At 48.5% G+C, this 144,179-nt stretch overlaps 1 protein-coding gene across 3 annotated transcripts; it reads right to left on the reverse strand.

Moving 5' to 3' along the window:
• Positions 1–225: 225 nt before the first annotated feature.
• On the reverse strand, positions 226–76,023 carry Lmntd1 (lamin tail domain containing 1). Of its 3 annotated transcripts, none has more exons than XM_060384480.1 (10): positions 75,664–76,023; positions 35,880–36,004; positions 32,394–32,629; positions 29,641–29,839; positions 24,874–25,060; positions 17,244–17,363; positions 14,480–14,694; positions 13,665–13,831; positions 10,368–10,425; positions 226–1,155 (listed from the first exon to the last, which is right to left on the reverse strand). In XM_060384480.1, exons 1-9 carry the CDS (start codon positions 75,664–75,666, stop codon positions 10,382–10,384), a joined length of 1,296 nt encoding a protein of 431 aa, XP_060240463.1. In that variant the 5' UTR covers positions 75,667–76,023; the 3' UTR covers positions 226–1,155; positions 10,368–10,381. The 3 variants fall into 3 exon arrangements, with proteins under 3 accessions (XP_060240463.1, XP_060240461.1, XP_060240462.1); XM_060384478.1 differs by having other exon boundaries at positions 227–381; XM_060384479.1 differs by lacking the exon at positions 226–1,155 and adding an exon at positions 9,464–10,150.
• Positions 76,024–144,179: the final 68,156 nt, after the last annotated feature.

Genomic DNA, 144,179 nt, shown 5'->3' on the forward strand with positions numbered 1-144,179 from the left:
GACCTCTGCCATGGCATTCACACACACACACCCAGACACGTGCACCACACACCACACCACACACACCACACCACACCACCACACCACACCACACACCAACACACCACACCACACCACACCAACACACCACACCACACCACACACCACACCACACCACCACACCACCACACCACACCACACCACACTACACCAACACACCACACCACACCACACCACATCATTTTTAATTAAAATTTATTTAATTTCCTGTGTGTGTATGTGTGTGAGCCATCAGTCTGTACGGGCACCATTCGAGTGTGCCATCCTCAGAGACTGAATGGCTGCTTCCTCTGCAACTGGATGGTTGTGAGCTGTGGGTCCTAGGAGACGAACCCGGGTCCTCTGAAAGAGAAGCAAGTATTGTGAACTACCAAGTTCTCTTCCCAGCCCCTGGGTATATTTAACAACAATTAACGTTGAAAGGGCAGGCTGGGCACAGAGGCCCCATGCCGGCTCGCTACTGTGCCGTGACACGGTGAAGGCCACAGTCTTGTGAGGCCAGCACGCATTGATGGTGGCTGGGATGCCTCAGCACACAGCTGTTAGCCCATCGCTTGATGAGGAGCCTACAGGAAATGCCAGCCCGGGATGGGGATGGCTTCAGCTGCCACCCACTGAGCTCTGCTTACAGGTGCTCTGGTGAGCACCCTCCCTGTTTTCATCTACCGAGTCTTTGCAGCGTTCTCTCCACTTCTGGAATCTCCTGTACAAAGGGAAGGAAGCGGGGTGCAGTTCTGTAAAACTGGCTTCAGACTACAAGGTAGCCCCCATGCGTGGCTGTGCGCTCATGAAAGCATTCTGCCCAGGACAAGGGAATAAGAATCAACAGGAAATTGATGGTGGCGGTGGGCTGCGGTGAGAAGAGGAAGCCTGGGAAAGGGCTAGATGGGACTGGAACCTGCGGACAACGTCGCCTGCCTCCAGCTCCTCTGAGGCACGCTTGGGACGTGCTGTTGAGGAATCCCTGGGTGGTTCTTCAGCATGTGTGTTGTGCGGCTGGTGCTGGGGAGGGTTAGCAGGACCGTTGGCTCTGTCCTCTTTAGAAGGGCTTTGTTCCAAGCAGCACCTGCTGCGGTTAAGCAGCCCTCAGCTGCGAAAGGTTGGTTTCGCGGCTCCCTGTACAAACACAGAGGTCTGGGTTGGCGAGGGCCTCTGCAGAACCCACGCCTTGTAGGGCCTTGCTATTTTCTTGTGGCTCCAACCATGCATACGGACATGTGCAGAGATGGATGTTCTCTCTGCAAATCAGCCCCACAACCTCGCAGTCAGGATGAAGGCAAGTGCTGCGGATGCTGGGCCAGGCCCCGGATGGACACCAGCAGGGAACACGGAGGGTGTGTGGCTTTTGCTCTTTTGGAGTAGAAACCATGAGAGATGTCTTTTTGCCTTTTTAATACTTCTACTAAAACCCAAAGGATGCAGACAACAAAGTGAAGAAAACAAACACATCTGTACTCACAGTGGAAGGCTAACCTCCATGAATAACTTTTATTAAGTAAATCTGTTGTATTTTTTAAATCTTTGTCTCTTTAATGATGTACCCATTACTGATAATCGATCTAAGGCCATGAAACTATTTTGAGGTAGCCACCACCCTGTAAACTTTAGTGGACAGGAAAGTACACAGAAAATAAACACACTCACTCCGTGTCCTTTAAACAAAGATATATATTCCTGTGTGGGCGTCTTGCCTGCATGTGTGGATGTGTGCTGTGTGCATGCTACACCTGCGGGGCAGAAGAGGGTGTCTGCTGCCTTGAAACTGTAGGTACAGATGGCTTGAGCTGCCAGGGGGGTCCTGGGAACTGGATCCGGGTCCCTTTGCAAGAACAAGTGCTCGTAAGCACTGTCTTTCCAGCCGCTAAGCTACTTCTATAAGTTGAATATACTTGTGTGTGTAACACAGCCAAGACTGTTTCTCTCCCCTGCCTTTACCTGGGCAACGAGGGTATTTGCCTTAAGGATCTGGCTTTGGGCTAGGGAAATAGACTCGTCGGTAAGAGCCGGCCTCGCAAGCCTGAGGACCTGAGCTCGATTCCAGAACCTCAGAACTAACAAACGTGGCGCTTTCTACCATCACAGCTGTGAAAGAAGTCTGCACACATCACAGGGAGAGGAGCTCACTCGCCGGCAGAGATCCAAGAGAAGGACGTGACTGGGGAGGAAACGGATCGGGCTGAGTGAACGTTTAAAGTCTGATTAAGGAGGACGGGGTGGCAGAGAGGCGCTGAACCAATGAGCGGGCAGCAGTCATAAGCGGGTCTTGTGCAAGGGCCATACTGTAGTGTGATAGTGTGACACAAAAGACAGGCTGTGTGTGTGAACCCTCATCTACACAGAACCTCCCTCAACTCACCTTTCCGGACACATCCAGAGGCGTCTCCCTTGGTGATTCCAAATCTGGTCTAGCTGACAGTGAAGATGGACATCAGAGTCCACAGAGCTATTCTGCCCCTTGTTCAGTGACAGCCCTCTCTACCCAACCAGCCTGGAATAAAGGATCTTAAGATCAAAAGGCTAGCAAAACCACCATCACATCAGCTGTCGTCAAACCGCCTCCCTTGTCTCTCTCAGTGGGGAGACCTGCACGGGGATAGGTGCCCGAAGCTTAGCACCGCCCAGGCCCCGGGCAGCTGTGTCATGACTGGTCTGCCTTTCCTGGAACAGAGTCTATGGCTCTCCAGAGGCGCCTGAGAGATGCTGTCATGGATCTGATTATGTTCCTTTGATTACGGGTCCCCTGGGCCTGGATATGGAGGCTTTCAGAGCTCAGTTCTCAATTATTAAAAGCATAGCAAGTGTGCAGAGAACATTTACAACCCGGGGGAGGGAGGCCTTTAAAAGCCACAGCTGTAACACGCTATTTCTTTTTAAGCCCCATCGATGAGCTGAGCTAAAATATGAGCCCCCAGTGTGATAGCCCATTAGGGTGATGGAGAAGCCATTCGTTCGTCACATTTATAATGTGATCACGGCAGCCGGCTACACACTGCTAAGCGTGAGCTGGGCTGGTCATGCCGGCTGAGATCAGCTCAGGCTGTTGGCTGAGATCAAAGCACAGCTGAGGTTCAGTCCAATGTCTGCCAGAAGAAACAAATGAGAAACGGAGAACCGGTACAGAGGAGCCCCTGGGACTGGATCCCTCCCACACCCACAAAGAAAATCTTCTAGATGTGTTGTAGAGATGTGGGAGAGGGAGGGAAGAGCTGGCAGAGGCCAGATGGGGTTCAAGTAGAACTCGGAATACCCAGGAGAACAAAAGATGGGCAGCTGTCATTTTGTCCTCAAGACTCCTAGCCCAGGACATCAGCAAGACCTAGGGTGAGATGAGGGTGGGCGGGGCTTCCCGGGTGGGCAGGGTTTCCCAGAGCAGGCAGTGAGCTGGACCAGCTCAATCAGTGAATCCGTGAGCTCTGGATTTGACTGCAAGATCCAGCTTCCAAAAGAATAGGAAGGAGGTCAATTGAGGGAGGTTCCTTACCTCGGGGATACACGCGAACACACACACCTCTACGTCACACAAACACGTGAATAGCAGACCCCATGCTCATACCTGTCTGGAGCTATGTTTAATGCGGCGAAGCAGGCTTCCACCATGGGAACAAGTCATGGAGTCTCTGGAGTGGCAGCCCTGCCTGTGTTTCCACCACAAAAGCGTTTGTTTTTGAAATGATGTTAATCCTTCTAGTATTTTTAAAGCGTCCGGTGATTTTTATTTTAAAAAGTAGACTGTTTGGCAAAATCTTTTCTTGGAGCAGCTGTGCCTCAACATGACCATTTCCTGTGACACTGACCCCTCTTTAGCAAGCACTTCCTTCGTGATCCTCTTTAGTCTCTCCTTTACCACTTGAACAGTGTGAGAAACCGTAAAACGATCAGAGAGGTTTGAGAAAGTATCAAGAAAAGTCACACTCATAGATAAGCCTCCTTTGGTTCAGAAAAGAAATTTATAATGCAGAATTCCTCATTTAATTACAGTTTATAACCTGGATGATGTTTCATTCCAGCCTTTGGAGGCTGAGGCCTAAGGCTTGCCACAAACTTAAGGCCAACCTGGGTGACATATGGAGTTTCAGACCGGCCTGAGTTCAGCAGTGTGTCCTGTCTTAAAGAAACAAAACCCTTAGAGCGATTCATTGTATTTGATAAGTGCAGTTCATCGTATTTGATAAGCGAATCTGTCCACTGTGCTTCGCTTCCGGCTTGTCTTTGTAAGGCTGCCATTGATGGGTGGTTGTTAAGTATGTAGCTTCCTCACACGGCTTCCAAATTGTAGGTTATTTTGATGGATGGGTTCGGGCTAAATTCTGCCTCACATTACAAAATGGCAATATGAAACAGGACAAGAAAATCGTGGCTTAAGGACGACAGAGCATCAGGAAAGCTGGGTGCTACCTGACATTTTTAGCGTCACAGAGTCAAGCCTTTTGCACAGGGCTCAATGCAGTTGACAGTGACTGAGCTGATACTGTGTCATGTTACAAGCCAGAAGCAGAAGGGGCAATGAGGAGGGCATGCCACCTCTGTCTGGAAAGGTTTCCCCAGAGCCATACTGGTGCGTGCGTGCACAGCAAAGCAGCGATTCTCTGGCTCCAGCCTGGAGTGGCAGTGAATTTTCTGAGGCTCATGTGGGAGCGAGGTTTTCAAACGCTACATTATTTGGGAGTTTTGATCAGGTTTTCCATTTATCAAGCCCCTCATCTTCAGAGCCAGGCCAGAGTGTTCTCTGGGCTCAGCCTCCAGGCGCAGAGCTGGGCTGAGGTGCCTGTGCCCTCCTCCTCATTTGGAGGTGCAGACGTGGGGACAGCTGCTCACAAGTCATGGGTTGTCCTTCCTCAACCGCATTCTGTGGCTCTGCGTCTGTTCCCAGGTGCTGGGGGCTGCAGAGCACTGGGTGCGTGTGCCCTGCCATCTGCCTCCCTTGGCAGGGCATCACTGCAGGGCGTCAAGCTGTGAGCGTCTGCAAGATGACTGCCACACGACCGCTGGCAGCTGCCTTTCTCTTCTCTTCTCTTCTCTTCTCTTCTCTTCTCTTCTCTTCTCTTCTCTCTCTCTCTCTCTCTCCCTTCCTTCCTTCCTCTCTCTTTCTTTCTCTCTCTTTTTTTTTCATGTGTCTGAATCTCCCGTTTCAGAGTTCAGTAAGATGACAGTGAATTAGCACATATTCTGAAAATCATCTCATGATGGTTAAATAGTGTAAGTAAATAACTGAACGCGAAGACTGGAAATGTGTTTCACTCGTCACAAAGATGGACATCTGAGCTGCGTAGAGAGTTTCCTAACCTGGGACTCCTGGATTAGGACTGGAGTTAGTGGATCTTGCGGACCCACTGTAGTGCTCATGGTGACTGTCCACCTTGGGGGGTTAGTGGGCCACACTGCTGTGTCTGTGGTGATGCTTCCTGAGACAGAACTCTGGCCTAATGGGTGAAATGGTTTTTTGATGGATCCAGAATCGAATCAGCTCTGGGAGGCAGATGTAGGAGGCGGGTTCTTGGGGCTGTGTTGCCCCTGGCTCTAGCAGGCCTGAGCGAATAGCACCAACTGGCTTTGCCCCTAGTCTTCTTCCCATGCCACATCATAGACTATACTCCTAAAGCCAGCCACCAGGGTCTGTTCCCTTATTTGGCCACCTCCTCCCCCTGAAGCTGACCACCAGTGTCCGGCTATCAAAGCACAAAGTCTTCCACTCACAAGACCCCTTTTGGCTGCCCTAATTAACTTTCCAAATCAAAATTAACCAACCATCTTAACATGGGGTTTCCCCTTTTGCCTTTATAAACTGCCAATTGCCTATGGGTCATGTCTGTGTCCTCTCTATCCAGAGGCCGTCCTTTGTCCCTCTGGGACAAATATTCCCTTCCCTCTCCCTTGTTCCTTTCCCTTCTTTCTCTGTCTGACTCTTATTCCCTGCCCTCCATCCCTCTGAGGGAAATAAATCTCCTTTGTGCTGAGAACTTGGTCTTGGTGTCCTGTGCTCACTCCCGTCCTTTCACGTCATTTCCTGTGTTTCTCCTGTGCGTTCCGTGTCTTTCAAGTGAAGCAACTTCTCTGTGACACACTCAGTGTTCTGTTTGAGAGCATGGGGCTGTGGCTGAGCCACACTCTTCTTCCCTTGACTTGTATCTGTTAACACCGTTTGGTCGGTGTGACAGAGAAGCAATGTACTCACACATGAAGAGTAACTAAGAGGGAGGAATCGTTTCTATACGGTTTCTGCTTTGCCAAGGTTTTATTAATCACCGTTTCTCCCATTACTTCAGCTCCTGACGTGTACACACATTTAGGCTGCAGCCTTGATGCTGACACTGTGACAGACATAGCTTCTGAACTAAGGCTGCAGCTAGTTTATAAGAATTGCCAATGCTGGGCTTTGAACATGACGATCAAAATGGTTCTAGGGGTTACCAGTTTACCAAATAGTTTCTAAACGTTCTGACCCCCCATTTTCCTAACGTTGGCACCAAATTAGCCTTTCCTTGGAATGTCTAAGTGTACCCCAGGTAACTCATTTAAAACGGGACATGGGACAGGAAGCAAGCCTGGCTCTCCCTCCTGGGACAGGCTGAGGCCTCTAATGTCTCTGCAGGCGACCTCGGCTTGGGGACTGCCTGGACACTGCTCCCCTCTGTGGAAGAGGAGCTGCGGATGCTCCCTGACACTCTGCTGTTTTTAAACCATGAAATGTCTTTCACTAACGTGGTGGTCAGCACGGGCAGCCAGCGCAGCCGTGGTGGGGAGCAGACAGGGGTGAAGCAGAGGTGGAAAACTCTGGAAATTGGTATGTCACGTTGGGAGCTGAAAGAAAATGGTAAGATTAGTGCAGAGACAGAAGGGATCCATCACAAAGACGAGGCAGAAAATGCCCCACCAGAATGGGTAACCACTACGTTTTCCAGTGCCTTCAATAAGGTTTCGCAATGAGGAAGATTGAACATTTTCTCTCTGAGCTGTAGTTTTCCGATAACTCGTTTATGAAAACTAAGCCAGGACACTGTGGTTGTTGCTGATGAAAGAACCAGAGTCATGACAACATAACCAAGGTCTCACCACAGGGAGATATATTTGCCCCAGAGGGACAAAGGGCAGGGAATAAGAGACAAAGACAGGAGACAGAGGATAAGGGAGAAGGGGAAGAAATTGGGAGAGGGAGGAAGGTATTTGTCCCAGAGGACAAAGGACCAGCTGCTTCTGGATGGAAAGGAAACGGATGTGGCGCGTAGGAAAACAGCGGTTTCTAAAGGTAAAATGGGAAACCATGTTAGGATGGGTGTTTACTTTTGATCGGGTGTGTTAATTAGGGCAGCCAGAAGGGGATTCTGATAGCTGGACCTTGGTGGTCAGCCTCGGGGGAGGAAGTGGCCAGATAAGGGAACAGAGCCTTGGTGGCCAGCCTTTGGAGTGTAATCTGTCTTTTAGCAAGGGGTGGGGTGGGGAGGGAAAGGCAAAGCCTGTTGGCACCATGTTTGCCACGCTCACGTCTGCCCGAGCACTTCAGCTGTCCATGTCTGAAGAAGGGTCCTTGGCAGCTGTAGGGACAGCTACGTCGGTGTGGCTGTATGGAGGAGTGAGGATGGAGGCTCCAGCTCAGGTCACAGAACTGACCACTGGTCCTCACTAGGAGTGCTTAGTCCAGAGTACAGGAGTACACGCTGACACCACTGCTGCTGATTGCGGGTTAACAGCTGTGTTAGTGGAACTGGGCCCAATCCACAGCATCCCCCACTGGCAAGGCCTGAGGCCAGGGTCGGTGGTGTGCACCTGGAGACCTGTTCTACCCAGCTCTGTACGAAAATCCCCACAGTGTCCCAGAGGTTCAGCAAGCTCCAGACGGTTGAGTGGTCAGATGCGAAAAGTCCCAAAGCCTTTCCAGTGCTCCCGAGCCAGTGGCAAGTTCTGTTTCTGCAGGGTTCTGTGGCATGCCCGCCTATACAGTCCTCTGTCCTTACCAACATCACAGCGCCTGCATCAGGCTCAATGCTCAACAAGCCAACACAGAAGAGCTGCGCTAATGAGGGGACAGGAGCTTTGTTCAGTGTGGCCGCGTGGGGAGGGCGCAGAAATCCGGCACCCTCCCTCGGGGTCCTTCAGAATCAAAGCGAGATAACAGGAGAGGCAAGGGCCAGCACGTGTCTGTCTAAGCAGTCCTGGTCGGGAAGTTGCCCCGTTCACCACAGACCCAGCCTTCTAGGGCTCCAGCCCCATCCTCTCAACCTTCCGGGAGTCTCTGAGTTGTCAGAGCTGTGTGAAATCTCTCTCCCAGCCCCACCCCCTCTGCTGATGCCCTTTCCCTCCCAGCGTGAGGTTCCCGAGAAGTTCCGTCTCTCTGAGGTCCATTGCTTCAGCAGTCTGGTGGTCACACTGACAGGCTGGTTTCTCTCCAGACTGTCTGCACTTCTTCCAGATCTCGGTCCTGCTTAAGAGCCCCCGCCACACTCACACACACAGGGACTGCGCATGCTCTCATGGAGAAATCCCATTGGCCGGCACCCAGGGGGAGAATAATCGTCAACCCATTGACTTGACAACACTGGAGGCCAGCTCCCAATCTCTGCAGTATTTTGTGATACTAAGACTCTCAGGAGCTGACTCCTTTTGGGGGGGAATGCTTCTTCTAGGGGCTGGGGAGACGGCTCCCTGGGTTAGGCGCAGACTGCTTTTGCAGAGTTCAGTTCCAAGTCTGGTTCCCAGCACCCACGTCAGTCTGAGGTTCAGAGAATCTGACCTCTCTTCTGGCTTCCGAGGACACGCCTGCTCTCATGTGTACATAATTTCCCCCCTCCCCCGCCTAGAACTAAAGATAAGAATAAATCTAGAATTTGTCGCTCCAAGTCTCCCTTCCAAATGTGGTGCTGTTCTACATCCAGACAGGGCAGGGCAGTGAGATGGAGAATCTTGAGCCCAGTGCTGGGGACACTGGCATTAGACTGAGGTTCCTGCCTGTTTGCACCTACTGTCTGAGTGACTTCAGTGACACGCTCAGTGCTGGCGGCCCCTTTGCCACACACTGGAGACAAAGGTGGTCTTGCCCACCTTCGGCCTCAGGCGAGATAATGAGAGGCCGGAACTCCACACAAACACAGGGCACTGGGTCTCCCGGGACCACTCGTGGACAGCCACCGGTCTACCTCTGAACGGACAATGCATCCAGGAGCTGTCATTGCTAATAGAAATGAAGGCAGCAGGTGGGGGCTGCGGAGAGGCATGGCCACACCTTTTAGCGGAGTCACTCCAAACAGCAGAAAACTGCCAGGCCTGGCTCCCTTTCTGTTGCTGTGATTAGAATCCATGGCCAGAACAATTACAAAATAAGTGTTTATTTGGGCTCACAGTTTCAGGAGGGTTAGTGTGTGTGTCCATCATGGTAAGAAGCATGGTGGCAGGCGGGCGGGTGGGCGGGCAGGCGGCAGGCGGGCGGGCAGGCAGGCGGGCAGGCATGGGAGCCATAGCTGACAACCCACATCATGAGCCACAACTATGAGGCAGGAAGAGCTAGGCTCAAAGCTGGCAACACTGCGCCTCCTCTGCTATCTGTGGACCAAGCTCCAAGCATGGGGCCTGTGGGGACCATTCTCATGCACACCACTGCATTGGCTTGGCTGGGCTCTCCCTCAGCAGCAGGCACCAAAGCACCAAAGCAAGATGAGGCAGCTCCAACCGCGACTGCTCAAATGACGCCAAGGCAACTGGCTCAGAAGATGCACTCCCTCCCTTCCCCCTAAGGCCACTAGAAATGGCTGCACTGAGCCCCGCGGTAGCTTCACCCAGCTCACGTGCTGCTCACACGGGAGAGACCGTGCTGGTTTACATGCAGAGCCCTGACTGACGTCAGGGGCAGATTACTTGCCTACAGACAGAGATGAAAGGAAGATTGGGGCAGGTCATTTCCCATTCTCAGAAAGTTTATTATTTAACAAGAAGACGAAAGCCTGATGGATTCAGAAGTGACAGAAATGTCTGTCAGAGAATTGGAGAGCGCAGAGAGGTGGCCAGACCTTGTGCACCTTAGTTTCACTCAGGAGGCAGAGGCAGGCGGATCCTCATGAGCGGAGGCCAGAGAATTCCACACAGCGAGTTCCGCGCCAGCCAAAGCCACGTCACCAGACCCTGTCTTTTAAACAATAAAATAAAGAAGAAAGGAAAAAAGCACAATCCATCCACGTCCTGTGGTATTCCAAACAAACGCCTTATCACAAATGGAGACTGAGGCAGGAGGATTAATTTAAGTTTGAGGACAGCTTTGGCTATAGTGAGACTGCAAACATTTATTGTAATTATTTGTGGTAATATTTTGATTTAGAGGAAGCAAGTCTACGATAACTACTTACTTTCACAAGTTGAGTCATTTCCTCTTTCCTTCTGACTTTGATTTCTTTTTCCTGGTCCCTAAAATTATAAAGGGCAGGAGTTCAGGTCCACGTTCCAAGTGTCAGCTTTTCGCAGAAAAAAACGTTTTTGTTTTTTTTTTTGTCTTGGATTTGAAGAAATGTGTGATTTGGAGGCAGTGTTTAATGGAGACTTGAAGCAAGTAGCTAAGAAACTATGTGAGAAAAATAGTTTTCCACTGTTGTGAAGTCCACATTTTCAGTGAATAACTTAAAAGGAGACATAGTCAAAATACAGCCAGAACCAAGGAAAGAACGAAGCTGGGAAGGCACGAGCATGCGCACTCTTTTCAGCACTGCAGCTGGGCTGCGCACGCCGAGCGCCATGTCCACGAGCCACTCTCACCGAGCTGCATTCCCAGCCCTCTTCTTATGTGTCTAAGAGGTCGGGCTGAGTGGCTTCACACTATTTGCCTAGCCCAGGCTGGCTTCGAACTGGCGACTCTCCCGATCACCTTCCTGAGCAACATGTTCAAGCAGAGGGTTGTAGAATAACACGCCGCTTATAAAATTTTCCCAGTGATTTCTACACTCACACCTGCCACAGTGTGACAGTGATGGGGAGGGGTTTTGGGAGAGATGGCTGCACTTGTATGGAACTCAAGGTCCTATTGCACACACATAACGTTTACATGTGAGCCAGCGTGCCAACACAAGAGTGGGAAATTAGTGAAGCCACGTACAAACGATTTCTGTGTCAGAGATGAGAGCACTTACTAAGCCTACAAAGTGAAAATGAGAAAGCAGAGCACTTTACATGCTGGATGCTGAGCCGCCGTGCCTTTACCGTCAGCACGCAGGCCGAGATGAGACCCCGGAGACAGCGGTTTAAGGCTGATTCCCACACACGCCCAGTGGACACGTCCCCTGCTTGAGCTGCACAGCAAAAGCCTCAGAAAACCAACCGCAACCAAGCAAACCCTTCCAGGAAGGTGTGAACCCATCTAGAAACAGCAGAAGCCCAGCCAGGCCCGGCGGGTTCGCAGTTACCCGGCTCTGCCAGCGTTTGGTGACCCCAGGTCCCGGCTGTAGGTGTGACAGGGAGAGAGGCCCACAGTTGTGCCGGCCCGTGCTCAGGGGTGATCTCCCCAGCCGTGGATGGTCCCGAGGCCAGCGGATCAGGGTTCTATTTGGCAGAACTCAGCATAACCTTCCTGAGGTCCACGGGGCTGTGTCATGACAAGGGGGTGATGTGTTTGCCACAAGCAGAGCACGCGCAGAGGCTCAGACCTGGAAGAACACTGCTCGGGCGTGACGTGGGCCTTGGACGTGTTTCATGTATGTCCTTGCGGTTTGGCTCACCCGAGCACCCCAAGAAACACAGGGAGGCAGCTCCACAGCCTTTGATGGGAACCCCCACCCCGAATTTGGTGATGGAGTCTGGGGGTATGACACAATGCCTTTGCTAAAGGACACCGGGATGTTCCGAATTCCCGAAATTTTACAGTTGTGCAAGGAAATGGATCACTAATGGCATAGTTCTCCGTAAGCGGGGTCACACTCGTCAGGAGAGAGCGGTTGCTAGCTTGAGTATGGCACAGCAGTGCTTTGAGGCGAAAGGTAATTTTATTAGGGTTCTGGGAGCCAGCAGGACATGCTGTGATAAGGGTTCTCGGGTTGATGAGGGACGTGGACACACGGGCACTGCTGCTCGCTGTGCAGTGCTGCTCACCTCACCTCCTGTCCCCTGACGGGAGCTCATGCTCCTGTCCCACAGGAGATGCCGCCCCTTCCGGTATGAGTCACGCTGTATCACGTGCGCACACGGTCACGTCTGTCCTCGCCCATGCGTGTGCCGGTGGAGGCCAGAGGCTGCCCTCAGTTGTCTTTGCCATGTCTTTCCCCCCTCATCTTTGGTAGCCAGCCCTGGGGAATGAGGGCTAGGGGCTTGTGCCACCGTACCTGCCCTGGGGTGCCAGGGATCTGAGCTCAGGGCCTCATGCTCTCACAGCAAGCACTTCACTCTGAACTAAGCCATCTCCCCAGATACACACACTCACACACACACACACACACACACACACACACACACACACACACACGACTAGTATTCTGGCAGCCATGGGAAAGTGATTGCAGGCATTGCCAGTTCCTAGAAAACTATAAATCAAGCAACAAGGAACAGAACAGATGCTGACCTGGACACAGAAGGGACATTTCTATCAACCCTGCACTGGAAGCGATTTCCTATGGGAAAATACCTGGACCCCAAGACACACATGCCGGATCTGAGCTGTAAGGATATGAGCTGTAAGGAGCCACGGCCCAGAGTCCGGCGTGAGCAATGGCCCCTGGGTGTGAGCTTGGAGTAAAGGCCTTACACCGGTGAGACGTTAACAACAGGCCTCTGAGGCAGGAGAACTGTAGGAGCTCACAGATAGCCTAGGACCCACAGAGAATTTCAGGGCACCCTGGGATACAGAGACAGTTCCTCAAAAATAAACACATGTGCCCCAAACAAACCGACCACATGCTGGCTGCACGGCCCTTTGGACTGACTGGCTCAGCAACAGAAAGTCACGGAACTGTGGGGTTGGTTCCCCGGGAACTGCAGCTGAGAGTGAACACCCCCCCTACTTGTTCTGAGAGCCTTCCTTACGGCTTGGAGGAGGATCCCCCAAAGCGTCGCCACTGAAGCCGACTCCCCAACACAAACAGTGCTCAGAGGTGAGGATTGGAGGAAGTGAGTGCACTGAGAGGAATTCAATCTATATGGACCTGTGGGAGGTGGGGGCTGGGTGGAGGACAGAGGACAGAGGGTGGAGGGTAGAGGACTGAGGATGGAGGACAGAGGAGGGAGGACAGAGGATGGAGGATGGAGGGTGGTGGAGAGAGGATGGAGGATGGAGAATGGTGGAGAGAGGATGGAGGATGGAGGATGGTAGAGAGAGGATGGAGGATGGAGGATGGTGGAGAGAGGATGGAGGATGGAGAATGAAGGATGGAGAGCCTTTATATCTCTCCGTCCCCCTCTCCCCGACGGCTCCTTTTTGCTTTCTGGTTGCCATGAGGTGAACGGTTTTCTCACACCACCCCTTCATCGTGGTAAAAGGCGAGCAAACCACACAGGCCTACCTAGCCCATGAACCAAAATAAGTACCTACCCCCTTTGAACTATTTCTCTCAGGTATTTGTCACAGAGGAAAAAGCTGACCCAGTCTGGCATTCGGGCCTGACGTTTTGACACTTAGCACACAAGCACCAACCCCGTCTCCCAGTAATGCCGAGCTTTTGGCTTACCTAGGGCTGCTTCCTTCTTCGCTGACTGAGGCTTGGGCTGTGTACCCGGCCTGCTCACCAAAGTGTCCTGTGAGTTGATCAGAGAGCAGTAGGGGTGTGGAGGGGTGGACGGACTGTTACACCAAGGGCTCCGGGTGGGAAAAATGATTGGCGGGATTTCCGGTTCTCTGTAGCAAGAGCAAGACCAACTTGAACTCTAAAGGAATTTTCTACAGTAGCATTAGCACCCGAGGCGAGCTAAAGGTCTTAAAAAGCCAAAGGCGCTGCAGAGCTGACTCCTCTGTTAGCAGCACTGGCTGCTCTTCCCGAGCAGCTTCAGTGTCCAGTGCCAACATGGGTGCTGAAGCACCGGATGGCCTCCTTAGCCTCTGATGGCATTGCTCATGGTATGCAGACAAGACCACCATACACATAAGTATAAGTCATATTAATATTTTTAAAAAGGAGTATATATTTTCTAGACCTTAGAGACAGAGCATTTATTGTGTCACAAGCATTTACTTAAAGAGGAACGGAATTCTGCAACTCCATCCTCAGCTAGCTCAAGGATAAAATTCGCAGGCACATGAGAGAATGTCACCTTTCCACCTCTAACAGCAGGCACTGTCAAGAGAAAGCTAGGGGGCCCGGAATCTCATGATCACCCACCAAGGATCTCTCCCTCCACAGCCTGTACATACGTGTGTGCTCACTCTATGGTGCGGACGTTTTGTGCTGGAGCCATGACTAATCCATGAACTGCTCCCAGTCCTTCCCACGTGTTCAGTTACCGACGGGAAAGACTCAATGCCTAAGCAAAAAGAAACAAGCTTTACCTGGAAAGGATGTGGACCTGCTCTAGGCCTGGAGAGAGGTCTTTCTTTGTTGGTTCTTGTTTCTCCTTACTGATGGAAGATGTAGCTGCTGTTGTCCACCCAAACATGTGGCTTTTCAGTGATGGAATCACCGCTGAACATCTCTCAAATTCAATATCCGTCTCCAGCTTCTCCCACGCTTGCTTCCAATGGATAGGCGTGTACCAGGCAATAGCCTAACGGAATGAAGAGGTCTCAGGGTGAAATATTGTTGGACTTGTACGGATTTACTGCTTCACCTATTGCAATGTTACTGAGTTCTGGTTTCATGGTTTTGTTTGAGAGAGGTTCCCACTCTGCAGTCCAGATTGGTCTGGATCTTGCTATGTATGCTGCCCAGGCTATTCTAGAAGTCATGGTGATCCTCCTGTTTCAGCCTCCAGAATGCTGAGATTAAAGGTGTGAACTTCACACCTTACCAAGAATTTATTTTCAAAATAAATTTTATTGTGTTTTCAAGTCCCATGGGGTTTCAGTCTATTGTGGCAGGCAAGCCGTGACAGAGCAGCTCCAAGGTGACAGGAGGGTTTGGCAGAGCTCCTCACGCTGTGGACAGACAGACATGTACAAGGAAGGAGCCTCCTGCCTTCCCTGCTTCCTCCAGAGAGGAACCACGCCCAAAGGCTCAGAACCCTCCAAAGGCAGCCCCTGGTGGGGGCTGGGAAGCTGTCCTGGCTCTTCACATTCAACCATCAGTCCACACCTGGGTTTTGCTGATAATGTCTCAGGAGCCTGAGTAAATCGCTCGGATTACAGACCCTGATTTTTCCATCACTGGAAATTATCAGAGGTATTATAAAATTCTGTTTAATCAATAAAAGCCTGGAAGGCTGAGTAAAATGTATCCAGTGAGTTCCCAGCCCCAAACACATCAGCTGGCGTGGGAAGACCATGGGGGAGACTGTGGCTCAGACTGCGGCTCTTCCAGCTTTGGCTGCAAGCGCCCACACCCCACAGTGTCCCCGTACCCCAGTGTCCCCGTACCCCACAGTGTCCCCGTACCCCACAGTGTCCCCATACCCCACAGTGTCCCCACACCCCACAGTGTCCCCACACCCCAGTGTCCCCCACACCCCAGTGTCCCTGTACCCCACAGTGTCCCCACACCCCAGTGTCCCTGTACCCCACAGTGTCCCCGTACCCCACAGTGTCCCCATACCCCACAGTGTCCCCGTACCCCAGTGTCCCCATACCCCAGTGTCCCCATACCCCACAGTGTCCTCATACCCCACAGTGTCCCTGTACCCCAGTGTCCTCATACTCCAGTGTCCCTGTGCCCACAGTGTCCCCATACCCCACAGTGTCCTCATACCCCACAGTGTCCCCATACCCCACAGTGTCCTCATACCCCACAGTGTCCCCATACCCCACAGTGTCCCCGTACCCCACAGTGTCCCCGTACCCCACAGTGTCCCCGTACCCCAGTGTCCCCACACCCCACAGTGTCCCCATACCCCACAGTGTCCCCATACCCCACAGTGTCCCCATACCCCACAGTGTCCCCATACCCCACAGTGTCCCCGTACCCCACAGTGTCCTCATACCCCACAGTGTCCCCATACCCCACAGTGTCCCTGTGCCCACAGTGTCCCCATACCCCAGTGTCCCCATACCCCACAGTGTCCTCACACCCCACAGTGTCCCCACACCCCACAGTGTCCCCATACCCCACAGTGTCCCCATACCCCACAGTGTCCCCATACCCCACAGTGTCCCCGTACCCCACAGTGTCCCCGTACCCCACAGTGTCCCCGTACCCCACAGTGTCCCCAAACCCCACAGTGTCCCTGTGCCCACAGTGTCCCCACACCCCACAGTGTCCCCACACCCCACAGTGTCCCCATACCCCACAGTGTCCCCATACCCCACAGTGTCCTCATACCCCACAGTGTCCTCATACCCCACAGTGTCCTCATACCCCACAGTGTCCCTGTGCCCACAGTGTCCCCATACCCCACAGTGTCCCCATACCCCACAGTGTCCCCATACCCCACAGTGTCCCCATACCCCACAGTGTCCTCATACCCCACAGTGTCCCTGTGCCCACAGTGTCCCCATACCCCACAGTGTCCCCGTACCCCACAGTGTCCCCATACCCCACAGTGTCCCCATACCCCACAGTGTCCCCGTACCCCACAGTGTCCCCATACCCCAGTGTCCTCATACCCCACAGTGTCCCCATACCCCACAGTGTCCTCATACCCCACAGTGTCCCTGTGCCCACAGTGTCCCCGTACCCCACAGTGTCCCCATACCCCACAGTGTCCCTGTGCCCACAGTGTCCCCATACCCCACAGTGTCCCCATACCCCACAGTGTCCCCATACACCCCAGTGTCCCCATACCCCACAGTGTCCCCATACCCCACAGTGTCCCCGTACCCCACAGTGTCCCCATACCCCACAGTGTCCCCATACCCCACAGTGTCCCCATACCCCACAGTGTCCCCATACCCCACAGTGTCCCCGTACCCCACAGTGCCCTCCAAGCACTACTGTTCCAGACAGTATCAAAAATAAAGCCCCCCCCTTGACTCTGGGCCGGCAGCAGCCTCCAGAAACTCGGACACTTCGCTCCTGCTGGCCGCTGTGAGCATCCTGGGCCGCCTGAGGCGCTATGGCATTTGGGGGTGTTCTAGCTAGCTTTTCAGAACAGCAGAGCAGGGCTGGGAGCAGAAGAGGAAGGCTGGGCCTCCAGCGGCTCCTGCTCAGAGCCCGGACACTCACCTCGCCCTGAGGGTTGCACAGGATGGTGGTACAGTCCGGACTGGTTCGGAACCTGCTCTGCTCCCCCCAGACAAAGTCGGTGGGTGGCTGGGGCTTTGCTTCCGACTCCGCTGCCCACACCTTGGAGGAAGCAGGTGGCTGTTGACAAAGGCTCCTGGGGTTGCACACAGAGCGCAGACATCACTGCGCTGCTGTTGTTAACCTTTCTGAACAGATGGGGTTCTCAGAGCCACTAAACACAGGAAGCTCCCCCTTCCCTGCCTGAGCTGGACTAGAACTCTGGGCCTCACATGATCCTTGTGCCTCAGCCTCCTGAGGACCTGGGACTATAACAACATCTGTGCTTTTACACTGTTTTATAATGTAACAGTGACTACACATGATTTAAACAACCATCCACTCCAGGGCCTGTGGGGGGCAAGTGGCCCAAGGAGGGCTGCAAATGCTCAGCTGCACACTGAAGGAGGGCTGTGCACACTTAGGAGGGCTGTGCACACTTAGGAGGGCTGTGCACACTTAGGAGGGCTGTGCGCACTTAGGAGGGCTGTGCACACTTAGGAGGGCTGTGCACACTTAGGAGGACTGTGCACACTTAGGAGGGCTGTGCACACTTAGGAGGGCTGTGCACACTTAGGAGGGCTGTGCACACTTAGGAGGGCTGTGCACACTTAGGAGGGCTGTGCACACTTAGGAGGGCTGTGCACACTTAGGAGGACTGTGCACACTTAGGAGGGCTGTGCACACTTAGGAGGGCTGTGCACACTTAGGAGGGCTGTGCACACATAGGAGGGCTGTGCACACTTAGGAGGACTGTGCACACTTAGGAGGACTGTGCACACTTAGGAGGGCTGTGCACACTTAGGAGGGGTGTGCACACTTAGGAGGGCTGTGCACACATAGGAGGGCTGTGCACACTTAGGAGGGCTGTGCACACTTAGGAGGGCTGTGCACAGTGAAGGAGGACTGTGCACACTTAGGAGGACTGTGCACACTTAGGAGGGCTGTGCACACTTAGGAGGGCTGTGCACAGTGAAGGAGGACTGTGCACACTTAGGAGGACTGTGCACACTTAGGAGGACTGTGCACACATAGGAGGGCTGTGCACACTTAGGAGGACTGTGCACACTTAGGAGGGCTGTGCACACTTAGGAGGGCTGTGCACACTTAGGAGGACTGTGCACACTTAGGAGGGCTGTGCACACTTAGGAGGGCTGTGCACAGTGAAGGAGGGCTGTGCACACTTAGGAGGACTGTGCACAGTGAAGGAGGGCTGTGCACACTTAGGAGGGCTGTGCACACTTAGGAGGGCTGTGCACACTTAGGAGGACTGTGCACACTTAGGAGGACTGTGCACACTTAGGAGGACTGTGCACAGTGAAGGAGGACTGTGCACACTTAGGAGGACTGTGCACACTTAGGAGGGCTGTGCACACTTAGGAGGGCTGTGCACACTTAGGAGGGCTGTGCACACTTAGGAGGACTGTGCACACTTAGGAGGACTGTGCACACTTAGGAGGACTGTGCACAGTGAAGGAGGGCTGTGCACACTGAAGGAGGACTGTGCACACTTAGGAGGACTGTGCACAGTGAAGGAGGACTGTGCACACTTAGGAGGACTGCACAGTGAAGGAGGACTGTGCACACTTAGGAGGACTGTGCACAGTGAAGGAGGGCTGTGCACACTTAGGAGGGCTGTGCACAGTGAAGGAGGGCTGTGCACAGTGAAGGAGGACTGTGCACACTTAGGAGGGCTGTGCACACTTAGGAGGGCTGTGCACACTTAGGAGGGCTGTGCACAGTGAAGGAGGGCTGTGCACACTTAGGAGGACTGTGCACACTTAGGAGGGCTGCAAATGCTCAGCTGCACACTTAGGAGGGCTGTGCACACTTAGGAGGGCTGTGCACAGTGAAGGAGGGCTGTGCACACTTAGGAGGACTGTGCACACTTAGGAGGGCTGCAAATGCTCAGCTGCACACTTAGGAGGGCTGTGCACACTGAAGGAGGACTGTGCACACTTAGGAGGACTGTGCACACTTAGGAGGGCTGTGCACACTTAGGAGGGCTGTGCACACTTAGGAGGACTGTGCACACTTAGGAGGGCTGCAAATGCTCAGCTGCACACTTAGGAGGGCTGTGCACACTTAGGAGGGCTGTGCACACATAGGAGGGCTGTGCACACTTAGGAGGACTGTGCACACTTAGGAGGGCTGTGCACACTTAGGAGGACTGTGCACACTTAGGAGGGCTGTGCACACTTAGGAGGACTGTGCACACTTAGGAGGGCTGTGCACACTTAGGAGGGCTGTGCACACTTAGGAGGGCTGTGCACACTTAGGAGGGCTGTGCACACTTAGGAGGACTGTGCACACTTAGGAGGGCTGTGCACACTTAGGAGGACTGTGCACACTTAGGAGGGCTGTGCACACTTAGGAGGGCTGTGCACACTTAGGAGATCTGTGCACACTTAGGAGGGCTGTGCACACATAGGAGGGCTGTGCACACTTAGGAGGACTGTGCACACTTAGGAGGACTGTGCACACTTAGGAGGGCTGTGCACACTTAGGAGGGCTGTGCACACTTAGGAGGGCTGTGCACACATAGGAGGGCTGTGCACACTTAGGAGGGCTGTGCACACTTAGGAGGGCTGTGCACAGTGAAGGAGGACTGTGCACACTTAGGAGGACTGTGCACACTTAGGAGGGCTGTGCACACTTAGGAGGACTGTGCACACTTAGGAGGGCTGCAAATGCTCAGCTGCACACTTAGGAGGGCTGTGCACACTTAGGAGAGCTGTGCACACTTAGGAGGGCTGTGCACACATAGGAGGGCTGTGCACACTTAGGAGGACTGTGCACACTTAGGAGGACTGTGCACACTTAGGAGGGCTGTGCACACTTAGGAGGGCTGTGCACACTTAGGAGGGCTGTGCACACATAGGAGGGCTGTGCACACTTAGGAGGGCTGTGCACACTTAGGAGGGCTGTGCACAGTGAAGGAGGACTGTGCACACTTAGGAGGACTGTGCACACTTAGGAGGGCTGTGCACACTTAGGAGGGCTGTGCACAGTGAAGGAGGACTGTGCACACTTAGGAGGACTGTGCACACTTAGGAGGGCTGTGCACACTTAGGAGGGCTGTGCACACTTAGGAGGGCTGTGCACAGTGAAGGAGGACTGTGCACACTTAGGAGTACTGTGCACACTTAGGAGGACTGTGCACACTTAGGAGGGCTGTGCACACTTAGGAGGGCTGTGCACACTTAGGAGGACTGTGCACACTTAGGAGGGCTGTGCACACTTAGGAGGGCTGTGCACAGTGAAGGAGGGCTGTGCACACTTAGGAGGACTGTGCACAGTGAAGGAGGGCTGTGCACACTTAGGAGGGCTGTGCACACTTAGGAGGGCTGTGCACACTTAGGAGGACTGTGCACACTTAGGAGGACTGTGCACAGTGAAGGAGGGCTGTGCACACTTAGGAGGGCTGTGCACACTTAGGAGGGCTGTGCACACTTAGGAGGACTGTGCACACTTAGGAGGACTGTGCACACTTAGGAGGACTGTGCACAGTGAAGGAGGGCTGTGCACACTGAAGGAGGACTGTGCACACTTAGGAGGACTGTGCACAGTGAAGGAGGACTGTGCACACTTAGGAGGACTGCACAGTGAAGGAGGACTGTGCACACTTAGGAGGACTGTGCACAGTGAAGGAGGGCTGTGCACACTTAGGAGGGCTGTGCACAGTGAAGGAGGGCTGTGCACAGTGAAGGAGGACTGTGCACACTTAGGAGGGCTGTGCACACTTAGGAGGGCTGTGCACACTTAGGAGGGCTGTGCACAGTGAAGGAGGGCTGTGCACACTTAGGAGGACTGTGCACACTTAGGAGGACTGTGCACACTTAGGAGGGCTGCAAATGCTCAGCTGCACACTTAGGAGGGCTGTGCACACTTAGGAGGGCTGTGCACAGTGAAGGAGGGCTGTGCACACTTAGGAGGACTGTGCACACTTAGGAGGGCTGCAAATGCTCAGCTGCACACTTAGGAGGGCTGTGCACACTTAGGAGGGCTGTGCACAGTGAAGGAGGGCTGTGCACACTTAGGAGGACTGTGCACACTTAGGAGGGCTGCAAATGCTCAGCTGCACACTTAGGAGGGCTGTGCACACTGAAGGAGGACTGTGCACACTTAGGAGGACTGTGCACACTTAGGAGGGCTGTGCACACTTAGGAGGGCTGTGCACACTTAGGAGGACTGTGCACACTTAGGAGGGCTGCAAATGCTCAGCTGCACACTTAGGAGGGCTGTGCACACTTAGGAGGGCTGTGCACACTTAGGAGGGCTGTGCACACTTAGGAGGACTGTGCACAGTGAAGGAGGGCTGTGCACACTGAAGGAGGACTGTGCACACTTAGGAGGACTGTGCACAGTGAAGGAGGACTGTGCACACTTAGGAGGACTGTGCACAGTGAAGGAGGACTGTGCACACTTAGGAGGACTGTGCACAGTGAAGGAGGGCTGTGCACACTTAGGAGGGCTGTGCACAGTGAAGGAGGGCTGTGCACACTTAGGAGGGCTGTGCACAGTGAAGGAGGGCTGTGCACAGTGAAGGAGGACTGTGCACACTTAGGAGGGCTGTGCACACTTAGGAGGGCTGTGCACACTTAGGAGGGCTGTGCACAGTGAAGGAGGGCTGTGCACACTTAGGAGGACTGTGCACACTTAGGAGGGCTGCAAATGCTCAGCTGCACACTTAGGAGGGCTGTGCACACTTAGGAGGGCTGTGCACAGTGAAGGAGGGCTGTGCACACTTAGGAGGACTGTGCACACTTAGGAGGGCTGCAAATGCTCAGCTGCACACTTAGGAGGGCTGTGCACACTGAAGGAGGACTGTGCACACTTAGGAGGACTGTGCACACTTAGGAGGGCTGTGCACACTTAGGAGGGCTGTGCACACTTAGGAGGACTGTGCACACTTAGGAGGGCTGCAAATGCTCAGCTGCACACTTAGGAGGGCTGTGCACACTTAGGAGGGCTGTGCACACTTAGGAGGGCTGTGCACACTTAGGAGGGCTGTGCACACTTAGGAGGGCTGTGCACACTGAAGGAGGACTGTGCACACTTAGGAGGACTGTGCACACTTAGGAGGGCTGTGCACACTTAGGAGGACTGTGCACACTTAGGAGGGCTGTGCACACTTAGGAGGGCTGTGCACACTGAAGGAGGACTGTGCACACTTAGGAGGACTGTGCACAGTGAAGGAGGACTGTGCACACTTAGGAGGGCTGTGCACACTTAGGAGGGCTGTGCACACTTAGGAGGGCTGTGCACACTTAGGAGGGCTGTGCACACTTAGGAGGGCTGCAAATGCTCAGCTGCACACTTAGGAGGACTGTGCACACTTAGGAGGGCTGTGCACACTTAGGAGGACTGTGCACACTTAGGAGGGCTGTGCACACTTAGGAGGGCTGTGCACACTTAGGAAGGCTGCAAATGCTCAGCTGCCCACTGTATGCATATTTGACAGTATCACCTATGTTTCAGGATTCCTTTCTGTTTCTGTTCTTTTTTCGGTAACTTGATTTTACTGTTCGCAAAGTGAACTTATAAATGACAAGGTTTTATACCAATGTACAAAACACACGGGCACTGTCACGACATACTGCCGTGCTCCGAGGGACACAGATGGGGACAGAACCTCTTAATGCCTGCTCTCGGAGCTTGCAATCTCTCGCCTTGTCTTTTAAGATTTTTTCTTTTAGTTTTAGGGACTTAGAACTTTCACTTTCACAGCTAGAGGACAAGCAAGAATGAGACTGTATACTAAGTGAAGAAAGCTGTGGGGAGTAAAGTACAGGGATCCATCCACTCTCCCACAAACCACAGGTCACTTTTAGTACAAAGAACAAGCATCCATGAGGCCACTTGTGCCAAGCCACAGGCTGACTGTAGCGGGAGCTTTCCCTATAGGTTCCCAGCTCTGACACTCCCAGTGTACACAGTTCCCAGTTCAGTGTGTTCCACCTCAGTGTGTTCCAGCTCACAGTGTTCTCAGCTCACAGTGTTCCCAGCTCAGTGTGTTCCAGCTCAGTGTTCCAGCTCAGTGTGTTCTCAGCTCAGTGTGTTCTCAGCTCACAGTGTTCCAGCTCACAGTGTTCCAGCTCAGTGTGTTCTCAGCTCACAGTGTTCTCAGCTCACAGTGTTCCAGCTCAGTGTGTTCCAGCTCACAGTGTTCCCAGCTCAGTGTTCCAGCTCACAGTGTTCCAGCTCACAGTGTTCTCAGCTCACAGTGTTCTCAGCTCACAGTGTTCCAGCTCAGTGTGTTCTCAGCTCACAGTGTTCCCAGCTCACAGTGTTCCAGCTCACAGTGTTCCAGCTCAGTGTGTTCCCAGTTCCCAGTGTTCCAGCTCAGTGTGTTCCCAGCTCACAGTGTTCCAGCTCACAGTGTTCCAGCTCAGTGTTCCAGCTCAGTGTTCTCAGCTCACAGTGTTCCAGCTCAGTGTGTTCTCAGCTCACAGTGTTCCCAGCTCACAGTGTTCTCAGCTCACAGTGTTCCAGCTCACAGTGTTCCAGCTCAGTGTGTTCTCAGCTCACAGTGTTCCAGCTCACAGTGTTCCAGCTCAGTGTGTTCCCAGCTCACAGTGTTCCAGCTCACAGTGTTCCAGCTCACAGTGTTCCAGCTCAGTGTGTTCCAGCTCAGTGTGTTCCAGCTCCGTGTGTTCCAGCTCAGTGTGTTCCAGCTCACAGTGTTCTCAGCTCACAGTGTTCCAGCTCAGTGTGTTCCAGCTCACAGTGTTCTCAGCTCACAGTGTTCCAGCTCACAGTGTTCCAGCTCAGTGTGTTCCCAGCTCACAGTGTTCCAGCTCAGTGTGTTCCAGCTCACAGTGTTCCAGCTCAGTGTGTTCCCAGCTCACAGTGTTCCAGCTCAGTGTGTTCCAGCTCACAGTGTTCCAGCTCAGTGTTCCAGCTCAGTGTTCCAGCTCAGTGTGTTCTCAGCTCACAGTGTTCCAGCTCAGTGTGTTCCCAGCTCAGTGTGTTCCAGCTCAGTGTGTTCCAGCTCAGTGTTCCAGCTCAGTGTTCCAGCTCAGTGTTCCAGTTCAGTGTGTTCTCAGCTCCTGGTATTCTCAAGTCACCATATTTTCCCATGGTGTCCTCTGCTCATGGTGTTCAGCTCAAGGCAGTCCTGGCTTCCCGGTGTCCCCAGCTCCTGATATTCCTGGCTGACCGTCTTCCTGATGCTAACCTAACCTTAGTTGAGGGCATTCTCAGTTCACACAGCACCCCAAATGTGCTGCACCTCAGCTCATAGTGAGAACCTCATACTGTTCTCAGCTCCTGGTATTCCAGGACATTTCAAACTCATTGTGTCTTCAACACATGGCATTCCCTCCCGCTCAACAATTTCTCACTGACTTGTTTCCAGCTCACGCCTCCCAACTCCCTGAATTCTCAGCCTGTGTTGTTCCCTGGTCACCGTATCTTACCACAATACCCCCAACTCCTGGAATCCACACGCCGCTGTGTGCTCAGTGCCTGCTGTTTCTAGCTCACACCATTCCCGGCTTCTGTGTCCCCAGCTCGCAGCGTCCCCGGCTCCTGTCGCCATGGGACTGTGCTGGCTCCAGGCCACGCTTACCGTCACCATGCAGTTGGCCTGCATTACGATGTTGGGGAGGAATCGATACGCTGAGACCGCCTGTCCTTTCATGTTCTGCTGCAGGATGTGGTTGCCGATCTCCACTTCTTTGTCAGTGGAAGTGTTAACGAGCCTCACAAACAGGCCCTTGACGTTCACCTCAGCAATTTTAATGTCTCCAAGAAAACTGGAAATAACACACAAAGACACAGGAGGGCTGAATACAAACGTCTTCGGCACACAGTAAGAACTCAGCAGAATGGTGCCTGCCATAGTCCCAGCCCGCAAACCACAGAGGTGGAAGAATCACAAAGCCAAGGTCAGGCTAGTCTATGCAGCAAGCTCCAAGCCAGCTGAGGCTTGATAAGAGTACACACGTACATACATATTAAAGCCCGAATAATGGCTAAGCTACGCACTCTCTTAAGCAATAGTCTATATAGAACGTGCAGATTTGTTAACGATTCATTTTTATTTTATGGGTGCAGGTGTTTTGCCTGTATGGATGCCCGTGCACTGTATGCAGATAGTAGCCACAGAGGTCAGAGGAAGGCACTGGGTCACCTGGAACCAGAATCACAGGCCTGAGCTGCCGTGTAGGTGTGGGAAATTGAACACGGGACCTCTGAAAGGGCAACCAGTGCTCTGAAGCACACAGCCATCTCTCTGGCCCCCAGAACTTGGGTACTTTTGCAGCCTAAGAAGAATGGCTTGACCTATTGGTTCTGATCAGAGAAAATGTGACTAGAATTTTTTCTGTTTCCTACTCTCAACAGAAGCTGCTGTGACCTCACTCAGGAGGAAACCAAAGGGTTGGTGAGGTGGCACTTGCTGCTCGTGACCTCCAACACCTCACGGTCCAGGGGCTCTGGTGCCCTCTGCACGCCTCCACAGCCGCCACATGCAGCCTGTCCACAGTGTGTGCACAGACGCATGCAGACACCTAAACGTAAGTGCCTTAAAGTCCAGGGTCAGAAGCTAAACAGGCAGTGCTTTTCTGACCCTGAGGAGGAGCCGCCACAATGATGGCATTTTTTCTTGTGTCTGCCTTAAATTGAGAATGCAGCATGTTGCCAGGCCTACGCTGGTCATTCGCACATCTGAAATTTTCCGTGTCACTTGCTACATGCCTGAACGTCATGACGTCACTGTGGTGAGTTAGGACAGGGTCACTATCTCTTCACTGCTTACGGTAACCCACACTGCTTACGTATCAGGCACTTGGCAAAAACACAGTTGCACTGCTTTATCTATCCCCACAACTCCTTGTCTGTAATGCCAACATAAAAAATGTGTAGAAACTAAAAAATCATCTCCTTGTACACACACATGCGTGGCGTGCATGTGGGTGAGCTTGCACGTTCATACATGTGGTATGCATATGGAGGCCTGAGGTTCGTGCTGGCCGTCCTCTTGATCATGCTCTGCTGTCCTCCTCGAGGCAGGAGCTCTTGCTGAGCCCGCGGCGTGCCGTTCCAGCTAGGCTGGCTAGCCTTGCCTGCGGGTCCCAGCTTCACCGTCTGAGTGCTGAACGTGCAGATGAGCACTGTGCTACCCGAGACCCTCATGTGGCTTCAGACCCCACAGCAGCACCTCCCCACAAGCTCCCGGTGGCACCTGTGGGCCACCAACCAGCCGTGGACGGGATGGCATCCTGCCTAAACAGGCACGAGGGTCCTTCCCTCTTCACCTCATGCCCCCAGGACCCCGTTCTTCCGGCTTGCTCCACGTGAGACTGCGTGGCTTCTGTCCTTCCTCGGCTTGCATCTCCATGTAACACTCTCACGGCACCTCACTGGCTTCTCCAGTTTTGCCCCCATCAAGCTGCTCTTCATTTAGTATCTTCACACAGTTGTGATCCAACCCTGTCACACTCCTCCACTCTGAGGCCTCCTTCCGGAGAGGAAGCCGACTTCCCGGCCTGGTGAGCCCCGCTTAGCCTCCTGGTCTCCTAAACTGCCCTCCACACCTTCCACCGGGAAACTCATTAAGACAGCAATTGAATTTTTTTAGGTTTTATTTTTTAGGCTTGTTTATTTACTGTGTTTATGAGTGTATAGGGTTGCTTGTGTCAGCTGATATACACCACATGAATCCAGGAGCCCGTGAAGGCAGGAAGGAGGCGTCGGACCCTCTGGAACTGTTACAGGCAGTTGCAAGCCACAACGTGGTACCAGGAACCAAACAGAGGCCCCTTCCGAGCAGCCCCCTCTTTGCCCCCCTCTTTGCCCCTGGGCCGCCTCTCCAGCCCATTCTTATTTAAAACAACAAAACAAAACATATTTTTACTTTTCAGATTTCCTTTGTTTTCCCTTATTAATAGTTTCTCTATTTGACTTTTGCTTTTAAACAGATGAATAGGTTGGCCATTTCTTTGTAGCAGATATAATTCAAATATTTGTATTTGCTTTTTAAAACTCTTGCACGGTCAAGTGAAGTTTCATTATTATCCCAAAAAACACACATTTACCTAGAAGAAAACGCTGCTTGTGTCAGTCCTCTGTGGACTCAGAGCTTGCTCGGCTCACAGGTGAGCAAACCCCCAAGGCTAGAGGGAAAGATGCTTGACAGGATTGGCAGGGACTCATCACAGGCCTGCCTGTCCCCACCAGGAAGGATGAGATCCTCCTCTACCCTGGAGCACCACATGCTAACCCCGGAACACTGCATGCTAACCCCTGGAGCACCGCATGCTTAAACCCTCCATGAGTGGGGAATGTTTAGTTTAAATAAATAGAATAACACATTAGAGGACTGTGGCAAAATTTCAAGTGGTCTAATATATGTGTTGAAAGGATTTGAAGACCTAATGGTCATTTTTTTTTTTTTTTTAATTTAGGCTCAACAATAGTAAGTATAAAAAGATCTGAAGTTGCATCAAAGCACATCATACCTCACCGAACCTCACCAAAGTGGCGGCGGGGCTGGGAAGATGGCGCAGATGGTAAAGCAACTACTCCACAGGGTAGGGCCCTGAGCCCAACCCCAGAACCCACATAGAGAGCCAGGCAGCGGTGCACATTTGTAATCCCAGCGCTGGAGAGGCCAAGGTGGACAGAGCCTGGGACTCTCTGGCCCGCCCGCCCAGGCTTCATCACGGACGGCAGGACAAAGAGGCACCACCTGTGCTTTGCACTCACATGGAACTGCAAACAGCAGCAGATGCCCACGGCCCCAGGGGCTCTGACTCATGGTCTGAGGCACAGCCAGGACAGTGAGAGCACGCAGGTGCACACTGCATGCTGGGAGCCGTGCTCTAAGATTCTCCCACAGACTCCACATTCGCACATCTAAACCAGTTTGTCTTTGAAGCCCATCTACACAATGGCTCCTTCCCAGTGTCTTCCAGACCACCCCAGGTTGGAAGCGCTCTCTCAGGTCTGGGCATTCCACTTGTCTCTCAGACACAGCCTACAGGCCTTCCCCGACCTGAGCGTGCTCAGCAGTGATGCTGGCGGCAGCGCAGCTACGAAAGTGCTTAGCACGCACACGTGAAGACCCGAGTTGCTCCTGGAGCCTATGTGAAAAAGCCTGGGGTTGAGGCACGCACGTGGAATTCCACCAGTGGGGAGGTGGAGAGAGCCAGCCCTGCTCACTGACCAGCTCCCCAAGCTTCCTTGGAGCTCCAAGCCACTGAGAAATCCTGTCTTCAAAACCAACTTGGATGGCTCCCCTGAAATACCAAACCCTCCACACACACAGGTGAGAGGGTACCTAACACACACACACACACAAAGACACACAGATATATACACAGACACACTCAGATACACAGAGACACACACACACAGACACAGAAACACACACACAGACACACACAAAGACACACACAGAGATACAGAGATACACACAAAGACACACACACAGACTCACAGACACACAGAGATATACACAGACACACTCAGACACACACACACACACACACTCAGATACACAGAGACACACACACAGACATACACACAGACAAAGACACAGAGATATACACAGACACACTCAGATACACAGAGACACACACAGAGACACAGAGACACACACAGAGATACACACACAGACGCACTCAGACACACCGACACGCACAGAGTCGTATCTGGAAGCACGGAAAGGTCTCGTACCCCTTGCACTGTGTTACTGTAGATACTGAGCGACTCTGACGGTGTTTCGAGGGGGCAGAACAAACGCTTGGGTGTTCTCCATTAACCACTAAACGGCACACAGGGCCCGAGTGATTGGGAGCATGGCTAAGAAGAACTGCACACCCACCTCCTTACCTGCTCCCTTCAGCCTCGCACACCTGTCTGCCTGCCCTTGTGTCCTCTGAGCTCAGGCTGCTCACAGTGAGAGCTGGGGAAACAGACTGTGTGAGCTCTCCCCTTTAGTCCTAATGACAACTCTCTTCCTGAGCGATCCTGTCACAGAAAGTGATGGCCACAAACATAGATCATTGGGGAAAATTCATTTTGCTTTTGTCCTGTCTTTAACCCGGTGGCCTAAGAGAAGAAAGAGGTTAAATCCATCTGAATGGCTAGCTACTGAAAAGTGGCCCGTGTGTGAGTGGTTGTGCTGACAATCTGTGTGGACTGTGCTTCCTAATTTTCTCTAGCATCTTTGGAAAATTCACAACCCTTGTTTGGTGCCATTGCTTCTAACTGCTCAGAGCATGCATGGTTGTAGTTCAGGGAATTTCTCAAGGTTTTTTGTAATGGCGGTTCAGACCCATGCTGTCCTGATCTATGACCTCAACAGAAGATAAGTTTTCCAAGTGTGTACCTGGATGTGAACTGGCCGACCTCTTCCAGGATCACAGAAAGGTGTTTGTTCACATTGTCGGTCTGGGACGGACGCGGCGTGAGTGTCTTTGATTCTTGAAACAAAGAAAGGAAGTAATCCTCGCCATCTCCCAGAACAAATGTGTCGGAGTCGTAGTTCAGCTGGCACTGTTCCTTCATCGGAGGAGTGATGGCTACACCTTGTAAAGGAATGAGACAGTCAGGGGAGACAGACGTATGGACAGCTGTCACGGGACTCAAAGGCTATTCGCTCCACTCCTGTGTTCACAGAGCCATGCTTCCTGACAGGCTTTCCTGCCCCTGCCAAACTCAGTGGGAAGGCAAATGCTGGTGAGGGTCTCTAACAGCCTTGGGGGCACCATCCGTGTCACCCCCACTTCCTAGAGGTTACCAAGCTGTCTTAAAGGTTCAGGCGTAGCATGCGGCTCGGGTGGTCTGTACAGCTACCTCGGCTCTGGCATCCTCGGGGAATTCATATTCCTGGTTTGTTCCCTATCATGAGCACGATTGGGTGTGTAGCTGATTATTTCGCTATAGTAGAAACCATCAGCAGTTGTGAGAGAAACATTAAAGCTGTCAAATTTGGGCATTATATATGCAAATATACTATTATTATTTTAGTCAATGCTTGCTGCACTTCCCAAGTTAAAAATCCTGCCTTATGTAATATTACCTTCTGTAAGAGATAGTAAGAACGAGAGGAAATGAGGGGTGTGGTGTTTAGTTGGCACTGAGAAAATGACAGCTAGCGGTTATAGAATGAGGGTTTTTCCTCATGTGACCCTGGGCTAAGAATCAGCAGATCCTAAAAGCAACCCAGATTTACAGTCTGGTCTCTTTAACAAAACCAGAGAAAGGTGACTATATATATAGGATTAAGTCCTAGCTTTCTGCTATAGTGACAGCGTTGTGCCTGGGGCCTCAGGCACACTAAGAACACCTTGATGGCCAAGCCACATCAATAGCCCTGATGATTAAAGAGGTTCCTCCAAGGTGCCTGAGGAGATAGCTCAGCAGTTAGGAGCACTGTCTGTTTAGCATGGTGGCTCAGGACCATCTCTACTGGGACCTGATGCCCTCTCCTGGCATGTAGGTGCATATGCAGACAGAGCACTCATACAGAAAATGAATAAATTAACAAAAAGAGAGAGAGGTTCCTCCAAGGCTTTTCCTGAGAAGAAACATCCCTCGGAAAGAGTGCTTGTGCTCTCAAAGGAAAGGAGGCATTAACCAAGCTTGTTTTTAGTTCATGAGAATTGCAGAAGGGTGCCATTCGTCCCAGCGTGCAACAGGCCTGAATCTGCAGGACAATCTGTGGTAACACGGAAGAGCTGCACCCCAGTCTTCTCTTGCCACATAGGGTGAGGCCGCCATGCTTAGTTTCCCTGCATTATCAGGAGCTTCTAGTTTAACCAAACGCAGAGCAAACACAATGGCCTGTAGTACCAGGAGATGGGAAATCATTCCTTCTTAGACCTAAAGTTCGTGTTTGCATATGGAACACTGCATGTACTGGTCTTGACAAAGGCTGTTAAGAACTTAGCAAATATCTCTGGACAGTTCATCTGAGTCACACCCACAATGACACACACTGCAATGACCATGAGAGTCACACACAACTGCATGACTTCATATTGAAGCCTAGGAAAATGCCAGAAATCACAGAACACAGATGAGAACTAGCCAGGTTGTCAACCTCCGCAGGGTGGAAAGCGCTCGGGAGTCAGGGACACATAGGTCAAATGTAGATTGTTCTAGAACGAGCTAACAGGTAGGCTAAGGGCTGATGTGATTTCCCATGATCCTAACATGTTGGCTACGTGCTGGGTTCCCACATAACATCTCATGCCTAGTAGAGCCCTGGGAAGCTAGTGGTTTGCTCCTCGCTCTGCAGCTGTAGAACAGCAGAGCCAGGGCTGCTGAGTACCTTCCTTCCTCACTCTGTGGAGGGCAGGAAAGAGCTGCTTCTGAGCATGCTGGGACTGTCACTATTCACGGCAGGAGCATCATGAGGCTCAGCACCCTGTGACACCACTGTGTACCACCCGGTTTCTCCTCCTCCGAATTCAGCTTGATGCTCCCCTCTCGGCTAGTTCATCTCCTGTGCAGCTTCCTCCTCTGGCGTCTATTCTGTGTGTGAGCCTTGACCTGAAGGCACAGAGAAGATCCTGCTTCTCTTTGCATCAGTACTCCGCCCAGGGTCCTTCCTGCTCCACACTGGACACTCTCCAGCCATCACTGTAGCCTACACAAACAGTGAAGACACTGTTCAGTCCTCACGGCATCGGTCATCACAGAAATCCTTGCAACTATATACGCTGGCAATTTTAGTTCTCAATTCTAGAACATGCTAACAACGGCTCCATGAACACCATGCTGGCTCCCTGCATCTTAATCTTTCAAACAGCATCGTGTGTGTGTGTGTGTGGGGGCGTCCTAAGGAATTCACAGTGCAAGTTTCAGCTCTCTTGCAATTCTAGAACACGTTAATGGTGGACCCCAGGAGCCGTCACGGTAGCTGCAGAAATCCTCCACCTGCGTTTACGTGTGTGTTCCAGATTTGACACTTCCGATCTGGAGTCGTAGACGGCTGAGCACAGCCAGCCTACCCTGCGTGTGACAGACACCAAGGAACAAACATCACTGGGCCACATCCAACACCCCAGGGAAGGAAGTCAACAAAGGGCCCGCCGGGGCTCACGCTGCGGGAACGCCTCAGTGCTCGCTACGTACAAGGCTTTTCCAGGCTGAGGTCTTCCGGCGAGCAGCTCAGGAGGGTAGATTTAGAAATCGGTGGTCCTAAGGGTGACTCGGTGTGACTAGTGATATGGCAGGTGCTGACAGGCAGTTCTTGGGAAAGTGACCGTGACAATAGTGTCACCGAGCTGTCTGAATCCATTATCGTGGGGGTAAAATGGACTGAAGTTTGCTTCTTTTCTGAACTCAGAATCTCAGATTTCTCTTCTCTCCTGTGTGCAAAACAATAATGACCAATATGAGAACCAAGACATCTGAGGACAGGAGGCACAAGGTAGTTCTGAAAAGTGTGTTACACCTCTACCGGGGAACCCAGCACCCCCAAACTCCGCTTCCAACCATGCAAACAAACGTGTCAGCTTGTCTGATTGGGTATTTCATTTTTAACGGAAAAGATCAGCAGATTCTATTGCTGGTGGTTTTGAAAATTAAGAATCTACAATAATTGGTATAATGCCTGCAATCAGGGATTTCAGTATTTTTTCTTAGCTTTTTTTATTATTTTTCTATTTTTTGAGACAGGGTTTCTCTGTTTAAGCTTGGCTGTCCTGGACTCACTTTGTAGACCATGCTAGCTTTGAACTCACAGCCATTCCCCTGCCTCTGCCTCCCTGAGTGCTGGGATTACAGGTGTATGCCACCACACCCAGCCACTTCTTAGCTCACTAATACATTTCTTTTGCTCAAATCAGGACATGAATATTTCTCTTTCCATGAGTGAATGAAGGACATTCGTGCCTGTCCACTGATATGGCCTCTTCCTTGAATTCCTGTAGCTGCTAAACCAACTTTCCAATACTGACAAGATTATTGGGATAATAATTGATTTCTAATAATACTTCCATTGCTTTCTCATGGAGACCAGAAAAGAGGGAAGAATGATAATTTTCAAGTCCCACTGTAAGAAGTGACTTTTTTTTTTTTTTGGAAGATGTTTTTAAAGCATCCATTAAACCTCAAACAAATCTGAATGAGGTCCCTAAACTTGTTCACAAGCTGGTGTTCTCATGATTGACCTCAGAACAACGCACACTGCCCAAATTAACCTGGAGGCGCCTCCTGCCCAGGAGGCAGCTCTCCTCCTGGAATGCTGGGAATCGCGGTTCTCATGGGAGACTGTGCTGTAGGTCTGTCCGTATTTGATCCACACAGCACGTGGCTAGAGGCCATCCCGGCTGGGACATCCCGGGGAACGGTCCTAACCGAAGCCCGTCTCCTGGCTGGCATTTAATATTTAATAGAGCTTGCTTTAAATTTGAACCAAAATGGTGGAGTTGGCTTTCCTGGCAAATTTCAGGATTAACAAAGATTTATGATAGACTCCACATCAACACCCTTCCAGTGGTCTCAGAGAAACTGCTGTGTGTGTGATGATTAAATTGGAACAAAATCGGATGGGTCCAAATCCCTTAATTGCTCTATAAATCCGGACTTATGGCCTGTTCAGCCGTCTCCACGCCACAGCCATGTGTCAAGAGGATTTACTGAGACTCAGGAAATGACTTCTTTGCTTCCCAGCTTCCTTCCCTCTTGGTCCATTTTTCTGAGCACTTACATCATGCCTAATCTTGGGTGTAACAAGATTGGTGTGAGAGAGGCATAGGAGGAGGCACACCTCTGCATGTGTGTACTGGAGTTTCCAGAGGTGGCCAGGTGAAGGGTGATGGAGTCACAATCAGGGAACTGGGGAGAGGTGGGGAAACTTGGGAAGGCGGGCCCCCCTGGAGGAAGCGGGTCATGACGTCAGGGCTTGGGTTTGTGTCTCCTTCTAGCCTCCTTCCAGCTCCGCTCGGCTTCCACAGCCCCATTCTTCGTCCACGCTGTTTCAGCCCCGCCACGGCTGACACCTCCGAGGCTGTGAGCTGAACTGCAGGGCTCATCCTCCAGCGCGGCTCTGCAGGATCTGTCGCGATGGCGGCGGCACGCTTTCTGAGGCTGTTAGAGAGATCCGGGTGGGTTTCTCTGCTGTGGTTTCTATGGGAACCAGGGCCTGACTCCCTGCTCTGGCACTCCTGCCCGGGAAGCCTGCAGAGCTCGCAGCCAGCAGCAGGTGTCGCTAAGTGCACCCCTCAGAAAGCGCAACCCACATGGTAACGTGCAGACATGGCCTTGCCCTTCAGATTTGCTCGGTGCTCAGCGAGCCTGAGCGGCCAGCGAGGGCGCTGAGAGCACTCACACCCCTCTGCGGGAGGATTCTCCGGCGGCAGGGGCGCACTGTCTGAGTGTGTCCAGGCAGAGACAGGGTCCCACGCGGGGGGGGGGGGGGGACGGACTTCTCCCTCCTGCATCTGGATTTCATTGGCACTGGCTCCGTCTTCTCAGCACGCTCATTTTGTAAGCTCTCGAAAATGTTTCCTTCAGGAAAACAATACCCCTTCCAAACACATCTACGTCCAGCGTAAAGGTTCCCAACAAGCCCACACTTAGCTGGAGCAGAGGGACTTGGCCCAGGGACACAAGGAGTCTTCCTCTCGTTGTTAAAAGGAGTCTCATGGTCGCACACCCATCGTGGGAGGAGACTGAGGATTCCAGGACTTGACCCTCACGGTGCAGCCGGCCGTATGCGCCCTAGGCTCACCTACCATGGACTCTTGGAAGATGTCGTCTCCCCTGCTCCTCGTGTTCTCCCATCTCTGTGTTAGCAGATGCTAACTCAGGAGTAACCAGGAGCTCAGGCCACGGTCGGGGTGACTGCGGCAATGCTGCTTTGGAGACATTGACAGTTACACTTCCAACCTCTAAGGGCCTTAAACAACAGCCTGGAGCCCAGCAGGGAACACAGGGCTAATCCAGAGTAGCAAAGGGAGCTGAAGGTGTTTGTTACAGACCAGAGAAGATCAACTCCAGGGCTGGAGTTGACCGACCGGCTGGCAGCTGTGCTGCAGCAGTGAAATTTTACATGCCGTCCTCAGTGACTTTTCCTTGACTGAGTGCTGGTAACGGTTTAACGTTCGCCACACATTTGCTGCTGTTGTCCATCGTGGCATAGCTTTTATTTTCTGAGACGCTCACCCTGCAGCCCCCAGGTGCCCGTCCTCAGCCTTCAGTGTGCTGGCAACCTCCAGCTGACACACCTGCTTCAGTGTTCAAGCTCACCGCCTTGGCCCTTTAACCGTGATCTGTGAAATCCCACCCAGGTTTTATGGAAGAGTTCTGTCTAGGGGGATTTTTATATTGCTCAGGGACTGGGGCCTTATAAAACAGAGGTTGGGAGAATAGTTAATGCTTGTGATTCATTACACTCAGGAAACTCACTGAATTTGTGGCCCTAATGGCTTCCTTAATTGTCTTTATTTTGCTTCTTATTGGAGAGAGAGGTGAAGTGTCCCTCCATGATTCAGGCCCTGGGCATTGAGCTCAAGCCATGGGCGTGGCCAGGGATGGTCTCTCCCCAGCCCTGCCTCCTCACCCCCCCATTTCCATCACTCACTGAAAGCCAGACCCCATTCGGGTCTCTCTTACTTCTGTTCTTTCTGCATGTTATTGTCTTGCTTATTAATGTCGGTGTCGCTGATGTCCTCCATGTCGCCAGCTGGAGACTCCGACCCCTCCTTCATCTCGGCCGCCGTGGAAGTCTGTTCCCTTTCCTAGGTGAACAGATCATGGTGTCAGGCAGTGAGTACAGGGTCAAGGGAGAGGCCCTTTTTAAAGTGACCTTCCCTGCTAATCCAACTGTCCTCAGCTTAGCAAATGTAGTGGTTTCTTTGCTGCGCTGGTACTGGAAAGAATTCTCATGAGACATATAAGTGTCCACGTAGCCAGCACTTACTAAGAATCTGAGACAAACCACAGACAGGCCACAGAGAGCAGCCCTACCCCTGGAACCAGCCTTTAGGACAACTTCAAGTCTGGCCACTGCTGCCTCTTAGAAAACAGGTAATGCCTCATCTCCATGGTGACCAAGCTCCTGGCTCTGAACTGTGACTGCCACTGTCACTCCTGTGCCGGAGTTTGTGGATAGAAGGAGAACCACATCTCCGTCCAGATGCTGACATGGTGGATTTCTGAGGTCTAAGGTCAGGGTGTAAATGTTGCAGAGAATGTGGCAACTCAGAGTTTTAAAACTCCCATCTCTTCTTTCCCCTCCTCCTGACAAAGAGTTTGACTACACAGACTATCTGGGACAGGAATAAAACACATAATTTTAAGACACACAGTGGTCTCTCTGGGTATAACCGCTGCCAGGTAACAACTGAACTCCTCCAGCCACACCAGATCAGAGTTAGAAAAACCTCATCTAATTTAGTTCTTCTTTGGTAGGAGTCCATACAGACGTCGGGGGCAGGAGAATATGGTGGCCAGATATGAAGCTACAGGTTTCTACACATTAAGAAGATATATTATGGACAAGGGTGAGGGGAAAGTGCGTTCATTCCGAAATAATTGCTGAGTGTCTACTCTGTACCCGGCTGTGGCTCGGTGCTACAGATTAGTGATTCTTAGTCCCATGCATGACACACCTTCCGATGATAATCGTAAATAAGTTGGAAAAGGACAAGAAGCCCGAGACAGCAAACATTTGGTCACATTTTCTCTGTCGTGAAGGTGAAGCCTGTGCCCTGTAAACGCCATGGGTGTGTTGTGTTTTGTCTCTTTGGGAGATGTGTGGGAGGAACTAAGAGTGGTCCCCCTACCTCCTCCAGTCCACGTGGTTTCTCAGCCTCCTGTTCTCATGAAGTCATTAAGCCCTCATTGCCTTATCAGCGACTCTGTTCCTGTTTTCATAGTTCTGAGGAAGTTGTTATCAACTGAGAAAAGCTCTGAAAGCTTTAAATGTGTAAGCGATTCCGCATTCACTCCTGCGGGACTTTCCTTATTCCCTTGCCTAAGTTTCTGCACATTTGCAACAAAACCAGTTTCCCCTTTGCTGCTGCGGAGGCAACCCCAGTGGTTTGAAGCCAGGACAAAGTGAGCCACAGAGAGCATTTTGTGTGAGAGGACAGGCTAAGGTGTGGGTGTGCGGAGGGGTAGCTCTTCCTGGATAGGAACCAGAAACTAGCCTCACTACAACCTGACATCATCTTCCTTAGCAAAAATGTTTCCCACACACCACCTGTCATTCCAGATAGTCGTAGTTATGGAAAGGAAATGATTATCACTTGAGTCTGGAATCTAGCTCCACATTAAGTTCCAAACCAGTTTTACATACATTTAGTGCACAGCAAAATCCCACCGGAAATAACCGCTGGCTACTGACAGGGGCTGCGTAGGCCCAGCTCAGAGCTGTCGCTCATCGTCAGAAAAGAGAGGGCCCACCCGTCCGGCTGTAGACACCCCCAGCACCAAGAGCCTCACCGTTGCCACCGTTGTGAGTTCAGAAGGGACGTGGCTGAGCACGAGCCTTGCAGCTTATCCAGGCCTGCGTCCCAGCACCGTGACTGCCAGACGGGCGCTTCCCTTCTCCCAGCGCTAGCCCAGCAGGCGGCCGTAGGGAAGCTGGTCTGGAGACTTTGCACCAGGAATGACTAGGAGCCATTCTCATCCGCGTGCTGAGGGCCTCAGCCGTGCGCTCATGCCCAGTTTGACTCCTGTGTGGTGTATTCCTGGATCCTTTGGTGGCGGTGGGCAAAAGGCCTCTCTATTCCTGCCTGATCTACCCTGCTTTTCTTCTCTGCTCTAAAAACCGTTTTGTTTTTTTTTTTTTTTTCCTCCTGGCTTTCCGTTATCTTCGGGCTTAGCTCCTATAGGGAAAAGTTCCTCAACTCTGTATGGGAAGTTAACCCCTGGAAGAGCAGATCTGGAATAAAATGCATTAAACCTGAGTTTCACTTGTAATACTAAAGTTTGGGAACAGAGGCAGAAGGATCACCCAGGAATCAAGGTCAGTTTGGTCTATATGGAGAGCAGTAGACCAGCTCTCCATAAAATGACCCTGATTTGAAAACAAAAGAAAATGTTTCTTTTTTTTAAAATGTGCTTTTTATCCTAATGAAGTAAAAATTAAATGTGGCAAAATTCCATTTCTACTATTTAAACTATTAGGCAAATATTTACATATGCACAATTTTGAAAGCATTGAAGAGAAGGAAGATCTGGTTTCATATGTTAAAGCCCTTAGATGCCACCTGTGGAGAGGGCTTGCCCAGCAGGGGCTTCAGCAAACTGCCCCACCTTCTTTTCTTTTGAGACAGGGTTTCTCCGTGTAGCCCTGGCTGTCCCGGAACTCACTCTGTAGACCAGGCTGGCCTTGAACTCACAGAGATCCGCCTGCCTCAGGCTCCCTTGCGCACAGTGAAGGTGTGAGCCACCACACAGCCGGACTGCAGCACACTGAGAAGCCGCGTGTGGAGGAGGGCTGTGGACGGACCTTCCTCCCACTGCAGTGGTGGGTGAGCATCGGGACAACACGAAGCTGAGGACTGTGGTAGAAAGCGTTATGACATGTCCTGTTTGCTCAGACTCGGGTTTGGTATGTTCATGCAGACAGCATGAACTCCCACTGGAGTATATATCTGTATATACAGTATGAACTGTATATACAGTATATGTGTCTGTATAGACAGTATGAGCTCCCATTGGACAGTGTTATACAGTATGAACTCCCACTGGACAGCACCTTATATCTGTATATACAGCATGAACTCCCATTGGACAGTGTATATACAGCATGAACTCCCACTGGACAGCACCTTATATCTGTATATACAGCATGAACTCCCATTGGACAGTGTATATACAGCATGAACTCCCACTGGACAGCACCTTATATCTATATATACAGCATGAACTCCCATTGGACAGCACCTTATATCTGTATACACAGCATGAGCTCCCATTGGACAGTGTATAGACAGTATGAACTCCCACTGGACAGCACCTTATATCTATATATACAGCATGAACTCCCATTGGACAGTGTATATACAGCATGAACTCCCACTGGACAGTGTATATACAGCATGAACTCCCACTGGACAGCACCTTATATCTGTATATACAGCATGAACTCCCACTGGACAGCACCTTATATCTGTATATACAGCATGAGCTCCCATTGGACAGTGTATAGACAGTATGAACTCCCACTGGACAGCACCTTATATTGAAAGGGTTAGGCTAACTTTGTAATCTATATATCTTCTAAAGCCTATAGTTTTGAGTTTTAGGTCCAGGTTAAGCTAAAGCCTCTTAGTGCCTTTCCAAAGAATGGAGAAATGTGACCCTATCTGTGAGGAGAGATAGAAAAAAAAGGCAAGCAAGCAATGACCTTCACTCAGCAAAAAGAACGACCAGACAGACCCTTGCCTTCAAGATAGTGTTTCTTAGCAACGAACCCAGATGGCCTCAATCCTTCTTCTGAGTAGCTCCTGACCTCCAGCCAAATCTTCAAGGATGAGCTAACCACCCCACCTTCAATTGCAGCTGCATCCACACTTGGCAGGACTGGCCAAGCTTGAGCACCTAAGACTAACCAATTATCTTACTTTATAGCTTCCTCATCCAATCCTGAATTGCCAAAACTGAAACTTTAAATTTCCCGCAATTTTTCTTTTAAAAACCTAAAGCCTTTGTCTCCTGGGGCCACTCTTTACTGACCGGCAGGAGTGGCCCCATCGTGCAATGGTTAATAAACCTCTTACTTTTGCAATGAGTTGCGTGGTCTGTGAGAGTTTCTGGGAAGGGCGCGATCTTGAACTCCTGAGCTGTGAGACCCCAGGTCTTACAATATCTGTATATACAGCATGAACTCCCATTGGACAGTGTATATACAGCATGAACTCCCACTGGACAGCACCTTATATCTGTATATACAGCATGAACTCCCATTGGACAGCATCTTACCAGTCTCAGAACAGGGTCCCTTTAGTCCTTCACTGTCCACATGGAACTAACTTAACCTCAAATGCAGATGCTATTTCACCTTAGTCGGCATCAAATGAGGGGCTGCCCGAGATTGTAAAAAGAGCCCATGTAGCCATTTGTTGGGAGAGCAAAGTTTCAGGTAGTTTGTGCAAACCTTTTTTATAGACCCTGGACTAGAGGAGTAAAGGGAGTTTTTAGGCACTGGTGCTCGCGGTCCAGGCATAGATACAGGGTGGATGGACCCAAGGAAGCTCCAGTGGAACAGGGGCAGGTAGCAAGCGGCCACAACCCTGTCTGCTTCCCGCACAGGTAACTAGGCCCTGGTCGCCAATTGTTCATTATTGATTACAGCTCCAGGTGGCTGTGATGGCTGCAGTCCCCAGAGTCACGCCCACCCAGGAGACCCATCGCACTGATAAATAAGCCCGCTCCAGTGTCAGATAAATGATAAACAGATTCCAGCTGGTGAATAGCTCATCCCGTGTGGAATTGAGAGAATGGAATAAATGACGACACTGAGGAGCCTCACCCCTCATAGGAACCAAACCCTGCTAACCTTCACTGTCACCGGGAAGAGAGCAGGGCTCGGGTGGCTTGCGGTGCATGCACAAGGGCCTGAGTTTGGAGCCCCAGACCTGCAGAACCCCCAGCTTCTTGCTTGGTTGCTCGCGAGGAGGAGGAAACAGGCCTGATTTAGTCTCCTTCTCCTGTGCCCACCACAGCCTGCACTTGCTTCTCTTCTGTAGCTGCCTTTGACCCTTCCAGTGCTCCAACCAAACCGTCTCCCATGGCGTCAGCAGAGGCCGCTGGCTTCCCGTCACCCACATCTTGCTACTGCTGATTTGCACCGATAAATAACACCTTTCTACATGCTCATTCCTAACCCCAAACCAAAACCAACTCGTCATGATCTTCAAGCCCTCACATCACAGAGCGGATGCCTACTTTTTAGAGGACTGAATAACATGGGCAGTACACGAAAAGGGTGGTTCTTGTTTGGTTATTCATACTGAAACCATTATCACTTGCCCTTTCCAGACATCATCTCTGATTCTCCTAAAAGAAGAAAGTCCTCTCTCTGGAGTGTTGATGGGGTGCACTTGCTTGACCACCGTGGGGCAGCGCCTCAGCCCGTGGTGGAGCACAGCCTTCATGAATCCACCTCCTCATGGCAGACCTAAGCTCCCTGAGTCACGGAGCACCTTGGGACCCGTTCCTTCCCGGGGTATATACAATGAAAGGGTTTGCTGAAGGAAGAACCACTGTCTCCACAGTGGTAATTATAGCTTTATCACAAGCTCACTCACAAATTACATCTTGGTATAATTACAAATTAACAAATCCTATTATACCTGGAAATGACACAGTGAGCCACCAGCACTTCTCAGGAGGGGCTGGCGGGCTGCGAAGGATGGGCAGAGCACAGAGGAGGCAACGTAGTGGCTCAGAAGTAAGGCAGAGAGACCTGCCCCCAGGGACAGCTTCCGTTCTAATAGAGAATCTCTTGCATTCCTAAGGCAATATGCTGTGTGTGCTGTGCGTGTGTGGCACCCTCATACAACTGGACGAGCACATGCTTGGTTTCCTGTGGGGAGGCCAGGGTCAGCCTCAGGGTCGGCCTCAGGGTCACTGCTCAGGGGTCACCCACTTTTTTTTTTGAGAACCCAGCAGTCCCCACGGATCAGTGTTCCTCTATCTCAGTGCTGGGATTGTAGGTGCGCGTCAACTCTCCCAGCTTTTCACCGTGCTCTGGGGGTCAGACTCAGGTCTCCTGCTTGTGCAGCAAGTACTTTGTTGCCTGAGCCATGCCGCAGCTCTATATGATGCTCCACTGCGCATCCGTGTAAGGCATCTACTCAAAACAAAGGCCTGGAGCGGGGAGTTAGCCAAGGACTTTGAGCCTCCTCCAGAGACACTGCATTTCTCAGCAATAGCTCTAGGAGAGAGAAAAGAACCCTACCCTGCCCCCCAGGCTCCTGCTCAAACAGGCCTAGAGTCCAGCCATCCAGTTAGGACGAGGATGGACCCTCGAGGGACCGCCTTGCTTTGCGGTCAGTGGCCTTACAGAGCTCTTAGGACAGAATGCTTTCCCGAGGCACTCAGCTCAGGCTGGCAGTGACGTCACGATAAGGCCTAAACTACACAGTGCAGACCACACCTGAGACGGCGTGAACGAAGCCTCCAGGCCTCCGGGCAGCGCAGTGAAGAAGACGGGAGACAAAATAAGCTTCTCTGTGCCTCACAGGCCACGCCCCTGCCATGAAAGCACAGCTACCAAAGTCCGGCCTGGTGCCACTGTTCTGCCCCACCCCTTCATGGCAGGGACACCTGAGGAGTAAGATGGCGGATGTGGTGACAGGAGAAACAACCTCTCTCCAACCCCTGGGGACCCAATGTTTTATCTGCTGATGCCAAGGCCTCTTGCCTTGTCTGTTCACATGTTTAACTGTCCTTCTGTGCCCATCTCACGAAGGACAGCAAAAGCGGTTCACTCATAACAACACACATTTTACACTAGGGACAAATAAGTGCCCACAGCCACGTACACACACACACACACACACACACACACACACACACCATGGGATGACTGAGCAAGGGGGTTGACATGAACAAACCTAAATGTGGTATTACCCTAAACGGCAGAGTACCAGAGCCAGGGACAGGATGATACGGGTGTGTGGAGGGCAGAGGTGAGTGACTGCTGCCGTGGCATCCACTGGGCAGAGACCCCAGGAGGTCAGAGTATGTCCAGGTTGGTGATGTGGCTGTCCTCTCCGGTCTCCAGGAATCCTGACAGGACCAGGCAACCAAGTGAGAACAGAAGGTGTGATCATAAGACTTCAAATGCGGGTGCTAATGCCAGGCCGAGCAAGTGAGGGAGCCGGATGCCAAACTACTAACTACAGTACATTCTGTGTGCACGTGGCCATGTAAGCGCGTAGTTGTGTCACGGGGTCCACACCACAGGCTGAGACCTGCACTACTTCAGGCTCTGACAACTGCCTCTCGTTGCCAGAGTGACAAACTGTGCCTGTTACGTAACTGTCACACGGCCGGACCCCATAACTGCAAACTAACTCTCCTGAGGCATGTCAGGCCCACGTGCATCTTACTGCTGCATGGCCCAGGTTATCTGCATCCGTACAGGACGGTCTCATCACTGGATACACCTCAGCACTCATAAAATGTGTGCTCTATAGATTCAGCAGACACTGACACTTTAATTCCACTGCTACAATGTGGGAAGGTTGCCTTGGCATCCTCGTTCTGTTCTTTGGGCAAATAAGAAGCTGATGAGAGAACCTCAAGCCCAGAGAAACCCCCCTGGGCTGTGGATTTCCTGTCAAGTGTACATACACATACACACACACACACACACGCACGCACGCACGCACGCACGCACAAACATGCACACACGATATCCAGTGATCTAACTACCCAGGCCAGGCTCTCTTAGTCATCTTAAAGCTCCATTTGCCTGTCTGACTCCTCCACCTGGGTGTTCTACATGACGCGATGTGCCTGAAATCACGCTCATTATCTCACTTTCCAAACATCCTGAGGATGCTATCTCCACCTGCTCGCTCTCAGGCCAAGAGCTGTGGGCTCTGTTTGGATTCCTTCCTCTCCTCCTTGATGATTTCAGCCAGCTATGTGTGTAGTCCAAACCGTCCTTCGTTTTCTCTTTAAGATAATAGCCTTGCAGGCACCTAGCACTTCTCTCCTGACCCCATAAAAAGCCTCAGAGGTTTTTCCTCCCCAGGGCAAGTCCCACAGAGCAGCCAGCAAAAGGATCTCTGCCGCCCAGAGACTGGCGCGTGTCCCATGCTTTCTGAGCTGGCTGCAGGGGCTTCATCGACATGCCAAGCTGCTACTCTGCAGCTCTAACCACACAGTTGTGCTGGACAGTTTTATGTCAACCTGCCCCAAGCCACAGCCATCTCAGAGAAGGGAACTTCCACTGGGGCAAGAGCTCCACAGGGTGAGCAAGCCTGGAGAATGAAGCCGGCCATAGCTTGGTGAGTAGACCGGCCAAGAGAAGGGGACTGAGTCATATGAGGACTTTTCTTTGTTGAAAATAGATGGAGGATTCTATACTTGGGTATCAGACAATCTGTCAGTAAACTGACAGCCCTCAGATGTGTGCCTCCAAGAAGCTCCTTAACCTGTTTTGGGGTTCTATTGCTGTGAGGAGCCGCCATGACCATGGAAAACATTTGACTGGGGCTTACAGTTCAGACGTTTACTCCACTATCCTCGTGGCGGGAAAGGCAGTGATGTGCAGGCAGACATGGTGCTGGAGAAGAAGCTGAGAGTTCTACACCTGGGCAGGCAGGCTGGCTTGAGCTTTGGAAACCTTAAAGCCCACCCCCACAGAGACACACTTCCTCCAGCAAGGCCACGCCCACTTCAACAAGGCCACACTCCCTATTGGGCCTATGGGGCCATTTTTTGTCAAAGCAGCACATGCCACCCCCTGGCCTCCACGGGCCTGTAGCGATGACATAATGGAAAACTGCATTCAGTTCAACTGCAAAAGTCCCCATGGTCGATATAACAATCTCAAACTTGTTTAAAAGTCCAAAGTTCAAAGTCTCTTCTGAGACACATGCGGTCTCTTAACCGTAATTCCCTGTAAAATCAAAATGAAAAGGCAGAGCACATACTTCCAGCATATAATGGCACAGGGTATACTTTACAATTCCAGAACAGAGCACAGTGAGGAAATTCTGGACCAGGCAAGAGTAAAAACCAGCTGGGCAAACTCCAGACTCCGCATCTCCATGTCTGATGTCAAAGAGCTCTTCAGATCTCCAGCTCCTTCCAGCTTTGTTGACCGCAGCACACCGCTCTCTCTTGGGCTGTTTCCATACCTGGTCTATAGCTCTCCTTGGCAGAAATACCACAGCTCATCCAACTTCAATATCTTGGGGTCTCCAAGGCCATCCAGGCTTCACCTTCACAGCTTCACACAATGGCCTCTCTGGGCCTCCATGCAGGGACACCCCCGAAACATGCTTGATCTCAGAGGCTTTTCTTAGTTGTAGAGGGAGACTCCATAACCCCTTTCTTTTGTTCTTGACTCTAAAGCCAGAACCGCATGGCTGAAACTGCCAAGTTTTGCTGCTTGCTGGGGCTGAAACACGATTCAAATACATCTTCACCAGCTTTCTGTTTTCCATGCTTTCCTTTACTGCCTAAGCCTGGCTGTCTGGGAACTCACAACCTCAATAAGATCTTTGTTACTCTCCCGAAAGGGGGAAGTGGAGCTCTCATTTTCAGGGTTGATGCGATCATATGTTCATGATTTGTGGTGTAAGCTTCTGTCTCCCTTAAACACCAGCTGTTGCCTGCTGGGAGCCAGTTTAAGGTAGCGGCCTTTCCTGTGATGGAGCATTGTGGGGAAGTGGAGAGGAATGCATGCCCTGCCAGCTCCTGGACAGGCCATCAGGAGGTCACTGCAGAGGACTGGAGGCCTGCTGGGCTCTGCTGGCCTGAGCTGCAGAGACCCCTGTGCCCAGCCTCTGTCTCAGCAGAGCCTCACTTATGACACAGACATCCCGTGGGCTTGTCTCTCCATCGCATTTTAAAACACTCGATCCTCCTTTCAACTGAGGCATCACTCACTGCTGGATTATAGAAATAAAAAAAAAATAAATGCTGGAGGTCGGATGTCGAGGTGGGCAATGGCGTCACAGCTCTTTCTCTGACTTTATGAGCTGACTAGAGCTAGCTAAGCAGATTCCAGGACACACAAGCCCCCCTAACTATAAAAATTACTAAGAGAGAAAAAATGTTCTAAGTTATGACTATATCATTCTCATGTATAAAAATGTAGCAGGGAGTTTAGCTTCTTAATTTTTAGATCTGTGTGTGTGTGTGTGTGTGTGTGCGCTCAAGTGTGGGTGCACACCGAGTGCATGTTCCTGAGGAGTCCAGAGGCATCAATCCTTGGAGCTGGAGTTACAGTTTGTGAACCTCCTGAGGTGGATCCTGGGAATTGAACTTGAGACCTCTTCAAGAGCAGCACTCGCCCTTAGCAGCTAAGCAACCTCTCCAGCCCAGAAACGGTAACTTTAAATGCACACTGATATAAAATAATTCTGTCACGTAATAAACTAATTAAAAGGTAAAGGTAGGTACATTTTGTTTTGTTTGAGACAGGGTTTCTCTGTGTAGCCCTGGCTGTCCTGGAACTTGATCTGTAGACCAGGCTGGCCTTGAACTCACAGAGATGCACCTGCCTCTGCCTCCCAAGTGCAGGGATTAAAGGTGTGCACCACCACTACCCGGCTCAAAACAATACTTTTTAGAATCTTTGTTTCTCATAAGGATACAGATTTTGTTTCTTCCATCTTTCCTCTCCCTCGCTCCATCACTAAGTCCTGTCTCGTTGGTGAATATACTACGGGTGCATCATCTTTTTCATTCCCATTGGTTCCACCGCAGCTTTGTGTTCTCACTAAACCACACCCGAGTTGGCACTTGTCTGTGCTGCAGAGAGAGCAGCACACTGAGCCCTGAGGTGGGTCTGGTGCAGAGGCCAGCATTGCTGGGCATGGGGGATGATGGGAAGGATGCTGGCTGCTGATGGGTGACAAGTGGGAGGGGACTAAGAGGAACATTCAGGCCTTATCCATCCTCGGGGCCCAGCTGTCCCTCCCAGTGAGGACGGAGGTTATAGGGGGTGTCTGGGGCACGGCAGGCTCTGTCTCCTGTTCAGTAGCTTTATGCTGGAAGTAGTCAGAGAGAGTGCGAAGCAGGGGGACCAGAGCGGAGAAGACCTGCTGGCAGCAAAGAGGTGACGAGAGGTGTCCGGCGCTGGGTACAGGCCAAAAGGAAGGCTGCGGAATTTGTTGTAGATCAAAGTGAAGTGGGAGATGAAGAGACAGCAAGAGGAATCCAGGGACTGACTTCTGAACAACAGAGGGAAAAGAACTATAACTTACACACACACATAGACACACACGTGCCCACACATATTTACTCATGCACATACATGCAGAAAGGTGCTAACACACAGGCACAAGTGTGTACATACAGACACAACATGCAACCTGTTTACAATTTTCCTCAGTCTATAAATAAAGCAATCCCCAAGCATTTGTGTGAGAGGGTAATTGTTCACCCGTTGCCTTGCTGGAAAGGGCCAGCCTTAGGCAAATAGCTCAGCGAGAGCAGCCGAACTGTTCTCGGAACAATAGCACACTCACCCACGCACCAATCGTGGGTTTTTCATAAGCCAGAGTATGTTATTTTGACTTCTGAGAAGTCACTTCTAATTCCTAGACTCCACGGACTTGGGAGTGTTTTGCAAACTGAGTCTGGTGTTCTCCAGTTGATAGCAGCTGTAGTTGCAAGGCCCCGGTCCCCACCCTGCCCATGCAATGCTCTGGCGAGGAGTGCAGACGCTTGCGCTGTGAAATGTGGTGTGTCACCTGCCAGGACTGCGGCATTTAACAACACACCCAGCAGAGCCGGAGCTCACCAAGGGGTTTGAGGAACACATACCTCAGCGTTAGCCTCACATCGCTATTTCTGTTTCCGTTTGGACGCCTGGAAAATGTGTGTTTTTATCAGAGCCTGGGTCTAATACTTATTCTACAAGTATTTCCTTTGGCTGAAAAACAAAAATTTTGTGCTAGCTATCGACTCTAAAATATTACGCCCATATCAGATTCCTAAACTTTTTCTTTAAAAAAACAAAAAAATACGGGCCAGGATACTTTCCAAGGGAAATGGATGGTGCCTGCCGGAGGCACTGCAGAGTCTGAGCGTCTAATCTTGATGAGCACTGCTAGCTGGCGGAGCCCACAGAAGAGAAAGATGACTTAACCCAAGAGACACACTCGCCCTAGCATGCTCATGTCCCTGGACTCTTATGTCTGTGTAAGGCGTTCTGGACCCTGGAGTCAAACAGCTTTTCCAAAATCCTGGCCCTCAGCAGGCTGCCTGCTATCCTAGACCCCTTGGCGGTTTCTAAAACTTGGCAGCACCTTTGGGTCCTGCCTGCTCTGACTTGCGAGCCCTGCAGCCTCCGTCTGTGACCTCCGGCTGCATTCGGACGAAGGAAGCCAGCCATTCCTTCCTCCCACCAAATGAAACCTTTTAACATAAATTTGAAATGCAATTGGCAGAGCTCATTCCACTGAAATAAAGTACTTTGTTAATTCGCCAAAGCATAATACCACCAGACCACACTAAATTAAGTTTCATCGGTGCTCGAGGGCTCGTGAGGCTGTCAGAGCGACCGTAGTTACTTGAACTTGGAGCCCTCAGTTATGTTTCCTCCACTGGCAAGGCGTGCTAGCCTGGCAGGCACAGGGCGGTCGCTTTGTGCTGTTGATGGGTGCAGGCAAGCCATCTGCTGAGCGCCCGAGACCAGCCATCTCAGCACGCTGGTCCCGGAAGAAAAGTTCAGTTGGCTACTGCCGCGGGGTATTGGAACCACACTGTCTGTCCATAAAACCTAAGTATTTGTTTGGAAGAAGCCCCAGAGAACAAAGAGTTTTGAAGTAGACGTTTTAAGGTTTGGGGGTTATTTGCTTACTTAATTATTTACTTTGTTTAGCTCTGTGCTGTGTGTGGACATGCCTGTCGAGGGGGGTCATGCGGCAGTGTCCAGGGGTCTTTTTAAAATGACACTTCACCCCCCCCATTCTTCTGTCCGTTGATGTATTTCCGTATCCCCTTGACCTCCAACCTCGTTGTGTGACACTGACCCTCTTCTTGCTTTAACAATTGCCCTTGCACTCTCTGTCCACACACCACACTCAAGGCACTCACACAGACACATAGAAAATGGATATTTTCTAAAACTCAGCTTACCTCTATATAACTGGCAACACCCCAGGTTAATTATTTGTCCTTATCATGCTCCACGGCCCTGGGCAGTGCTTTTTAACTTAATGTTGGTGCTTTTTAACTTAATTGTTCCTTATTAGGTTTTCCAAAAGATCAACAGTCTTTCTAAGGTTCATATTTGGGTCCAAATATTGAGGAGAAATAAAAATACGAGGGAGCTGACTACCATCAGTGTATCAGGTGGGAAGTATGTGGTATATTAACGCTAACTACTGATTAAGCCAAACACAAAATGTCCAGAACCAAGGCTGAGGCAGAGGCTGGAGCGGCAGCTGACAATCCCCTTGGTGCCTCCCCATCCACCACTAACACAGAGGTCCGTAAACGGGGCAAAAAGGGAGACATGTGAATATAGGTGACTATTGTCTTGCCTCGGGTTTATTTACACCTTAACTCAGATAACCCAGCACAGATGCGGGGTACACACAAAAGTGGGGACATAATATGGCAGATCCTCCCAGACCCTGGACACTTTAAGACAGAGAGAACAAGCTATGTCTCACAAACATGATCGTGTTCCCAGTGCACATCCCCAAGAACCTGCCGTTCTCTGTTGGCTAAAGCATTTGCACGGGCAGTGAGCTACCAAGGAAAACAAGGAAATCCTTTTCAGAATAGTCAGGGCCCCCCTGGAGCAAAAGAGGGCTCGAGCTAGAGGTGAGCACACGGGCTCTCGGTACTGTGTGCATCTTTACTTACACGTGCCTGCTGCTTCCTGGGCTCGTCTGTTTAAACATATTCCTGATCATATATGATCGTAAGTCACTGAAACATATAATTACAGGTGTAAAATACATACTCTTGCTTACATAGTTACTTCACAGTTTAAAAGGGATGAACCTATATATTAATAAGCAAATGTCAAATGCTCTAATAGAGAAATGGACAAAAAAAGCAGAACTGAATGCACATTAGATATTTTAAAATACATTCAGTATTCACTAGTAAAAGGCGAACGCAAAGCAAAAGCACGACGACGCACTATGTGGACTCGGGAGCTTGTCAGCACCCAGTCTCCACAAGCCTTTGTGCCTCTGGACACCAAGTTAGACAAACAAGCAGAGGGACTGCTTAGCTGTGGACATGGACGGACACTCTGCGACCCAGACAGTCCAGGGTTCATGCACAGTGAAGTCAGAGCAATGTCTGGAAAGAGCTGAAGGGCTGATCAGCAGAGGAAGGAGTAAAGCCTCCAGTGTGCACAGCAGTCAGAGGCAGTCAACTGCAGGGCACAGACACAACAGATGGCAACAGCGACGGGCCGCCGGCCGGGGCGGCAGCAGCAGCTCAGCTTGGGGCTTCACCTTTATAAACTAAGGGGTCCCCAGAATTTCAAATGTCATGCACTTGTGAAGCCATCTGTGGCTGGCAAAACCACGCCTCTGCTACAGCATGAGGCAAATCATAGTCGGCAGCTGTGGACAATCTGAAGCCACATATCCCACACCTGGGATTAAACAAAAACATTCCCATTTCTGTGTTTTTAAAGCAACCAAAATTCTCACTAACACCCCCCCGTGTGTGTGTGTGTGTGTGTGTGTGTGTGTGCAAATAAGTGTGGCATCCATGGAAGCCAGGTGAGGGTGCTGGTTCCCTTGAAACTGAAGCTTCGGGCAGTCATGAGCTGTTCCAACATGGCTGCTGCTCTTCATCACTGAACCTTCTCTTCAGCCCCTCTCTTCACTTTTCCTAAAAGGCCTTAAAGGTCTGTTCCTTAAGGCTTGCTTACACTGCCTGGTAGTATGAGCAAACATCTGGGTTTTTTCTGGGGACCAGTCATGGGTTTCAGCTTGGATCCTTATGCCTACTGACTTTGCTCACCCAGAGCTGCATGCAGGTGAGAAGAAAGGAGGGTAAGTTGGGAAAATCCCCAAACCTAAGGTTTATTTTTCAGCATGAGGTATTCTGTTTTCCTTTTTCAGTCTAGAGTGACTGGACAAGCCTTTTCTGAATTTTGACAACACATGTACGTCCATCTCCTCATGCTGAGGAGCATCTGGGCTCCTGGCAGTGCTTCATGCAACAGCGCTCTGCATCTGGGGACGTTCCGTCTTCCTGTGAAGAGCAGGATGAAGGGGACGGTGGGTGAGCGCTGGCTTCTCTGCACCATCACAGTGACAGCTGGTTCCCTCTCAGTCCTGCCGGGGCTCTGTGCCTTTCTTTCTAATATTCTCAACTGGACAGCCTTTGACTTGTGTGGAGATCTGATTTAATTTTATAAACACAAAGCAGATGTGTAACTCTTTCAGCGCTGAGAAGTCTATAAGGAACACAAGTTGGAGATCTCACAAAGAAATGTTGCAAGTGTGCTTAAAAAATGAAGTTGTCTGTCTTTCAGAATCATATTTTAAAAGTCCCCCGTGGAACTGCTCAGACGCTGGTGTTCCTAGCTCCTTGCACTCACGGTCAGTGTGGAGGCAGAGACATCATTTGCATACTAATTGTTAAATAACTTTTAAAACCAGATTAACAGACGTTACTGTTTATTTATTGTTTGTATGTGCCTTGACACGTGTGCTCTGCATACACATGCATTAAGTATGGGAGGCTGGAAGACGACCCCAGCTGCTGCTCTTCAGCTTTGTTGGGCCAGGAGTGCCTGGCTGGAAGTTCACTGGGTAGGCTAGGCCAGTCACGTGTCTCTGCCTCTCCTCCTGGCTGGGCTTAGAAGAGCACCCCACAATACCTAGCCCTCTGTGTAGGTTAGGGGGGTCTAACTCAGTTGCTCTTGCAAGGCACTTCTTTACCACACAAGATTTTTAGCTGGCCCAGCACACACATTTTGTTCTTGAGATAGGAGGCTGTCCTGACAAGTTTGATGTCAACGTGACACAAGTTGAGGTCACCTGAGAGGAGGAAACCTCAATAAGAAAATGTCTCCACAATTTGGGTGGTAGGCAAGCCTGTAGGGCATCTTCTTAACTAGTGATCGATGGGGGAGGGCCTCGCCCATGGTGGGTGGTGCCATCCCTGGGCTGGTGGTCCTGGGTTCTATAGGAAAGCAGGCTGAGCAAGCCATGGGGAGCAAGCCAGGAAGCAGCACCCTCCATGGCCTCTGCCTCAGCTCCTGGTGGCAGGTTCCTGTCCTGCTTGAGTTCCTGTCAGAACTTCCTTTGATGATGAACTCAGATGTGAAATCATAAGCAAAATAAACCCTCTCCTCCCCAAGTGGCTTTGGTCATGGTGCTTCATCATGGTAATAGCAACTCCAAGGCCCATTTGTTTGCTGTGGTGTCTGGATGAAGAGCAAGAAAATGTTCCTCACAGACTCCACAGGGAGGCTGAGGAGACTGCTCTGTTGGTAAAGTGCTTGCTGTGTGAGCACAAAGGCCTGAATTTGGGTCTCCAAAACTATTGGAGAGGGGTAGCTTGGAGAAATCCTGGGGCATGAAGGCCAGTTGGTGAGCTCCAGGCTCAGTGAGAGATGCTGCTGCGGAAAATACCTACCATGACCACACACACTCACATACACACACACACACACACACACACACACTTTGGTGTTGGAAAGTGTGGCAGAATTTTGAGAGGATAAACCAGGTAAATCGCAGATCTGGGAAACAGAAAAGCTGTGGTGAAAAGTGGAGGGAGAGTCCGCTGCCTTCCCTCTGGGAAGTTTAACACAAGCAAGCACAAAGAACATGGCCCAGGTGAGTCAGCTGGGGAGTGCTACCAGAAAGCTGTCTGGTGTAAATGGTCCACTAAAGAGGGCTTGTCCCAACCTCATGTGGTCATATTTTTTTTCCCCATAAATTGGCTCAAACAAATTTTCTTACAGTTTCTATTTCTTTGCTCAAGTTCTACCTCTCATGGCCACGTGGGAGGAACAAGCAGCCTTCTTCCCAGACAGCCATTCAAGCTCTGATCACATCTGTCTCATTTCTGTTTTGTCATAGTCATCATGGCTTAAACATCTTTTTTTGAACCAATCATTCCTTACATGATGTGGAGGTGAGAACACAGCTTAAAGGTTCAGTTTTCTCCTTATGCCATGTGGGTACCAGGGCTTGAACCATTACATGATGCACCATCTCAAGAGCCTCATAGCTTACAATTTTACTTGTGAGGTGGAGTATCACCAGCAGTTAAGTATTCTACGTCAGAACTCTTGTAGGACATTGCCTTAGTAAACAAAAGTTCATTATCAAAAACTTTCCCAGAATATGACAGAATAAAGAACTGCCACACACACACACACACACACACACACACACACACACACACACACTCCTGTGTACAAAGCCAAAGCTGTGGATGAAGCAGTTTTGATTCTATTTCCCAAGCAAATGTCTTGGAAAGTAAAGCTTAGTCTACTTCCTTAGCATCAGGGGTTTTTCCCTGGGAAGTTACATTAAAATGCAGCTGTTTTCCACCAGTCTGTTTAATGGTTCTTTAGCATCGTTGGCTTCCTTCACTCACCACCTCTGTTCCCCAACATCTCTCCCATGCTTTCTCATCGTCGCTCTGTGGTGGAACCTAAGAGGAGCGCTTTCTCCTTCAAACAGCACACAGCAGTGCAGAGGCTGCTTGGCTACACACGTACACCACTGAGACCCTGACGACCTGTCCCCCCCTCAGCTTTCTGTGTGCTCACTGACGCAGAACTTCTCTCCCCTCACTGCAGAGTTAAGAAAACTACTGATGCTTCTGATGCAGAGACAGTGAATTAGAATTCTTCAGAATGACTGAAAAAGCTTTTTGTTAAAACATGAATAAGCGGTCTGAATCTAAGTTCATTTTTTTTTCTTAAATTAACCAGCTTTGAGGATTCTGAGGTCCCTGACACAAATACACACATGCACACACAAACACACACACATGAGAAAGAGACAGAGACAGACACACATACTCTCCCTCCCTTCCCCCCCTCTTTTTTTCCCTCCCTCCTTCCTTTGTTAGAGGTACTGAGAAATCACTCATAATTGTTGGTCTATATTATGGATTTCATACTGTGGGATTTGGAAAACCTTTTCTCCCTTTCCCTGGAATTCTTTTAACATGATACCTGCCTAGCAAAGTATTTACAACTTAACTCAAGGCTGTCCACGAAGCCTCTGAAGAGCCAGTCAGGCCAGAGGAACTTCCATCTTCTATGCTCCTTCAGTGGAACATGCCTGCTGCACACGTGGCTGTGGCTGTGACAAACACATGGTCTGGAAGACGCTCCTCTTGGGAGCTAATGAAGACCCGCCTAATAAAAAGCCTATCGAGACACAGGAAAAGGAAACGGGAGCAGAGGGCCAGAATGAACTTATGTTTTTAAAATTGTGTAGTATTTTTATTTTATTTTTATATCAGTTTATTTACTTTACATTTATGCTATTTACAAGGGTCTCCCTCCCTTCTCTCCTCCCAGCCTCCCTTTCCTCTCCATCCCCTCTCCCTTTATCCCTAGGAAAGGGGAGCCCCCCACTTTCCCCCATATCAACCCTCCCCAGCACATCAAGTCACATCAGGACTGAGCATATGCTCATCCCCTGAGGCCAGGCAAGGCAGCGCTGTCCCACAGAAGTGATCTAAAAGCAGGCAAAAGAGTCTTGACTTATCTGGTCAAAGAGGATTTGAATAGGGATCAAAAACCTTGAAGTGAGATTACTCTGGATTATCTGCCTGGTGCAATGATGCGGTCACGGGCTCAAGCAAGGAGGCAGAGGAAGCCTGGAAGAAGGCTTTGGGATAGCGGAAGGTGTGCTGGCTGCCATCAGTTTGGCTGGGTTCGGAATCACCTAGGAGGCCGATAGGGCCCACCTCTGGGGGAATCTACAAGGATGGTTCCAGGGAGTAAAAATGGAAACATGGGGAACAGCCATGTCTTCTCAGATGCCCGAGGAGTGGACCACTGCAAATTAAGAGTAAGCCTGGAGAATTTCCTCCACCTGTGACATGAGCACGTCCTGTAAGTTTAGAGCCCACCCCACGTGGATATGGTACAGCTCTTCTAAGTTCACATTTGGAGCTCAGAGCAGAACAAGGGTGGAGGGGTAGCAAAGCCAAACTTCGGAGTGTAGTACCAAGGAGACCCCTGGGAGAAGAGTGCCTGGGGAAGGAGCTGGGTCAACACGGAAACAGTTATATGTTTGAAAAGGCTTCGCCATCACAGCACCACAGGCCCGGAGGCTGAAGACCAAGGCACCAAGACCAAGACCAAGACCAAGACCAAGGCACCAGCAGGCTCGCTTCCTCCCAGGCTGTGTCTTCAGGGAAAGCCTGGCTCTCCCTGTCTCTGTCTGTGCCCCACTTTCCTCTTCCTACAAGGACACCAGTCATCTTGCGATGACTTCATCCTAACATTGATCACCACTGCAAAGACCTCACATTCTGAGGAACAGAGGGTTTGGAATTCAACGTGAGAATCAGGAGGTCAGACACAATTTAGCCCACAGAGTCAGCTGTGTGTTCTGCCATGGAAGAGACCAGATTACAAAAGGAATTTGTAGACCACCATTTTGTTCTGATGACAGTGTCCTTTGCTTTACAGAAGCTTTTCAGTTTCACGAGGTCCCATTTATTAATTGTTGATCTTAGAGCCCGTGCTGTTGGTGTTTTGTTCAGGAAGTTTTCTCCTATGCCAATGAGCTCAAGGATCTTCCCCAATTTTTCTTCTAACAGGTTTAGTGTGTCTAGTTTTACGTTGAGGTCTTTGATCCACTTGGACTTTAGTTTTGTGCAGGGTGATAATAAAATGGCAGTCTACAGATTGGGAAAAGATCTTTAGCAACCCTACTTTCAACAAAGCTAATATCCAGAACACTTAAAGAGCTCAAGAAATTAAACACCGACAAACCAAATAATCCAAATCCAATTTAAAAATAAGATACAGAGCTAAACAGAGAATTCTCAACAGAGGAAAATCTAATGGTGTAGAAGCACTTAAAGAAATGTTCACCGTCCTTAGTTATCAGGGAAATGCAAATCAAAATGACTCTGAGATTCCATCTTACACCTGTCAGAATGGCTAAGATCAAAAACTCAAGTGACAACACCTGCTGGTAAGGATATGGGGAAAGGGGAACCCTCCTTCATTGCTGTTGGGAGTGCAAACTTGTACAACCATTTTGGAAATCAATCTGGCACTTTCTAAGAAAAGTGAGAATAGCTGTACCTCAAGACCCAGCTATCCCACTCCTGGGCATATACCTGAACGATGTCCCACCATACAAAAGGACATTTGCTCAAGCATGTTCATCGCAGCTTTATTCGTAATAGCCAGAATCTGCAAACAACCTAGATGTCCCTCAACCAAACAATGGTGAAAGAAACTGTGGTGCATTTACACAATGGAATACTACTCAGCCATTAAAAATCATGAAATTTGCAGCCAAATGGATGGAACTAGAAAAGATCATACTGAGTGAGGTAACACAGACCCAGAAAGACACACAGGGTACATATTCACTTATAAGCAGATTTTAGTCATATAGTACAGGACAGACATATTACAATGCACAGATCTAAGAAGATCCAAGAAGATAAGTCTGATGGGCATCTTAGGCTTCATGTGGGCCCACTAGTTAGAGGAGTGGGGGATATCTCTTACACAGACTATGTTGCCTGCTTTTTGATCACTTCCCTCTGATGGTACTTCCCTACAAGGCCACAGGGGAGGAAGATGAACTCAGTCCTCATGTGAACAGATGAGCTGGGGTGTCTGGGTAGGGAGGCTCCCTATTCTGAGGAATAGGGTAGAGAGGATGAGGGAGGGAGGGTGGGACTAGATGGAGAGGAGGGAGGGGCCTATGACAGAGAAGTTAATTGAATTAATTTTAAAAAATAAAAGGGTAGTGGGAATTTACTGGACTGGCTTTCATGGTGGGGGCTGGTACCACACCCAGAGTGGGACCTGCCAGCAGTCCCATGTAGCTGGAGGCTCAGAAGGCCCTGGAGAGGGTGGACACTGAGTCTGCCTTGGAAGGCCAAACGCAGAAGGATAGACGCAGGTGGGAGGCTTGCACACTTCCTGCTGCCTCTCCCACTGCCCTTCACCAGCTGTGCCACGGACCCATTAAAAGTGTTTTACCCATTTTACCCCATCTGGGAGGGCATGCACCCAATCACTGCCCCGTCACATCCACCCTTGCTGGAACTAACCCCAGAGAACAGGCGCACTCCTCAATCTAGACCTCTTACTGAGTTCAGGCTGGTCATCACGTGAGCCAAAGAGGGAAGAGGCACAAGGAGCAGCAGCTCAGGTCACAGGATAAGCCTTGCCCACCAGATATAGGTATGTGCAAACAGCAGGAAAAGTGTTCGAGGTCACTGGGGGGCAAGGTGTTGACCACAGCAGTGCTGAGTCTGTCAAACCCGTGAGCACACCTGCGTGTGTAAACAGAGCCCGAGGAAGTGTGCTTGTGAGTCAGTGCAGTAGCTACTTTTGAGGTGCCCTTCCAATGCTGGACCTCAACCAACAGAGGTTACAAGGACCCTAGACAAGGTCAGGAGGGAACCTGGTGGAATCACAGGCTTTTCAGCTATCAAAAACTGAGGATTTTGTGATCTCTCAGCCCAGGGAAGGGTGTATGTGGCCAAGAATCCCAAACTAGAGTGACCAGAGATTCTGCAATCTGCAAGTCAGAAATAGGAAAGACTCTTGGAGCTGCTGAAAGCATTTCTTAAGGCTAGTTACTTGGTTAAGAAGATAGTTTATGACAACACGAGCTTTTGAAAAACTGGAGCTATGAGGCTGGACTTCCACACACAATGTGAAATGGCAGCAACTTCTCTGCAGTAAATACGTGAATCAGGAAAGGGAACGCAGGACTGGTGTCACTTTGCCAGGCCTCCCGTAGAAGGCTCTCCAGCACACACTGAAACAATGACTGGAAGATGAAGAGTAACAGGAAGTCTTCATCTGGCCGGACTAGAACTGTGCTTCATTCCATCCTCATAACATACACCAGGAGGAAGCTGAGGCCTGAGGAGGAGGTCACTGCCAGGAGCTGGCTGGCTGAGCTTCCTCCTGCTGCTGTTAATATTCACTCCAATAGCTCCAACGGCCGCTCTGCAGGGCACAGACTTACACTTATCCATTTTTAATGAACAGTGCGGGGAAACAGGCGAATGTGGCAGAACCCCGAGTTCCAATGCCATCTGCCCCTCGGTTCTGAGGTGCTGCACAAACTGGGTATTCAGCTGGCATGAGCCAACCTCACAAGGCAGGTGTCCGCAGAGCAGGCTGGAGGCAGGTGAGAGCTCCCAGGGAGCAGACAGTCCGGCTGTTACGGGAGGTCACACAGCAAGGTGAGGGGACACGCGTCCCCTGACAGCAGGGGCCTGCAGAACTCTCAAGCCTTCCAGTCTCAGAGAAAGCTGCCAAGGATGAGCGACGCATCTGATCATAGAGCCGACACCCGTGCAGGTGTTCCAGCCACAGCGGAGGGTGGACGAGGCCAGGGAAGGCCACTGCTCCTCTCTCAGCGAGGGGACTCAGCGTTGGGAGGTTTCAAGCAGCGCTAGAGTGAGGACACTAAGGAGACATAGGCCCCATGTGACATGCACAATGGCCCGCAGCACACAGTGTAGTGACTCAGTCAACACGCACAGTGACACACAGGTAAGAGGCAGAGCAACCCTGCAGCACTCCATCCACACAGTGGACACGCACAGTGACACACAGGTAAGAGGCAGAGCAACCCTGCAGCACTCCATCCACACAGTGGACACGCACAGTGACACACAGGTAAGAGGCAGAGCAACCCTGCAGCACTCCATCCACACAGTGGACACGCACTGTGGCCCCATGTGACAGGTCCACGAGTGGGCACACATGCAGCTCCTGCCACTGGGGTCAGCTCTCTCACGTTCCCCCTAAGGTTCTACTGTTCAGCCTGCTGTGACCACGACTTAGAGGCTGCCCTCCAGACTTTCTGCCCGCCCTCCTGGGACTGCATATCTGCCAGATGACTGCAGGAATTTACCCGACTAGGACATTTTGATGGGTTTCAGCCAAGCCTGCCTGGTAGGGGCACCAAGGAGCAGTCAGCAGCTCTGACAGTGGGAACTCCGGGTCCTCTCTAATTCCTTCCCCTCCGTGATCCCCATCCCTGTTTTCACACTTAGCAAAATAAACATGGTGGCCGTTTCCCTTTAGCTGCCCCTTTGCTGGAACAGGGTGGAATGTCCTCTTTCAATGCTTCATTTATTTAGCATTTAACAGTAAAGAGGGAACGTTCTGTTTCCTGCCACCACCAAGCAAGCCCCGTGTGAGCCTTGCCCTCTGCTGGGGCTCCAGGGAAAGGAGCTTGTCCTGAGCCAGGCTTTCCATTTCATCCTGCTTTGAGCCAATGTCTTTTCCTTGTGTTGAAGCCTCGCAGCCACAGCTTCAGGGCCCCTGGATTATAGGGGTGGGTATATTGAAGGCGAACAGTCTCTCCCTCTCATAAGTGTACGTGTGCGTGTGCGTGTGCTCCCTCGATACGCTTTATATATTATATATACTTTGTAAGTATTGTGTACACACAAGTGTGTGGGTGTGTGAGTGGACTCACCATGTAATACTGCATTGTGCAACCACGATCTACCACATCTACCACTACACAACAGACACATGACCCCACCTCACAGCTGGGGAGAAGCCGGAGCTTCACGGGCTTGAGTGGCCAACTCAGCTGACCTCAGAGGCCAGGCTCTGGGGCACTGTCCACCACGGCTGGGGCCTCAGGTCCAGGTCCTCACACTCACATTCCAGTGCCTGCTGGTGCCAGCTCCTCGGGGCTCCTTTCCTCACAGTGCCCATGAGTTTAGCAACCCTGAGCGCCTGGTTCCAAACAGACCAATCAGAAGGAAGGAGAGCAAGAGGATGAACGCTGAAATGTGGGTGCATTGAGAGAGCAAAAACTGCGACAAATTGTCTTCATTACTTTTCTGTCGTTGTGATAGAAGTTACCTGAGAAAAGCAACTCAAGGAAGAGGTTACCATGTCTCCCAGCTCACAGCCCTGTCTAACAGGGCAGGGAGAAAGGACAGAGGGCACCTGAGATGGCTGATGGTACCGCAGCCAGTCAGGAAGAAAAGAGCGATGGACAGCTGTGTCCATCTGGCCTCCTGTTCTATACAGTCCCGGCCTGGGGAAGGAGCCAGCCCTCAGAGGGAGGGGAGAGCGATGGAAGGCCGTGTCCACCTGGCCTCCTCCTTTATACAGTCCTGGCCTGAGAAAGAAGTCAGTCATCAGACGGAGGGTCCTCCCACTTCAACACAATGAAATAATCCCAACGGGCCAGCGGCGGATCCGCCAAGAGAGCCCAGAAGCAGGTCTTCCGGAGGGCTTAGATTCTGTCAAGTGGACAGCAGTAACTGTCATTCTTTCCCAACTGTCCCTCTGCCCAACACGCATGAAAAAGACTTAAGAATGGGAAGGACAACCATCATGCCAACAGCGGGCATGTTGTGCAACAGCATGTTAGGGCGACAACTGCCATGACCAAAGCAAGGTCTGTTTCGGCTTTCACTCCAGGTAACAGGAGAGTCGGGGTGAGAGCACAAACAAGGCAGGAACCTGGAGGCAGGAACTGAGGCAGGGGCTAGGGAGGGGGCTGCTCACTGGTTTGCTCACCGTGGCTTGCTCAGCCTGCTCTGTTTCAGAACCCAGGACCACCAGGCAGGAGAGCTGGCCTCGGGGTCACGACACTGGGAAAACTGGCTGCAACATTCACTGGCGCAGACCTGCACCTTGCTCAGGCAGAAGGGTAGAGCTGGCCCTGGTTGTGGGGTTGAGGTGGGCTGGCTCCAAGAGCAGGAGGGCAGGATCGTTGGCAGGCTGACCAGCTCAGATACCTCGAGGCCTACCCCAGGGCTTTGAGTTGGCCCACCCCAACAACCACCCCGTTGATGACTGCAGGAGCACATGAAGGGGCTGGTCCTACAGATCCAAAACTACAGGGTCTCCATGACACAGGGCAACAACAGATATGGAAAGGAGTCCCAGTGAGGGTCCAGTATCGATAGAGCAGCAGAAGCCAGAGGCCTCGAATCAGACTAATGAGTCACTGCGATGAACATTTACAGGCAAAGCAGTGTGGACAAAAGGGTGAACCGTGGAACACACTGGGACATACTACAGCTTCCAGAAGAATTTTCTCTGTTGGGGGAAGGTGGCAAAGGTAGAGAGTGGGTACAAGGGGAGGGAGGGGTGAGTGGGATTGGTGTGCATGATGTTAAAGTCACAAACAACCAATAATAATAATAACAATAACAATAATAATAATAATAATAATAATAAGAAGAAGAAGAAGAAGAAGAAGAAGAAGAAAATACAGTCTTCCTACGGGCCAATCTTATAGAAGCATTTTCTCAAATGGGTTTTCTCTTGTCAGACGACTCTAGCCTAGGTCAAGTTGATATAAAATTAGTCGTCACAGGGCCCTTGGTTCTCTCTTCAAAACAGACCAACTTATTACATCATTAACTTAGAGCTAACAGTGTCCTTAGAGCTTGCCATCAGTCTGTCTACAAAGACACCCAACACCCCAAATGCTCTCTGCTTGCCTGTATTTTCAGAAATTCATTTATGAAACCACTAATGAGCACACAGCTTTGAGAAACACCATCCTAAAGGGATCATGTGAGGAGTAAACCAATGGCCTTTGCTCCTTTAGAGTGGAAGGCAGTTAAGCAGCCCAGCCTGACAGCAGAATGGTAACTCATCAGGCCCAACCACACTCTTTTAAGGAAACAGGACTCAGGGTTTAGTACGGAAAGTGTGCAGGTCATTTCTCATTATCCTGTCACTGACAGTCACTACTAGATGGTAATTTTCACTGACTATAGAGTTTTGGGGGGCAGTCTTTAAACTCCACATCTGGGCAGCATCTGCTGTCCTCTATGCTCTCTACAGAGGACCAGCCCTCACATAAGGTATGTTCTGTAGTAACAAATGTCTGTACCACAGAACCACATTTAATGCTCAGCAACCACCCCACACTAACTCCTCTTGCTCTGAGCTGATAGAAGGGAAAGCTTACATTCTAACAAGGTCACCGGGTCCTATTACACTGTGGTCTTCTTGGCAGTGTAATATGGTCTTCCTGGGCCAGGCTCTTGCTCTGTAACTACTATTTATAAATGACTAAGGCAGCACATTGCTCAACTTCTCATGGACATGCTAGGGAGAGGCATCCATGGGGAACGTTCTCCCTGCCTTCCACTCTTCCTCCCTTCCTAGCTCCCGCCCTCCTCCTTCCCTTTCTCTCTGTTCCACTATCCTACTCCCAATCCCTCCCTCCCTCCTTCCTTCCTTCCCTCCAACTGTCCCTCCTTCCCTCTTCCCCTACAGCTTTGAAGAGCTTGAAGTTAAAAAGAACAGTTCCTCCTCTCATGGCAACTTTCCCCAAAGCTCCTCGTACAATCAATATGTTCTTCTCATGGGTCATTTTATGCCTAACTTAAATGTCACCATGCCCAGATTGTCCTTCATGAGGTAAAAGCAGAACAACCATAAAGCCAGGCTCTAGGGAGGAATGCACCATATGAATATGAATTACGAAAACATCATCTGGAAAGACACTCTCCCACTTTACACACAGCTCAGGCAATTACCTTTCTCCATTTCTTGAAGTCAGGGTGACTTCTCTCATTCTAGAAGAGCATTATGCAGGAATCTCCTAAGTTGTGTACATTTATTCCACAGCAATATGGTAATAACTGTTTTATTGCATATATTCATGATCATGAACTAGATGAACTTAGAAAAAGCATCTTGCTTGTAGCCAATTCTTTTCGTTAAAAAGAAAAGGGTATTAAAGGTGGTTTTAATGCAAAGACCAAGTTGCCTATTGTAACTTTAAGTTGACCTGATAGTCTTCATAAAAACATTGTGGTTTTTTAGCTATCATTTCACCTACTTTATAGTTTAAGAACCACATATAGCATGAACATCATGTTTCATCTAATCATTTCCACTGGCTTTGAGTATGCTTGTAACCAACCCAAGCTGTATTCCCATCTTCGAAGACTATTTCCCCTCGCACATTAAAATCCGCCTACTCTAGCTAGTCATCGCCCTTTTAGTTACTCACTAGACCTAGGATCTGGAAATAATTATTCCTCATATGACCTACACAGGAATTACAGACGTGAGCAAGTTCCCGATGGCGCTCTCCTGTGTCGTGCCACGCAACTACACTGCAGCTGTGGTTCTGTGCACACACGCACACTTTCCACTGCGAACGCTGTCATGCCATGCCACACAGTGACCACTGCCAGAACTGCCTGTGCTCAGACCGGAGACTGCTGTGTGCTCAGCACGCCTGTGTTTTTACTGTATGTAGGCAGTCTTCTGCTCTTACAGGACAATGGTTTGATGGTCAGAAAGAAGGACCTTCAGTATCTCCCTACATCATTTTCAGCATAGTAAGGCCCAAGTGAATGCACCTCTGGACTGTGTCATGTTACAATATCTTATTGTAAAAAAATTTGATTCAGTTGCTTGTTCCTCTCCCATCTGAGGACACGCTGTATAGCTCACAACTGCCTGGGATTCCAGCTTCCAGGGATCCAACACCTCTCTGGCCTCGAGAGATGACTCTGTGCTTCAGACCACAACATTACTCTTGCAGAGCACAAGGTTTGGTTCCCAGTGCCCACATCAGTCAGCCACATCCTGCCACACACATACATGCACACACACACGTGACTAAAAGTAAGTTACTCAATAAAGCATCCTACAATGCCTGTTGTCCCAGCACTCAGGAGGCCGAAGCAGAGAGAGTGACACAAGTTTGAGGGCTGCCTGAACTACACAGTGAGGTCAGCAAGGAATACCTATCAATATCCTGATTAAAAACAGTAATAGTAACAATAATAATAATGCCACAAGGAGGAGACATCCAACAGTTAGTGTTAGTAGTCCTTTAAGAAACATCTGCCACTTTCTGAAAGCTTCACACATTAGAGACTTGATCTTTTTCCAGTACATTAACCTGATTGCTCCCTTGGGAGCTAATGACCCCCTTTGCTGCTTTGTCTGAGACACCTGACTCAGTCAGCACTGAGTGGGGGAGGGGATGTGTACTCACTCATGCACAGCGCCTTGTGAATCATAGTTCAAAATTAAGTGCAATTTCCAATTTCAAGATGTGTGTTTTAAAATCAAAGCAATCTAGCATGCTGCAAGCATTTCTTAAAAGTTCAGTGTTTGCTGAACTCTGTGAAGGTGACCAGTGCCTGGATTGCTGGCTTTCACGGGGTTCAGCTGGCAGTCTGCATAGGAGGGCTTATGCAGGACCAGCCGTGTAGGACCAGCCCTGTAGGACCAGCCATCGGCGTTCTCTGAATGTGCCCTTCGTTCTCATGCCAAGCATCATGGTGTAAGGTGAAGGATCTTATTTCATTAAGAAATCAGTGTGAGATGGGCTATGGCTGACTCCTTTTTCTGTTATCATTACTTGTGGGTTGGATTTCCTTTTACCTCCAAAGACACAGTTGACTTCTTGGCTGATGGAAAATGCGAAGCATCTTCTGGCTTAAGACTAGCCATCCATGAAAAGACAACTCACTACCTCCATCGTCATATAGACTCTGGAAGTGAAGAGAGGCAAGGAAACTCACTCATTTCCCTTGTAAGACAGGCAAGCAAAGGAAAGCCTGAGATGGATGAAGTGATTTGCTGGGGCCTGTTTCCCGCTGTCAGTGAGTGGCCAAGCAAGGAAAAGGAAGTAGCCGGGGAAAGACTAACTCTGTGGGATGTGGGGTCCCAGACACATCTTATGAGGAGATTCATGAAGAGTTAGAGACAACAAAATAACACAGAAGGACACAAATAAGCAGGAAAACTTTATCCCTGTTAGTTGATTTTCTTTAATGTATGAGGTCCTGACATGCTGAATTCCCAGGCACAGACGGCTGCCTGTCACCTGTTGGGGACCAGGCCACCTCAATTGCCAGCCATTCTACTCTGCAGGAACAATAGGATTCCAGACTCAGGGAACTGCTTTCTGGAAGGACAGAAAAGTCTGTGTGAGCCATCAAGATTTAAGGAGATGAGCTGTGATAAGAAAATTGGTGGTAAAAACACACTATAGGTTTTATTGTTGCCTTTGAAAAGACCTTTGGAACTTTAACCGGCACAAGTTTTTCTCTGGAATTGAGTATGTAATGTTCATCAAGGGTGGAAGAAAAAGTATGTGGAGAAACATCAGGGTTGTTTCCAGATTCTGGCAACTACACATAAAGCTATGAATATGGTTGAGCAAATGTCCTTGTTGTTTACTTTTGTATATTTTGGATATATGCCTAGGAGTGGTATAGCTGGATCTTGAGGAAGCACTATTCCTAATTGTCTGAGAAACCACCATTCCTAATTGTCGGAGAAAGCACCAGATTGACTTCCAAAGTGGTTGTACAAGTTTACATTCCTACTAGCAATGGAGGAATTTATAGGCAAATGGTAGGAAATAGAAAAGATCATCCTGAGTGAGATAACCTAGAAGCAGAAAGACACGAATGGTATATACTCAGTCATAAGTGGATATTAGACATATGATTTAGGATAAACATACTAAAATATGTACACCTAAAGAAGCTTAGCAAGGACGATGGCCCTGGGTAAGATGATCAATCCTCATTCAGAAAGGCAAACAGGAAGGACATGGGAAGTAGGAGAAAGCAGGGAATAGACAGCCTATACAGAGGGCCTCAAAGGCTCTACCCAGCAGAGTTTAAAGCAGATGTTGAGACTCATAGCCAAATTTTGGGCAGAGTGCATGGAATCTTATGAAAGAAGGGGGAGACAGAAAGACCTGGAGGGAACAGGAGCTCTACAAGGAGAGCAACAGAACCAAAAAATCTGAGCACAGGTGACTTTTCTGAGACTGATACTCCAACCAAAGGACCATTCATGGAGATAACCTAGAACCCCTGCTCAGATGTAGTCCATGGCAGCTCAGTCTCCAAGTGGGTACCCTAGTAAGGGGAACAGGTAAGGAGAACAGGGACTGCCTCTGACATGAACTCAGTGGCTGGCTCATGGATCACCTCCCCCTGAGGAGGGACAAGGGGAGCAGCCTTATCAGGCCACAGAGGAGGACAATGCAGCCAGCCCTTGATGAGACCTAGGTGAGAGGGAAGGGGAGAAAGACCTCCCCTATCTGTGGACTTGGGGAGGGACAGAGGAGATAAGGGAGGGAGGGTGGGATTGGGAGAGGATGAGGAAGGCGGCTATAGCTGGGATACAAAGTGAATAAATTGTAACAAATAAAAAATAATAATAAAAAGAAAGTGGAAAGGAAGGGACCCAGGGCCCTGCTGAGAGGGCAGACCTGTGTGGGTTGAGGAAGAGGAAGAAGAATTGGGATTGGTTCTGCTGGGCATTTTAGAAGGTACTTTATTTTACATCAATGTTACCATTTGGTTTAAAGATACCTTTATGCCTCCCCCTTTTTTTTTAAATTTTTTCTCTCTCTCTTTTCCTTTGTCTCTACACAGTTGGTCCATGAGTATGTCACTCTACTGAAAAGTGGCAGGCCCCAGGCCTATGCCTCGTTCCGGTTTCTCTGCAGTCGGACTGGAGCACAGAGACTGGGGACAGGGGAGATAGAGAGCCTCCAGGCATCGTGAGGACCGGCAGCTGGAGGGCTGAGATGGTAGATCACCCTCTGCGTGTGAGCACTGCTCTCTAGCTCACTTACTGAGCGATAGCTGAGCAGCTCTTGCACACTGTCTGCTTTTAGTTCCAGCTAGGCCTGGTGGGACAGACTTTTCTCCTGGCTACTCCCGAGGCTCAGGCAGGAGGATCACAAGCTCAAGGCTTCGGGCTAAGAAATGGAGTTTAAGGCCAGCTTGGCAGCTTTGTGAGAGTCTGCATCAAAATCAAATGTGAACAGAAGGTTGGGGGAGAGCTCAGGGGAGAGTGCTCATCCAGGAGACGGAGGCCCTGGGTTCAGTGCTACCAGACAAGAGGGGAGCAGAAGGCTCCGTCTCCACATGTGAGTATATGTGCCTTACTCTTCTCCCTAACTCTCCCCACTCCAAATATTCCTACTGTTGCCCTTTTTATTTTTATTTTTTAAATATAACTAATCTAATCCAATTTGTGCTGCTCAGCTATGGCTCTGGCCTCCCATGTGAACAAGAATTCCTACAAAATGCCGCCCCGCAAAGACTGAATTACTGTCTAAAACTACAGTGGTGTGCAGAGGCCGGAATGCCAGAGCTAATTGCCTCATCTCAAGGTGGAGCACCCAGGACAGCCACGCTTTGCTCACCTGTGGCAGGACTAGCACCCTGTGAGTGACACAGAACGCCCTTGGAATCCATTAACCTAGCACAGCACTGGCCTCAGCTGACCTAAAGCTAAGAAGGTCATCAGGCAGTCTCAGGGGCCTACAGAAAAGCTGCCTCCATCTTGCTGAAACAACCTCTCCGCTTTACCTACCCATATATTTTAAATTTTCCTCGATTTTTGGCATTCTTTGTTTTGTACAACCTCAAGACACTGCTTCTACATTGGAACATGGAATTTGGGTTAACCTAAATTTGTATTCTTGGACCATGGTCACTTAAATCGGCTCCAGAGTAAACTATTGCTTATTCCCTTTAAGGCAAGAGCTGTGTTTTTCTTTTCAAGTTGACACCCACAAACACAATTCAAAATAGTCTGGGTAAATCAAGGTTTAGTCAACCTTAGACACTTCAGAGATCCAAAGCTCCAGGAGGCAGCATTCCGGGCAGTGAGCCCTGCCCTCTGAGGCCACAAGAGCTGAATGACCTATGCTGATTGACCACAGGCAAAGCACCAAGCTGAGCACGCCCACGAGGCAGGGGGCAGGCCCAGCATGGCAACCAAACTGCCGGCTGAGGTGTGAGTCCCCAGGAGCTACTGTGACCGATCATGGATTCCTTTCCTCGTAGTTTCAGGCTAGGAGTCCAAGGTCAGGGTAGCCGGGGAGTTTGCAGGCAAGGCACCTCTCCCCAGCTTGCAGGCAGCCGCCTTTTCTTGCTTCTTATCCAATTTTTCCACTGAAAGCTCATCTCTGAGGTCTCTTCCACTCCTTATAAGGTGTGTTAGTCAGGGTCTCTAGAGTAGCAGAACTTCTAGAATGACTCTCTCTCCTCTCTCTATATATATACATGTGTGTGTGTGTGTGTGTGCGCACACACGTGTTTATACGTACACACACATATATGTATGTACACACACATACAGGCTGTAGCACAGCTAATCCAACAATGACTGGCTATGAGTGGGAAGCCCAAGAATCCAGCAGTTGCTCAGTCAACTATCTGTCTCAGCTGGTCTTCAGTATAGGCTGAAATCCCGAAGAAGTAAAGGAATGGGCATGCTAGCAAGGCAGAGCAAGGCAGGAAGAGAGCAAAAGCTTCTTTTTTTCCAAGTCCTTCCAGCAGCCGGTGTGGCCAGGACTAAAGGTATGTGTCCTGCCTCAAAGATGGATTAGATGTTGCTCTTCCTACTTTGAACTAAGCAGAAATCCTTCACAGGCGTGCCCTCCACTTTTGGATCACAACCTCATTTATCTTTAAAAGCTTTGTTTAAGGTCCTAGCTTCACATACAGCCCCAGGGGTTAAAGGCTCAGCATGTGAGTCACTGGAGGGGAGAGCAGAGGTGAGAGAGCCAAGAGTTCAGCAGGTATGTGAGGCATTCACACCACCGCACAGGAAGGGCCTGGGCACTCGGGACTGCGGAGAGGTCAGCCCAGAGCTCAGCATCTCCCTTTCCTGTCTGCATGAGCAATTCCAAGCCTGTGCAGACATAGCATGAAGAGGAGAGGCACAGCTTTACCCTGTCTGCTCTGAAGGGCAGGAAGAGGCAGTGAGTGGCCCAGGCAGAGCATGCCAACCTGGACCATCCTGTATTCCCCACTGCGGCTCCACAAGGGGCCTGCTGATCCCTCTGGGCAAAGCTCTAAGCCCATCTGTGACTGCAGAAGGTGCCAGCTGAGGAGGGCAAGGCCGGGTGAAGGCAAATTGCCTCTTCTGACTTCATGTTCCCAGGCTGCTGCAGGTCAGCAAGGACAGAAGCCCACAGGCCACCCCGATCAAGCCTGAGTACCCAGAACACAGCTGGGCCCCGGCTATGGGAAAACTTCCTTAGCTCGGGGCCAAGCAGGTATGGGAAAGGTCAGGCCAGGTGAGCGACAATGGCACTTGGGTAGGTCACCTGTCATGGTGACTCGCTAAGGGCCTGCGGGGATGGGCAGTGGACCCTGCAGAGCAGGCTCAGCAGGTCCATTCTGTGTTTCCACTGCAGCCCACACCGGGGCTAAGGGCTGGTTAGCGCACCTCTCTGCCCCATACCTGCTCAGGAAGTGCTGGCAACTAAACGAAACGCTGCATTTTTCACTTCTTTTCCGTAGAAACCCACGCCAAAAGCCTTGTGGTGCAGGTTTTTTAACTAACCATTTGCTGGATGCTACTGTGGACAACTCATGATTTTCCTCTCCCTGTCTCAGTCCTACCCAGTAGCAGCCAAAACTATCCCAGCCCCTGCTAGCCAGTAATGAGAGGGCTTGGCTGGCCACGGCAGTAGCCAGACCTTACAAAGCGCTCCCAAAGAAGACCACCCTTTGCAGGCTTCCATGGTTCTAGGGCATCCAGCACAGGCCTCCCTGCCCACTCTTCCACATCACCATCTTAGCTTTGTATAAACTAACCTTAAAGAGACACCCACATCTGGGGCATGCCTGTGTGCTCTGTCTTTCCTTGGGATTCAAAATGGCTGGGTGGAGCCCCAGAAGTCCAGTGCCCTAGGGAAGGCAGCCCTTGATGAGCAGAAGAGCTCTTCTGGATTGTCTTGCCCACAGGCTCAGTAAAGAGCGCTTGACCCCCACGGCCCTTTGCTCTGTCCCTTATAGCCCTCCTCCCCAAATGGAATAGGTTCCTGAGAGACCTGTTTTTTAATTAACCACTTTTGAAAATCCCAAAACCTGGAGGGAGGAGGCTAGATCTGATAATGGCTTTAGCAAATCATATGCATGTTTCCCAAAACCCCTAACCTCTGTGTCATGCCTAGACTCTGCAGACCCTGGGTTTGAGATAAACCCAGCTGATCTGTATGGCAGGCTCCTGGGGAAATCCTCATGGGCTGTTACCAACCTCCCATCACTATGGGGTGAAGGAATTTAAGTCCTTCTTCTGGATGGGAAGAAGCTGTTGGTATGACATCACAGGAACACGCCACCCCAGCAGCTGACCTGCTTCCCTTCAGCACCCACTGGCTGTAAGTGCCCACCACTGCAGGTTTGCACAGGAGGGGCCAACCCAACTTACATCTAAGCAAACAGAACCACAGATAAGGACAGCAAGAAACAATTGAGACAGCATGCAGCGTGTCACGGTAACCTGGACAAAACAACATCCACACCGAAGTGCAGAAAACAGACAAGTGTTTCAGGACGGGAAAGCAGGACCACGTTCCTCTGCAGAATAAATGGCATCTCAGGAAAAAAACAAAAAACAAAAAACAGCCCAGGCCTGCACTATGGAATCCAAGCAAACTAAACACAGGACAACAGAAGCCTGCCTCCATGTTAGGTGGAAATTAAGAAGAAACTAAAGAAGCTGAAAGAGGTAGGAGAGTGTTGAACCAGGGCAACGTGAGTGGTTTGCTGTGCATCCCACAGTCCCTGAACTGCAGAGAGAAGCAGACACAGTCCCCCCACTGCAGAGAGAAGCAGACACAGTCCCCCCACTGCACGGAGAAGCAGACACAGTCCCCGCACTGCACAGAGAAGCAGACACAGTCCCTGCACTGCACAGAGAAGCAGACACAGTCCCTGCACTGCACAGAGAAGCAGACACAGTCCCTGCACTGCACAGAGAAGCAGACACAGTCCCTGCATTGCACAGAGAAGCAGACACAGTCCCTGCACTGCAGGGAGAAGCAGACACAGTCCCCCAGTCCCCGCACTGCAGGGAGAAGCAGACACAGTCCCCCAGTCCCCGCACTGCAGGGAGAAGCAGACACAGTCCCCCCACTGCAGGGAGAAGCAGTCACAGTCCCTGCACTGCAGAGAGAAGCAGACACAGTCCCCGCACTGCAGAAAGAAGCAGACACAGCCCCCCCCCCCCCACTGCAGGGAGAAGCAGACACAGTCCCTGCACTAAAGGGAGAAGCAGACCATCCTTTCTGTTCGTCAAGACTTAGTGAAGTAACACAGTGAAAAAGAGAAGAAACAATTCTCCAAGCCTGGCTTGGTGATCCACACCCGCAGCCCCAGCTCTTGGAAGGTGGAGGAAGGCAGGAAGATCAGGCCTTCATCATCATCCTCAGGTATAGAAATCCTTAAGGGGAGATACACCAGCCCCCTGAGCACGCTGAGCGTACCCAGCTCCGTCTCTAAGGAGATGAGCACACTGTTGCTGGGAGAAAGTGTCTCTGCCCAAGGCCTCTGGCCAAGCAGTGGAGTGCTGATGGCCAGGGCACTCCGAATCTGAAGAGAACAAACATTCGGTGAAAAGAGAAGTGGAGGCATGAAGGACCTGAGTGGAGAGCAGTCTGGGCAGGGGGTGGGGGTCAGCATGCCTAATGGGAGGGGTCTGGCTGATTTTTTCTCTATGTGTTTTCTTTTGATGCTGTTTTGTGTTTTATCAGAACAGGTAACAGCCTCCTTTTTCCCATCTGTTCATTATGATGAGGTCCTGGGGTCCCTTTGACATGAAATTCCAGCTACGTGTAAATTAATTAAAAAACAACAGGAAATAAGCCTAATAGCTTGAAAATGAAAAAAATACTTAAAACTAAATGAAACAAACAAACAAAAACAGTAGTAAAATTTAAAACTTTACAGGAGAGCTAAAGAGCTTGTAGTTCTTAGAAATTAAAAGTATAAATCTGTATTTCTCAGGATTTGAATGTTCTATGCTTTATTCAACCAAAGCAATTTTTAAAACCTACATCTTATAACATAAAGTACCTTAGACCCATATGTAAAACACAAACTTCAACTAAAGCAAGTTATTGAATTACAATCACAACTCTAACACACACACGCGCGCACACACACACACACACACACACACACACACACGCACACGCACCACCCAATGGCAGCAGCAGCTGAAGAAAAGGAAGCGGCAGCAGCAAGCATGCTCCCCTGCAGCCTTTGCAGCTGCTTCAGGAGCCGCCATGATACACCATCAACAGCAACCCTCGGGCCAGTGAAACCGACAAGGGGTGCCAGGCTCTTTACAAGACTGTGAAGAGTGAGCACAGTCTGGATGGAGCAGAACTGCCGTGGTGGGTGGTCCAGGGCATGTGCTGCTGTCATCTGTGGCCAGGAGAGCCTTGGCAGGAAGGCAGGCCTATGAGGCCCTGGCCCAGTGTTCTCAGTCCCATAGCAGCCTGTTTTGAAGGTTTGATGCAGACAAATTCCAGACCTCTGTCTCCTCTCAGCGGTTGGAGAGCACTGCCATCTGACAATACCTAAGTGGATTCTTACCAAGTCCTTCTGGATGTCCTTCCAGCACTGAGGGCATGAGTGCCACAAAGGAGCTGGCCCTGGGAGACTGTAAGCCAGGGGGAAAGCTTGGCCATGCTCTCAGCCAGCATTCCATTGCTATTTTAAACACAAGACAATGAGCATATAGAGAGGAAAGGTTTATCTGGCTCCAAGTTTTGAGGGTTTAGTCCATGGTCTGGTGAACCCACAGCAGGGTAGTTGGGGTGAGGGAAGCACAGAGGAGCTGGTGTGTGTGAGTGTGAGGGGGGTGGGGAGTAGCTGGATCCCATGATCCCATCAGGAAAATGCTGGGTGCCTGGGAGACTTCCCTCCAGGCCTCATCTTCCCTCCAGGCCTCATCTCTCAGATGCTCCACGCAGAGGGCTAAGCCTGACACATGAGCAACCGAGATCCCACCTCAGTGCCATAACTGTTCTTGAGAAATTGTAGAGAATGCAAGAGAGGTCTGAAGTCCGCTCAAGTTTGATTGGCATCATTAAAGTTCTGCAGCACTTTCAGCTCTGAACCTGGTGACCCTTGCCACTTTTTAATGAGCCCTCTGCCTGCCCAAATGGAAGGCTTTCTGATCATTCCACCACCATCATCATCATTAATGCAGTCTGGATATTAACCTTGGTTGGTGGGGTGCTTGTGTTAGACCTCTGGGTTCAATGTCCAGCACCATATAAACTGGGGACAGTGGCACAAATCTGTAATTCCAGAATTCAGGAGGTAAAAGCAAAGGGCTCAGGAATTCAAAGTCATCCTTGAAAATGTAGTGACTTTGCTGGCCATCCTAGATGAAAGGGAGGAGAGGAGGGAAGGGAAAGAGAGTGCAGGGGAGGGGCAGGGAAGGGAGGAAAGAAGAAGGAAGGGGGAAGGAGAGGAGTAAGAAGGGGAGAGGAGGGTAAAGAGGGGAGCAATGGAGCAGAGTTCAGCAGAGCCTGGCTATAAGTCAAACTGTTAGGATTTTCTTTAAGTTGTTTTTTTTTAAATAGTTGAAAAATTTTATACCTGCATATAACATTTTGATTGAATCCAGCTCCCATCCCTCCCAACTCTTCTCTTCCAGATTCATGTGTTCTGTTTTAAAACTTAAAAGGTTACTAGTGCTGCCTTAATGTGCACGGGAGTACAGGACCACTGCTGGCTGCTGTGTCCTATGCAGGCCCAAGCATGCAGCCCAGTCACTGTGGGTTTGTATGTGGGAAAGCCCTGTCATGCCCAGAAAATGACGTTTTTCTACAGATATCCATGACTCCTGGCTTTACTTTTTCTGCCGCTCTTGCGCCATGATCCCTGAGCTGAGGGAGGGTGACACCTATGTCTCATTTTGAGATTTGTACTCCACAGTCTATTACAGTCTATACACTGACCAGCTGTGAATCTCTGGACTGATTCACGTCTAACTGTAAAAGGAAGGTTATTTCATAAGGCTGCAAGAAACACTTATCCATAGATATAAACATGAAGACTTAGAGAACAATTTTGTACTATGTCCATTTAACAGAATCATGGCATTTAGTTCTCCCCTTGGGGCTTATGACCATTCAGCCACCAATTTTGGCCCAGTTATCTGTACTAGAAGGGAGTGCCTCCTCCTATCGTGACCTTTAAACCCAATGAAAAAGTGGCTGGTTACCCCCTTTGATATTCACGCATTATAGTACCCGTGGGCATCTCATGCTAGGCCAGTTCATGATTACAGCTGCAGGATTCACAGATGGTTATCTTTACAAAGCCATCATCACCCTAAAACCAAACCCAGGTAAAGGTCCAACAATAACAGACAGTTACAAGCCATTCTTCCTGATGAACGTAGACACAAAGTTTCTCAATAGAGTTGTCTATCAAATTCAAGGATGCATCCAAAATGTTACCCACTGCAATGAAGTTGGCTTCATCTGGAGACACAGGGATGATTCTTTGTATGTAAACTGATAAGTGCAAAACACCACAAAAAAAGACTCAAGGACAGAAATCATTTCATCATCTCATTAGATGCAGAAAAGGCCTTTGGCAAAAACAAACAAACAAACAAACAAAAAATTCCAGCAACTCATAATGCTAGAAGTCCTGAGGAATGGAGGAATGTCGTGATACAGGGAACATATTCCAACATAATAGAGGCCATATAAAAAAAAACCCAACAAAACAAAACAAAACCAAAAAACCAAAAACCAAACCATAGCCAACATCACATAAAATGGAACAAATGTGAAGCACTTTCAACTAAAATCAGGAACAAAGCAGAGGTCCAGGCTTCCCACCCCTGTTCAATACTGTGCTTCAAGTCTTAGCTAGACCAAAAAGGCAAGAAGAAAGGGGGGAGGGGGAGGAAAGAAGGAAGTAAAAGTATCCATATTTGCAGATGAGATGACTACATAAGTTAAAAGCCCTCAGGACTCCACTAGAAAGCTTCCACAGCTGACAGACAAAGCCCAGGGAAACAAAGCTCACACACAAATCAGCAGCTTTCTTGTATACCAGGCAAACTCACTGAGAAACATGTTGGGGAAACAGTACCTTTTTTAATAGCCTCAAAAAAATCTCACAATAAACCTAAAGTGACGGACATGTACAATGACTACTTTAAGATACTGGAGAACAAAATTTAAGATAGACATACCATGCTCATGGAGTAGCAAGACTAACTTTGTGAGAACAGTTCTCCTACCAAAATGATTTACAGATTCAATGCAATCCTTATAAAAATTCCCACTGCAATTATTCACAGAAATTGAAAAACTAATCTCAAAATTCATTATGGAAACAGGAAACACTTAGGATATCCAAAATAATCCTGAATGATAAAACCATTGGTGAATGTATCAACACTCCATATTTCAAGTTAAACCACAGAGCTATATCGGTAAAAAAAAAAAAAAAAAAAAAAAAAAAAAGTACAGGACTGGTGTAAACGCAGGTACGTTGATAAGTAGAATAAAACGGAAACCCAGATATAAGCCTCCGCTCTTACACATGGCCTGTTTTTTTGACAAAGAGGCTAAAAACATACATGAAGGAATTACGGTATCCTGAATATTTTAAATTTTCATTATTTCTTCATTCTTTCACAAAATCGTCTCTAACTTTCTTACAATGTTTTACTTTTTCGTAGCGGCTTCCGCCATCAGCTCGGTGTGTAGGTGTGTCTGGGTTTTGGTTGTTTTGCTTTTAAGCTTACCATTCGCAGGATGGCGGTCTGCGACAGGCCCGAAAGCCTGTGCGCCTGCTGCGGCGACGCTCCTCACTAGCCAGCCCGCTCTCCGCGACCACTTGCTGACTGCTCGGTTTCATCCACCTGTTATCATCAGCCCAGCGTCTCCCACTTCGGAAAACAAGCGGAAGCCGGAGGGCAACTGGCCAAGCCGGGGTGCCGCAGGGTCGGCAGGCCACCCGCGCCCAAGCCCAAGTCCTTTTACCGATTCCCTAGCTAGTTTCACATCCACCCAAGAGCTTAAAAACACAGACTGAAAGATAATTAAACAAAGGCAGCGGCAGCATGGTCTGTTCTCTGGCGTTCAGTGATCAGCCCGCCAGAGAAACCCCAGTGCCCGGGTGTAGAAGCTGTTGCCATAGTAACAGTAACAAGCCTGACTTCCGGGGTGAGGAGCCAGGGTTTTCAACGGAGAGAACAGCTTCTTTACCTTTCTAAACTTCGCTTTTGTGCAGGAGAAAAGACCGAATTGCTGTCACAATACTTAGTTGATTGTGCTCTGTGCGCTGCTTGCGGCAAACACTGGAAAGAAGGGTCAGGGGGCTCTACCCTGGCTACCCTTTCTGAGCTTCTGGTCCATGGCTGCTTTGCTCCATGTTCCCAGGTCAGTAACAGGGCAAATCCTGGGGGACAGACTCGGGGGAAGAAACCTGACAGCAGGCAGGAGAGAGGGGGAAGCAGGAAGCGCCAGGGCGACATATGCCCCCCACGGGTGTCCCCAAGGAGCTGTTTCCTTCAGTTAGGCCTCACTCTCAAAAGGTCCCAACAAGCCACCAGCACCCACAGTCACCTAGAGGCCTGGCTTCAACGTAACAGCCAGGGGTGAGGTCTCTTACCCAGACCGTGGTGAGTTCTCTTACCCAGACCGTGGAGTCACCCACCATTTCTCACTCGCCCTGACCTGATGCTTGCTTTCTCGCAGAACCTGGCGTCTGAGAAGACGCTTTTTCTCAGTGAGTCTCAGAGGGAAGCTCTTTCAGGCTACAAGCCCTTAAGGAGAGATGAAATCAGCCTTACCCCATTTTACAGTTGGGCAAGGGGAAACATCAGATTCTGGGTGGTGGAGTTCAGCCCCAAAAGGAATGGCCGAGTCAGAAGGTCTAGACTGTTGTCAGAGTGTGTTCAGTTAGGATCCAAAAAGCATCCTAAGGCAGTATGAGTGTGATCTTTCTTTGCAATTATCTGGGGACGAACTGGATGCTTTAGACTAAATGTTGTTTAAGAAAACTGCTTACAGGGCTGAAGAGGTGGCTCCCTGGTTAAGAGCACTGGCTGCTCTTGAACCAAGGACCAAGGTTCGGTTCCCGGCTCCCACCTGCAGCTCATAGCCATCCATGGCTCCAGTTTCAGGGGGATCCTGAATGGGTTAGGCTAACTTTGTAACCTATATGTCCTCTAAAGCCTATAGTTTTGAGTTTTAGGTCCAGGTTAAGCTAAAGCCTCTTAGTACCTTTCCAGAGAGTGAAGGAATGTGACCCTATCTGTGAGGACAGATATAAAAAAAGGGCAAGTAAGCAATGACCTTTACTCAGCAAAAGGAGGACCAGACCCTTGTCCTTGAGATAGCGTTTCTTAGCAACAAACCTAGACTTCTTCTGAGTAGCTTTTGACCTCCAGCCAAGAGCCCGCAGCCCTAATCTTCAAGGATGAGCTAACCACCCCCACCTTAAAGTGCAGCTGCATCCACACTTGGCAGGGCTGGCCAAGCTTGAGCACCTAAGACTAACCAGTTATCTTACTTTATAGCTTCCTCATCCAATCCTAAATTGCCAAAACTAGAACTTCAAATCTCCCCCAATTTTTCTTTTAAAAACCTAAAGGCCTTTGTTTCCCGGTGCCACTCTTTGCTGACCAGCAGGGGTGACCCCGTTGTACAATGGTTAATAAACCTCTTGCTTTTGCAACGAGTCTTGGTCTGGGGGAGTTTCTGGGAAGGGCGCGATTGAACTCCTGAGCTGTGAGACCCCAGGTCTTACAATCCTAGGCCTTTTCCGGCCTCTGTGGGCATCAGCCATGTGCATGGTACACAGGCCTGCATATGCAGGCAAAATACCTATACACATAACACTGAGAAAAAAACTACAAAAGGAGTGAAACTGTGAAAAGACAGAGGAGAAGGTCAGACGCATGAGTTACGATTAGATTCTGACAATCTATAGGTTGTTTCTACAGGCTGAAGGTGATGGTTTGCCTTATACATGTGTATAGGTGTGCATATATGCAGATATATACATGAAAGTGTATGGTACAAAAGAATCCTCAAACAGATTCATGGATAAATCTGCACAACAATAGCTTTTAGAATTGCAGAATGCATAAGCCCTGCTTTTGTCATTTTCAGACTTCCTCTCCCTTTCCTACTCTCTCTTTTTTAGTGCCCCTCAGTTCTCACACACTGGAGACTGGCACTGTAGCACAGTGGCCAAGCATTTGCCTACACACCCCGGCTCTGCAGGAAAAACTTCTGATGAAATGATTGCTTTCTCTAATAGATGCCAAAACTAATCAGCACTTTGCTTTCCTGGAAAAGGAAATGTCTGGAGAGTTATTATGCTAATAATCTATTAAGTCAAATTGATAAATTATTATCTCTCCTTTAGAAATAATGTGTACTTGTTTTAGGGAGATGGGAAATAAGCAAAAAGAAAATTTCCAATAGAGAATGACTCACACCAATAACATTTAGTAGCTTTGTTTGCTCCGTGGTTAAGAGTTTTTAAAACATAGACGTAAAAAATGTCACATTGCTTTTTATGCAGCATCTCTCCTTTGGCAAAGTCCACAGTTTCCGTTTCCATACTCCAGCACAATAGAACAGCAAGAAATGAAAACAGAACACCTTATATTTAATTATAATTAGCCAGAAACACGTGTAATGCATTCTAAAAAATGACTGGGCAATTAGTGAACCCTCCTGTAAACACAGCCTGAAGCCCTGCTTCTAAGTATAAAATGCGGCAAGTTCCAGTCCTTTTGTCTTTTGGGAATTCTGCTCCCCTCATCTCCCTGCTTTCCTCTGCCAGGAAGCCTGGCATGGCAAAGAGGAATGAGCTGCCTGTTCTCCCCGCTCTTCCTTTCCCAACACTGCATCCTTCCTTGAGAGCTTTCTTTAAAAAGAACAAATGTCCAGGGTATATGTGTGACACACAGGACATAAGTGGAGGGAGAGACACAAACGGACGCTCGGGAAGCAGCTCTGTGAGTCTGAGGCCAGCCTGCACAGTGGGCTTCAGAACAGCCAAGGCCACATGGTGAAACCCTGTCTCAGAAAACTAAGAAGTCACAACCACCTCCTCACAGCTTCACGCTCTTTGGTGAGGCAGGGTAGCTTTCTTGCCTGGAGTTAAACTTCCCTGCACACTGGCAAACAGGCATCATACTTCTATCCTGACCAAAATGTTCAAGTTCAGTTTAGATTCACTCACTAGAGACAGTCATGAGTTCCAACGGGGCTCTCGGTTTGAATGGTGACTAACGTAACAACTGTGGGATCAGATTTTATTGTTAGAAAATGTTGGCTGGTTAAAATGTCACCACCCGGAGAGACTGAATTTGTTCTGCTCCGTGAGCCACGATCTCAGTGCCTGGTGATCAGAGCTAGAAGAGCTCAGGGCATCATTTTGAAGCGATGGCTTTAAGAACTTTCCAGACTGGCACTCTCAGAAGCAGATGCTGCCTGCTTTGTAGATATTATAGAGAGATTGCATAGCTTCACATGGCTTTTCAGAGTTTACATTTCCTCTGTAATTACACTCCTAACCCGGACACACACCAAGTCAAAACAAAAACACCACGTGGTCTGTGGCTCAACCTCCAAGCTTCCTTTCTTATATTTCATGTCTTCCCTTTTCACAGACTCTTACTAACATATTCATGTAGAACATGGCTTTGCCTCAACATTCTACTGGAATGTAAAGCTTTTTGATCATATTCCACCCATATCACCTATTACCCCCAACCCTGCCTCTTCTCCAAAACACAACTTCTAATCTTACGTCTTTTCTAGATTCCACACGTGGGTAAGTGTGCGGTTACTGTCTTGATGAGTCTGGCTTTCCTCACTTAACATGATGATCACACGTTCTATCCATTTTACTGAGATGGCATGGTTCAGCTCTTCTTCATGGCTGAATAAAGACCATTTATGACCCCATACCATTTCCTTTACCTATTCGTCAGCTCATGAGTACTGAGTGGAGGCCAGCCCCTGGCCACTGTGGAGATCACCACAATGCAGGCACACTGGAATCTCTGTGGAATGCCAACCTGTATCCTGGGTGTACTGATGAACCCCACTGGCCCATATGGAAGTTTCAGGTGTAGGATTGAGACGCTCTTCCAAGTTTTTTTTGGTAGTAGCTGTACTAATTCATATCCCCACCCACAGTGATGGGGCTCTTTCCTTGTTTCTCAGCATTAGCTGTTGTTTATTTCCTTGATTGTGGCCTGTGGTGAGACTAAATTTCAGGGCCATTTTGGCTTGCTTTCCCTTTACTGGCCATTTATACTTCTTTTTAAAAAAGTCTGTCCAGTCAGTCTGTCCACTAGTTCTTGGACTCTCTGTGTTCTGGACAGTAGATCTTCAGTGCATAGCTGGGAAGAACTTCCATGCTCCGGGCTGTCTTCACTCTAGCAATGGCCTCCATGGCTCTGCAGAAGCCCTGTAGTGTGCTGTGGCCTCATTTGTCAACTCTGGCTTTTACCCCTGAGCTGCTGGAGTCTGAACCAGAGGGCTATTTCTACATATATATCATGCAGTCTTGAAATGACCACTGCATTTTCCTCTGGTGTTTTGACCTTAAGGCTTTTGGTCCACTTTCAGTCATTTAAAATTTATTAATATCATTCTTTCAGTGTATGTGTGTGTAGTGTGTCTAGTGTGTGTACACACGAGTGCAGGTGCCTGTAGAGACCAGAAGAGGGCATCAGATCCCCAAAGTCTGAGCTACAAGTCGATGTAAGACACCCAGCGTGGGTTCCGGGCACAGAACTTTGTCCTCTGCAAGAGCCGCAAGTGCCCTCAGCCACTGAGTCACTCTCCAGTCCTGGGGCGGGCCGACTGTTGTTCTGTGTGGGAAGAGCTGGGCTTCATTCTCCTGCAGTTTCTCAAGCGCCGGTCACTGACGTGCATGCATTTCTCTCCTGTGAATTTTGGGGTTTTTTCTCACTTCTGTGAAGAATGTAACTGTGTTCTCATGGCTCTCCGCAGTGCAGAACTCTCAGCCACTCTAACAGCGTCTGTCCGTGACACAGGAGAACACGCCATCTTCCAGTGTTCTCAGCTCCATCCGTGCTTTACACTCTGCACTGCAGAGGCCACTCATCTCCTTTGTCAGGCTTCCTCCCTAGCCACTGCTGCTTTAGCTAGTCTGTTCCTGAGGAGCCAAGCTCCACAACTATTTTTATTTAATTTGTTGAGAGCTCTGTTCTCACATTGCTGTCTCATCCTTTCATGTTTGTGGCTCTTGTTCAAGCTGTGAATTGTCTTTTCTGTTTCGTGCACTTGCCCATCTGTCGCATTTCTTGAGCATCTTTAGAGCATCTGAAACCCCTGAGTAGATGGCTGAGTCAGTGAGGCGCCTGCTATATAAGTGTGAGAACCTGAGTTTGTAGCTAGTGCGCATAAGAAGCTGGGTGCAGCGGAACATACCCCAGAACTGTGGAGGAGTGGGCAGAGAGAGGTGGATCCTTGGAGCTCATTGGCCAACCAGCCAGTCAGCTAGCCAGCCTAGCCAAATCGATGAGCTGCAAGTTCAGTGAGAGACCCTGACTCAAAAACTGAGGTAGCTCACGGTCAAGACAGACACTCAACATTGAGCTCTGGCCTCCCTGTGTATGCACACCTGCACACACCTACACAAACATATAATAACACACACGTACACACACATCATTTGAATACTTTTAAAGTAATTTAAATTTTTTTCTTTTTGGAGATATAGTTTCATTTTGTAGACCAGGCTGGCCTGAAACTCAGCACTGATAACTGAACTTGGGGCAAAGTTTTTGCCTTGGGCCTCCAAGTGCTGAGTTAGCACTGTGAGTTAGCATACCAGCTGCAGTCTCCTGTCTGGTGAGTACAGAAGAGCTTTTGCTGGAGTTTTTCTTCTCTTCTGGAGGAGGCATGCTATCCGCCGTTTTAACCTTCCGCACTCCCTAGGTTGGCATCTGAACATCTGGCAAGGAGGTTCCCTCTGTTGTTTCTCCTCTTGGGGATAGTGAGATTGTTCATATCTCTGTGAACTTTCACTTACCACAAGTCTGAAGCACAATGTCAACCCGGGCACACAGGCTTTTAGAGTTCTTTCTGTTTTCACATCCTTGACGTTCCCTATCATCTAAGTTCTGAATACCCATCAAGAGAGATCGAAAGATGAACACCAACAACTAACCCCTAAAGTGTGCCGTGCACGGCAGAAGTGGGGCAAGCAAGGCTGCTGCTGGTCAAAGGAGGGTTTGGTGAGAAACGCCAAGATGGAGGGCAGGCTTTTAAGCATGGCAGAATGCTCAAAAAGACATCTGGAGGGAAAATGGAGAGAGAGTCACTTCAGGAAAGAACCAGGAGGACATCTAGAGCGGGTCAGTTTGATGGGGGACACACTGTGCAACCAGAAGGAAACAACCTCGGAAAGGCAAACGGGTGGGTGGAAGGGGAGCGAGCTTGACAGGCGGGCAAGCGGGACTCCATGTTCTGTGGGTCAGTGAGGAGACGCGGAAGCTCTGAAAGAAGGAAGCAGCACAGAAGGGCACCAGCTGACCTCATTAAAGTCTTCCAGCTTTGGGCACCGACACTCAGAGAAATTTGTTCCACGTCTCCAAAATAGTTGTCCCACAGCCTTCCCCCCAAATAGTTCACCATGTGACATGGCGCAGCTTGGAAATAGGCAAAGCAAGCAGGACCACGGCTCTCATTTCTGCAGAGCAATGAACGAGAGTGAGCACAGGCTTGAGTGGGGTGAGGTGGTCCAGGAACGCTACTGATTACTCAGGACTGACTGGAGCAAACTACTTAGTAACCCCGACTCATAATCCCCGCATCTCTAAAACTGGGTACTCACCAAACTAAGTTGGTTAGTGACACATGCAAGTTACTTAACAAAGTGCCTGACACTGGGTCCAGGACGCCCTTCATCTCCTTTCTCTGCCCCTCTAAATGCCTGGCCCCACTGACCTCTGCCCTTTAGCACTGTTTCCTAGTCTCCATCATGCCTGACAGACTTGTTAGGCTTCCTTCTCCGCCATCAGGGGCATCTCAGGAAATGGTGCTGTGTGCAAAGGACTTCCTGATGCAAACTTATACGGACAGATTGTCTAACAACACACTTTTGGGTGGAGAAGCCAGTGCATAGCGGAGCACCGGCAAATGAGAAGCCATGCACACCTTTGGGAGAAAGCAGAAGCCAGTCAGCAGTGGCACTTGGCAGAAGCTCAGCTTGTGGAGGCCTCTGGCCTTCCCAGAGCTGTGGAGGTCAGAAAAGAGGTTTGGAGACGCAGGGGAGTACCTTCAGCCATCTCCTTCGTCCTCTGACCTCAGTGCGTCCCTCTCATTGGCTGACCCTGACTGTAAGCAAACTAACAAATTCGTGAGGTATAATCTATGAGGTTTCATCTCTTGGAGGCACAGGCAGGGCAGAGAAGAGACAGAGAAGGGGCTGAGAGTCGTGGGCAGTCACCCTGTACCTCCAAACCATGCTACAGCCTCGCTTTAGTCTTACGCTGGACTGTTTGGATTTTATTGCCACAGCTGGATAGCAAACTAACAAGGTGAAAAACAATCACCTCACATACCCCAGAAAATCCTCCCCAAGCACCTCTCTCCCTCCTTCCCCCGTGATGGCTTCCACTCCAGAGAAGGGTACCCACCCAGCTCTTATAGAGTTCCGCTTAGAAATCTCCCGGGTGGTTAGTTTGGGGCCATCAATAAGCCCATTTACCCATTTACATACCCATCACACAGCCATCTTTCCTGGACACCGGCTCGCACATCAGCCCCTCCAGCCTCACACTGTCAAGATGGTTCTTTCTGATCTGAGGCCTTCTGGAGCACCCTCCTCTCAGCTGCAAACACTTCTCAGCATTTCCACACGCCATCTTCATCTGTGTGGGGTGACAGTGTCAGGATTTCCTGAGAAACTGCTTCATCCATTCCATTTCCCAAGCCACACAACAGGCCCTGAACTGGGTGTCCATTTTCCAAGGCACTCTCATACCAGGATGGGCCTCTGGCTCTGGTGAGTGTCTGAGGGCCCAGGCAGGGCAGAGGACAGATGGTGGGGTGGGGCCAGGGTGGTGTGGACCATAGCCAGAACCCTCGCTCCGGCTCAGGTTGCTTCCTCATTCCAACCTCAAGTCTGCGCATCTTGATTCGACAACCACACAAACGTGAGTGAAGTCAGTTCACCTCATGCATGCCGTGAGATCAAACATGGCCGTCAGCACAGGTGCCATCTCACATGTTCCCAGAGGCACCCCCTCCTGCCACAGATGACCATGGTCCATTTGTCCTGGCTTACGGGATATGCCTCGGAACAAATAACCCGTGTGCGCATGTTCGACACACACACAAGTGAATAAGATCCGGGACATCTTAGCGCAGGAATGGCTGCCTGCCTTGATCTGTCCATTTCTTTAGTCCACGACAGAGTCTATATGCGATGCTGCTGATTCCTGGCTGAGTTTATGCTTTCCATTGTCTTGCCGGGACAAGATGATGTTCTTTGAATAAGAAGTAAAAGTGTAGGAAGGAAACTATGTGTTTCCATGGCAAGCTGTCACAGCCTCTATAACAGGTGACAGAAGCGAAGCTCAGACAGGCGGTGACTCACAATCTAGCACGTGGGAGGAGGGAATACACACACACACACACACACACACACACACCATTATAAACATATGATCAGAAAATGAGAAGTTGTGAAGCGTGCACAGCAGAAGAATGTAAAGGCATATGCATCACATGGCTGAGCTCCGGGGTTCACTGGCAAGGCCGTCCTTCCCCTCCTGTGGTCGAGACGCTGGGAAGATGTGTCGAGCACAGTGTGTGGCATGTTGACTGAACACACTGCAGGGGAGGCTACACTGATGAGGAAATGTCACGCTGGTGGGAGGTCCCATCAGCAGGGAGGGGGCCCTCCTACACAGGGGCAGACTCATGGGGACACACCAGCCCCACTGAGGCACGAGAGGGTGAAGGGCCCCATGTCAGCAACGGCAAGGCTGGGACTGGGCGTGGTGCTGGTTTCCGTGAGAGGCTTTGTGTGTGTCCAGTGAAGACATGATCAGAGAGGAAGGAAAGGGTATGGTTAGTTCAGAGATTGTGTGCTTACAAAGGTATTTTTGCCGCAGCCTGGGAAACACGCTGGAGCAGAGCCAGCCACGCTGAACACTGGTTCAGGGACCTGCAGGAGACCGCATCAGGCGCTGGACGGCAGTAACCATAGTCACACAAAAGAGATGGAGGAAGGGAGCGGATTGAGAAGTATTTCAGAGCTTTGAAAACGATTAGCAGATAGCAAGGAAGAGGACTGAGCTGGTACCTATGCTCCAGGCTTGAACAAAGGACCCTTGAACTAAAAGCTCATTCAGCAAGATAAAGGAAGAAGGAGTGGGCAGTGTTAGCGCTGGGCTCCTGCGAGACTGAAGTCTCCCATCTGCTGATAGCCGAGAACAGAGGCCCCAGAGACACTGAGGTGGCTCTTGAAAGCTCAAGTGGATGATGGGGCTAGAGACATGGTGACGAAAGCCAGGGACAGAAGTGACATTTTTATGGGGGTGTGCAGAAAGCGACATGTGTGTATGTATATGTATATACATGAATATATATATATATATATATATATATATATATATATATATGCAGGACGTGTATTATAGAGGGTTGGAGAATGAGGCCGAGAGTAGTGCGTGAAGCAGTCTAAGAGGTGAAGAGGAGTCACAGAAGAAAGCGGAGAATTATTTGAAACACCGGGCTGGTCTCCAGAGTACTGTGTTGTGGAATGCTGTTCTCCAGCCACAGCATAGCCACTGCTCTTTTGAACCCTTAGCAGCTGTGATTACTCTCATGAAACATGTACAAAATCGGGCCCATTGATGGCCAACATGAAGGCCAAGGCCAGGGGAGCAACTGGAGGGGACTGAGTTTCAGACGGTAGTGTAAGTCACACCTGGATAGCAAACTAACAAGAATGAAGAAAGGACAGCCGGAGCCTAAGAGGGCACATGAAAGAACTGCCACTATCCGCACAAGAGGAGCTAATAATGCCAGAGTGCTCTCAGCAAACCAGAAACCGAATCTGTCAAGCCACAGGCAAACGTTTCTAAAGTGATACTGAAACCACGAGCACGTCTTTTAGTTATTATATCTTAACTTCAGAAACTCATGGCGTTCTACTTTGGTTTTTAGTTTGGATACTTCACCAAATGTGTGTGTCTCTGTGTGTGTGTGTGTGTGTGTGTGTGTGTGTGTGTGTGTGTGACCAAAGTCAAAACCAACACAGAAAGGAAGGATTTATACAACTTACAGGTTATGGAATGTGGGAACCCCTGGAGGCGGGGATTGAAGCAGGAGCCATGGAGGAATGCGGTCTCCGGGCTGGCCCGCCCTGCCTTGCTCAGCCTGTTTTCTTATGAACCTAGTACCACCTTCCCAGGGTGATGCTGTCCACAATGGCCCCACTCCCACATCAATCATTAGTCAAGAAAATGCCCCACAGACTTGCCAAGGGATGGAGGCAATTCTTCAGGTGAGGCCCCGTCTTCTTAAGTGGCTCTGGTTTGTATCTGACAAACCCCAAGCAGCTCATGTTTACATTTGAAAAATGAAAACAAAGACGCCAGGGAAAATCTTCAAAACATTTGAACATTTTTTCCAAATCTTTTTTGGTTCATTTTCCTATTACATATTTTGATTACAGTATTTTCAGCCACTCGCTCTCACATCTTTCCAAAATGTTTAAGTGAATTGTCATAGGTCTGAGTCTCTTTCATGCTCACACTCATTGGAGGACAAAATGCTTAGTTATTTGTAGGAAATGCAGGCTTGGAAAGTCCTATTTGGGTCTAGACAACATGGCGCTGATATGGAAATCTAGTGTAAATCAAGATAACTAACCCTGGACGCCCACAGGCAGAATGACACTTTTGTGGGTCTGTAAAAATATGTGTGTCAATGTTGATCTGTCTCTAGGCCTGTGTTTACCTCCATGAAGCCTGTGGACGGTCTGTGCCTGACTATGTACAGCATGGGTAGGCTGGTGTTTGGCTGGGTACTGCTGGCAGTTACCTGCTTAATGGTCCCTGTGGTAGTCTTTGCCTAGAGTGAAAAAAGGATTCATGTGTCCACCGCTCTCCTAATCTCTTTGACCTCCTGTCCTCTCGTGATCCTCTTTCCTGAAATCAAAATGTATACCTTACAGTACTGAAATAATAACAGAAGCAGTAAGGAGCAGCAGTGCAGAGCCACACTCTCAGTGACCCACAAGTCTTTGCTTGTAAGCACACAGTTGCGCAGGGAGAGCCCATCCGTGTTGTTTTGTCAACTTGACACAAGCTAGGGTCGTCAGGGAAGAAGAACCCAGCTGAGGAAATGCCTCTATTAGACTGTAGGCAAGCCAGACTTTTGCATGGCGGATGACTGACATGCAAGGGCCCAGCCCTTGTGGGAAGTGGCACCCTTGGCTGGCTGAGCAAGCCATAGAGAGCAAGCCAGTGCCTCCATAGCCTCAGCTCCTGCCCCCAGGTTCCTGCCCTGCTTGAGTTCCTTCTTTGGCCTCCCTCAGTGTGCTGTGATCAGGGCATATAAGCCAAATAAAGTCTTTCCTCCTCAGTTTGCTTTTGGACATGGTATTTTTCTCAGGAATACAAACATCAGGAGGACTGGCCTACCTGGCAGGGTCTACTAGCTTCCAATGAGGATCTCAGCAGGTGAGCAGAGAGGGCAGTTAATGAGGTGAGGTTAATGAAGAGCACTGGGTAACATCTTTTTATAAGACCTGACCTATAAGAACAGTGGCAGAAAATCAGAAAATGAATTAGAAAACTCTATCCAGGCTCTAGCTTTGGAAATAACTCAAAGGCTGGCTTCACAGACTAGCTGCATGATACAGTGTGTGCTTCAAAGATTCTTGAAGAGCATGGGTCTTTCCCATGACGAGATGTTCCGGGCACACTCCTGTGACATGAGATAAGTAGTACTGCAAGTAGTAACTAAAGAACAAACTGAAGAATTGAGGTGACTTTTGGTCTTCTACTTTGGCCGAGCGAGGAAAAAAGATAAATCCCTAACAAATAAGAAACACAGGAAGAGGAAAAAAGAAAAAACAGGTTTGAGAGAAGATATAATAAATCTAGTTTTGGATGTGCTAAGTTCCCTGGTGTGATAGCCATGTTGAGACTTCCAGGGACAGCTGGAGATGCTGTTCTGGCTTCAGTGAGAAGACTTGATTAGCAGAATCCATGGGAAGCCACACACAGAGTGGATGAGGTGGTGCAAAAGGATAGGACGACGACATAAAACGAGAACAGAGGAAAGTGAGGAAAGCAGAAGAGAGGAAAGCAGACAGAGCAAAAGAGGACAGGGGAGAGGTGGGAGGGGAGGAGAGGGGAGGGCAGCAGAAGGGAGGGGATGAGAGGTGATGAGAGGGGAAGGGAAGGGAGGGGAGGGGGAGGAAAGCAGAGCAGGGGACGGGAGGAGAGGGGAGGAGAGCAGAAGAGAGGCAAACGTGTGTACACAGCAGTGGAGGCTAGAAAGTGTAGCACACTCTTGCACATGGGCAAAACCGAAGACCTGAAGGAAGCAGCACAGTAAGGGATGGTTATGAACACATCTAGGATGTGCTGGCGAGGGTGGAGGTGGACAGGCGAGCTTTGCCCACAGCCTGCTCACTGCTCGGGCTCAGCCTACTGAGCTGAGGGCAGCTGCTGCACTCCAGAAGCATCTGAAGCTCTCCAGGCAGTGCCCAGGAGACTAGGTGCCTAAGGAGGGGCTCCTGCGGTAGTCTGAAAAAGAGTGGGGGCCGAGGGCTGCAGAGGAGGCTCTGGGGACACCTGCTGCCAGGGCGCATCAGCTGCACTCATTACTCACACTCTCAGTCACTCCTCAGCGAAGCCGGTAGACACTGCCGTGTTTGTGCATGCGTGCATGAGTGCGTGTGTGTGTGTGTGTGTGTGTGTGTGTGTGTGTGTGTGCGCGTGCATGCAGTGTCCTGCTTAGGTTTGTGAAGAAGACCGTCACCATAAAGAAAGGCATTTGGGCTGAAGGAAATATACCCAACACCTGGCAATAATGCATTCACCGTGACTATATTTTTCTGTTTCATTAATTTTTTATTAACAAAATAATTTTCATAAAGACTTTTCCTTTAAAGTTAACACGTTTTGAGCATTTCACCCTCAGTACCCTTCCCCCCACCCTGATTATCACAGATTTCCTTCTTTCCCTTCTCATGAGTCCCCTTCCTGTAATAGCCCTGCTCCTACTTTTCTGTCATATGTTCTTTCTAGAATACACTGTATAATCTATGATCCACATATAAGTGATTTGCCTGGCTCTGGCTTATTTCACTTAACATAATAATCTTTAGCTGAGCTCAGCATCTTTTTCAAATCCAACATCATCTTTTTGCCCACTTTGTCCTCTAAGTCTTCCCCCAACATCTGTTCCTGCTCATTTGGTTCCTTTGGCTTGAAAAACAAGCAAAGAAGAAACAAGCTCAGCTTTTGAAAGTCCTTCAGATGCTTCTATTGCTTCCTGCACGAAGCCTAATCTTAGTACAGCCCTCCGGGTGATCGTGCCCACGTGACATGAGCTGCACCCTGCATAAAGACCTTCTTCTCCTCAAAAACCAACTGGGGGTGGGGTGACATTTTACCATAAAACCAGGCGTTCAAGCATCTAAAAGAGCAAAGATTATTGACATAAGAAGGAAGCAAAGAACATGAGCATTAACTCCTATGCTCCTTCCTAAGCTGGGCAAACAAAAGCAAAATAAGCAAAAATAATTCAAGAAAAACCGTCAACAGAATGCCAAACCTACTAAGCTGTGACCTCCACCATCTCGCTGTATCATGACTCACAGAGCAAGGGGACATCACAGAGCAAGGCAGAGCAACCAGGTCTCCTATCATTAAGACACCACTGATGCTTTCGGATCTGATCCGATCTTAATTACCCCTTCCCCACATCCAGAACTATTAGCATCCTAACCCAGTTAGCTTCATCTGAATCTGACACAGCCTAGAGTTGTCTGAAAGAAAAGCCTTGATTGAGGAATTGCCTACATCAGACTGGCCTGTGGAGTGTCTCTGGGAAGTCGTTGGGGCTGTGAGAGACATTGCCTTCTGGTTTAACTAGCTCATTCCACCCCAGTGAGTCTGGCTCTGCCCAGCAGCTGTCTTTCCCTAGGTGGATCATGAGGATCAGAATGGCAAACCACGTGACTGCAACCTCGCTGAGGATGGGACCCCATCTGTCTTACTCACCTGGATGCCTCCAGCATCCTTTCTGCGTCCCACATTTGGTGAGCACCCAATATATATTAGTTGAATCAATGAATTAGTATTTTATAAATCTAAAATCCATCAGCACAATCCTTATTTGTCCTTCATTAGTTTCTTTTGAAATTTTACTTATTTACACGTATCAATGTTTTGCTCAGATGTAGGTCTGTGCATCAGGAATACTGGACCGAGGAGATGAGTAGAGAAAGTCAAATCCCTGGAATGGGAGTCACGTGTGAACTGACAGTTAGGTGTAACCTCTGCAAGAACAAGTGCTGTTAAGTCCCGAGCCACCTCCAGCCAGCTCACTCACTTCTTCATCCGGTTCAGACATGCTTTACGGCTGGAACCATTGCTGTCAGCGCCATCTTATCCAGGAAAAAGTTTTCGAATTCAAGGACGTTGCCTCTGAGTATCAGTCAAGCACCAGCAGATTGGCTTTGCTTAGCGTCTCTTCCGTGTCTAACACCTACGTGAACTCCACAGGTCCCCCTGGGACCCCTGCTGTTACCTCATCTGTTCTGAAGACAGGACCCGAGGGCCAGTCGAGGTTAAAAACCCTGATGGACACAGAGCCAGAGAGTCAACTAGACCACTTCCCTCGTGGCCGCAACAGCCACTGCTCCTACATCCTGATGGAGACTTTATTTGTTTATTTGTTTATTTACTTGTAACCAGAGAAAACTTCACTTTGGACCAGCATTGGCCTATAGTCTGGTAAACCACTATTTTACTTGAGGATCTTTTCTGCTGTAACCATCTCCTAGGAGACAGCTCCACTCCTCAGATCTGCAGGGAGGGAAAGGACAGCCACAGGCAGGCTCCTCTCTGTACAGATGATGGAAGTCAGACAGTGGGAGGCCATGGCGGAGGGAATGTTCACTGAGTCAGACACATGTCCTGTAGAAGAAACTTGAAGACTTGATTCTAGCTAGTCCCAGTGCTCCTGCGTGAAGACAGGAGGACATGGGAGAATCCCCAGCAGTGGCCCAGCCAGCAGCTGCAGAAGTGCATAGAGAGGCCTTGTCTCATGGCACCAACTGATGCCCAAGGTTGTCCTTGGCCCGCACACACGCACCGTGGTGGTGTGTGTGCTCACCCTCTCACATACAAACATACACATATAGATACATGCACACACAGAGGTTTAAAAGAAGAAAAATCAGAAGTCTGTACAAAGTGACAGTGAAGTCTACTCTACCGGATGGGGAACTGCATTCGAAGTGAGAAAATTAAACATAAAAAGGTTAAGTTATGGACTCACATGATGGCTTTTGGTGGAAAGCTTGCCAATGTCCACTGTGAGTGTGCAACCTGGTTATCTTACCATTTTGCACCCGTAATAGTGAGATGAGCAAAAGCCATGAGCAGTCACAGCGAACAGCAGAGGGTTTTAGTGACAGTGAATTTTGCAGTATGGGCTTTTTCTTCAGTTTCAACTTCCTGATCCAGTGATGGGGGTGGGGTAGCCTGCGCTCCACCCTTGCTCTAAGGCTGGATCTAGCCCAGAGACACTTTGGCCCTGGAGCTGGAGCCCTGCCAGGTCTGCCAGTGAGGGTGTGAGAGGCCCCCTGGAGGGCAGGCACGGGAGAGCGAAGCTCAGCCTGTGGGTCTCCTCTGCTTCCTGGCTGCTTCCGGGAAAACCACATACAGGGGTGCAGTTTTCAGACTTTCCCCTGACAGTCCCAACACCACCCCCCCAGGGCCATTGAGGAGGGCAGGGTGGGGTTAGCCCTGTCAGCAGCCCTCCAGTCTCCGAGGGGCTCTGGAGCAGCTGGAGCATGTCTCCTACAGCTGGGGGTAGCCAGCCTTGCTGCAGTGACCTCTGCCCTTCTGCGTTTCCCGTCAACCTCATCATCTTCTGACCATTTTCTTTGTCACAGTGCTCAGTCTGGTTTCTGCTTCTCCAAGTGCAGGGGTGAGTGTGGGAGGGGAGATGGGAGGGACCCTTTCACTGTATTCAGTGTGGTTTCTGTGTCTCCCAGTGCAGGGGGTAGGAGTCGCCTAGAGTGGGGCCCAACCCCCACTATTTTCCTGTTCACTCAGTCCCTTCACCCTATGACAGATTTGCATTGCTCTGGCAGTTGTAGACCTGTGAGTCTGACTTCCCACTTAGAGACACCAGAAGCAGAGAGAAAAGCCCGTGGTGCTCTTTTAGAAGGAAACAGGCTTAGGATGCAGCTCTCCATTTTGCAAAAGTGGTTCTAAGTGAATCGTTTAACATCTCCGCCCTTGTCTTCCTCATCATGATTTTGAGAGGATGTGATAATGTAAATGAATGCATTCAATAAACAATAATGATTATGGTGACTGCCTGTGTATATGTATGTCTGAGTGTGCCTGTATGTATGCACTGATGTACATGCCATTAGACACTGCTGTTTACACAGCAGCCCTTACAGGGCATTTTGGGGTGTTGGCAAATGTTCATTTGGAGACTTGATTGCTAGTCCAGTGACTGGGGCTCTGCTGCAAGGAGCAGGCTGTTTGATAGGGCCTGTCTCCCCTCTTTGGGGACCGTATGCATGAGGCAAATTCTGGTACTCTGTGTTTGGAACACAAGGTCTGCTATCTAGTCAAGTCCCCCACTGACAGAAAAGTAATGACACATTTTCTTTGAGGCCAGAAAGATTAAAAAAGAAAGTTATGGTTTTCATTAGTGATCTGACTTCAGGGAAAATGGCTAGCACACACCCCTGACTCAGAAATCATGAAAAAGCCTGGCAATGGATGTTTTCACTGTGGAAAAGCAGAATGTGAATTCCACAGCCCATCTGTGTGCCCTTGAAGTGTCCCGAAAGGCTGGGAACAGACGTGTGTGTTCCAGCTGGGGCAGAAGGCACAGACAGGATGCCTGAGGAGACACCAGCCCTGTGGGGTGCAGCCCAGTGTGAAACGTCTTTCCCAGTCAAGGCCTCTCACACACTCATGGTAAAGTAAGGGTCGGAGGGGCCCTTCTGACACACTGATACCCCAGCAGATAGCCATGCCAGCTACACTCACACTCACGTCCTCTGTGACAATCATGAAGGGCTCCGACAGCCAGCTCCTTGCTTGTGAAGAGGAAGGTGTGCTGTCTGAAACAGTCATGACTTGGGAGTGTAACCCTGATATTCAAGTGCCACCCTCCTCCCCGGAAGACCCACAGAGGGCTCAGGGGCCTTCAGCTTTTGAGAGCCCCCATCACCTGGAGAGCTGCTCACTCCCAGATTGCCTGGCACGCTCTCCACATGAGCAGAAGAAGGGTTTAAGCTGAGTTCTGAGGGTTAAGAGTAGCCAAGCCAGTGAAAACACAGAGATCTAGACATCCGTGTATTAAAGAGTTGTCCCATTGACCACGGTGGCATATGCCCATAATCTCAGCACTTGGATGCTTAAGGCAGAGTCAAGGTCAGCCAGGGCTACCTAACCAGACCCTGAGGGATCAAATCCCACTGCCACGCCTATGAGCTGTGATAACTTGCCAGGTTAAGCAATTTCCGTGCCTCAGTTTCCCCATTCATAACACTTGCCTCACGAGACTGTTTACAGCCTTACTGGGCTACCTTTTTGTAGGATTACCTGTCTACCTGTGTGGAACATTTACATACATAGCTCTACCGGAAAACCCTTAGTCTGTGAGTGCTCCCTGTTACTGTTCTCAAATTGGAAAGGGTGGAAGCTGGTGGGCAGCTCTGACAGGATTGAGCTTTACAGGAGAAGGGCAGCAATGCCCTGTGCCAGGACCACACCCTGGGATGGGTGACCATTCAAACGGGCAGTATGTATCTGAGGGAACACGATAGGACTGCAGACGAAAAGCAAGTCCTCCCCTTAAAAGCTGAGGAGGAACGTGTGCTCGTCTCCTGTCCACAAGGCTTGTGGGTCACTGAGGGGCGAAGGGTAGACATGGGAGAGAGATGGGTGGCTGATGACCGGCAGGGCAGAGCTCACAGCGCACAGAGCCGGCGCCTGGCGCGAGCAAGCTGGGACAAAGGCCAGCATGGACAGGGAGCTGGCCACACAACCCTGCCCCTGGCTCTGAGGCTTCTGGCAACCAGCTGCTGGGAGTGGGAGGCTGCCCCTGGCAGTCAGCCATGCCGCAGCAGAGCACCAACATGGAAGAATTATCGGTGGAGACAAAACTGATGCATGTAAAAAAGAAAAAGCACAAAGGTGAGTGAGGAGGGGAGGAGGGTGAGAGGAGCTGGGAGGAAGGAGAGCACATCTTAGGAAGTGCTTAATAGAAGCAAAGTCGAGGGGAGGGACGTTAGGAGCACCCCACAGGACACACACAAGGGAAGCAAAGGCAGGCAGATGTTTGTGAGTTCAAGTCTACCCTGTGTTTGTAGCAAGTTTTAGGCCAGCAGAGCTCTACAGTGAGACACTGTCAAAAAAAAAAAAAGTACTTGCTTAAAGTAGTAGACAGAAGAGAATGGGTGCGGTCACAGGAAGATGGGGGAGGTCCGGCACCACCTTCAGAGACACCCCCAAACCAAGCACAGCACCCGACTTTTCTGTCCTTTGGTGTGCTTCAGTCTGACAAGGGACAGGAGTCAGGGACTGAGTGGATCATAGATTAGAACTGTAAGCCCACAGCACCAACGGCTGGCTCACAGCTGTTACACAGAGTGCTGGTGGAAGCAGGAAGGGTGGGGTCTGCGCGGCGGAGTGGGTCTCCAGCATCCTAAAGGGCCCCAACCTAGCAACTCGGCACCAAGCTTCATGCCTGGCACGTGGAAGGGAGTCTCCACACACGTGCTGGGTTCTGACTGGGACCCTCCTCCTGGAGATGCATCCAGAATCCACGTGGCAGCCAAAATTCCCCGCAAAACAACCTTCTCCGCTGCACACTCAGCCTTGTGGAAGCTTCTGCGGTTACTCAACGCAGCTTCGGAGCTGATTTCTACCTGTAGGGGATTGTTTTCCTCAGTAACACGCTGCTATTTCAGACTCGGCGCCAGCAGCCACGGCAACCGGAGCAAGCTGCCGTTCTCGGACCAGATCATAGGCAACGACAGGAAAACCGGTCACATCCCTAGAGGTGGAAGAAAACAGGCCAGAGACCTTCAGAAGTTCCGGGTGTGGCCGCCACCAGCACCACGTGACCCTGGAAAACTCGGCTGCCGGAAGTGGGGTTAGCGGGAAGCATTGCAGTGAGCACCGTGGGGGTCTCCCGGAGCCCATCCGGCTTTCTAGCGGCAAGCCTGGTGACGGCCTCACCCTCGCCACTGCGAAATCACTGCAGACGCTGGCCTCTAGCTTTTACTGTCAGCTTGGTTTAGCAAAAAGTCACCTGGAAATTTAAAATCTCATCTGTTCTTCAAAAGGTGGAACGCCGCCGAAGGATCCGTAAGTGGGGCACATTCCGGTCAGAAGTGCGGCTGGCCCCGCCGGTTCGAAGCCCACCTGAGCTCTCTGGCGCTGAAATACCGAATATTCAGCAGCACAGGAACATCCTGAGTGCTGCCTCAGAACTTCCAGGCCTGGCTGGGCCTGCTCGCCAGCGTTCCCGAGGACAGCGAGTGCCGCAGAACCTCGGGCTGGACCGCACTCCGTACCCACCCCCGGCCCCTTCAGGGCTCAGCGGCTCCTTTGCCTTTTCTTTCAGCTCCTGCCGCTGTGGACTTGGGATGAGCTGTCGTTTGTAAGATTTATAACTCATGGCTTTGATGTTGGACAGATGGATCACGTCAACAGAAAACTCTCTTTCTCCCTTAGGATGTACGACCGTGTTTTTCTCTGCTGACTGTTCGCTTTGATATAATAAAGCAAGCTTGGGTTTCTTGAGTTTTTCCTAAGAGTGAAACTTTGTAAAGAATTCTCATCACTGAATCAGCATGCTACAGACTAGAATATTCACACATCTGAAAACGCACAGCTGTTTATACCGTAAGGTAAAACCACAGCTTCCTAGCCACTACAGGGTTTTCACTGACGAGTTTCTGGCCCTTGGACCTCGGCTGAGTCATCACAGGCTCTAGCCTCTCCCCTCCTGAATGTGGCAAGGCTGGGTGCCACCGATGCTTCTCCATGGCTTCGCTACATTATCATGTCAGATGGCAGTGGGCAGAACACAAGGCTGCAGCCTGCTGCACAAAACTCTGTGACATGACATGGTCTAGACACACGTGAATGCCACCAGAGGCACGTGGCGACAAGCCCCGCTCCCTGCACTGAACAATTCAGGTCCTTAATTACCCGGCCACGTTCTTGTGTGTCTGCATGGTGTGAGCATGAAGTTCCTCCCTACGACTGCAGAGACGTGTGCCTGAAATGCTGATCCACAGTCTAAGGGCTCGCGGGCATCTTCCAACAGCGGCACTGATTTCCCAGGACAGAAGGGTTCCTGGGTATTAAGAAATCAGAAAATCCCTGGTGCTGGAATGAGGAAACCTGAGCGCATTGCTGAGGCACATTCCTGCAGATGAGATAACTCGATCCCACCCACACTTCCAGTCCCCCCACAGCAAACAGTACGGGCATACCCCATTGTTACTATTGTCATGCGGGATGGCTGCTCTCCATTGTCCACTCTATCTAGAATTAACTAAAACGCAGCCTGAGAGATATTTTCCTTAATGACATCATCTGAAGTGGGAAGAGCCACCTTTAATTTGGATCGTTTTAGGTGGGAGAGCCACCTATAACCCCGGCCACGCCTTCTGCTGGATGTCCTATAAACACAGACATGAAGAAGGGAGTTGCTCTTTGCCTGCTTGCCCTCCCTCCCACTGGAAAGTCCATTCCTTCACTGCCACTGGAGCACACCTCCTCAGGATTCCAGCATCTACTGAGGACCAGCTGAGACATCCAGCCTCCTGGGCTGAGCAAGGGCTGGATCCCTGGGCCTGCTGTTGGCAGACAGCCATTGCTGGACCGGCTGGAGCCCAGCCTGTGAGCCATGCTAACAAATGCCGGTTTATCTATCCATCCTACCCGTTCTGCTCCTCCACTCCTGCCTGACACAAAGCCCGAGGCTTGTGTGGAAGATACTCTTTAGCTCCATATGCATGTTGTGTGGCTTGCGAGGGTTCACACGGCTGTTCTGCCAGGACAGGCGTGTCTATAATGGAGACATGTCCTCGGCGTCAGTTTCGACTCTGGGTAGTTTGGGGCTGCTAGCTAAGTGGGGTTGTAGATGAAGTGAGGTAGCTGAAGCAGGAAGAGCTGGGGAAGCGGTAGTGGACGCGGTTTCCCATTCCTCTCAGCGGGGAGGCTTGCAGGGTGCAGGCACCACAGCGGAGAGGTGCCGCTCACTGAGGAAGGCACACTTCAGGAGCTGCTCACAGCTCAGTGAAAAGACAACACCGCACTGCCCGAGTCACAACAAGGGCAGCAAGCAAACAACAACAAAACAAAGGCAGAGGCTGTCTAAATGGCTGCAAAGAACTGATAGCTTTCAAAGGGAGTTGCATTTTTATGACTTCTCTGTGATTATTGTTTAGTTGCTTAAAACTATTTTTTACTTGATGTTATTTCACCTTTTTTATGCTACTTTATTTGTACAATATTTTTTATTATTATTAATTACACTTTATTCATTTTGTATCCCCCCATAATCCCCTCCCTCCTCCCCTCCCGATCACACCCTTCCTCCCCAAGTCCACTGATAGGGAAGGTCCTCCTCTCCTTCTTTCTGATCTTCGACTATCAGTTCTCATCAGAAGTGGCTGCATTGTCATCTTCTGTGGCCTGGTAAGGCTGCTCCCCCCTCAGGGGGAGGTGATCAAAGAGCAGGCCAATCAGATTATGTCAGAGACAGTCCCTCTTCCCATTACTATGTAACCCAATTGGACTCTGAACTGCCCTGGGCTACATCTGTGCAGGGGTTCTAGGTTATCTCTATGAATAGTCCTTGGTTGGAGTATGAGTCTCTGCAAAGTTCCCTGTGTTCAAATTTTCTTGTTCTGTTGCTCTCCTTGTAGAGTTCCTGTCCTCTCCAGCTCTTGCTATTTCCCACTTCTTACATAAAATTCCATTCACTCTGCCTGACAGTTGGGTATCAGGCTCAGCATCTGCTTTGATAGTCTGCAGGGCAGAGGCTTTCAGAGGCCCTCTGTAGCAGGTTCCTAGGTTTTTCCTGTATAGTTTCCCGTTGATAAAATTACCAGCAGACATATATTATTACATGTGGTCTGAAGGGCAGTCAGAATTAGTTACTCATTAGTCAGGAATGGGGGTTAATGTTATCAGTTGGTGAGGGATCACTTAATGGAAAGCTGCAGCACGTGTTAACTGGAAATAAAAAAGCCCAAGCTGGCAGGAAATAGGAAATGAACGTCTAGGGCTTCTTAAAAGAGATCAGAACTCAGGCACTGTGATTTCATTAACAGCCAACTTACTTCATCACACCTGGAATCACTGGGAGCTGAGCATGCAGGGCAGGAGTGCATCGACTGTTGACGGAGGTGGGAAGACTGCACGCCATGGGAGGCGCCACCCCTGCGCCGTAGGAAGGGAGGAAGGGAGGAAGGAACAGCAGCTAGCAAGTGCTAGCTTCTCCGCTCATAATCCGAGGGTGTCTTAGTCAGGGTTCAGTTGCCGTGAAGAGACACCATGACCATGACAGCTTTTATAAAAGAAAGCATTTTTTTTTTTTTTTTAATTGGGGCTGGTGTATATCTTTACGGGTTTAACCCATCATCCTCAAGGCAGGGAGCATGGTGGCACACAGGCAGACGTGACGCTGGAGAAGTAGCCGAGAGTTCTACATCTGGATCCACAGGCAGCAGGAAGAGAGAGGCACTGGGCCTGGCTTGGGCTTTTGAAACTGCAAAGCCCACCCCCCAGTGACACATTTCCTCCATCATCCTTCCCAAGCAGTGCTACTCGCTGATGACTCAGTATTCAAATATATGAGCCCATGGGGACCATTCTTATCCAAAGCACCCCAGACGGGATGTGGTCATGCTCCTGCTAATTTAACTTCTCCACTAGGATAAACTGCACCTTTAACTGTGAGCAAAAGTAAGACCTTTAAAGTTGCTTTGGTTGGGGCATTCATTTTATGACAGCAACAGGAAAAGAAGCTAAGTCGGGCACCAAACAGAAAAACCTTTAGGGTCTAAGCTGGTCCTCCCCTGGGGGTTCATGATGAATCTAGTCTCCTCTCCATTGGGCTCAGCAGAGACCACAGCAGAAGCTAGCCCAGACAGTTACAGAGTATGTACTTTGAACTCTTTGAACATTGCTTGTCTTGTTTAAACAGTTTCAAGTCTCTGGACCAGATGAAATAATATTTCTGGGACATAAGCAATTTACAAAAATTTGTGTCAAAGATTGATTTATTTGTATTTTATGTGTATGAGCACTTACCTGCACGCACACACACATATTGCATGCTTAATGAGACCAGATGGCATTAGATGCTCTGGACCTGGACTTACAGTCTGCCATAAATGATCATGTGAGTGCTGGGAATCAAACTCGGGTCCTCTATAGAATAAATGTGCTTAACTACCAAGCCGTCTCTCCAGCCCGGGGGATCCAGTTTTAGACTTAGAAGCTTTTAAGAAGAAAACAGACAGCTCTGAATAGAAGACATCAGCAGGGTACCAGCGGAGTCTCCAGAACGGAAGAGGAGCAAGGATGCCATTAAAGCCTGGAGACCTCTGCAAGGGAAGGGGTCCTATAGGAATGCGAACCCACCACAGGACTAAACACTGCTTCTTGCTGCCTTAGAAGATCTGTTCTGTTCTGTAGGTAACGGCCTAGTCAAAGCAGATGCAATTCAGCTGGTGGCAGCGCCTCATAAATTATTTCCGCAGCACTTTTCTGTCACTGCTGACCAGTTCTATTTTAAGAACCGTGCTATGTCTCATCTGCACGACTGGAGTATGACGTCTTCCTGACGTCTTCCTGACGTCTTCCTGACTGGGAAAATTTATACTGAACGCTTTTTTCCCAACCTTGAACAGCACCTGCCAGATTCCTGTAACAACTCAGATCACACGAGCTCTAGAAGGCCCTGAAATTCTGAAACTCCTGGGGTCCTGGAAGTGCAAAAAGCAGGGTGCCTTTTCCCAGGAATCAACAGGGACCTTGGCCTTAGGCTGAAATGGGTTGTCAGGGAGATGACCACCTTTACTCTAGACAGATGTAACACATCTGTCAACACTGTGTGACAAGCACCAGACTGAGACCCCAAGAGAAAAGAAGGACACAGATGAGGAGCCCTAAACTGCCCTAGAGAACTGCATGGTGACAGTGCTGGATCCGAGCAGCAGAGCAGGATGGGACAGCACAGCCTGGGATCTTTACCATGGGGAGTGTGAGAAGAGCAGAGCTCAAGGTGAGAGAGGGTGGGCGGGGGATGGGCAGAAAAATAGCACTTCACTTTGAGCCTGTTAGTCATGCCTCTGAAGAAACTAACTATAGAGAACAAAAGAGGCACCAGAAATAAACTCCCTGTTCTAGAAACAGCCCCCCCCCCCGGGCCCTGAGCACATCACTCTCCCTGCATTGGTTATTCTTGAAAGGCAGCACACTCCTTTCTCAGAGTTGGAATCCCAGCTCACTCGTGGGCTTTTCAAGCTCTCAGCCCCCTCCCTAGGTCTGAAGTTTTGCCTGGACTCACTGAATAGCATTCTGATTTGCAGAGCGCTACTTTTCAGCAATCTCAGAAAGGACGCTGCTCCTGAAAGCACAGCCCATGCTAATTCTTTTCTGAGCATTGCCAGAGATCCCAGAACAACCGTTCTTTAGGATTCTGCTTCTGAAGTTGCCAGCACTTGAAGTTATATTTCATTGTTCCCAGAACTCTTGAAGGAGTTGCTGGAACTAGCCACTTATCAGGTGAGAAAATATAAACAATAGAAGTTGCTGTTACGTGGCTTAGGTAGGTTTTTGAACTGGGGCATATCCATCTCTGTAGCTTAGGCTATTAACATTTGTGAGCTGGTTAAACACACAGCTTTATGATGTACACACGCATTTCTCCTTTACTGTCACATATGCATGCATTTGTATGTACACATTTCTGCTTAAAGGCTCCCAGAAAAGTCAGGATCTAGGATTCATTTTGGAAATCACGTGCATCTACATTAGAAGCAATAGCCTAGACATTTTCCTCTAATTTGAGACAGAAATCTTGAAATAATCAGGCAAGCATCCAAAAGCACTGTGCATTCAGCCACTCAGACCTGAGACCGGGACACGTCACGCAGGAGTGTGTGGCATTGTGCAGTCCTACCTGTCCCTCGGAGTGGGAGCTAAGTGTCCCCTTCACTGCTGGGTTAATGCTGCTGCCTCAGGACCCTCCTAAGGAGGGGAACGGCTTGTCTCATTCCAATAGCACGTGCAGATCAAGATGAATGTAAAACGTCCAGATTTCCCATGTGGTTCCATGCAAGCAGGGTCTAAGCAAAGGGCTCCCTGATCTCAGCACATCCCTTCTGTGAAAGATCTCAGGGCAGGAGTGTGTAGGGTTAGAACGGAATTGTCCTAGTCCTGAATCCATTAATAAGAGATGCAAACTAGCCCTCTTGAGCCTTACAAAACAAAATGCAATTAAAAAAAAAAAGATTAAAAAAAAAAAAGCAAGGATGTTCATCTAGCCTTGCTCTTTCTGCAATCTACAGTGAGAAAAAGTAGGAAAACTACTTCCAAAACCTTTAGCTCAAAAAAAAAAAACCTTCTCAAAATATATATTTAAAATACTAAGAGAGTATAACTTCATTTCATTCATGTTTTGTTACAAATATATATAATATATATATTATATATATATATATATATAATGATCACTATAATCAATACCCAGAAGTGCAACTGTGGTCTTCCAGGTGTTTCTTTTAAATGTGATCCAGTGACTAGAAGGTATTGGAAATGATTAGATTTTTAAATAAGAACATATTCCCCAGGGCTGGGTTGGGAGGCATGACAAGGGCATAGTGGTACCCCTGTTTCCGTTTCCATCTGAGGCTTTACTGCGGGATTTAATAATTATTCTGCCAGACGTCTGCCTGTGCTGAGACTAGACAGGGAAAACCAGCATACTCTTCTATGCCTTTTCTCACAAGAAATAAACTGCGCCAATTACCATGTTTGCATTTTGTTGAATGGTTCTATTTAAATCGATTATATGTTAAACAAAAGTATTTGTGAAACTCACAGCTCAGAGTTAACCTGGCTGCAGCCCAGAGCACCCATCTGAGAAATAAGTAATTTCAACAGCATTCTCTCCTCAGAAAGGGGCCAGTGACTTGGATAAGGGAAACAATGAAGAGTTAACGCAGTCATTTCAAAGTGGGGAGGCATCTCCTCAGATGCCCTTCCATCTGTCATGCTCCGCTTTCCATGCACTTAGTCAGCATTTCCAGAGTGCTCTCTCCCCAGAGGAAACCCTGGCCTCATGCCAGGAATTACTTAGTTATGGAAAGCACCAAGAAACTACCCCCTGCCCTCTCTGTTCCCGGCACTGCCAACCTCTGTTTCCGGTGGCCAGGAGGGACAGAGAGCCTCAGGGTCTCTTTTCTGTAGCAGCTGTTCTGTTTGGTTGTTTTGAGATGTCTCCTGTGGTGCTCTCAAATACGCCAGAGAGCTGAGGCTCGCCTTGATTCCTGACCCTCAGCCTCCAAGGCCTGAGGTCCAGGATCACAGACATGTACCAACATGCCCAGCTACAACCCCCCCCCCGGGGGGAATGCATGCGTATTCAAGGGGTTGTATGTGTGTGTGTACATATTACATGTGTGATTTGGAGACCAGAGGGCTCTGTAAAGTATCTTCCTCAATCACTCTCCACCCCAGTTCTTGAGCCAGCCTCTCACACTGTGGACAGAGCTCACTACATTTGGGTAGCTTGAGTGGCTAGCAAAATCTCCAGTGAGCCTTCACCTGTCCCCTCCCCCGCCCCAGTTCTTTGATTACAGGCATGGGGTGCCACTGCGCTAGATTTTCACGTGCTGGGGATGAAAATTAGACCCTCATGTGAACACAGCAAGCACCTACCCCCACAGACCTGCTCTCAGCCCATTCACTGTACGGCCTTCAGTGAAGATGAAGATGGCTTTAGAGCCCCAAGAGACTGGGTAGCTTACTGCATTTAAGATGAAATGATGCGACTTAATTTGTTATACAGCTCATGAATTCTTTGGACCCATGAATCTCTGCTCACAACTTCCTACTGAGCGTGCTCTCTCTCTCTCTCTCTCTCTTTCTCCCTCCATGAAACTTCCTACTGAGTGCGCGCGCTCTCTCTCTTTCTTCCTTCCTCCAGTGCCTCACTTCAAAACCCAGTTTGGTCTCAACTATCTCTCTTGAGGGTGACAGGTGTGCACCCCCACATCTGGTTTCTCACAATGACAGAATCCTAACAGCTATCTAAAATATTTAAGATCAAGCTCTTTCCTTTTGAGCTGAGGTTTCACGTAGCCCAAGTTGGCCTCAAATCCACCATGTACTGGCCTTGAACTTCCGATTGCCTGTCTCTGTCTCCTGAGCACTGGAACAGCAGGGATTGTCCTCATGCCCGGCTTATGTGGTGCTGGGGACTGAACTCAGGAACTGATGCTTGCTAGGCCTGCACTCTCGCAGCTGAGCCCCGTCCAAGGACAGTTCTTCAGCATTCTGTGGCCATTAAGGTTTCCACACATCTGCGTGCCACTACATGGAGCCAGAACCACTTGCGACGCTTTGTTACCAAATCATTTTCTCCTGCAGATAGTGGGAGAGGCGCTTTAAAGGAAAGGTGGTTGTGAGCCCCGGAAGAGACGGAATTCTCAGCGGCTCCTCCTCTCTCTGCATCTAATTAACAAGAGCACAAGTAATGGTTCCACAAGGTCGGCCCTTGCGAAAGGATCCACGGCCGAATCCCCCTCCAGGGAAAGGCCCCTGCTCCCTCCGTTGCCACAGCCTCACCCAGTCTGCTGATGGCCTGAGGACAACTGGAGACTAGACAGGGGACTCTGTCTCCTTGCTGGGCACGTACCTCACATCTTGAGCCTTGGACTGAAACTGAAACTGTGGTTCCTGTGTCTTTGTGACTCTTGCCAGAACTCACCTGGCAATCTCTGTCCTGGGTGGCGTCGTGCTGACTGGAGATGGTGGGACTTTCTAACTCCATATCTCAGAGGCCAGCTTCTTGCTGCATGTACACCCCAGAGTGTATGTGTTCCTAGTCGTTGTGAAGTTTGTGTGTCTGTTTTTATGTGTCACGTGTAATTTACACACTTTAATGCGCACAGAAATACTGGCTCTGTTTCTCTGGAGCATCCAGACTGAAGTCTTGTTACTCAGTGCTTGTTTCATTATATAACCGTTAACTATGTCAGCATTCTCATGAGTTTAAACCTCAGGACACATTACATTCAAAAATGCATTGAGGATCCCAGAGTTTATTTTATACTCTAAGCAGATGTGCTCGTGTCATTTTACCTCTTCTAATGTTTACTATATTACAAACTGAGTCAGAATATTCAACTATTTTTAAAGACTAACAGTGAGAAACTAATTGCATATTAATCTAAAGAACTTGCTTTTAGATTTATTTACTAATGTCTGGGTCTCTTTTCCCTGTATGTACGTAAATGTACCATACATGTACATGCTGGATCCCCTTCAATTGGGGCTACACCATGTGACTGCTAAGAACTGAACTCAGGTCCTCTGAAAGAGAAAGTTGAGTCCTGTGTCCAGCCCGGAACAGTTTATTTTTAATGGGGAAATACTCCTACTTTATAAAAGAAGTATAATCCTTTTGGTGCAAATTCCTTATATGTTTGGGTTAAAAACAGTGAGGTTTCACTTTCTATACCCAACATGCTATGTTGCTTTCCTTGACTCACAGAGAGTCGTCTGGCCTCATAAACATACAACTGGAAAGTGTGTGTGTGTGTGTGTGTATGAGAGAGAGAGAGAGACAGAGAGAGAGACTATTTTCCTGGCTTTTTAGACAATCGTGTAGCTATTCTCCTCTGAGAATATCCTGAACCTGACAAACGACAAATGCTGGTTTTAATGGTTTCTACAAACCACATCACCCTAATGCAACTCCTGGTCCATGCCAGACCTTCTGGGATCCATTCATGATTCTGTAACCTGACACACTAGTCAACGGAAAGACACTAGTTCACTGAGCTCGTGGATTGTCCCAGTATCATCACATTCATTGGCATTTACCTAATCAACGCAGCTCTCATAATGAAAGTCCTCACAAGCTTTAGGAAGCTTTTGGTTCAGTTAGGATACAATTTTTCCCAAATTCAGTTTCATCTGAAGGCCTCATTTTATTGTTTGCTAGAAATGAATTATTTTCCTTCCTGTGACAGGCTTACCTAATTCGTTTTCTAATAAAAATGATAGCTTATAGCTCTTCTTCTTGGATAAATTGTTCAGATTTCACCTCAATGGCTTTACATAAAACCATTACAATTTGGTATGTGAGTGTATACTAGCTATTTCAAGTGTTGATTCCTGTACCCCCAGATCTGGTTGTTCTGAGAATCTCCTGTCTCAATGTTGTGTAACCATTGCTCCCCTGATAAGCCGGTCAAGGCGCTTATAGCCAATTGCTGAGCAGGGAGAGAATAAGGCAGGACTTCCAACCAGGGGAGGCAGAGATAGAGGAGGAAGTAGGGGATTCAGCCACAGGCGAGGTCCAAGAGACATGAGGAGAAGAAGCTGGTGTGGGAAGCTGCAAAGTGCGAGCATCTCTGGGATATACAGGAAACAGATTAGCTTAGCAGGTTAAGAGCAGAGTAACGACTGCTCAGCCCTTGTGCTGTGAAGTTTGTTAAATAATAGTCCTAATTATTTGTGTGGGTAAGAGGGAAACTGAGAAGCAAACACAGTTTATAACTAACGTGGGAGTACTTAGTGTACAAGGTCCTAAAAAAGATGTGTGCTCGGGGTTGAGCATCAGTGAGCTCTCACTGCTTCACCAACAGTGCTGCTACTTAGGGTACTGCTGACAGTGAACACACCCCAGCACGATTACCCCCATGCTTCACACCATCAGCGCATGTGCCAGCAGAACAAGCGGAATAACAGGAGAGCCTAGGGTGAGAGCACAGGATCCCCAGCAACCCACAGACTCTGCTGTGCCACCACGGCCTCTGTGCCAGCTTGTTACCTAGAACTCTGAAATCCTAAACCCATCCTTCAGAAATGCAAAGCCACGTGGAAATCTAGTGTAGAGGCTTCCTGAAATACATACATATGTGAAATGAATTTAAATAAAGTTACCATATAATGGCGATCATAATGGTGCCCCTAGGAGACATCATATCCTCAGCAAAACCATTGGTGCCAGCAATGGGCTAACATCTTTTTGAGTAAGTGGCCAAATGGGTCCCAAGGACTCCCCAGACATTTCTGGCTGGGTCACAGGCCCTAGGAGAAGGTCAGCTACTTATTGCTCTGCTAAATGAAAACAGCGAGAAAGTAAAATTGCGAAGACTCGTGGCTATGCCCAGAGATCAGGGCCTGGCTCAGCCCTCATAGGTCAACATAAAGATCCACCATGACCTTGTGCAGACATTACCTTGGAGCCCAGCCCTAAATGATAAGCTCCCCTGATAAATGAGACACCTTTATCACACTCCTTCCCTCAAGGCTCGGGGCTTTGGGTGGAAAAGGTAGAAAGATCGTGGGAACCAGAAGCGGTAGACGACCCCAGAAAACAGCGTTTCCCAGATACAGCAGCCTGATGCACATGAGATGGTGACTGCTCACTACCAGACCCGCACAGGTTCAAACCAGACAAAATCCTCGCTCTGCCGAGGGAAGAGAAGAGAAATCCCAACCCTGACCACGAAGCTGTTTGCAACTGGTACTTGCTGAAAATGTGAAAAATCAGTTTCCTCCAATGGAGTATCTCTCGGGTATATCTATCACAATCCAGTGATAAAAGAAAACAAAGGAAAAAAGTCCCAGAGGCGAGGAACTAGAAAGCGTGATGAACGAAATCTCAGAAATGGGACGCATCTGGGCTCCTGATGCGACTCTCACGTGAATGTGCATTTCAGAACGAACCCATGTGCTTAGGCCGGAAGCCCTGCAGAGGGGACAGCAAGCCGGCTGGGATCCCCACTGACACATTCTAATGTCTATAAAGAAGAGAAAAAGGAATGAAGCAGTCACGTCACGTGACAGTGCTGTTCCCGGCTTCACACTGTGTGCTTGCAGCGCCATCTTTAAAACTAGGAACACATCTCTAGCTTGTGTGGGCTCGTGATTTAGGTGTCTATGGATCATCAGCTACACAGTGGGAGTGTTCAGAAAAGGCCCATGTTGACCCGGCTTCCTCAACTCTACTCCCCAGCTGATACAGTGTAACAAGTGTTTGCAAGAGAGTTACATTATGTTAGGATTCTCAGATTCCTGAGAGGAAACTGGGCAAGTTTTCTGTCAGCACTAAACATACAAAGGGCATCTATGGAGTTTGCTATCTACAGCCCAGAGCCTGTCCTCATGGGTACTAAAGATGGCAGCCTGTGCAGGGACGTGAGATGGTTTTTGAGAATCTCTGCAAGATGGTGCAGAGGAAGGAGGGAAGACAGGTGGAGCTGGAGAGGAATCAAGATTGCCTGTGTCGGTAACTGTGAGGCTGGCTGTTGTTACGGTGAAGGTCCTAATAGCATTCATTATCTGTACTGTTTCACTATATTTGGAAATTTCAATAATCAGCCTCGTGTGTGTGTGTGTGTGTGTGTGTGTGTGTGTGTGTGTGTTTAAAGCTATCTCTGCCTCTTTTATTTCATTTCCTTGAGGTTTTTCCTGGAAAACTGTAGCATGATTTATGTGAACAAAGAGCTATGAAAATCCCTCTTCAGAACAGGCTGAAATAATAATGAGTTCTGCAGACATTAAATCTTCTCTCCCTTCATCAGTTATTTTAAAAGCAAAGCATTTCTCACTTCAGCTGACGTGGAGTATTTATATAACGGACCCTCGGTCAGAAGGCTTGTTCTCACGTGAAGCAGGCAATACTCACCTTCAACAAGAAAGCACAGAGGGCCTTGAAACCAAGGTAACATTCTAGAAGCTGACTTAGGCCTGGAATGTATATTTCAAGATGCCAAACATTTGTCACTATATAAACAAACAAACAAACAAACAAACCTCCTCCTTCTAAGCTTACTTCCTACAGCAAACTTGTCATCAGGCCTCACAATGGCGGCCACTCACTCTCCAGGCCAAACATGCTGGCAGCATCGTCCAGGGTCTGAAAACACCTGCCCTGCCTCATAGCTGGACTTCAGGGGCTGAGGGACGGCTCCACAGTAAGAGTGCTGGCTGCTCTAGCAGAGGGCCAGTGTTTGGTTCTCAGCACACACGTCAGCTCACGGCCATCTGTAACTCCAGCTCTGGGGCTCTGCTGCCATCTGCAACCTCTGCAGACAGCAGGCAAACATGCGCTGCACATGCATACATACAGACAAAACACTCCTACACATAAAACTTACAATAAGAAAATACAGCGCTTCAGCTGGGCCTGGTGATGTAAGCCTGTTCTGGGGAAGCTGAAACAGGGGGATGCCCGGAGCTTGCTGGCCAGACAGTCTAGGCCCAACAGCGACTCCAAGCTCAGTGAAAGACCCTGCCTCAAAAACTAAGGCGTAAGGGGCCAACGCGCCAGCTCTGCGGCTAGAAGCACTGGCTGTCCCACAGAGGACCCCGGTTCAGTTCCCAGTACCCACACAGTGGCTCAAAACCATGAATAACTCCAGGTTCCAGGGAAGCTGACGTCCTCTCCTGACCTCAAAGGGAACCAAGCACCCACACGCTATACATACAGACATGCAGGCAAAACAGCCACATAAGGAAAGTAAAAACATCTTTAAGGAGGTAAAACAAATGCAAACAGCCACAGAGAGTCATTTAGAAGCCTTGAGACATCAACCACTGTATGCCTCTACCTGTGCACGCAGGCACGCACGCACATCCACAAATGCTCCAGAAGAGTGAACCTGAACTTCACACACTTCCTCGGTAACTCCTCATCACCCTCGAGGCAGGAGAAAGCCAGTGCTCATCACGGAAGAGGCAGCAGGGTGTGTGCGGTTTTCCTCACACGCAGGACCCTGCCCTCACTGTCACAGGCCAAGGCCACATTCCGGTGAGCGTTCTGCTGTGCTGTGGCTCAGGTGTGCTACCTGCCCTCCGTGTGCTTCAGGAACGGCTTAGACTCGAGAGAAATGGGGCATCGTCCCCAGTTCACAGAATGGTCTTACGATGAGGTATTCAGGAATGGCGCCCATACCATGTGGAGAGGATTTATTATTATTATTATTATTATTATTATTATTATTATTATTAATTTATCTTTTGAGACAGAGCTTCTCTGTCCTGTTAGGCTGTTCTGTACTGGCTGGTGGCCTCTGACACCAGTGGTCACATTCTGCCTGTGCCTATGACTGCGACGCAGCACAGACGGCTGTTAGCGGCAGCCATGCTTCAGTGTGGAGACTGCCCAGTGAAGGACAGTGCATAAACCGGGCTCCAGCGGGCCTGGTAAGTACAGTGAGGGCAAGGCGACGACTGCCGGTTTGCTCTGCCACACAGCACTCTCCGACACCTGGTAACCATCACGTGTGACGGACACCTAAGTGCACTTTGCAGAGAGAAACTGAGTTGCAAAAAATAACATGGAAGCCATTATAGAGCCACTGTCTAGAACTGGCCATGACCGTGGCAGGCCTGTCTGTCTCCCAGACTTGTGCTCATTTGCTGCCAATATGAGTTCGTCTAATCAATGGAAAATTGAGGCAAAAATCTCTCAACCAAGGAAATGGGCAGAAGCCACAGTGCTGCGAACACCTAAGCAGCGATCATACATGGCTAGTGTCCAGAGGCCTCTCTGGTGCTGCTTCACGGGTGACTGCATCTTGCTTTGTCAACGTGAGACCCGGTGTGTTTATGATTGCCTTAAGGAAGCCTCGGGTCCAGGCAAGAAGAGGGATTAGTGCCATATTGAGGCAAATGGAGAACGTAACTTTTAAGTGCTAATTTGTAAGTAGCCAAGGCCGACCATCTTTGCTTCATACACACACATAAAACCCACTTGGGGGGCTTCCTGTTTAAGTGCTCCCCAGATGGCTTGGCAAAGGAAAAATACAAGCAGGGAAAGGATGAAACTTTTGGGGCCAGAAGAAACAGGAGGCGGCATTTAAGAAAACGCAAATGCTCAGTCAAATCTCAATAGATAGACTGTGGGTCTTTTTCCCGTGTAAGTCTACAAACAATGTCACGTATGTGTGCATATTAAAAATGCTGGAAACTGGAGAGTGTGCTCCCAACCTCGTGACTCAGGCTCAGTTCCTCGGACCCACGTGCCTGCGCGAGAGAACTGACTGCTGCAAGTTGTCCTCTGACCTGCACACAATGCTGTGTCGTGTGCACGCACATGTACACACATGTACACACACAGGACAGAGAGTGACATACAAACATAAGCAGGTGAACACAGATGAACGACTGGCACTGTTCCTTTGCTTTTTGTTAGTCTGAAACAACTTTAAATGCAATTGAATGCTTTCTAATACATTTCTTTATTGGATTATTCTGAGTTTCTTAGTTAAAATTTTATTGGACAGAACAGCGAGAATGATTTCTTTTTTAAAAGCGTATGTATTCAGCACCCTGGTAGGCAGAGGCAGGCGAATCTTGGTGAGTTCAAGGCTACAGAGAGAGAGTACAGGACAACCAGGACTACACAGAGAAACAGTCTCAAATAAAACAAATGAAAAACAAAACAAAATAAAATCCACTGCAACAAAACAACAACAAAAACTGTATATGTAATTTGTGATATCAGGGTGGAGGTGTTGGCTGAAGCTGGCCAGAGGGATGGCTGAGATCCTGTCACCGTCATTGTCTGTGCAGGGCCCTGGGATACCTGGAGGATCGCTAAGACAGACCTCACTGAGGCCCTCCCAGACTGAAACACCCTGCCGCCTGGCAGGGCCTCTGTAGCCAGGGGACAGCATGGGCAGAGAGCACACAACCTCCACAGAACTGGACGGACCACGCATGGAAAGTGTGTGTGCACCAGCCATGGCAGAAGCACAGCTCACGAAAACAGACGGAGATGCAGGCGTTTCGCCTGAACGGGGAATTCAGGCACATCTTTAAAAGACTGAGGGCTGAGGATGTAGCTCAGGTGGCAGGGGCTTCGCCTCGTACTATAAAGACCTGATACACAGAGTTGGTCCCCGGCACCGCACAAACTGTGTGGCAGTACTCACTGTGATCCCAGAATTCCAGAAGGGGATAAGGTGTTCAAGGTCATCCTCACCCACATAAGAGGTACAGACTATGAGGTATAAAACCCTGCCAAAAAGTGAATAAATCGGAGGGATCAGGTCTCCTAGCATCGAAGACAAATTGTCCAGGGTACAAGAGGACAAATCACCTGTCAAACCACAAACATTTTAACTTGAATAAGAAAAGATAATCGGCTGAACCCAGTTCACAAGCCCCGGTGCTGCAGGCCTGGGGCAGAGCTTGACCAGACTTAGCTGGCAAGCTCCAACAACTGAACACACTCTCTCCAGACAGATTACGAGGGGATTCCCTCAGTCTCTGGGGTAAATGGAGCATCAGCAGGTGGCCACAGTGACCGGACTCGGATCGGTGCCTGAGCAGACATCAGCTCTCCGTGCTGGCATGGGGTTCTTATTTCTAGAGCGCTCACAGAAAAACAGAAGATAACTCCAAAACCAGAATCACGTAAGTCATTCAGATCTTAGTCAGCAAAAGCAGCTGTTGCCAGCGGTCTCCTGAGCTAGGAGCCCCGGGCTTCCCAAACATTCTAGAGCAGATCGGAAGCATCACGAAGACACATGAATGCTCCTCCCCCCCCCCCCCATGCCTTACTTTTTGGCAGACTAATGTCCAGTGAAAATGAAAAGTGGGAGTCAAAGGCAACACAGAGATTGCCAGAGAAGATGCAGGCTAAGTTAATGGAATGGCAGTTTGTAGTGGGGACAGCTCTCAGTGTGACTGAGACGGCACTGCACGGCCGGAAGGTGTCAGTAATTTTAGCAGGCGCTGCGCAGAATACACGACCCGGGAGAACACGCCTTTATGAGCATGCTTGGGGCAGTCCTCAGGGGATCTCTACCACCAAGCTACATACATGCAAACGGAAGCCCAGGCAGATCACACAGCTTTGCCACACTCGCCATTGTGCCTTAGGTGTGAACTGTCCCACAGCCGGGCACACAGCCTGGTTTAGAAGGTTGCTTGGAGGTGGGGCTGGCTAAAGGAAGTGGGTCCCTGGGGGTGGGGGAGTCTTGAGGGCCGGACCGTGAACCCAAACGCACGAACCTCTCCTCCCTTGCTGCTCCTTGTCAGGTATTTGCCGCTTGCTCACGCCAGGTGGGCACCATCCCAGACGGACATGGCACTTCAGCTCCATGTCCCCATGACAGGGCTCCCTAGACACCACCAGATCTCTGGGGGCACTTCCCGGGCCTCTCACGCTTCCCTTCACGAAGACTTCTCTTCAATCCTCCTGCACCCCTCCCCTCCCACAGCAGACCCCTTTGCTCACTGCTTTTTCAGGAGAGCAGTCAGTGGAGAAATTCTGAGTTATCACCTCCTGCCTTCCTGCTGGTCCCTAGTTGAACAACCCTCGGCCCTCTGCCCTCCTTGCCTGGCATTTAAGAGCCGCCCTGGACTAGTCTGACACTTGCGCTCTGCAGTCCTTGCTACCCTTAAAGCCACTGCAAAAGGCCTTTGCGAGCTTACTGTTTTGGCTAGTCTGGTTGACCAGCAAGCCCCTGGGTATACGTGTCTCTGTCCTGGGGTTGTAGGCGTATGCCGCTGTGCCCAGCCTTTTACTTGGCTGCTGGGGATCCGAACTCAGACCCTCACAGTTGTGCAGCAAACGTTTCCCTCAGGGATCCAGCTTCTCCAGCCCATCTTTGGCTTCCGTACATGGCTTCCATTCAAGTCTGGCTTGGCTAGCTCTCGGCCTGAAGCAGCTGCCTTCCAGTTTCTTGCAAGCAGCTCTCCTGGCAAACCTGACTGGCTTTGCTGCTTGCTTGTTTGGCCTGTTCTGACTATTAATCGAGGGAGACAGTTCTGTTTTCACTGCTCATGCCACCCGCAGCGCCCTGTGCCTTCAAGCCTTGCGGCTGACAGACTGATCGCTGGCCAGACAGAGGTCCCTGAAAGGACACATCACTCCCCTCTTATTGCTTTCAGGATTTTCTCCCCACCTTTAGCTTTCAGAATTTTTACTGTGATGTCACTAGTTGTAAATCTGTTTGTATTTATCTTACTTGTTTTTCATTGAATCCCTTGGATTTATAAATTGATGCTTTAAAATGCATTTCTATTTCAGCCATAATTTCTTCACATACCTCTTCTCTTTCTTTCTCTATTCTTCTTGAAGGCCCAACATGTGACGGTGGTGCACTGAATGACACTCCACATTTCTGAGACCCACAGCTCTCTGGGAGATGCTGTCTCATGCTGGGTTTTCTTTCACTGCCTCTTTTTCATAGGGCACCCACTTATTGATCTCAGCTAATTCAGGACTGATTGCTCAGTGGCTTTCAACTTCTCAGTGGCATCAATACTTCTATGGCCATATCCCATGAACCTGTGGTTCATGAAGGCTAATTCTCAGGCTCAGTTCTGGACAGCGTTGCAGCCAGCTGCCTGTTTCACACGTTTCTCAGTTAGCCTGCAGTTGAGCTAATTACCAGAATCCCTCAGTGTCTTTTCAGCTACTTTTCTGTGCATATGTGCTTGAGAGTGGCCCTGAGCTTGACATTCTCTGTATGGTTGCAAACAGGCCAATTCCTTTGGGAAGGGACTTGGTGGCTTTGTGGATTGCTTATCCCTCTGCAACAGTGATCACTGGAAACTGACCCTACCCCTCCCTCCCTTTAGCTTCCTGCCCCTCCCTAGTACATTAACTGAAGCCCTACTTTGGCTCCCAGTTAACTAACTGCCTTGGGCTGTAGTCTACCGTGGCTTCTTCCTGCTTCTTCTATTCTTGGCCAAGTACAGACCTTCCCTCTCTTCTCAATTGGAGTTGAGTCTGGTTTATTGTTTACATGATCCACAGAGAAAAAGAGCCCTGTTTGTGCTCAGATTTGGTAACACATTCACTTTCTAGGGAATCTGTTAAAATTTGTTTTTAAAATCCCACCACTCAACAAATGGTGCTGGTCTAACTGGATGTCTACATGTAGAAAAAATGCAAATAGACAAGAGAAGCAGGAAGAAAGGCTCACAGATCACTTGCTCCTTCAGCAAGAAAGGAGCAAGATACCAGATAAACAAAATACAGGGGCAGAAAGGGGTGGGGTAGGGCCAGCTAATAAAAAGGAAGAATATTCATGACTTTCGTAGCAGGAGCAGGGACGTCTGGGAATGTGGTTACACACTGCCGCTCTTTTCACGGTCTTTCTATTCACTGTCTTGGCAACTGTCTACTGTCACGGCTCTACAAGGGCTGTCATCAAGCATTTGGATTTTTTATATCTGTTGGAGGTTGTATAACTTAGAACATGGATGAATTATAATGGCTAAAGGCTGTGTGACATCACAGCGGCACCTCTCAGATCCCACTGGTATGGGCTGGCTCAGCTGAAGAGCCATGCCTGGCTGGCCCCAAAGACTATGCTCTCAGACACGCCCACAGGCCAAGCTAATCAGCCCTCACTGAGACCCTCTTCCTGGCAGTTTCTACGTCATGTCACCTGACAATGGCAACGAACCTCCACAAGCCTCTGCACCTTTGAAAGACTCACTCAACATTTCACCATCATAGGTGAAGGTTTTCTAACGCCTGTGCAAATTCATCTCCCAACTCTGTCATTCATTCGCTATCCACAATAACCCACCTATATTTTTCCTAATATCTGTCAAAATAAGGTTTTCCCTTTTACTGGAAATATATTTTTTCTTACATAAGCCATCCTGATTAGTTTCTCCTTCCTCTACTCCTTCCCCTTCCTCCTCACCCCACTTCCTGTCCAGATCCACTCCCTGTCTTTCAAAGGGAAACAAACAGGCTTCTAAGGGATAATAATAAAATAAAACCTAATAAATAAAACAAAAATTATCACATCAGAATTGGACAAAATAAACCAACAGAAGAAAAAGAGCCCATGAGAAGGCACAAGAATCAGAGACCCCCCTCATCTGAACGCTCAGGGAGCCCATAAAAACACTAAGCTGGAAGCCATACTTTTTACACAGGGCCTGGCGCAGCCTGCTTCAGTCTCTGTGGGTTCATATGAGCTTTGGTCATGTTGATTCAGAGGCCTTGTTTTCCTGGTGTCCTCCGTCCCTCAGGCTCTTACACTCTTTTTTCCTCCTCTTCAAAGGTTCTCTGAGTCCTGAAGGCAGGAATTTGATGGAGACACCCTGCTTACCGCTGAGTGTGCCAAGATCATTTACTATGTCTAAGGTCTGGCTGTGAGTCTCTGTACGTGTTCCCGTGTGCTTCAGGAGGGGGCTTCTCTGGGGATGGCTGAGCAAGGCAGAGATGCATGAGTACAGCAGAATGTCAGGAAAGATCACGTCATTTTAAACCACAGTATCTGGGTTGCCCTAGGCTCTCTAGTCTCAGGCTCCTAGTCACCCAAGGAGTATTGGATATGGGCTCTATATACCAAACTCTATATGTACTCTATATGTACTCTATACCAAACCTCTGTGGCTCTACAGAATGTAACTTGGTTACAGCAAATATCCACATCTAAACGAATACAAACCATATTTGTCTTTCTGGTACTGGGGTATCTCACTCAGGATGATTTTTTTTCTAGTTCCATCCTTTTACTTGCAAATTTCATGACTTCATATTTTTAACACCTAGTGTTATTCCATTAGGTAACTGTACCACGTTTTCTTTAGCCAGTCTGTTGAGGAACACCTTGGGCTGTTTCTTAGTCAATTCCTGGCCATTGTGAATAGAAGAGCAGTGAATGTGGTTAAGCACGTGTCTCTTTGTAGGAGGAAGTGTCCTTTGGCTATGTGCTCAAGAGGGGGATAGCTGGATGCCACACCAACTCCAGAGTCGTCTATGTGAGCATAAAAAAATGTGCTATATAAGCATAAAATTATGCTGCTAGATGGGAGACACGTTTCCTACGGGAATCAGCTCCCTGGAAGTCACTGGATGTTCCCTCTGGCCATCTAAGCCAAAAAGGTGTACTCTAGAAATCCTGTTTTCTCAGATGCAAGGTTGGATTAATGAGCCTTTTGTTTTCTCTTTGTGATTTTTGGAACAGCACAATTAACTATTCAAGAAAACATATCTTTGATAGATTATTAAAAGCTTCAGCAAGAATAGAATAAAAGAAAAAGAAAATTTTAAAAGAAGTAATGAATCAGATTCAGTATCAAAAAGCATTACAAGAATAGTGAAAAAATAATGGGCTCCTTCTTGGGAAAAGATAGCATAAGAAAGTACAGCTGGCTGGAGCATGCCTCCCTTTGGCGTCTTGTTTCTAAGGAAGATTGTAAATCTTTAGCAAGACATATGGGAGGATGGTTGACCAAGGTGTATTTAGATTTTAATGTAGAAAAAGACTTTGGCAGGTATTCGACTTGGCTCGGAGGACTATTACAGCTCCTGACTTTCCCCTTTACTAGCCAGTGATAATGAAACCACAGTTTGCGGTTTTTTTGTTCTTTGTTTGCTTTGATCAAAAGGTTCTCAGGCCAAGATTTCTTGTGGGCACTGCTTTATGTTTGGCTACACTTTGAGTTAAAATATAAACTTTGTATTCTTGGTAAAAATCTAAGTGTTCTGAGAAGTATGCCAACTTTAAGGTGTTTCCTTATGTAATTAATATAAAATTATTAGCCTGACTTCAGTAAAATCACAGCAGAGTCAAAACTATTACAGTGTCGTCTCTGTCATTCGCTGAATGATTTTTGTGAGTTAATTTTGTACTCAGCTACTATGCTGGAAGTTTATCAGCTATGGATGTTCCTCAGTGGAACTTTTAGGGTCACTTATGTACACTATCATATCATCTTCTTGATCTCCTTCAGTTCTCTCATTGCTCTAGCTAAGACTTCAAGTTCTATACTGACCAGGTAAGGAGAGAATGCACAGTCTTACCTTCTTCCTGATTTTAGTAGAATTGCTTTGAGCTTCTCTCCATGTAAGTTTTGTTAGCTCTGGGCTTGCTGTAAACTGCCTTTAGTACATTGAGGTATATCCCTTGTATCCCTAATCTCTCCAGGAATTTTATTATGAAGAGGTGTTAGATTTTTGTCAAAGGCCTTTACTGCATCTGATGAAATGATCATGTTTTAGTTTGTTTGTTTGTTTGTTTTGGTTTTTCTTTCACCCCAATTTCTTAAAGAAACATCACTGAGTGTCTTTGTGTACTTTGTTCTTTGAGGAAGGATCTCTTGGAGTCTAAACTGGTCTCAAACTCTCCAAGAAGCAGAGGAAGACCTTAAAGTCCCTCTCTTCCTGCTTTCCACCTCGAGCACTTTGAGAGAAGAAGCAGGGGGATTAGACATTTATCTTGATCTACACAGCCAGCCAAGGCTAGCTAGAAAGAAGAAACTAAATTTCCCCTCACAATACAGAATGTGCTAAAAACATTTGGCTAGCTATGTATATGCTAAAGGATTGATGAGCAAATGCACTGATGTTAAAAAGAAAAAATAAGAAAACAAGCCTTTTGTGTTCCCTTCTTTCTCTCCCTTCTCTCCTATTTTCTCCCCATCTCTCCCCTTTTCTCACCTCTCCCTCTCCCCTCTCTCTTTCTCTGCTTCAGTGTGTATATCTACTGAATAAGTTTTCAAGAAGAAGGCATGAAGAATCAGATTACTGCTGCGAAGGCCACTGTGGCTCCATTGCTCCTGCTTGCTTTAAATGTTATTTTGACTGTTGAGCGTGTGGATGGTTGAGGAGTGCTAAATCACATCTGGCTCCCAACACATCAGCGGCTGATGTCCCAGTGATGCTTCCAAGCCTCGCCCTGTCTCTTGCACACACAGGTCTGAGCTTCAGGGCCTATCACTGACTGTCCATTTGGTTTGGTTTTTCAGGACTGGCTTCACAACAGGTGTCTGGAGAGAGAGTTAACAGCAGAGACTCAGACAGCAGAGACACAAAGAGGGAAAAGGATCGAATAGATTAAGCACACTCTGGGCAGAGGGAGGACTAACTGGAGGGAATTCCTCCCATCAAGACCCACAGATTTGCTTCTCACAGATCAGGAGGATGCCAGAGTAGCTGAGACACACGAGCTGAACGTCTGTATTTGCATAGTAAATATATAAATAACAGGCAGTGCAAAATGAGATAGTGGGAATGAAAACATGGCAGCCATCCAGTTAAAACTAGCTAGAACATGGGCCCACTTCTGGTATGTTCAGACAATGAGCTATCTTCTTGTATCAGAGCCCAATTCCAGAGTGAGTTCAACGCAGAAGCCTCCCTGGAGCAGCCCAGCCCAGCATCCTTAAGAACAACTGTCCTCCAGGGTACGTCTCTCCCTCATTCTCGTACAACCAAGCCCTTTCCTTGGTGCTGTGCTATCTCTCCTGGCAGGACTACTTCCGTTTACTCCAGATAATGAGGACAATGGTAGACAAGAAACAATTCCATCCGAGTCCACGCTGGTGAAGCAATCAGTTCATCTGGATTAGTTACAAGAGCATGAGGGACTCCATGGCAGCTGTGACAACATGTACCAAAGTAAGTGACAACTCACGGAAGCTGGGGCTCCCTGCACAGCCTAGAGGCAGTTACCCCCCCCCCCAAGGAGTCTGCCCTCCTCAGTTCTATCACTTGGGGAGGCTTCTCAGTGTCCTGTGGCTCTTACGAGCCTAGCATGATGTAGCTTTCCTCCAGGCTGGTATGTTTCAGTGAGAAGGAACAGCAACACAGCAACAGATCGGGCTGCCTCAGCTGACATCCATGATGTGGTATGCTAGGGGCAAAAGGCATGGTACTGCTAAAGGACTTACCACTTAGGGTGAGAGGAGATGAGTAAGTAGGAAGTATTCTGTAATATAGGATACATCTGTACTGAAGGCTGAGGGAGCCCAGAGTAGATGAGAAATGGGAGTAAAGAGGACGCTTTCTTAGCTCAAGGTAAATAACTGAAGACACCCACATTCTGACTGTCCCATAGAAAGAGTCTCCAAGAAATGGTCAAGAATCTTCTGCAGGATCCGCCATGGGGCTACAGGCATACCCCCTGACCCCCATCCACCTTTCCGGCACAGCCCTAGCTGGGACTCTACCTCCTGAAACCCTGGACACAAGGTTTCAGGATGTAGGACTTAAAGGCTTTAAAGGTGATTCAATTAAAGGAAAACACAGGCACTGGTATCGGTGGGGAGCCATGAGTTCCATCAGGACTCAGCCATGATGGAAACTCTGAGCAGATGTGATGTGCTAGGCTTAGTCCTTTTATTCTTTTCATCTTTTCCCAATGCTTGTTTGCTTTCTTTTGCTCCTTTTCCTTTCTTCTTTCTTTCTTTTTTCCATATATTTATTTATTTATGCTTTATTGTGCTTTTTTTGGCTTCAAGACAAGGTCTTGCTATTATTATATGGACCAGGCTGTCTTCAAACTCAAATAGATCCTTCCATCTCCTGAGATCTGGCATCACAGCCAGGCACCACCATGGGAGCTTTGCCTGTCTAGTGAGTGGGTACGAGAGAGGGGTTGTCATGACAGAAACAAATGCGGTTGTGATGACTACAAGGCTTATTCACAAGGCTCGTGACTATCCCATTACACGGCTTACCCGTGAGGCTCAGCAAATAGTCACTGAGCCATCCCACGTAAGGCAGACTCGAGCCAAGAGTATAACTGAAGATGGCTGCGTACGTGTGAGCCAGACACTGAGCCACAGCGCCTGGCCTTGAACTCTGGCTCCTCCCTGACAGGTCACCACACTTGGAAGAGTGCTGGGCTCTGGTGAGCCCTGTAAAGGTCATCACTATGGAGTCTGAAAGACTGCCAACACACAAGGCAGTCAGAGTGTTTCTAAATGCAGCTCAAAGCCAACCAAACTAAATCTGAACAGAGTTATGACAAAATTGATTCAAACTTCATGTTTAACACTCTATACTGTAATTAAACTAGGATACAACCACTCTAGAATGATCTTATAATTTGTCATCTCTCGGTTTGCTTGAAAGTGTAACATGGGCAATTTGTAATAAGTGCAAAATGGTGGTATAATCCAGGACTGTCCTGAACACACAGGGAATCTATTAAGGGAAGGACTTGAGAGTGTAGTTAAATGAGGATGAAAGATGTTACTAAGTTTAATCAAGCAAATTCATGATCTGATTTATATTTTCAAAAAATATGTAAATTGGTACAGCCATCATGAAAAGCAGTACAGAAGTATCTTTTACAAATTGGACTATAATTTCCAGTAAAAGATAGGTGGTCAGGCTACCAAAGAGGTGTCCAGAGCTCACATTGCAGCTATTCATGCCAGCCAGGGTGTAAAAACAAGATAGTCTGTGATGACTGGATGAATAAGAGCAGTGAAATGTGATTCAGCCATGGAGAAGAAGGAGATCTGCCGTTGGTGACAAGATGGATAAGCCCTGAAGACCCTGTGCTAGGTGAAATAGGCAGAAGACGGGCACTGTGAGCTCAGCTGAAGGAGGCATCTTTAAGGAGTCACTGGAAAGCTCATGGGGTGAGTACTAGCAAGTGTTCTTAGGTGTAAGTCTGGAGTCTGCGATGAACATTGTCAACAGACTCAAAGATGCCAGACTGTTCACTTGGAATTTGCTGTTAGGTCACATCTTACATGTATTTACCATAAAAGACAGGTAAGGATGGCGACCGTTAATGAGTGTACTTAACACTTCAGTATAACGTATACCCAATCGTGAAATAAAAAGATCATTCTGTGTGTATATAGAGTTGAATGGGCCACAGGAAAGGGCAGGAGACATTTAAAAGACATTGCAAGGACTAAAGTAAGATGAAGAAAAACATGTTTGCACTCAAGAGGAGCACAGAAGATGGAGGATCCAGTCACTAGACAAGGAGGGGGTGGAGCCAGCAGTTAACCAATAGATGAGAGGATCCAGTCACTAGACAAGGAGGGGGTGGAGCCAGCAGTTAACCAATAGATGAGAGGATCCAGTCACTAGACAAGGAGGGGGTGGAGCCAGCAGTTAACCAATAGATGAGAGGGTCCAGTCACTAGACAAGGAGGGGGTGGAGCCAGCAGTTAACCAGTAGATGAGAGGGTCCAGTCAATAGATTCCCCTCTGTGAAGCCGACAAGCTGGCACTGCTCTAAAGGCTGGCATGCTTCCCACCAAACCCAACGCACATTCCTTCCAGCCACAAAGTTCAGCTGTGCCCTCTCGCTCCTACCCCAGTTTATCCTGCCAGGTGGCTCTGACGGTTGGGATAAGAGCACAGAGCCAGGACCCACAAGAGCAGGAGATGCTGTCTGTGCTAACTCTGCCTGGACATGCCTATTTAGAAGCAGCAGAGGCATGCTCTGGCCATCTTGAAGGCTGGAGGTGCAGATCAAGGCCCTTGCCCTCTGCCCAGGAGATAAGGTGCTGCTCTTTCCTTTCAGGAGACCAGACATTGGTCCTGGCTTAAGGGGAGGAAAGACAGGTAATTCTCACAGCCCTGTCACAGAGCGGCTGGTCTCTTCACAGGACGCTTCCTTGAGGCTCCATCTCAGTGCTGCTTCTGACAGCATCAACACATGGAGGAAGACACAGCCAGCTGTGCTCAGGGACCTTCTCCCACACAGTCCCTGCGACAGTCTGCAGCAAGGGGCTGGCAGGGCTGGTGGGGCCGGTCTTCCCAGGAGGAATGCAGAGCCTTGCAGAAGACTTTACTCAAGTGTTTTATTACAAGCCAGGGCCTCCCTTTTGGGCAGATTCTGCTTCATCTGAAGAACTTTGTTCTTTTTACATAAAGTGCATGAGACAAAGAACTTTAAAAATGAGAAAATGAGGCACCCTGTCCCCTGAACTCCATTTTCTGGGCCACAAGTCTGCCTGCTTTCCTGGAGGTCTGCCTGCATGAAGGACAACCAGGTAAGGCAGCCCTTCCCCAGGCCCTTGCCTGGCAAGTCCCCCTAAAGCATACCCACCAGTGGTAAACTGCATCCCATTACCTGCGCTACACTTTCCAGCCCATGACTCTGCCTGCTTTCCCAGAGGCCTGCTAGCAACAGTGACAACCTGGTAAGACCCCACCAAGCCCTTGCCTGCCAAGTCACCTTAAAACACACCCAGCAGTCTTAAACTGCACCCCTCCACTCCATTTTCCAGCCCACCAACTCTGCCTCCGTTTCCAGAAGCCACTTTGGCATCAGGGACCCCAGAGGTCACAAAAGCCACAAAACCCCAACAGAGACACGCTACTGGGCTTGAAGACTCACTAGTCAATACAACCCCAGGCCACTCAGGCTAGAAGATGAGTGGAAATAGAAACCAAGGGGAAAACATCCAAAAACACCCACCCAACATAGATAAACTCAGAAATCAACATCTAAACCTGTAATAACTGCAAAATCCAGATGGCTAAAGGCCAGCGTAAGAACCAATCTAGCTAAGAATCTAGCTATCTGACTACAGCAAGCCCTGGATATCCTAAAACAACTGAAGCACAAGAAAATGACCTTAAATTCAATCTTATGAAGATAGTAGAGGACCTTAAAAGGGAATAAATAAATCCCTTAAAGAAATACAGGAAAACACTATCAAACAGCTAAAGGAAATGAATAAAACTATTCAAGATTTTAAAAAATGGAAGTAAAAGCCATAAAGAAAACACAAACTGAGGGAATCCTGGGGATGGGAAACCAGGTAAGATACAGAAAATACAGATACAAGCATCACCAACAGAACACAAGAAATGGAAGAGAGAACCTTGCATAAAAAATACAATAGAAGAAATTGATAAATTAGTCAAAGAAAATGTTAAATCTAAAAAGTTTCTTACACAAAACATCCAGGAAATTTGGGATACTATGAAAAGACCAAACCTAAGAAAAACAGGAATAAGAGGAGAAGATTCCCAGGCCAAAAGCCCAGAAAATGTTTTCAACAAAATCATAGAAGAAATTTTTCCTAACCTAAAAAGAAAAGAAATGCCAATAAACATACAAGAAGCTTACAGAACATCAAAAATTAAACCAGAAAAGAAAATTCTCCTCCCACATAATAATCAAAACACCAATGTACAGAACAAAGAAAGAATATGAAAAGCTGCAAGGGGAAAAGGCCAAGTATCATATAGGGGCAAACCTACTAGAATTACATCTGATTCTCAACAGAGACTCTAACAGCCAGAAGGTCCTGGGCAGATGTCTTGCAGACTCTAGGAGACCACAGATGCCAACACAAACTACTATACCCAGCAAAGCTTTCAGTCACCACAGATGGAGAAAACAAGATATTTCACAACAAAACCAAATTTAAGCAACATCTAAATCCAGTCCTATACAAGATACTTGAAGAAAAACTCCAAAGGTTAACTACATCCACACAAAACACAGGACAGAAATAATTTCACGCCAGCAAAACCAAAAGAAGGTAAATACACACATGTACACACACTATACCAACATCAAAGTAACAGGAATTAACAACCATTGGTCTTTAATATCTCTCAACATCAGTAGCCTCAGTTCTCCAATAAAAAGATACAGACTATCAGAATAGATATGAAAACAGGAGCCATCATTCTGTTGCATACAAAAAATATACCAACATCAAAAATAGACATTATCTCAGAGTAAAGGGCTGGAGAAAAAATTTCCAAGCAAATGGACCCACTAAGAAAGCTAGAGTAGTCATTCTAATATCTAACAAAATAGATTTCAAACCAAAATTAATCATAAGAGATGGGGAAGGATACTTCATACTCATCAAAGGAAAAAAATTCACCAATATGACATTTCAATTCTCAACATCTATACCACAAATGAAGGGACACTCACATTTGTAAAAGAAACATTACTAGAGCTTAAATCACACATCAACTCTCACACATTGATGGTGGGAGACTTCAATACACAAACTCACCAATGCATAATCTCACCTAGACATAAAGTAAACAGAGAAATAATGGAGCTAACAAATGTTATGAAGCAAATGGACCTAAAAGATAGCTACAGAACATTTCTCCCAAACACAAAGAATATGACTTCTTCTCAGCTCTTCATGGTACCCTATATTCATCCACAAAGCAAGTCTCAACAGATACAAGAAAACTGAAATAACTCCCTATATCTTATCAGACCATCATGGATTAAAGCTGGAGTTCGACAACAAGAGAAACAACAAACTCATGGAAACTGAACAACTCTCTACTCAATGACCACTAGGTTAAGAGAGAAAGAAACTAAAAGTTTTCTAGAATTTAATTAAAATGGAAGCACAACATAACGAAACATATGGAATACAATGAAACCAGTGCTAAGAGGAAGTTCATAGTACTAAGTGCCTTTTCATAAAGAAATTAGTGAAATCTCATATTAGCAACTTAACAGCACACCTGAAAGCTCTAGAACAAAAAGCGGCAAACACACCTAAAGAGGAGTAAATGGTAGGAAATAATCAAACTCAGGGCTGAAATAAATAAAATAGAAACAAAGAGAACAATACAATGAATCACTGAAATGAAGAGTTAGTTCTTTGATAAAATCAAGATAGACAAACCCTTAGCCAAACTAACTAAAAGACAGAGAGACACTATCCAAATCAACACAATCAGAAATGAAAATGGGGCCATAACCTAATAATCCAAAGAATTATTAGGTCTTATTTCAAAAGCCCGTACTCTACAAAATTGGAGAATCTAAACAAAATGGACAATATTCTTGATAGATACCACATAACAAAGTTAAATCAAGATCAGGTAAGCAATTTAAATAGGCCCCCTAAGAAAATAAAATAAGAGCTGTCCTTAAAGGTCTCCGAAACAAACAAAACAGCCCAGGGTCAGATGGTTTTAGTGCAGAATTTTATCAGATTTTCACCAAAGAGATTATACCAATAATCCTCAAATTATTCCACAAAACAGAAACAGAAGGAATATTGCCAAACTTATTTTATGAGGCCACAGTCACCCTGATACCTAAACCACACAAAGATTCAACCAAGATAGAGAATTACAGACCAATTTTCCTTAAGAACATTGATGCAAAAATATTCAATAAATCACTCCTAAACCAAATCCAAGATTACATCAAAAAGATCATCCATCATAATCAATTAGTCTTCATTCCTTGGATGCAAGGATGGTTCAACACACTAAAAATACCTCAACATAATCCACCATACAAACAAACTGAAAGAAACACACACACACACACACACACACACATACACACACAGACACATACACACGATTATCTCGTTAAATGCTGAAAAAGCTTTTGACAAAATCCAATAACCTTTCATGATAAAAGTATTGGGGATACAAGGCGCACACCTAAACACAATAAAGACAATATACAGCAAGCCAATCGTCAACATCAAATCAAGTGGAGAGAAACTTAAAGCAATTCCAATAAAATCAGGGACAAGACAAGGCTGTCCACTCTCGTATTATCTATTCAATATAGTACTTGAAGTTCTAGCTAGAGCAATAAGACAGCTAAAGGAGATCAAGGGGATACATATTGGAAAGAAAGAAATCAAAGTATCATGTTCATGTTCACAGATGATATGATAGTATACATGAGTGACTCCCAAAATCCTACCAGGGAACTCCTATAGCTGATAAGCACCTTTGAAAAGTGGCTGGATACAAAATTAACTCAAAAAAATCAGTAGCCCTCCTTTATACAAACAATAAATGTACTGAGACAGAAATGAAAACAAACAAATAAAAACCAACACCCTTCACAATAGCCACAAATAGAGTAACATATCTGGGTGTGACTCTGACCAAGCAAGTGAGAGACCTACATGTCGAGAACTTCAGGTCTCTGAAGAAAGAAATTGAAGAAGACATCAGAAGATGGAAAGATCTCCCATGCTCTTGGATCCATAGGATTAACATAGTGAAAATGGCCATCATGCCAAAAGCAATCTACAGATTCAATGCAATTCCCATCAAAAGTTCAACACAGTTCTTTATAGACCTTAAAAGAATAATACTCAACTTCATATGGAAAAACAAAAAACCCAGGATAACTAAAACAATCCTGCACAATAAAAGAACTTCTGGAGGTATCTCCATCCCTGATCTCAAGCTGGACTATAGAGCAATAGTAATAAAAACTGCATGGTTCTGACATAAAAACAAACAGGTTGATCTATGGACTAGAATTCAAGAAACAGAAGTAAACAGGCAAAACTATGAACACTTGATTTTTGACAAAGACACCAAAGCTATACAATGGAAAAAGGAAAGCATCTTTAACAATGGTGCTGGTCTAACTGGATGCCTGCATGTAGAAGAATGGAAATAGATCCTTATCTATCACCACCCTGCACAAAACTGAAGTCCAAGTGGATCAAAGACCTCAACATAAAACCACATACACTGAACCTGACAGAAGAGAAAGTGGGGAAGAGCTTTGAATGAATCGGCACAGGAGACAACTCCCTGAACAGAACATCAAGAGCTCAGGCTCTAAGATCAACAGTCAATAAATGGGACCTCATGAAACTGAAAAGCTTCTGCAAGACAAAGGACACTGTCAGTAAGGCAAAACAGCAGCACACAGAAGGGAAAAGATCTCCACCAACCCTACAACTGACAGAAGACTAATATCCAGAATATATAAAGAACTCAAGAAATGAGGCATCAACAAACCAAATAACCCAATTAAAAATGAGGTATAGACCTAAACAAAGAATCCTTGACTGAGGAATTTCTAATGTCCGAGAAGCACTTAAAAAATGCTCGATGTCCTTAGTCATCAGAGAAATGCAAACCAAAATGACTGATTATATAAATGTGATCAGAGAGGCTTCACTCAGCAACTGAAGAAAACAGAGGCAGAGACCCACAGCCAAACATTAAGTGGAGCTTGGGGACTCCTGTGGAAGAGGAGGAGGAAGAGTTGAAGGAGCCAGAGGCATCAAGGGCACCACAAGAAAACCCACAGAATCAACTAACCTGGACCCATGCAGCTCACAGAGACGGAACTGCCAACCACAGAGCATGCACGGACAGACCCACCCTCCGCACACAGGTAACAGTCGTGCAGTTGAGCCTTCAGGTGGGACTCCTAACAGAAGGGCAGAGGCTGCCTCTGACCACACCTGCCTGGGTCTGTGCACCTCTCCCCTCATTGGGCTGCCCTGCACAGCCTCAAGAGAAGAGGCCCCTATCTTACTGCAGCTTGCTAAGCCAAGCCTGGCTGGTATCACTGGGAGGCCTCCCCTTTTCTGAGGAGAAGGAGAGGATGGAGGGGTGGGAGGGGAAGGGAGGGAAGGGGAGAGGAATGGACTGGGAGGACATGAGGGAGGGGGGCTGCAATCGGGATGTAAAGTAAATAAACAACAATAAAAAAGATTAGAAAATGGATTCTAGCATACAACATCCAGGATGCATGTATAGAAACAAAATGTCTTCCTGAGAGATGCCTAGAAATCACTTTGAATATCTTCTAATGGCTGTGAAAGCCAAAAACAAAACAAAAATTAAAACAAAACAAAAGCTCACCAACACCAACACCTTTAGAGCAGAGTGAACCATAAGGAAATGTGCAGACTACTGTCTAATGATAATGTTTTGAGCCAAAAGGAAATTTTAAGCCCTTTGCTAACTCATTTTTAGTCAAGTATTTCTATACACATTGTCAAGGTTTCTCCAGGCTTTGGCTGTTAAATAAATCTCTTACAACCATACACACACACACACACACACACACACACACACATATATATATATATATATATAAAACATGTATATATATATATATTACATTGGTTCACCTTCAGGATTTTGAGATCTGGCTTTCCATCTGCTCTCAGCATCTTGCTTGTCTTCTCAGCATCACAAATCTTATTCACAGATACAGTGTGCCACAGATATACTGCTTGGGTGACACAGGGAATGCCACTGCGGGTGTCTAGTGTGGCCTTGCAGACAAGCAAGTCTATAGGTTCAAAGATATTCGTGTGCTTTCAGAAACTTCTCATCAAGGATACTTTCTAGTGTGCAAACAGACAGGAAGTCATGCCCGTGGTAACAGGGCTACTGCCAAGGAAGTGCCCATCCCATGGCTGCCCAGACAGGACATCCAGTGTTTATGAATACATCTCAACATCCTTTTATATTAAATGCTTCACAATTGAGCATCTGGATTAAATATGCCTTCCCATGTAGAGGGCGGCACAGGCCACTTTGTGTTGGTTTTGAAGAGAGGGAAAGAGAGAAAGAAAAAGTATTATTTTCTTATTTCCCCACAAATGATTATGATCATTATATAGCTCATTATTTCCACACATGGGTTTCACTGGCTCAAAATTAACCATCTATGGTCTGTACCAGAGTGTCAGCTGAGGCACAGACACCGCCTGGTCTTCCTTGCAAATGTGCATGGCCTTACTGTGCGTGAGCTCTTATTCTGTAACAAGCATCAAAAGCAAGAGCCCTCAGCTCAAACAGATAGCAGAGCTCTTGATGTTAATTCCCATCCAAGCAACACCCAAATGCTGGGTGACCTGGGGTTAAGTGAATTCTCCTTCCTTCTTTCCCTCTTCTTTGTGTGACAATATAATACCAAAGACCAAGTAATTCCTTGAACAGTAGACGAAACAGGTTTTCAACCATAAGGAGTTAGCAGCTCCAAAGGAGGAAAATCTGATCTACAAAACATTGTCTTTCCCTATTTAGTAAGCTGTTATTGTAATTGATAATTATGGTCATTATGGTTTAACCCTCCCATCTGCATTAATAACATGTTTTTATGGTAAATTAAATCAGGAAACAGAAGACTGGTCAATCAACTTCATAAGCATTGCTTTAGTTTTCCAGTAACTTAATACAGCATTCTAAATCTAATTCCTATTAATATAGCAGGTAAAGGAGAGGTCTAATTATTAAATAAGCTATTGCCATGTTACATGTAAAAGAAATATCTAACTATTTATTATACTTAATATCAATAGTCAATTTTCTTAATTTTTACGGATCTTAAATCATATCTCCTGATTTACTTTTGTCCAAGACCAGAATTAGGCATCAGATGCCCTGGAATAAAGAACATTTTAAGCTCCATAAAGGTGCTGGAGGCCAAACCCTGGTCCTCAAGTGCAGCAAGTGCTGTTTACTGCTGGGCTGTCTCTCCAGCCCCAGCTCAATTTATACAAGCCAGTTTCCTGGCTCTTGTTCCACACTCTCCACCTCACAAAGTGGAGACAAACGGAGATATTTTTCCTCTCCCCAGTGCTAGCCAAAACTGTAAATCAATCCATTTCTTTTGACCAGGTCCTGTTGCCTGTCTTTTTTAGGTCAAGCAGTGAGCTGAGGACCTGAAAGCACACCTTTCTTAACTGAACACAGTGTGATTCAGGATATATATATATATACTTATATAGTGTACTAATATTACTGAATATTAGTTGTATAAGAAGTATTATTTTTTAGAAGACACATTCTGAACTTCACTGATAAAGTGATTAAATGAAAGGCGCATTTGTCATGCTGTTCTTCTTGCTCATCATTAGAGCATCCTCTACATTCTGAAACACCTGTAAGCAACATCAAGTTTTTATATCCAAAAGCCAAACTGTGAGGGAGAGAAAAGCACCAGCGAAGTGCTTCTTTAACAGTAAGAGTAACTGAGGCATTGCAGGCAGGACCTGCTTCTGAGAACTTGAACATCAGACACTATGAACGGTGTTCTACATTATCACCTTTAATATCCACAAAATTTTGCAAAGGGACCTTTATGGTGGCATGACTGTGGAATGTCCCACAAGCTCATGGTTTAACACGAGGTCACCAGCTAGTGGTGCTGTCTCAGGAGGTTGTAGGCCTTTAGCAGGGTGGAGCCCAGCTGGAGGTCCTTTCGAGGAAACCTTGCGGTTATGAAGCCTGGCTCTGTCTACTGTCTGATTCCTGACTGACGATAAAAGTGCTCGTCAACGGTGTGTCTGCCAATGCCTTCTCCACTAAGATGACCAATGGTGCTCCTGTCAATGCCTTCCCCACAAAGATGGCCAACAGTGTTCCTGTCAATGCCTTCCCCACAAAGATGGCCAACGGTGCTCCTGTCAAAGCCTTCCCCACAAAGATGGCCAACAGTGCTCCTGTCAATGCCTTCCCCACAAAGATGGTCAACGGTGCTCCTGTCAATGCCTTCCCCACAAAGATGGCCAACGGTGTTCCTGTCAATGCCTTCCCCACAAAGATGGCCAACAGTGTTCCTGTCAATGCCTTCCCCACAAAGATGGCCAACAGTGTTCCGGTCAATGCCTTCCCCACTAAGATGACCAACGGTGTTCCTGTCAATGCCTTCCCCACTAAGATGACCAACAGTGTTCCTGTCAATGCCTTCCCCACAAAGATGGTCAGTGGTGCGCCTGTCAATGCCTTCCCGCTATGTGTTTTGGGTGCTGGTGACATTTAGCTTTCAGATTGGCAGAAGCTGCTGGTCCCTAAGTTAATACATTCCAAAATACATTTAGCCACAGTGCCGCTGGGTCAGGTGCACAGGCTGATGACAGGGAGCTGCTAAAGGGACTAAACAAGCCTGCAATAATTTTGGCTCACAACTTGCGGTATTTCTCGTCTCCACCGTCATGAAGTTTCATTGGTAGTCTGCAGAATTTTCAGCACAAATGTGGCTTTTTCAAGGAACTTCAGTTTATACCTCCTTACATATATAGCCTTCAGTGGTTATTTTCAAGCTACACAAACTTAGAAGGAATCGTTTTAGAGTTCTAAAATTGGCTGTTTTCTTCATCCAATTTGACAGTTTGTTGTTGACACGGGATTTGCTCACTCACAAATATTTTCTTGGCTATTTCCCCAAGTAAGGATGTGTTCCTCTGTATAAGCACAGTAAATCATCCCAGCCAGGAAATTCATTTTGCACATTACTAAGACATGACAGGGGTTCTTCCAATTGCCCCTAATTGTGCTTTTCATAGACGGATCCTGTGACAGCTAATCCTGGGGGTCAACTTGCCTGTCTCTACAATCAGCTTAACCTAAGCAGCTGGGCACACCTGTGAGGGGTGTTGGTAGGTAGATGACTTCAGGTGAAGATCCACCCTAAATCGGGGCCACAGCTTCTGCCACTGGACCACATAAAGGGACATGGAGGAAGGAAGTGTTTGCTGTTTGCCCACTTGCCCTCACTCTCACCGGCACGTTCAATATCCTGAGGCCGAGACGTTCCTGTAACACGATGGAGTGAAAAACTACTCCTTTGGAATTCCAAAATTTACAGAACACTGCAAATCTCCAGCAACCGTCTGGGACCCCAGGACCACCTTGAGGTGGACAAGAGTCTTAGGGGCTGAGCAATGATCTGTTTGTTGGCCTTCCCACTTCCCACCGAGAGACAACGGTTGCTGCAATGCTTGCACCATAGTCTGGAAGTCACTCTAATAAATCTCGTGTGGACGTGTGGGCGTGAGCACGGGTGTGTGGACGTGTGGGCGTGAGCACGGGTGTGTGGACGTGTGGGCGTGAGCACGGGTGTGTGGACGTGTGGGCGTGAGCACGGGTGTGTGGACGTGTGCGCGTGAGCACGGGTGTGTGGACGTGTGCGCGTGAGCACGGGTGTGTGGACGTGTGCGCGTGAGCACGGGTGTATGGACGTGTGGGTGTGAGCACGGGTGTGTGGATGTGTGGGCGTGAGCGTGTGGGCGTGAGCGTGGGTGTGTGGGCGTGTGCGCGTGAGCACGGGTGTGTAGACGTGTGGGTGTGAGCACAGGTGTGTGGACGTTTGGGCGTGAGCGTGTGGGCGTGAGCGTGGGTGTGTGGACGTGTGCGTGTGAGCACAGGTGTGTGGACATGTGGGTGTGTGGACGTGTGTGTGGACGTGTGGGTGTGTGGACGTGTGGGTGTGAGCACAGGTGTGTGGACGTGTGGGTGTGTGGACGTGTGGGCGTGAGCACGGGTGTGTGGACGTGTGGACGTGTGGGCGTGAGCACGGGTGTGTGGACATGTGGGTGTGAGCACGGGTGTGTGGACCTGTGGGTGTGTGGACGTGTGGGTGTGAGCACAGGTGTGTGGACGTGTGGGTGTGTGGACGTGTGCGTGTGAGCACGGGTGTGTGGACGTGTGCGTGTGTGGACGTGTGGGTGTGAGCACGGGTGTGTGGACCTGTGGGTGTGTGGACGTGTGGGTGTGAGCACAGGTGTGTGGACGTGTGGGTGTGTGGACGTGTGCGTGTGAGCACGGGTGTGTGGACGTGTGCGTGTGTGGACGTGTGGGTGTGAGCACGGGTGTGTGGACGTGTGGGTGTGAGCACGGGTGTGTGGACGTGTGGGTGTGTGGACGTGTGGGTGTGAGCACGGGTGTGTGGACGTGTGGGTGTGAGCACGGGTGTGTGGACGTGTGCGTGTGAGCACAGGTGTGTGGACGTGTGGGTGTGTGGATGTGTGGGTGTGTGGATGTGTGGGTGTGTGGATGTGTGCGCGTGAGCACGGGTGTGTGGACGTGTGGGTGTGTGGATGTGTGGGTGTGTGGATGTGTGGGTGTGTGGATGTGTGCGCGTGAGCACGGGTGTGTGGACGTGTGCGTGTGCCCATATAGAGGAGGTAGTAAGCTACGTTGCAGAGTGCTCCTCACCGGGGTTTTCCAGTGTGTCATGTGATTGTCCACAAATCCTCAGCAGGAGCATCACAGGACAACACCAGGTCCCCACCGCAGCCCGCCACTCTTCAGCTGCCCGGTTTCTGCTGGTGTTGTCACTTGAATGAGATGTCTCCCAGACCTCACCTCTGTGAAGACCCTTCTTCCCTTCCAATAAGTATCTGAAAAAAACTTCTCCAAAATAGAGCCCTTTGCGCAAAGTGGGTTTTGTGAGTCCACTTGGAGATAGAGTCATTTCTAACTCTCACTCTGTGAGCTGAAAGCCTGGAGTTCACCTGGTAGACTCTGCAGCATGGACTCCCTCCAGTAATGTTTGTTCACTCAGCAGCTCTCTACCTTGACAGTAGGACACTGGCCCTCTTCTTCTCTGCAAGCGCTTATTCGGGCCATGGTCCATGTGACAGCAGCCTTAACACCGCAGTCCTTCCTGTGCGGGATGGACCTCCTCAGTCCAAAACCCAGGCAGGAGGGAAGGACCCTTCTGTCAAGTGGCAACGTTGTGCCTCGGTCACGTTAGCCTACCCCAATTCTTGACCCTCCCTCCTCGCTCAGCCCAAGTTAATGAAAATTGGAACAGATTGTTCAGAAAGATGAAAAAAGTGACCCTCATATCAAACCATGCAACTCTTTCCTATTTGTGGGCTTAATGAAGAATCCTTAGTAGTTCTCAGTCAGTTCTTTCTGACTAGCATAACTTAGGTTGGTTCCGGAGCATAAGAAATTGATTTCATTCCTTTTCTGATTTCAGCAGGTAAAACTTTTCAGTGGCCTTGTTTAACATTCCCCGTGGAGAGCACCCACAAAACGACTCAGGAGACACAAGTGCTGTTCTCATCAGAGGCTGTTAAATATACTGCAGTGATGATTCCAACTGTTCCATTTGGAGTTTTAAATAAAAATGTAAATCCTAGGTTGACAAGATGGCTCAGTAGGTAAAAGTGTGGCATCCATGTGCAAGGACCAGGTCAGCTACCCAGCACCTGCGTAAATGCCAGGTGTGTGGGCACAGGTGCCCACCTGTTCTGCACATGATAGAACCAGCTGATCCACAGAGCAAGCTGGGTAGCTGCATTAGCCAGACAGGCAAGCTCTTGATTCGGTCGAACAAATTCTACACAATATAGATGGTAAAGAGGGGTGGAAGAAAATATCCAGCATCTGCCTCTGACTCTCCATACATGCACACACATGAAACACGTATGTCCCTGAATTAGTCATAGGCCTCTTTGTGCCAGAGCCAGGACCTGGATGTTTATTACTGGGCAGACAGTGGTTGCTCTGACACTGTGAATAGCTGAAGACAGTAATGTCACTAAGAAGATGTAATAACCTCCTTTACAAAACCCTGTGGGGCACCTTGGCACTCCTAATGACATCTCCAGTTCAGTGGGAATAGCTTATACACACTCCATACATGGGCAAGTTCCAAAACACTGAAAGCTAAATCAGGACAGGCATCATTATGAAAATATGCTCAGTCAACAGAGTAATGCTCCCTAAAACCAAAACAAGACACCATTTCCCTCCCAATGGTGCAGAGAAACATAGTATGGAACAGAGCTCATTTTAGCAAGATTTTACACCCGAGGACACTAGGAAACTAGCCCTGCCTGGGAGCATCTGAGCTGGTACCAACTTCAGAAACAATTCACTTTGTTTAGTAGTGATAAAAAATCTTTTCTCAGGCTCTCAATCTCTCTCTCTGTCTCTCTGTGTGTCTGTCATTCTGTCTGACTGTGTCTGTCTCTGTCTTTGTCTCTCTGTTTGTGTCTCTGTCTATCTGTCTCTCCCTCTCTCTCTTTCTCTGACACAAATCAGAAATTTGTCCCTGGGAATAGAAAAACAAGAATACAAACTATACATAGGAACATGTTTGCATGTTGAAAACCGCAGTGAGCAACCAGGAGCACCCAAGTGCCAGAATGAGTGGAGCCTGGCATAGCCACATGCTGAAATGACCGAGGTTGAGGAGAATGGCTAGCTCATAGCTAAGTAATATGGATGAGCCTCACATATGATGCTGGGTTTACAAAAACCAAATACTCAAACAATTAAAAATCCCTTACCACAAATATTCTTAAAGCTAAAATATATCTCTGAGAATATCCGCAAACACGGTACAAGGAATTTCAAGATAATGTTCTAATAACGCCAAAGGTGAGCGCTTTGTCCCTAGCTAAGGGACGAGAAGCAGATTCACACTGTCCCAGAATTCTGGGTAAAAATGGGCTGAGAACTCAAAGCTGTCTGGTCCCTAAGAGTGGGCTATCCTGCTGCACCAATGTTCTTAAACTACTTCACTTGACCTCCAGTAGCTGGAAGGAGGCATAGCTTCATGTCCTCATCTGTTTCTGGGTTCCAGGTGGGTGGGGAGTGCGGCTATGGAGCCTGGGCTGATCGCTAACTGGTCTTCTGGGTGCTGAAGTTACAGGACTGAGCCTGGTTCACAACTCCCAAAGATGAGGAGACCCTGCAGGGGTCAATGTGTTTCCAAGGTCATGACACACAAGAACTTAAAAATCGTCTAATTCCTAAATTCACCAACTTATCGACAAGTGCACCATCATCACCATCATCACCCCAGAGAAACATCCCAGGATCACCAGGTGATGTGGGCGACAGAACATCAGCGTGGGGAGATCTCGGTCATCATTTTAGGGTTCGCCCTAATATAAGCAACCACAATGGCCTTTACGAGGAATGCTTTTTCGGTCTGGCAGTTCCAAATGTACTGAGCCACCTTCCTGGCTCCAAGATGGCCAGCTCCTGCTCCTCAGAACCAGGGACCCCTTGCAACAGGTCCATGCTGTCAGCACCCAGGTCGTTCCTCATCGTCCAAACTGGCTTTGCTTCTTACCTGCTTCCTCACATTCATCCCAACCCTTCCCTCATTTTCTCTCTCCCACATGGCTCCTGGGTACTTTGTTCTGTCAGTCTTCAACTATTGATGTCTCAAGGCCAGAGAGTGAAGGATATGAAATGTTCTCTTTACACGCCCTACCCTGGAGTGCTATTTTTAGTTCCACTAAAACGGCGAGCTGCTGCAAAGATTGTGACTGCTGAGGCATTTATTTCTTGATGATTTATTTTTAACACACACAGAAAAAATCATGTTAAAAAATAAATGAACTCCATCTTGGAGAGGGGTTGATTGTGGCAATTGTTATTTTCTGTTCTCTGGAACACTGGTCATTTCAAGTCAGTAAATAACACAGCAGCTTGGTCTTATCAAGTTGGTAAAAGATGAAGTTTCAAATAAAGCAGATGTGTATCTCCAGATCTCCTTTTAATAAGTTCTCTTATTTTTGAGATTGTAATCACATCATTTCCCCCCCTTCCTTTTTCTCCTTCCAAGACTCCCCGCTCATTCATGTGCTTCCTTCTTTGCTCTCTCTCAAATTTATGACTTCCTTTACTTTGTTTGATATATATGTGTGTGTGTGTGTGTATGTGTGTATGCACATATATAACCACATACATATATAAGGTTCTTTTTTTTTACTCTCTCACTGTCTGTGTGTGTGTGTATTAATGTGATTGTGTTGGTATTTAACAGTTCTTGTCATCACAGCGTTAGGAGCCAAGAAGGGCATCTGTGGAGTCTGAAATAGAGACATATGAGATAGGAGAGGCAAAAATCTTGTAAGAATTGCTACATGCTTGAGAGTGTCACATGTTTGAGAGTGTCACAGCAGAGAAAGCCCTGTTTGTTAACAGATCGATGATAGACATGAATTCTGTTTACAGATATGCACATATCTATGTGCAGAGAGTGGCTGCTGACATGGAGCAGAGTAAATACAGCCCAGAGCTTATTTTAAGCCCTGCAATCAGAGTAAAGATGCTGCCTGAGGAAGCCAAGGAGCAAGCTGGGGATCTACAGTGCACACTTAGGGAGACTGTAGGGGACCGAGATTCTACACTACAGCTAAATGGCACATATCTGAAGGCATCTGTGCCCATAATTCTCTTGCTAGATGCTTAAAGCCTTCCAGGAAGTAAGCCCTGCCTGTTATCACCCTCATCATTTATGCTGCTGTGGAGTCTGAACTGCAGGGTCAGTGTCCAAAGCCATGTGGCTGCTGAGACAACCAGATTTAAATTCATGTCCCTTTGTCCTTTTGGCTTTTGTTGATGCTCTTCTCCAGGGTGCACTGCCCTGTACCCCACAGCTCCAAAGTTCTCCGTTAGCAGCCAGGATTCCACTCTTGTTTTCAGTGGAGCAAGGGAAGTAGCTTGTGCTGTGTGTTTGCTGGGAAAGAGTAGCCGGCTTGGAGAAAGAACACGTCTAAGAGACTGCTTAGGAATTGTCTGCACTGAGGCTCGGAGATAGTCCAACCCCAGACCACGGCATCCAGTGAGGCAGGACGGAGGCCTGGGAGGGAAGCCGGCATGAGCTCCTCACGCTCTGGCATGCTGTGTGTCCTCTCCAACCTGAGAAGACACAGAATCACACAGTTGGCCTGTAGATTCGGGGTTCCCCATGGGAGGGGTTCCCCGTGTGCTTGCTTTCTTTACATGTTCCAAGGAACATCAAAGGCACCTTTCAAGTTCAAAAGAATCAATCAAAGCAGCCCCAGGGCCCATGACCCTGTGAAAGGAGCTGCTTCCTTGGCAGTGATGAGAGGTCCAAAAGGCAGGGGCTGTGGGAAACATGGAAGCTTTCGAGCCCTGTCCTGATGCTCGCATACCTCTTCCTGCACGATGCCAACTCCAGGAGAGGTGCCAGCACGAAGATCTAGGGCTGCTTTGGTTGCTCCCATCTGACTGGGGCATACTTCATGGCAGGTGCTGTACAAATAAGAATTCTCCCAGATTCTCAGTTATTAGCATTGATTGGTGCTTGATAGAGCATGTACTGTGCACTCCTGTTCTATTTCTGAGATTAAATAATTGAGTGTAACACAGTGCTCACGCGAATGCTATAGACTGGGTCTTGATCCCGCAGAGACTCATGTGTAAGGCTTGATCCCTAGCCTCTGGAGCTATCGAGATGTACTGGGCCCTTGATAGGACAATACAACCCCACTCTCTCCCTTTCTCTCTCTTTGCTTCCTAACCATGACAAGATGAGCAGGATTTCTCCTCCCACAATGCATTGCTACCACAAGCTGAAAGCCATGGGGCAGCCAACCAGAGACAGAGTCAAAACATTTTTCCTCTTATTAAGTTGCTTTATCCCAGATATTTGTCACAGTGACAGAAACTTGCATAGCACATGAAAAAGATCAATATAAATGTTTTATTAGGTGGTATTAGTGCTCAGAGGAAAACAATTACTATAAAGGGAAAAGAGGAGGGAGGAAGGGGGAAAAAGAGAGAGCAAGAAAGTCTCCTCTAAGGCTCTCCTGAAGTCTCACCTATGCCCATAGGTCTGGAAAAATTAGGGAGTGACAGTCTTAAGTGTGAAATTACCACTTTACAGGATCAGTGAATAACTGAACCTAATGTCTTTGACTGCACTTGCTGGAATGGAGTAAGCCTAAGGCTTCCCTCTGAAAAATATTCAGAGATTTCCCAGGATATTGTCAATCTACTGGTAACTTAGGTATAGCCAATGGTTAATACTTTCTATGCAAATATCATGAGAATTAATAATTTTTAAATTATTACTAGTGGATACATTTATTTTCCTATTTGTTAGTCATTTTACTTGAAGGTTAATGAATAGAGATGTCTCACTTTTTAAATTTCTATTTATTTTTAATCATGTATATATGTATATGAGTAGGTAGCCAGGAGGCAGCATTAGACGCCCTGGAGTTGATGTTATAGGGACTGTGTGCTGCCCAGTGTGGGTGCTGGGAGCTGAAGGTGGGTGCTTTGGAGGTAAGCTGCCAGTAGCTATGGTTTCCATATCTTACGTCTGAGGAGGCTCCTGTGTTATCACATATAACTGAAAAGTTTGGGGCTGCTACCAGAACTTAGACTCCAAGTTCTCCGATGAGACCTATATAATTCAAAACCATTTTAAGAGAATAATTTTACTTTTGAGGTTTTCCTATCCATTCTCATTTTATTTCATACCTTTCTTTAAATCAACAGTTTTAAATTATTCCAATTTGTTTCTCCATTAGTGAGTTAAGTAATATATTGTTGGTAAGAGTTATTCTCCAAGGCTTACAAAATCATCTTTATCAATATGAAGCTGCTTTCTCTCAGCTTGTGTCTTTCTTCCTTCACTTCTGTCCTCTCCTTAAGTTATCGTGTATCATTCTTTCTTGCCCTGGCTGAAAACTGAAGAGGCTCTAGGACTTTGTGGTCACTTAAAAAAAAAAAAAAAATCCTGGTTACTTCAAGTTCAGGAAGAAAACAAAGACCACTCACTTCTACAGCCTGAAATGTTCAACTTCATATCATCAAAACATCAACCTCACTGAAATGGCATTTAATAATTATTTACTTAAAAGCAGTTATACTGTATTTTGTGAATGCTTTGAGAGCCGTCTGCGGAGCAAATCTGATTACTGTTAATTACAGCCTTGCTGGTAGCTTTACATTTCTATCTTTTGGAGTAGGATGAGGCTCTGCTCCTCACCTAACACTGGGGACAGATCCAATTAGAGCTCTCTGGTCAATCAGAACCCCTCATCTGAATAGGCACGAGCATCCCTGGGAACCCCCCACGGCTCCCTGGAGGGTTCGGGATGCTAAAAGATGGAACATTTGCACCTTGTGCTCTCTGGATGCTGCCACGGCCCTTCCACAGAGCTCGCCCGCACCTCAGACCCCAGTGTGCACACAGTGCATATGTACTGACTGTGAGCAACAGCACGAATAAACCGGCTGTCCACAAGAGACATCGGCCCTTGACAGGGCCCTCAGCGCTCTTCTTGAATTCTGGACACCCCCCTTTGCACCTGACCTACATTCTCTATCCCTAAGCTTTCTTCCCTCGGGTAATCCTTTTATCTGCCAGATGTAGATGCATTCGGGTATGAGAGCGTGGAGCCATTGGTGTGTAAGGGGAAAAGCCAGAAGATGCTTTTGTCCCTTCGTTTAATATTCCAGACAGACTTTTCTCATACAGGAGGAAGTTGCTAGAAATACTAATCCCGTGTTTCCTGCCTTCAGATAGGGATAGTGTTTACAGGTAACTCTCTCATTCCAGTGGACATCAAGAGGAAGTGATTTTGGGGTTTGCCTTATGTGTGACGAGCTTAAGAGCAGACAGGTTACAGGCCATGGTTCACAGCATGAGAGCAGGGAGGAAAGGTGCTGCTGAGAGACCGAGATTAAGCAGAAAGACCCGTATAATGGACAGCTACTGAGCCCAACCCTGCGTCTGCCCTGCGGAAGGACAAAAGTTATTCCGACTCTGGTGACGTGGATCTCAGCCCATCGTGAGGGAATGCATGGCGGCAGGTGCTGCTCCTTCGGTGGTGGAGTGTGACCACAACCCTTCACAGAGCAGTGGGCCAGAGGACACAGAGCCAGACAGAATCCAGGGACAAAGGCCCCCACTTCTGCTAGCCAGGCCCACCTCTCAAAGTAGCAGCAGAAGCTGGGGCCAACCTTTCAAAGCATGAACCTAGATGACCTTTCAGATTCACACACTAACACTTCCTTTCATCCAGTATGGCAGTCAGCTTCAGAAAGAGACAGACCTGGGGCACCAGGAAAGGCAAGGTGGCTCGGACTTCAAGAGCACAGCACAGGAGAGAAGGGCGCAATGCAGAGATGGAACTGTGGAAAAGGGTAGAAGTCCCAGAGGTCTTCAGTTGACAGGTCTGGGGAAAGCTTCTACGTTGTGGTAACAGTTGTGCAGAAAGCACAAGACCACTGTCCATGGCTCACAGAGGGCCAGCACAATGCTCACCTCTAATGCTCTGGAGGACGCTTCACTAACCCAACAACAGCAGTCAGGGTGCTGAGCAGTACTTGGCCTCAGTCTATGGAGTCCTCATAGAAACACAGAGGTAGCCAACAGCTGAGAGGCGATGCAGAGTACCTAGGAGCCAGTACAACAGCATAAAGCATGCAGCAGAAGCAGCAAGTAAAGTGTATAGTGAGAAAACAGAAGCCAAGTGATCCAGGAACTACAGAGGTGCTAGAGATAGTATATGACAGACTTAAATCAGTTGCTATAAATAGAGCACATATACGCATAAAGCTAGTTAAGAAACAAAACACGTTAAAAAGAGACGCCAAAGCTAAAAAGCAGGCAATAATTGCCTATTTAGAGACAGAAGATACAATTCTGACATAAAGTATACTGGAGGAATTTAAGAATGGCTTACTCATTTAGAAGAAAAGACTTGTGACACTTAAGATAAAACTATAGAAACTATCAAAATTTGAACACTAGGAATTATTTAAAAACGCCAAATATGGGATAGTTTCAAGTTGTCAAGTCTAAGCAGGATTGAAGTCTCAGTAGAGTTGGGAAAAGCAAAAGTATGGAGGGAATCATATCCAAAGGTTTCCCAATTTGGCAAAAACTGTGAACACATACATTTGAACATGACAAACTCCTGCCAACACCATGAAAAGAAAACCAAACCAAGTTACATCATAATAAAAAAGATGTAAGAATTGTTTGGGGCAATGGATGCAGCCTACAGACAAGGGAACACAGTGCTGACTGGATTCCTACGGAATGACTCAAGCTAAAGGCAGAGGGACGGCACCTTTAAAATACTAAAGTAAAATAAACAAACCACCCTAAAAGCTATTACTCAGTGAGTATCTTTTAAAAACAACAATGAACATTTTCCAACATGTCACAAAAGAAGGAATTAACCAGATAAAACATAAAATATGCTAGCAGAAAAAGAAAAAAAAAGAAAACCACTGAAGAAAGAAAGAAAAGAAGAACAGAAAAGAAAAGAAAAAGAAAAGAAAAGACAGGAGGGAAGGAAGGTGGGGAGAACCCCACCAGAAACAGTAACTGTCCTTATAACTATAAAGACTATCAGGAGGCAGCCGCAAAGGATGGCTCAGTGGGTAAAATGCTGGTTGGGAGAGTGAGGCTCTGAGTCTGACACCCCAAAGACCTGTAAAACTCTAGAGCTTCACACCTGTGCCCTGGCACACATATGTACACATAGGCATATACCGCATGTGCGCACACACACACACACTTACACTCACACAAAGCTACTAGTAAATTCAGCATTTTCTAACTAGTCCCTCGGAACTAAACCCACTCACAAAGTGGGTTCCATGGTCCAATGTTGTTGGGAAAAAAAGTCACTTTAAGGGATACAGTCTCAGCAGAAGGCATCCTGGCATCACACAGAAAGGTCAGCCTTCCAGCAGGCTTCTGCTTGGACTAATGGCAATAATAAGCATTTCCAAATCATGCAGCAGTATTTTCAAAGGCTCCTCTGCAGATTCAATAGCACTTAACAGTCCTGACAAAGCGGTGGAGGAGAGTGACCCACAGCCTGAAGGCACCGATAAGTGGCTGGCACTCTCTCCGGCAGGCTGCCATTGTTCTCTGCCGTCTCTCAGCTTTTAAGTCACTTAGCTATCACAAAAACACGCAGCTCACAAATAAGAGCTCTGTAGCAAGGGCCTAGAGGAAAATGCTAATTTTAAACCTTCTCCCCAGCATCTCATCTCTTCTCACAAAAGGGAGAGCTATTCTCATCACAGTTTGGTTGGCAATCAAGCTTCTCACAATCTCAAACCGTGAGAGAAGAACTGACCATCTCTAGAGATGAAACAGACAAGGACTGTCTTTCCACTTCTCAGAAAATTTCAGAGATCTGTAAGAACAGTTTTTCTGCTGTGAGTGGTGCGTGGTGGTGGTGCATGCCCGTAATCCCAGGACTCAGAGAATCAGAGGCAGGCAGATCTCTGTGAGTTCAAGGCCAACCTGGTCTACAAATCGAGTCCAGGACAGCCAAAGCTACACAGGAAAACCATGTTTCAAAAAAAACAGAGGGGGGGGAGGAAGGAAGGAAGGAAGGAAGGAAGGAAGGAAGGAAGGAAGGAAGGAAGGAAGGAAAAGACTTTTGCCCATGTGCTCTTCCGTGACTCTGCACTCCAGTCGTAGAGGATCACAGGAAATCCAGCTTCACAAAGTGAAATGTGCTTCTTGCCAGCACAGAAGATGTGTATGCTTGTTCGTGTGTGTGACTGGACCGTTCCTGATCCACCACAGAGATGGATACAGTATGTGCTTAAGGCCAGTTGAAAATTCAGTGCTTTGAAACTACCTTGTCGTCTATATTTTTCTATTTGGAATTTCCTTTAACATTTGGTCTTTGATTTTTTCAGAAGAGTGGGTTCTAGAGCCCGATCCAATATCGGCAGGCACTTCACGTGTGAGCGCCACATTGCGTTTATGAGGGCTGGTGCTTCGCAAATGGCGGACTGTAGCTCAGGCTTCTTGTCTGTCATGGCGTCTTCCTAAGTTCCTTTGCTAGGCTCCCAGCCACTTCCAGCCACACCGTTGGCTCATGGAACTTCCCTAGTGAGCTACATAGAAGATAGTGTCTTCTGCAAGTGAGGGCCAATCAGAAGGCACACACCAGCGGAGACGATGTGAAGATCGCCTGGAACTGGGGTTAGAGGTGCCTGCGAGCTGCCATGTGGAAGCCTGGCATGAAAAGGCAGTCAGCACACATGTCACCACCCTGGGCTAACACTGAGCACAGCACCCTGGCCTCCTGGTGGGCGTGGCAAAGACACCTCAGATCTATGCTGCAAAAGCATACAGAGAAGAGAGCGACTGTTTGTTGGGACCTGCACAGAAGATCAAAGCTGGTGGCGGGCAACCTAGGCGAACGTATTTTAAATCATTTGTGGATAGCTGGGGCTGGCAAGGCGGCTGAGTGGGTAAAGGCTGCCAAGCATGAAGAACTGGTTCTTCCCCAGAGCCCACACATGTGCTCTGGCATGTGCTCCCCAAAGGGTGTAATTAAAAAATTAAAGTCACTAACGTAAGGTGATGAAAATACATTAAAATGCTGCATAAAATCACAAGACGGCCTTTCTTCTACACTTCTGGTCATAACTGCATTTCTGGTAGGTGAGAACTCTGAGGGAACCCGACCTCTGAACCCTGAGGGGGCATGAAGAGCCGGCCAGTCAACCAAGAAAGCTGCTCTTCTTGCCTTCATGTGAAAGGCGTGACATTCAGAACAGGCCATGAATGCTTGGTGAAAACGAAACCTGCTTTGTACTAATTGTGCCTCAATGTCCAGTAAAATGGTATGCATGAGGTTACATACTGACAATCATCTGATTATTTGTATTTAGACCCTAAAGATAAGTACATTACTGTCTTTCCTAATTTATTTCCCCACAAATAATCTGGTGATTATCAGTATGTGATTTCATACAAACCACGACATCTTAGCTCTAG

Source organism: Meriones unguiculatus, chromosome 5 (genome assembly GCF_030254825.1).
Source record: "Meriones unguiculatus strain TT.TT164.6M chromosome 5, Bangor_MerUng_6.1, whole genome shotgun sequence".
NCBI classification, from domain to species: Eukaryota; Metazoa; Chordata; class Mammalia; order Rodentia; family Muridae; genus Meriones; species Meriones unguiculatus.

Excerpts from the sequence above, each read along its gene's own strand:
- Lmntd1 (XM_060384480.1), bottom strand. Across the intron at positions 13,832-14,479 it reads CAGGTCCACATCCTTTCCAG|AGAACCGGAAATCCCGCCAA; the intron begins GTAAAGCTTGTT and ends CTCTTGCTACAG. Across the intron at positions 10,426-13,664 it reads GAAGAAGGAAGCAGCCCTAG|GGACCAGGAAAAAGAAATCA; the intron begins GTAAGCCAAAAG and ends TTATAATTTTAG.